Source organism: Lonchura striata, chromosome 6, assembly GCF_046129695.1.
Source record: "Lonchura striata isolate bLonStr1 chromosome 6, bLonStr1.mat, whole genome shotgun sequence".
Classification (NCBI taxonomy): Eukaryota; Metazoa; Chordata; class Aves; order Passeriformes; family Estrildidae; genus Lonchura; species Lonchura striata.
The window spans coordinates 55,849,490-55,993,668 of NC_134608.1; the positions used below are offsets into that span (position 1 = coordinate 55,849,490).

General features: G+C 37.1%; 2 protein-coding genes and 1 long non-coding RNA gene across 3 annotated transcripts; 1 reads left to right on the forward strand and 2 right to left on the reverse strand.

The window, feature by feature from the left end:
- Positions 1 to 610: 610 nt before the first annotated feature.
- Positions 611 to 85,039, reverse strand: GAS2 (growth arrest specific 2). The gene is made up of 8 exons (XM_021528539.3): positions 84,856 to 85,039; positions 75,697 to 75,855; positions 67,756 to 67,880; positions 51,214 to 51,355; positions 41,988 to 42,051; positions 37,359 to 37,503; positions 34,072 to 34,179; positions 611 to 1,298 (listed from the first exon to the last, which is right to left on the reverse strand). The coding sequence occupies exons 2-8, from the start codon at positions 75,836 to 75,838 to the stop codon at positions 1,080 to 1,082; spliced, it is 945 nt and encodes a 314-aa protein (XP_021384214.1). The 5' UTR covers positions 75,839 to 75,855; positions 84,856 to 85,039; the 3' UTR covers positions 611 to 1,079.
- An 18,414-nt stretch (positions 85,040 to 103,453) lies between these two features.
- Positions 103,454 to 105,553, reverse strand: LOC144246395 (uncharacterized). Its single transcript, XR_013340112.1, has 2 exons — positions 105,420 to 105,553; positions 103,454 to 103,695 (listed from the first exon to the last, which is right to left on the reverse strand). It is a non-coding gene; the product is annotated as an uncharacterized LOC144246395 (long non-coding RNA).
- Positions 105,554 to 105,641: 88 nt separating this feature from the next.
- Positions 105,642 to 107,204, forward strand: FANCF (FA complementation group F). Its single transcript, XM_077784369.1, has 2 exons — positions 105,642 to 106,146; positions 106,309 to 107,204. The coding sequence occupies exons 1-2, from the start codon at positions 105,715 to 105,717 to the stop codon at positions 106,933 to 106,935; spliced, it is 1,059 nt and encodes a 352-aa protein (XP_077640495.1). The 5' UTR covers positions 105,642 to 105,714; the 3' UTR covers positions 106,936 to 107,204.
- The last annotated feature ends 36,975 nt before the right edge of the window (positions 107,205 to 144,179 follow it).

The following is a 144,179-nucleotide window of genomic DNA, read 5'->3' on the forward strand; positions in this document are numbered from 1 at the left end:
TTCATTTTTAAATTTATACAGTGAAACAATCCTATAAAATGATTTTTCTAGGATGCTACAAGGCACATAAATTACCAAATATAAACATAGAAAAGTAGCCAAAATCATGAAGCCCACATACAATTTAGCTATATTAGAGGCGTGCGAATGATTTATGAGAATGCAAATCACTTTATTTACAGGGTAATGAATATTTCACATTTAACAATAACCAGCAATAAAAAGAAGGGAAGGAAAAGCTCATACCCCAGAACAGTGCCATGTTTTGGGACTCCAGAAGGACTTGGTTTCCTGCAGCTCGTCCTTGGGCCCGAGGCTGTGCTCCTGCTGCTGCTTCCTTAGGGCTGCAGAACATCACCTGTGGAAGCAAGCAGCTCCCCTGTCTGACACAGGAAGGGGCCACCTCCCACTGCCCCATGCTTCCACACCGGGCAGCTTTGTGAAAAACAGAAAGGATCTACACACACATCAAACACTCAGCATTGTCTTCAGTTTTAAATAGTAAAACCGTGTGAAGGGGCTTTTCTTTTCTTTTAAGCAACGGCTTTCAGAAGTTGTTTGGCATGCAATAAGCCATTATATTCTACTAATTAAGAAGATTGAAAAACAAACGAATAGTCAATTTTTATTTCATTTCAAGAGACATTACCAAATCATTTCTCCAAATACCCATTTTCCACCTGCATATATATATTTCAACTAGACTAATGGTCAGGGATTCAAAGTAATAAGATTTTGGTACAAATACATTTCATTGTGTATTTTCTTCCATTAACAGGATGCACTCCTTTACGTAGCTCTAAGTATACATTCATGTAATAAAGAGTAATAATTTGGCTAAAAAGATATGTCTATTTATTATCCGATTGTAGTAATCTGCCTATCGAGGGTAATTTGCTATAAAAGATACAATACTAGAAATAAATAGTTCTAAATTCAAAGATCTTCAAAATGGGGTGTCATTTCCAGTCTGTGTTAAATTTTCCAACGTCCTTTTAAAGCATTACCTAACTTCACTACACTTGGGAGAATAATTTGGACCTACATACATGAAGTCCCACTCACACGAGAAGCTTATTTCACTTAATCTCCTTCTTGGTTTTGTAATGGGCAGAAACAACCAGATAATTGTCTGGATTCATGTCCCTGATGTTTGGAGCTTTGCTCTGCACTGGGGAGGTTTTCCCATCGACTCGGGAGATCTGGAGCATTCGGCAAGGGTCGTGCTTCAGCAGGTAACCCGCAAAGGTCTCCCAGCCGCCCCCAACACGAACCATCACGTGCTTGTTGTGCAGCATCTGGAATTACAGGGGAGGAAAAACCAAAAACACTCCTGAGAGGCAGCCATTCCTAAAGGAATCATGCTTTTTTTGCTGTAAAAAACTGCTTACTTTAATTGAAAGTCAAAAAACACGTGATGATAATACATAAAAGGAAATACTGTACAATAAAAGAAAAGGAAGAGAAATACCAGAGTGGTTTTTATTTGCATTTTTAAAGTAAATTAAAAAAAAAAAAAGTAAGAAAATGAGCTGGTATTTTAAACTAAAGGTATTCATATTTTATGCAAATAAATGCTACACATTTTCCTAGTTCCTCAGAATGGAGTCTTTCTGTTCTTCACGTGTTCAGTAGAAATATGTCAGGGAACATGAATACCTAAAGATTTTTTTAAAAATATATTAGTAAAGACACCATTTTATATTGAATTGAAACTGGCTTTTCTTTATAGGAGTAGTGAAGGGCAAACAATCAAAACAATTTCCCCTATCTTTGAAATATTTAAGAAAAAAAAATTAAGAGAATGAAGTTACATTTATTTTTACAATTAAGTTTTGCTGGCTATACATTCTAATAAAACAGCTTAATGCTGCAATTAAAATAATCCAATGAGGTACATCAGAAGTAATTTCTCTATGTTTGGAAACAACTGAATTTTCTGCCTAAATTCAAATAAAAGTTTTCTTCAAGTGCCAGTGTACCTTCTCCTTGCCTACCCTTGAATTCAGTTGGTGATTTTACTAATTTCTTCCTTTTGTTTCTCCATGCTGATGAGTAAAATAAATAGCAGTGAGGTATCGTAAAGCAGCACATTCTATATTTTATTGGTTTATTTTATAACCAACGTAAATGCCACATTGAAAAATGCTTTGATCAGGATATCTCATGAAATGCTAAACAACATTTAGCTGTAGTACAGGAAATTAAAAATTGGTCTGGTAAAAGGTTTCTAGAAGACATTTGACACAGTCTGGGTTTTTGAATTTGGATGTATGGCAGTGATGCCAATATCGAGACGTACAAAACTCCCTTGAGGGCTGGCAGTATTTGCAGTTGGGACTTAGATGTTACATAAACCTTTTGTAACACAGCATAGCAAACAAAACAGGAAACATCCTCAGTCAAACAAAATCACACATTATAGAAGGCAAAAAATTAACTTAAAAAAATTCCTCAACCAAAGAACCCCCCCACCTCAGCCTATTGTTTGAATTCTGTGACATCAGGAGAAAGACTCACCTGGAGTGAAGAAAGCATGGCCAGTTGTACATCTTACTAAAGTTTGAAAATCAGTTTACATTTATAAGGAATGGAACTCTTCATTAGAATAAGCAGCTGCAGATGAAATCTCATTTGACAGTTTTCATTTAAAACATGGTTACACAAGGAAATTCTTGCTTGTGCACTTTGGCTTTTATGTGAAACACAATGTGCAATCAATTATGGACACTGAAAAATTAAGTTACTTCTGATCCATCAGAAAGAGGTGCTCAAGCACTCTCAGTTTGATGAGTATCTCCCAGCTATCAAGCCTGCTCTGGGTTGTGGAGTGTTCACTTCTGCAATAGCTGTACACAAGTGAGATTTTTCTCTAGATTGATGGGAGTGAAAACAGAATCAGACTTTTTCTCTCAGGGTTTGTATTTTAGTTTCAAGACTTTGATTTGAGCTGACAAGGATATGAGATTTGAATCATACCTTTAGTCTGGATAATATATCATGAAAGAAACAAATGGTTTTTGCATCAGGTTTGAAAACTGAAGTTCAAATTGAGACAGAGCTTTAAGACAGTCTAGAGAATTTTATTTAGCAACTTTCTTCTCTTTGAATGCCTTAAAAAGCTTTTGAGAAGTGCCCCAAAAACTTTTAACATTCAAACAACTTAAGCCAAACTGGTGCAATACAACATGGAGTGGGGAGGGGTTGATTGTGCCTGAATTTCAGCTTCCCTATATTATCATAGGACGATTCATGTTCCAAGAGCAGTTGGGCTTTTGATTAAGATGCAAAGTTAGCAAAAAGTATGTTTAGTTCAATTTCCCTTGCTGATTACTGTGCACACTATAAACACACTATTTCCTGATGCTTAGGTTAAATGCACATCTTTTGTCTTTCCCCTCTTTTATCTTTTGTGTTATTATACTATTACAAATTTTACTGAGTGTTTGCTTTCTACGGGCTGAGTTTTTCTACATCCTAAATGTAGTAACTGCTTATGCTGTGCTGTGTCACAAATGCATCATTTTACTCCTACAGTCATATTTTGATGTTAGTAACATCAACATGAATCCAAAATAATTCTGCTAGTTTCAGAATTGCTCCAGCTCCACAGAAGAATGAAAGGCTTCTCAGCATGGAAAAAAAACACCAACAACTTACTCTACTTTCTAACTGAAAAACCAATATTCTCCCCAAAACACTTCAGCTGAAGATGAAACTTCTGAGATTTCATATTCCATCCAATTCACCTTTTCAATTGCATCAGATCTCCGAGAAGAAAAAGGTTGGATTCTACAATATTAAAGTTTATTAGTATCAATTTAAATACATTAATGGCGTACATGTATTTTCACACTGCTAGCCAGCCAACTAAAACTAAGAAAATCCTTTCTGAAAAAAAATCCAACTTATGTTTATGATTGCCATAAATTCCATTATTTCAGTCTGAAGGAGGGCTGTCATTAAAGCTCTTTTCTCTTGAATCTGTCATTGAATCTACAGTGAACCAAACATATAACAAACCAGAGGACCAGAAAATAGCATTTCAGAGGAAGAAATGATAGATTGTTTTGGTAGGCACCAAGGCTGTGTCCAGAGATAACAAGGGAAATAATTAATAGAAGTTAGGTGACCCTAAGCTGTCATTGCATAGCACCTTGGCTTCAGAGTAAAATATAGTCTAGGCAGTTTTCAGATCCATCAGTTTGGTGAGTTTGATGCCTTATTAAAGAGGTATTAGGCTGTATGTGAAGACAATAAGTTCATCTAAATAAGCAGCATTTTACTGACTTGAAAAAAAAATCTATTCTGTTTCATAGGAACTAAAAATCTGGCCCAATATAGTTACACTTCTGTGATGCTGACAGTTTAATCAGAAAAAGAAACAGGTAACTTTCCCAGGCATTGCCCTGGGGAAGCTGTGAGAAAGCTCAGGAAAAGAATTAAAACAATTCTTACCTTAAGTCTCTGCAGCTGGTGTTTGTGAACATGTGGAATATGTTATACATGATGTTATGGAAAGGTATTTACAAAGAGGTGTTGTTCCTAATTAAGCAATGGGGTGACAGGTGTCATTAAGAACCAATCAAGTTCTGGGTGAATGATGTTGCTTATAAAAACATGAAGTTTTGTAATAACGTAGCTCTTATGCCTTCTGAAAATGCATGGAGTGTGTCACCTTCATTCCCATTCCTGACTCAATGGTGACACACTCAGATTATAACTTTCTTACAGAACATTTCAGGAGGTGAGAGGAAGAAGAAGAAGGAATTACACACTATAGATCTGACCCAAGTACTACAAAAGCCAACACAAAATGCCTGCTGAATCAAAAGGAACCTGGAAGATAAATGCAGCAAGCTAAGGCAAATAGAGTTAGTTGGTATGACTTCATACCAACTTCAGAAACAGTGTAGGCTACATACTGAGAGAACATTGACTATAAAAATTGAAGGTGTTTGGCAAAATAATGCAGACCACCACACTAGTGGCTGTGCAAAAAAAATTTCACACTTACAAAAGTGAAATATTAATGACATTGCTAATGAGAAGAAATCAGATTTTACTCAATATGAGCCACTTAGACTTACTGTCATCAGTAGATGTATCTTGTTGCTTATATCTTAGGACTTAAGGATCCTTCTTTGAGTGGCGTTCAGAGCAACATCATGAATTGGGCTTCTAGATCAGTACATTTCACAGCATCCCCAGAAACATCACAGGTCAACACTAAGAAAATACCACTGTTCTGAAGACTTATGTGCATTACTGTAGCAGACTGCTGCCCACAGCAAGCTTGAAGGCTTTGCTGCCTCCACTGAGAGGTGCACACACCTATTCTGTCACCCACAAACAAGGCACCCTCAGACATGGTACCTCTAGCTGATGATTCTGCTGCAATCCCCACTGATGCTAGATAGGATCATTTTTGATGATCTACTCTCCTGTCTGTGAAAAATAAATTACTTTCTCAAATCTCAGCAGTATTCAGCATTCACCAACCATTCTTCGTAAAAAAAACAAACAAAGTGAGACCAGGATACAAATCTCAGACCAGGAATGGGACTCAGATCTAGGCTTTTAGTCTGCCCCAGTGAGTCTCTGGGCCTGTATCTAGAATATGCTGTCGTCAAGTAATGACAAATTATTCTGCAGTGGGACATTTTCATGGAGTAGGACAACCCTTCCATGTAAGAGACTGCAGTCCTTCCCAGTTGTGAGAAGAACTGATGTTTGGTGCTGGCAAAAGGTGAAGTCTTGGAATTTGATGCACATATCGATGAAAAAACATTATCAGCAGACTTGAGACACTACTGCTTCAGGAAACAGGGCCAGCAAAATTAGTCTTCCAAATCCCCAGAGATTCCAGTGCTTGGCAGTTACCCAGGTATGCTTGAAGGTGGCCACTGAAAATTCTCACATTTATCACTTAATGTGGAAGCAGGTCTAGCTTGGTGAAGCCCTGAGACAGACTCCAGACGACTGGCAGTGTGCAGAAAAGTCTGTGCAGCTGTATGGCTTCCCAGGGGCTCTGATGGCAGAGGTTCAACATCCCTGACAGTCACCAAAACATGCAAAAGTTCTTGCTCACAGTCCATGCTGATAGTCCATTCAAACAGGATGGCTGGGGGCTGGCCAAGAAGAGGACACCACCATAGCAGGTGGTAGAAGGCATTCATACAAAATTAGATGTTTTCTAAATTCATTCAGAGATGCAAATTTTCTGAAATTTATAGGTAACTTTGTTACTACATGAAGTTTTTCCACTTCTCTGAGAATTCAGTGACCTGAAAACACCAGAGTGTGTAATAGGCTCCTGATTATTTGCTTGCAAGCCAAATGTAGATATTAAAAATATCCCATTAGCAAAGATTATGCAACTTCATCACTAGAACTCCTCATAAAATTTACAGCAAAATCCTGAAGTATGATCTGATTTAATCAGCCAGGTTCTATTTAGAGACAGTCCTATTTTAAAAAGTTTATAGACACTGTAGCATAAATATGATAAAAGGCAGTACTGCTCTTATACACAGAAGGATCACTTACACACAAGGAATCAGGGGAGCAATTCCCATCAGAATACGGAAGAAAATCAGCTTCCAGTGGGAAAGCTAGAAAGCTTCTCTCCAACAACACTTCCTCTTGGCTTTCATTCCCCTTTTGTCATAGAATTTCTGTCTTCTTAGAGAAATGTTTTAGTCTAATAAAACAGTAAAGCTTATTTTAGACTTATTTTAAGGAGTCACTTATGTGCCTGAGTGCACGTCCAAGGGATTAGAACAAAACCTCACCTCTACAAACCTGAAAAAGTGCAAATTATGTAGCCAATTCCAGCTACTAATTATTAATCCATACTGAAGTAATCTATTTGCAGTCTATTAATGTATATTTTGGCAGATGATAATTTATTAGTCCCTTTATTAGTCCTATTATCCTAAAAATAAGTAAAGATAAGTAAGTCTTTCTCCACATGAAAACCAGGAAATATGCACTCCTCATGTTCTCTTATCATCCCTCATTAAGTCACATTTTGCCTAGCTCTCCTCTTTATACAGGATTATACAAAAATGTTTTTATAAAAACGTCTACTAGTTTTAAAAGCTCCAGATGATGCAACCTCAGCCATTACATATGGATTTGTTTAAAGACCAGCTCTGACTTTCTGTGTTGTCATTCTGAAGCCCCAATAGAATAGCCTGCACTTCCTCTGTTTCTTCAGGCACCATGATAATTACATAGAAAATAGATGGCTCTCTGGATTAACATTTCCCTCTCATTTTTGGGGAGTTATATGTTGTGAATCACATTAAACAAATCTCTCTTAGCTGGAAAAAAAGGTCATAAAAAAGCTCAGACTGAAAAAAATACGTCAAAAACATATGTTAATTGCTTGTCACAATATTTCTAGCTACACTACAGTTTGGTTTTAGCATTAACATACTTTCTGAATTACAAAGGATTTTATGTTACATCTTTGGCTGCATCAGATTAACAAGTATCCACTTAATTAATTTAAACAACTTCTGTTTCAGATCAAAAGAACAAACAGATTTTGTTTACGCAAACACAAAAGGCATCTAAATAATCATTCAGATATGTAAATACCCAAAGGGCTATTTAAACATTAAAAGTATTATTAAAAGAAAATGGCAGGTGTAACTATCCACTTTTCTTATTTTCAAAATTTAGCTGTCACTTCCCTCTGCAAACAAAATTCATCCAAGAGGACTGCAGACATCTGTCTGCATGCGGGACACTGAGGAGGTCAGCTACAGTAAAGACAGTGGTTTTAAGCAAACCCTTATCCTTTTGAAGGTAAAAGTAAGTGAGGTTTTCTGCAAAACTGTGCTGACTACTAAATGCCATGTAGTCCTCCTAGGCAAAAACAATAGTAAAAGTACCAAATTAAAAAAAAAAAAAAAAAAAGGGAATGGCAGCAGAGTGGTATATTATATATAGTGGCATGTTTAAGACAAGCACTATCTTCTACTTAAGTTATGGCAAGATCCCTCATCTGCCCAATGAAGAATTTAGGGTTCAATTTCATATTTTTGTACCATTTTCCATATTCAACTCCAAACTGCTTCAGATATCTACAGTAGACACACATTAATAGTGAGGGCTTCTTTTTCAGCAGTAAGAATGAGATAGTGTTATTATTGTGATCTATCACAGATACCACTGTATCTTCAAAGAAGACTTACTCCTTAAAAAAAGCCATCTCTCTTCAATTAAGACATAATGAGAGACTCATAAGATTTAGTGGGCAACAGACACGCCTAACAGTCACTATTCTATGACAGAATTTTTAAATTCTAAGTGTGTTTTCATTAAATTTTCTTCCCTACACAGTTGAGTATTCAGGATTTGTAAAGTGATACCAGCTTATAGTATCATTATAAAATACAATATTGGGTACTATAACTTGTTACTGTAATATAACATTGCATTATATTCTTAAATATATATTACCTATTGTTTCACACTTTAACCTAGTAATACATTTGGAAATAAAGTAGAAATGGATATGTTTAAAGATATAAATAAAGTGAAGATCTCCTTGCTGGACGCTTACTCAGTAACAGATACACTTTTTTACCAAGTGAAACCAGTTACACATTTTCAAGAAATGAGAGAGGTAGTTCCTAGTGAAGACAATGTGAAGTCCAATTCTTCAAAACGTATTTTGGGTCATGTGTTTTGGAAATCTGAGTCAGACCCTTTTATTAAAATGAAAAGGCCCCTAGGATAAAGGTTTTAAAACCCTAACCACTATATTCTTTGTTAATTAAATCCACTTCTTTCAAGCAGCCTTCTAGTTCTCCTTTTAATCTCACAGATATTTCTATGAAAAGACATGTAACAACATCAGCTGTTTCATTTCACTAAAACACACAGCAGAGAGTTCTTGTCATTTAGAATAGGAAGTTAACTCCTTCCACCCAATTCATTTTTACTTAACTGATTAGTCACTTTGCTTGTGTGTTGATTTCTCCTTTTTCTAAACTGATATTCCTGTCCACTTGGCAATTGCCTCCATTTTCAAAACTACTCCTTTCTGTGAAAAACTTAAGCAAACAAGGGTAAGTGAAGAGGAGTTAAAATGAGATTGCCTTTATCTTTTGGGATTCAGTTTCTTTTCAAGCCTTTTGTATTCCATTTGTGTATGCCTAGAGATTAGGACCTCCTTTGGGATTTCTACCTCATGACTTTCCAATTTGTTTTTGCAGTAATTACTCAAGTTGTTAAACTACTTTATCAGTCAAAAATCTTGTTTTTCACAGTGCTTATGGAATGCTAATATAAGATGTCATATTTTCGGTACAGTGCTGGTAACACAACTGGGAATAGAAAACATCTGTAAGTGTTTGCTATTCCCAAAAGTAAGTGGCTAGTGATTCCACTGTAATCAGACTGCTGTAGCTCAAAAACAAACACTTCATATATTACTATACCTTGTTGGTATGACCTATATTATGTTAAAACACTGCTTAAGCAACTTATAATTCATACATGATTGCAAATGACTCCTAGCAGGAAGGCAAGTGGAAACTGTAAAACCATTTAAAAATCTGGGAACAGTGCTGCCAAGTATCACAACCCTGCACTTTTCACCATTACGCAGGGCTAAACCCTGCTCCACTCTTTCAGTTTGTGCAGAAAGCAAATCTCCACTAACCCTCACAGCAGTATGAAATGAAAACAAAATCTGACTTATATTTAGTCACAACTCAGGAAAACTAGCATGTAATCAGGTCAGAAACCCAATACTACAGGGAGAAAGTTTGCAAATTGTTCCTAGAGAGTTCCCCTAGAAGAGGTACAGAAGTGGAAAATCTGATGGCTTACTTACATCTGGGTTTATAAAGGTCTGAAAGAAGCTAGGAAACACATATTTGATCATGAAGACACTGTGTATCTAAAAATGAGTAGGATGCTAAATTATTAAAGCCCTATGTGATCTAAGAGAAATAAGTAATTTCACAAGCCTCCATTTATAGCAGAGAGCAGGTAAATGACATGTTTGCAGAGGTATCAGGAACAACGTACCAGAAAAATTTTTTATTTTATGTATCATCAGAATATCATACTATGACAGCACCACAGCCTCCCGAAAGGGGCAACACAATGGCTGAAAACAGTACTCTGATAAATATAAGAAATACTCTGATAAATCTAACAGTACTCTGATAAATCTAACAGGGTATCACTGAAGATCAGCCAGTTGTGGATTGTGAGAAGTACATCAACAGCAGGGTAGTGACGGAATAAGAAAGTAGAAAACAGGATGTGGAGATGAGCAAAATGGTAACAACCAGGTGGCCTAGAAGTACCCACTGGAATGTTAGAGACAATAGTACCTGAGAGCCAAGGTGTCCTGTGGTGATTGATGCTGTTACTGTATTCCGTATCTCACCACACATATCTATCTGTGCCAAAAAACTGTTACTGTCTCTTTCAGATCCTGATGACTTGAGAAGGCTAGAACAGAGCCTAGAGAGAGTTAAAGAATAAAGTAGGTTTTTATTAAAAGGCCTTAAAGGATCCACCTTGGGCAGTACAAGAGCCTGGCCAGGGCCAGGGCTACACCCAAGATGAACCAAAATGGTCACAAAATGGACAACTGCTCACAAAGTCTCACACTTCTGTAAGGTTTGGTCCATTAGCACATTTGAGTTAATTATCCAATTATAGCTTTAGGAAGTCCCATCCTTCTTGTTTTCTCTCTTCCCATGCTCTTGGGCCTGAAACCTGTAACAGTTGTCCTTTGTCCCAAGCTAGAAAAGGAATTGTTTTGCCTCCCTACCCTGTGAAGAGAATTCGTTAGCACTTAATATGAAGCTCAGAACTACAAAGCTAGACAGCATGGAATCTGAAAAATATAAAAGCTAAAACTTAAGGCATCACCCTGTGTATGTGGGGTTGTGATCATGGGTGTTACCAAAATCTCCCTGCTCAGGTGGTTTGCTGCTTTTCGCTGCATGGTGTTTGCTTACGGGCTGCTTGGTCTTTGCTCAGGGAAAAGTTTTGGTTTTTTCTTTTTTGTTTCTTTTTTTCCCCCTTGGCTTGGAGATCAGGTTTGATCTTCCTTGGGGGAGTTCTTTTCAGCAGGCATCTAAGAATAAGCAAGAATCTAGCAGCCCACTGAAATCCTGAACTGACGTAGCACATGGGATAATGAAGGATAGATAGGGAAATCTCAAGGCAACTCACAATAATTACAACTTAAAGGACTGAAAGGACAAATTGGAAGCGAGACTGTCAACACTGTCCCATAAAGTATGGGATCCAGCAAAGCAGTGATTTTTAGCTGATACACAGTCTGCTGAAGAGATAGTAGAGATTGTTGCATAATTTCGGTGATAAAGAAAATTGCACATGATACCTGACATCAGGACCTGAGATATCTGCAAAGACCCATATGGAAAACTGTGCCCGGGAAACTGAGAATTTCACAGGAATGAGATAGGAACAGAGAAAGATCCACTTGCACAGTGAAGTGAATAGAAAGATCTCATGAAGCCTGACACATTGAAGAACAGTCCTTTGATTAGTGTAGAAGTCCCAGTTTGAGGGTGAGCATTTCTGCAGTCATTCTGTGTATCATTAAAGATACTCAGAAGCCATGAAATAACATCTTGCCTTCTGCAAGGCAAGTGAGGAAATGGAAATTCTTCCCTTTCACAATGCAAAAATGCAACATCCTTCATCTATTTGTGCATGGCAAGAGATGAAGTCAATATGCTTGGTATAATGGCAAAAACCACTAATGCACAGGAGTTCAGCAATGTGTATAACTGAAGCAGCCAGGAATTGTTTTAGAGATTGAAACCACAGCCAGGTAAATCCTGTATGGCACAGATAGCTATTGACCTCTGGAATTAACAGTTGTGTTAAACATTTCTGCAAAGGGAAGGCATTGGGACTGACTGATAATAATAAGCAGTTAATGAAACTGCTTATTTCTGTTTCCAGACAACAGCAGGCTCATTGAAATAATTATTCCAGGTAGTCCTGCCAAGCTAACTGAAATGGAGATACATTTTTGAATCGATAAAAATAACACAACAGTTCAGACATTTGAAATTCTTATTCTTGATTGAATTTTCCCTCAAACCTTACATTTGGCTTCTGTCTGAAACTATTTCCCAGAACTTAGAAATAGCATATGTTTCATGTCTAACACTAGATCTTGCTTTACTGTTTGAAAAAGGCATCCAGCACAGGTGAGCACTCTGTGTACAAGAAATAAGACAGATGCAGAAGTAAACACAATTCCTGTTCATTAAGAACAAGTGTATTTCTGACAAGTGAAGGAATTTATGTCCTGGACAAAGATTAATAGTATCAAGGAAAATTATTTAGACATGGGATTCATGCTCAGAATGGTATTTGCAAGTACAGGGACTGTGCATTTCCAAGCACTTTGGGTGACATCTGGTGACATTGAGGCCTGAGGGCAACTAAGGTGACACTTTTTTGTTTCCTACTCTCTAGACACGTATGTCTGGGCCAACCACAAGGGGGACCTTGTCCCTATCAACTGAAATGTGTGATATTGAGCAGAAATCTAGTTCCTGACTCATAAGAATTATTTTATGCAACACTCAGCAGATGATATGGCAAACACATGAAATACATAAAAAGAAATCAGACAGAGTTTATGAGAGTAAGTGAAAGTGTCAACTTTCAAATGCTATGTCTGGATGGAGTTATGGAAAACCATATGTATTAAAATCAAATAATAGGGGTAGGGGAAGACTATTTAAGAAAAGAATTTAAAAAACATTAGCATTGGCCTGCTAAAATAAATTTATGAGAGATTTCTTAAAAAGAAGAAAAATACTTTATTCTTACCTTTGAATAAAAACACTAAAAAACAACTAATTTTGTTAATTGTAATGATTAATCTTTTTATTAGCATTTAGAGCCCTGAAAAGTTTCTCTTAAAGAAACGCAAATTGATACAGACAATTCTCTCTCACTTTCTAATGTCAACTAAGTTTTTACCCCTCAAGAAATACCTCTAAAATAATGTATTAGAGCAGTGAGGTAGTAGTAGTCAGAATAAGTTAGAGTCAGAATTTAATAACAAATAAAAATATGAGTTTTATTTATGAACTGTGCACAAATTTAAAACAGAAACCCCACTGAATACAAAAAGGAATTAATTTTACCCAGACTATCAAGAGTCTCCTAAGTTACATTCCTTTAAGGATGTTGAGTCACTTACAGAGTGTATTCATGCAGAGTGATCATCCATTTAGATTTTGCCCCTGAATTCAGCTCATCTAGGGTTTCATCAGGCAAATGTGCGTGGGCTGCATGCGAACATGCTCGTGTTACAGGATTGCAGAAGTGCATGGAAATGTTCTTACGAATCCTGGGGTGCCATCTGTTCTCCAGCTATTTTTTCAAGACTCATTCTGTCTCTTCTGATTTTCTGCCTCAAAACAGCCAAATAAAAGAAAGTACCTCCTGCAACTGAACAAAAAACTGCACATCTTCATCTACAGAATTCTTCTCACTGCTTGCCTCTGGAAGTGATGTGCATGTGGTAAGTGACAGATGTTTTAAGTCCAGCGCAGACTGATTTCAGTTACCACATACACCCAACTGCAGCCATCTATGGGTTTCCCTGTCTGGATTTTTTTTTTTTTTTTTTTACCTTCCAAATTGCTTTAAACAGCTACTTGCAAGTGTATGCAAGATTAATGCAGAAGCTGGAGTTAAAATGCTTACTTGTTTCTTTTATTATGCGTCCCCATCCTCTGGGATACCAGCACAGCAAACCCAACAATACCTTCCCTGTAGTTGTGATCTTTGTAATATTTGTCATGAAAGTGATTGTTGGCCATTTTCCCCAGATCACTGACTTTTGCCCCCTGTTGAAATAAAGATGCTGCCAGTCCTTTAGTGGTTAAAATCATGACCCATAAACTTTAAAATTTTGCTTAAGGTATTTCAATTTATCCAACATTCAAAATTAAGTCAAGTTGAGATAGGTATGGTAACATTCTCAAATTGACCATAGCATTTCAGTTTAATATGTAAGTCCAAAATGAATAAATAAATAAATAAACAAATAAATTGACATCTAGAATCATTGCAATTCAATTCAGTAGCTTAGTATAGCCTATTAAAAAATTCAAACTAAACCAATTCACCAACAAATAAATCAAAAAAACCCCACAAAGCCAAAACCATCGAACACATCAAGTCAGGATTGCAGTAATAAAGAAAATCACAAGGAGGCAGGCAAACATCACAATCAATTAAAAGCATGAGAAATAGAAATAAAAAAAAATATACTCCAGAGAAATGAAGATTCCTAAAAGGATAGCACTTTTTCATTTCCTCATGCAATAAAAACTAAAACAATTTAAACATTTCCAGATACCTTAACAAGGAACTGAACACCATGTATTTTATGCTTGCAGATTTATCTTTGGGAAGAACTAAAAAAATAGATGATACTGTAGAGGTTTTCTGCATTACTAGTCAGTGTCACAAATACTTTGATTTTTAGATGCTTTTCTGCCTTCTATGAATTTATTTAGGATTAGCAGCTGCCTCATTTGATTTGACACTATCAAGTAAGCAAAAGGAAATTCAATAGTTTTAAAGTGAGGGTCCCAACAAAAGAATACCAGAAAGATTTGAATTTTTCTGGACATTCTCAGAACTGTCTTTACACTTTCAGATACAGAAACTGCCTACATATTTTTGCATAAAAACTTCAATAATGCATTTACTACTCTGGCTTTTTACTTCTTCCTGGTATCACTTTCAGGAATGGCAAGTGCTGAGGTTTCTGATCCAACCCGTAAGAGAAAATAATACGTAATGACTATAATACTATTTCACTTCCTCAAATTTATGAGATGTAGGTTTAATTATAAGCTCTAAAGACATATTTTTCACATGTCCTTCAGCAAGTAAGTATATTGTAATTCTCTACTTCAAGTCTCTAGGCTTGGTATAACAACTTACTTTGTCCATTTCATCTGTCTACAGGCTTGCCGGCTAGTCAAAGGGAGGAACTGTGAGTATATGTGAATAAAATATCAACATTAAAAGGTACAGTTTCTGATAACTGAGATAAAACCAGTCAGAGGGTAGATATAGTTGAAATCAGGAGTTTTTTAAGATTTAACATATGCACAACATAACTCGTCACTGAATGCTTGCAGATGAAATTGGTCTATGCTCAAAATTGAGCTGTCTATATGTTCCTGAAGATGAAGAACTTATATGGCACAATTTCAAAGTGCACTAGCCCCTGCCTTACTGTGCCTGCAGCTTATTAAAATAAACATATAAAAATAAAGAAACAAACATAAAAGATTACCACCAGCATGATGCATGGCAATGATGGTAGCTATGAAGTTTAATTAAAGTGAGACATGTAAAACTATATGACCACACTGGCAGGTGCAGATCATGTACTAAAATCCAGAAGTTTTCCAAGATAAGCTATAATATGCTTACAATCAGTTTATCCCTGTGCCAAAGAATGAATGTTCCTTTAAAAAGCTTTTTAAAGCAATACAATACACTAGCCAGACATAAAGCCATTTGTCCTTGGTTGCTTAGCAATCCTTGAAAAGAGATGTAAATAAATTAATCCAGCCTTTATTTCTGACTAATTCAAAATTACATTCTATTGCCTAATCATCGTAAATATATTTAACAATACGGTCCTTTAGAAGGAAACTATTATTTATACTATCCTCTACAAAAAGACTCACTAAAATGTGGCTATATTGAGGATACTGCTTACAGGAATCTCTTCTAATAGCATCAGCAATACATAAATAAAATTGAGACACATCTATTTTTTTCAAGCATGGGTTATACTTCAGTAATTTAATCCATCTACTTTTCCTCCATCTTTCCTCTACAGGATGTTTATTTCCTGTACTTTCTCCATAACCTAACCCACAAGCTTCATGGAAGTCTGATCCCTGGATTGCAGGTGAGAGAAAATGAAAACCTCCTAAGAAATAGAAGTACAAAGGAATGAGCATTGAAACAGGGAGGAGTGCAAACCTTATCTTTACAAGTGCCCCATGGCAATCCAGTACACCAGAATGGCAAGGAGAAAAGAGGGAGCTGTTCTTGTTCCAATGTCCTAGCTGTCTTGTATTCTGATGCCAGAATATTCCTCAAAGAGATGCAGTACAATTTTAGTATCAGTCCAGTAGGAACTATTGCTTAACATTGACATTAAAGTGAAACACTGCATATGAACATTTGTTGTGGAGTAGTAGTAGCTGCTAACTCGCATTCCTAAAATTAATTTTGTTAATTTGCCCAAAAACCTATGTTACAGTCTAGTTCTACAGAAGTGTAAATTAATTCCCAATATACTGAAAGAGATTTTCTAGTCTGACTCTCTTCCAAAAAGTTCTGGAGCATGGTGTGAAGGCTTGGCCTCATTTGCTTCTCCCCACTGTGCAGGTGTAGCAGTGGCTGTAATCCCATCTCCTCCCACTCAGACTCTGCTCTGAGTTCCCAGGTTTGCACCACTCCAGACTCCACCTCCTTCCCTTGAGGAGCTGCACCACAACCCTCACTGTGTGTAATGTGCAGTAAGGAACTCTGGATGCTGCACCAATGCCACTCTTTCTTTATCCTGAACTGTATCATGTATACTTTTAAAGAAGGAAGAGTACATGGACAGAAGAACAAATAATGGGCAGAAGACTTCAGAAAAGAAAAATACTTCCCCCTCCCATTCATATTTATACAATTCCACTTCTACAGCTTCATTCAATTTGATGTCCTTTTCTTTTGAAAAATGCTCTCCTAGATTCATAACCCTGTACTTTCATATCATAAGCCTGTAGGTGGACCATGGTAAAGTTAAAAACACGAACTGACCAAAATTTAAGATTAAAGGTAATAATGTGTATAAGTCTGTATTTGCTCTGTTATTTCCTATATGTCTTGTGAACAGACAGTAATTAACAATTTTTTTTAATTTGTTGAGCAGTTATCTTTGCAAAATGCATCACTCATATATTATATTTTACTCTTTTTCTCTTTTTCCCATTATCTCCTCAGCATAGTCCCGAGTGCCAGCAAGTATCTGCTAACATTGTCCTTCGGCCTCACTCTTCAAATTCAGAAAAAAAAAAATTTACCCTTATATCTTTTAACAACACTCTGTTCTCACTGTGGCCAATATCCAGCTAAATTTGCCTTTACATATAGGGTACATTATAAATGGAAGCAATCTTTATAGTTTCATGTAAATTGAAGGAAATAGCTGAGAAACCCAAGGTCCCAAGAAGTCAGTACACTGCCAGCCAACTCTACCCTGCAGTATCATTACTTCTATTGACCTATTTCTGGAAGAGGAGCAGCTTTCATGGGAAAATTATTTTAGAGAAATGGGAAAACTTTTCAAAGAAAAATATCAGTGAGCTGGCAATATTCCTTCAACCAATACCAATTATATTTATGAGCACTGTCAGGACTGTGTAAGGTACTTCAGAAAACTTTGCAAAGATAACCCATGATTCTGGTTGGCTGCCTACAGAGTGCCTCAGATTCCTTCTGTTTTATGATTCCTAGCTATGCTGGAAACCTTAGTCCATGTGCTTTTAGCTAAAATCTAATAGGTAAAGAACAGAAAAGTCTCAAGGTATGCCTTCCAGTCTTATATACGATCAGTTAAGGGCAACACCAAAATGATGAAAACAATTACACAGAAATCTGGAAACTGTCCTACCTCCATCCCCTGGTTTTTAAATCAACAGCTACATGCATAAGCAAGAAAATTACATTTGGAAAGTATATAGAGGCAGATTGTTTTATTAGATCTTGCTTGAATTTAGACTAGAGGTTATTATTTTAAATAAACAGGCCTGCAATAAATTTATTTAACTCCATGGGTTTCATTAAAATGCCTTCTAATTTACAGAGTTATGAGGGGAGAGCAAGGGTGGCATAATTTCAATAATATTTATCCTTAGGCTTAATTTTCTTTAAATAGTACAAAGCATTCTCTCAAAGTTTTCAAAATTATGTCAGTGTGAGTCTATGGGGCATGATGTTACAAAGTTGGAATGAAATTATGTCACTGTAATTCTATGAAACCAGCATTGTCAGTAATAAACCAAAGCTATACTAATGTGTTTGAAAAACTTTAAATAAAATTAAGATATTACAGATTGCAAACTATTTATCCAAGACTGCAGTCACTGGTTTTGACTATAGATCCAAATACACATATGTATTTGGCTAGAGAGTCAAATCTAGCCCAATGCCATCTGTAGTATTTTACATATTTCAAATCTACCATATCTCAAGTGACTTGACTAACATGGAAGTCTTTGGGCCAAATTTGACCAGAGTGTAAGTAACACTGGGAATTACATTTAGTTGTACATCAACTGGAGAAGAGTACAAATGGCTGGAAAATTTGAACTAGCATACTAAGTGGACAAGATTTACTCTTGCTGCAATGTGAAAGCAGGAAATCCACAACTGGTCACTCTCCCAGCTTCTAAAAATAGCCATCCAAATGCAAGTCAGAGGTGAATTAGCTGCATTTATGGGGATAGCATAAATGCAGAAGTTAACATATGAACAGAAGTTAACATATGGCAAATGGCTGCATGATATTTCACTGATAACAAATTTTCTTGCTACACCTTTTTCTTTTCTTTCTGGGCCCAGATTAGCACTTGCCATCATCTTGAAACAAATTTCTAATATATTTGAACTTAAAATGGGTTTGCTCTGTAATTGTATTGCCATAGAGAAATTAAGGATCAGCATTTCATCTTAAAAAATTTATGACTTTTAGGTATTTAACTGTTTAATTTCATACACATTGCTACTTTGCCACAGTCATTACACCCATTTTTTGAATCTACTTACCAGATCTACATGCATATCCTTACACTATTCCTCCATTAATAATGAACATAACTAAACATACAAATTAGAAGTATTCTGATGTTCTTGTTCTCCACAGCCCTACTTTGACAGCACATCTGATGCTAACTTTGTTCATAATCCTCACTTTTCCATGAGACAGATCCAGGAAAAATCATGGTAATACTATCACTTTTGTTCTGTGGGATTCCAAGTTTATCTTTGGAATGCTTTCCAGGAGTTTACTGTACTTTCATGACACTTGTGAGTGGCTGACCAGATGCCAAGCACTGAAATCCATTTAAAGTGCAGTGAATGTTACCAAAAAACCACACTTCCTTGGCATGAAATTTTAAAGATAAAAAATTGTTGGGGTTAAAAGGAGAAGCAATCAGACTTAAAGAATGCACAGAATTTTCATATTGTGCCATTTTTCTGTGGGGTATTTAATAATTTTAGGATTCTGGTAACTCTCTTGACACAGGAATGAATTATTTAAAGTTTGTATTAGTAATTCAGTTTAGTTTTGATAGCTGCTAGCTGTAACCTGACAGCGCTTCAATTCAGTCACATGGAAATTCCCTGTTGTATATATTCTAGTGTGCTGGATCTCTTTGCACTCATCAGTTTCATATCTTTCTGCAAATACCAGTAGAAACATCGTTCTAGGTTCTGGCAAAGATCTTGGAAAGGGAAAATGTGCTAGTTGCCAAAAAGACGCTGATTACTCTAACAGAGTAGCCCAGAGTTTCTATCCTTTCCCTTTTAATATGTAAACTTGTTTCTGATTTAGAGCCGATTCCTGGCAAAGGTGCTTTCCTCAGTGCTCACTTGTGTATAGCTAGGCTCTACGTTGACTCTCTATGTTCTCTCCTAGAGAACACAAACCACTTTTCACTTACTCAGAAGCATGAATAAATTTTATAACATTTAGTCCTATATTTCAGGACAGGAAGGCAGATCAAGAACACATAATAGGTACAGAAGCAATACTTCCATTGCATATATGCTTTTAAATCATGATTGCAATAGCAAGAATTATGTAGAACTTGTTTAAAAAAAATAACAGAAAAAAGTGCTATGTTTAGACAAATCCAGTATGTACACATCAAGTATGCAAGTATCCTTGCAACCTTCAATACTTCATCCCTACATTTCACTTCCTTCAGATATGTACGTTTTAATTAATGCTGGAATAATAGATTTTCCTTTGATAAGGTGATCAGGTGATGCTTTGGTAAAGCCTGAAAAAGCAATGGAAACATTGACTGAAATGCCTTCTCAAATATTGTCTGCTGTTCATTGCTGCTCCATCTGAACTGTGCAGTAACAGTGCACACCTGTATAGTATGCCCTGGCCATCTCTTAATCCATGAGAAAGCAAGACTTTTTTTTAACCTTACCTCTCCTCCTATTTTCAGGTTATCACAGCAGAGGCTGCATGCTCCATCTGAATATTTAAGAAACCCTGTGTGTCCAAAATTGTATCTACTTCATATTCTAAACACAGACCTGACCAGGAACCACCATTGTAGTTTCTAAAAATTTCAGTTGACTGTCTACAGGTCTGTTAAATCTTTAAAGCTTTATTCAATTTTTACTGAGGAACCAGTTTCCCAGCTGGCACTGAGGAGAGTAATTTCTACAGAATCTTTGTGCACTGATCTTTGTCTTCACAGTGTCTCTCCCTATATGAGTTTAATAGATATTTTTCATTATAGTGCATTTGTTCTGCAAAACAGTTTGACTAGATTAAAAATTAGCATGCAGACATAAATATTTCAAACTCAGGGCCAAAACAGAGAAGCTTAAATCAACATTTCTTTCCTGCATTTGCCATACTTAAAGGGTACAGTTTTCTCTTTTAATTCACCTGGATGTCTAAAAATTACCCAGCTAACATATTAACTCTCCTTGATGTATTTTGAATTGATATTTAAATTTTTAGTCAAAGGACTATGGTTTCACAGATAGTAGTGTGGCACATGTGCATTTGTATGCACCCATGTATAACTGTGTACACACATAAACACACTCCCATAAAATACATGAAGTACCCTGTGCACAGGTAAGATGGGGTATAAAGCAGACAAAGAGTTCCTAAATGCAAACATATGTGTTAGGTTGGTAGATCATAACAGATCTTCATAACATCTTTTCCATTTATGTATTATGAATAAAGCAAAATGAATGTGTGTTGTAAAACAAAGCTTCTTCAGACTGGAGAATCTATTAAGTTAGTATTAGCTTTTGTTCTAAAAAGACTTCACTTTTTAAACAGGTTTTGTTATTATGTTATTCTTGAGAGTACAAATTGTTAGGATGGCTTTTAGTTCTAACTGCATCATGGATAGCCCCAAGCAGTAGCTCTAAACAGAGCTAAAGCTACAGAGATCTTTCCCTTAGACAAGCTTTGCTAATGCTAAGCACCAGTGCTGAGAAATTCTTTCCATTTAACTTTCTTCTCAAAGTATCTCCTAAGCAGTTATTATGAATTTTGAACAGTTAAAAAAACATGAATGTGAAGATCATAGTGTAAAGTGTAATTATGTCTCTTTTCACATCAATATAATCTTTCATCATCAGGATACCCTTAGTTTTTGAATTGGATTCTTAACTTCATTATTAGCAAAAAGGGAATATTACATAAAAATTCCTGAAGTATTAAATGTCAATACATTCCTATTCACTAGAATCTGCAAAAAATTACTTGATGGCTCAAAGTCAAATACAGCCAGAGTCTTGGCTTCAAAAAATACTCATTGATGAGCCTTTTAGATATATACATATGTATGTACTGCCAGACCTGAATCAAACACTTGATCTCCATATTTCCTACAGCAAAGATTTCATGCCACAGACACCATGGCATATAGCAAAAAGCTTTGAGCTTTAAGGCATCTCCTCTGGCTCAAACCTCAGGCCAGTTTTTGGACTAAATGTAAATAACAGTAGAGAAAGACAGAGTTAGAGAAGCACCATCACAAGCCTAGTCAGTATGTTTCAGACATTGCTTTTCACCAGTCTGAAAGAAGGGATGTGGATGCCTTGCACATTTGAAAAAAGCCTTTGCCCTGCTGTTCCATATATAATGAGGTACTCCAAAAGCACTCTTTGCTAACTTGTCTTCAATACTTTTCTGTACTGATGTGATTTCCTGAAGCACTGAGAACCAGCTTTACTTCTCAGAGATTTAATTTTTTTGGTGCTGTTTGCAAGGGACTCAGGGCTAGGTCAAGACTGAATACTAAAATGATAATAGCTAATTTAAAAAAACACTGACCAAAAGCACATTCCCTTTGCTATTACGTTTCCTAAGCTGAATTGTGTTTTAAAATTAGGCCAGTAAGACTGTAACCCTGAGTAAATTAGCTACGTTATAGCTGAATCTGTAACAAAATTATAAACAATTATCAATACATGCAGACCAGGTTTTAATGGCCTCCTTCAAAATCTGGGTTTATGTCCAGAATTGCTAAGAATTGTTAAGTAGGACTTACTATAGTGTCTTTTGCAAACACTATATTAAATTTAAAAACAAAACAGAAAAAAAAAAAAATCCCACCACTCTAGCAAAGACTAAAGAGAAGGAGGGAGATGAGAACAATGTACACTTTCAGCATGAAATTGGCATGATATCATTCTTTGGCTTGCCAATACTTTGAGAAACTGGAGTGGAGAGGAGAGAATGAAAGAGAAACAGGGTTCCTTGTACCCTTACGAAATGCTAAATTTTCCTTCTCCCTCTTGACTGTCAGTAAATCATGAGAAAGTTGTTGAGTAAAAGAAATTTACATGAGCACCACTGAAATTTCTAAAAAACTGGGTTTTTTGCAGCCTACCATTTAACTTGATTTATGTGAGTTGGGTTTGAAGGTTCTGCACAGAATTCTGAATGCTACTATGATTCTACACCTTAGACACAACCGAAATACATTTAAAAAGGAAAATTAAAATAAAAAATATCTAAAATACATTTAAAATGCATACATTTTGACTGGGAAATGTTTAAGGTGAAGAATTTTTAAACCCTATCATATAAAGAATTCAATTTATTGATCAATATAATATTTAATTATTATCTTCAACTACAATGTCTGAAAATAAGTGAGCTGTATTAGTTTAACTGGGTTTATAGTAGGCTAGCTAATAGCAACATGTTTTTCAGGTCTGATATAGAAAGTGAAACCTGAGCTATAAAAAAAATAACTGCTTCAACAATTTTTATGCATTCCTTTGATGGAAACCAGGAGGTATTTTGGAACCTAAAGCAATACCAGTTTAGTTGAGCTAAAATATCTACTAGGGAAAGCAACATGCTAAATGTTATCAAGGGCAAAATGGTATCAAAAGGTTAAATACCTATGTCAGTTAAAAAATAATATTCTAATAGAATCTCATTTTGTGACTTAGCTGGGTTACCTTGAAGTGACCTATTGACATGCTGCATGTAAAATCACGCTAGTAGAACTAGTGTGAAGCTATCAGTTTGTTGCAAAGCCAAAAGACCCTGGCCACCTCTGTCTTTGCATCTCCCTGCCACACCAGAACCACTTGCCCCAGCTCAGATCCATCGTTACTCTAATGGAAAGATTCAAAATTGTGTCTGGGTTTCAGATCGACATTCAGAATGTAGAGATCAAATATTCCTTGACATCTTCCTTCAAAAATAAAAATAAAAATTAAAAATTCAGGGAAAGGAAGGATTTAAGATGGGGGGCTGCAGGGGCAGAATACAGATGAGGTAGAAACCAGCTCCTTTACAGGTAGTCTAACACATGAGAAACCTTGACACAAAGGCAGAAGCCCATTTCCCTCATATTGAAAAAGTCTTTGAGATTATTAAAACTTACTTCAAATGAGACAGAAAATTAGCATGGTTATACATTTGCCAGACTGTTAGAAACATATCTCCTTATGAAGAAATAATTACACTTAAATCCATTAAAGTTCATGTTAAGCTAATGTGGTATTATGTTAAAGGTTGAGAAAGCAAGACTGTCAAGGGCAGCAAACACAGCAGAGGAAGCAGCAATTTTCCATGTGCTGTTTCGTGACAAAGCAGGGCAAGGGATAATGGTTTTAAACTGATGGGGGAGTTGATACAGATTAGAGCTAAGGAAGAAGTGGTGAGGCCATGGCACAGGCTTCCCAGAGACAATGTGGATGGCCCATCCCTGGAGGCATCCAAGGCCAGATTGGATGGCTGAGCAACCTGGTCTAGTTGAAGATAGCCCTGCTTATAGGAGGGAGCTGGACAAGATGTCCTCTAAGCGTCCCTTCCAAACCAAACCAAACCATTCTATGACTCTATGTATGTTAAAACTTTAATGCAAATTTAAAAATTACTTCATGTCGTTTCAGTATTATTTACAAAAGCAATCACAACCTACAAAGTAACAAAAATGGCATATTTTGGGCAACAGTTCTGGCTCTCTTCTGAATAGTAAAAGCTTCAGACAGAGTTGCATCTAGTTGATTAGAGAAGAGGTGTATTCTTAGAACTGCAAAACCTAAAATATCTAGCAAAATATCTAATAAATTCCACAGCATATATTTATCTAAATAGAGTGTTTATAACAACTAAAGCACTTCACCATCTGTTGCCATGATTGAAATACTAGCTTAATAAAATAAGACCATTTTAGTGACCTAATATGTGGAATTTTGTGGGGGCGGAAAGGGGGGAGCTTGAGTTGCATTTTAAACCTTTAGGTAAATCCAATTTTGATGACTTGAAAGCAAATGGTGTGCTTTTGATAGCACACTATTAAGTAATCACTATCAAGTGATGCTGATTTATGACTTGATGAGCAATCTATAGCTGGTCTTCAGTTTAGTAGTTGCTGGTTTTTGTAAATACACTTAAGATAACAGTTGACTCTGAGATCTCCCAAGTTTACTAATCTTTGGCAAAGAAAATGTTTTCTGTGTTTAAAACTTCCTTACAGCAACATATTCTTGCTTTGTTCTGAGATTCAAAAACCAGTGACAACAAAAAGAGTAAAAGGAATTCTCCTAAACGTCCATTAAAACATGCAAAACAATGTTAAAGTGTCAGAGCAGATCTGCTAGATCTCAATGAGATTTGCAAGACAAACTGTTAAAAAAATTATTTAAAAGTTTTAGAAATTTGAGCATTCACCGTTTTAAACATCAAAATATAGGGGAAAGTTAACCCCCAATGAAAGAGTTTATTACTAGAAGATGCATGTTGAATTATGTTGCTTTCCAGAGGGGATAAATAATGGCAACTGCATATCCAGTTTTAACTCCAAATTCCACATTAGGATAGAAGTTTTATCCCTTATCTTGTGTGGGCTGCCACTGACTTCAGGGTATTTCTAACAACTTGAACCAGTCTCTAAGTTGGTATTTACTCTGTAGCATTCATGTGATAATTAATAAACTTTTAATTAAGGCAAAAATGCAGTAATTACCATTTCCTTAATGTTCTGTTGCTAAAGGAGAGAAATTACACAGCAAACTTCAGTGAAAATTCATTATCTGATGCACAAAGCATGTAAGTGGTCTTGGACTCAAACTTCTACTGTCAAGAAGAAAATAAACAAAACCAAAGAAAATAAAGTCAGGGTCAAATGACAGCCTTTGTTGGGCGTTTATGATTTTTGCTGATGAAGGTGCCGTGGAAGCACAATTTTGGTTCCATGTGAACTGGCAAATTCCATTTGTGATATACAAGGAGGTGACCAGCTCAAGAAGCACAAACAGTAACTAACAGTCACTAGTCCAGGGTCTTACAGGTACCTGTGCAGAGCTACTAACACCTGCATTTTAATCTGTTCATGTATTTTGATAATGAACTGAATTTTAGAAAGTTCAGCACAAATAGCTTGAAGGACAAGTAGTCATTATATCAGAATAACATATATAATCAAATTTGAGTGCACTTAACCTTAAAATCTTTTTTGTAGGCAAGAATATTTGCCAGTCATTTTTCTTTAATTATTTGCATTAACAAATGGAATTTAAAACATGAAGTAAAAATAGCTATTAATACTATCCTAAATTATTAGAAGCAAATTATATTTGAAAGGAAATTTTTTTATATTGTGGATAGATAAAAATCTAAAAATCTGCACGGAAAAAGCATTATTCAGTATATCCTAAGAGTATTATTTCTATGTTATTGCAATATAAGAGAGAGATACTGAATTTATCAAGACTGTTTCAAAGACTATGAAACAGTCTAGACTAATAAATAACTAAAGGACCTAACTGTTATGGATAAAAGTCTCATTGTTTTATTCCTTTGCTACCATAAAAGTTTCTTGTTAAATAATTATTTTTACTTTTTGAAAGATAAATTGATTCCTACTGACTGATGCAGAGGCAGCTAAAGTTTTTTGGTTTTTTTTTTCTTTTAAAGTTGCAGCATAACATCTCAAAATAGGATGTAAATAAATCAATGTAAAAAACATCCCCAAAATTTATAACAAAAAATTTTATCAAATTAATAGTTTAATTTTTACATTTTTAATCTGAAAGATAAATAATATAAAATACTATGTAACTCTGTAGTTTGATTATCAATCCCATTAATCATCACAGAAAATTGAGAGGAATTTCTTGTTCTTCTCCACTGAAACAATCCTGAAGGAGAGATGAAAGCATCCCTCTGATTCTAAAAAAAAACCAAAAAAAAAACCACCAAAACTTTTTAAGAGGATAAAACCAGAAATAAAAATTCAACTTCCTGCATCTCTCTAGAAAGAGTGAGCATGTGACAACTTCTGCTAGCAAAGACAAAATCCTAGTGGAACAGACTAGTTGATAAATTCTCTGCCATGCAAATAATGACTATTCTGAATGTTCTGCATTTCAGCATGACAAAGAACTTGGAAATATTTTTTACTTTTCCTCTGGTCAGAACTAGAAGGCATCAGAGAGGACAAAGTCATCAATAAACACATGGGATAAAATCCTGCTGTGTTGATATATTGCAAAAAGTACTTTATACCTTTACATGGATATTGCCAGAGGTGCAGTTTGAAAATTAAAGATAGTAGATACAGGTTTTGGTGAACAACATGAATGCTTACAAAGTGTAACTGAATATAACAAGAGGAAAGAATTTGCTTTCACACTGACAAGAGAATGACAAAGAAATAAAATATTTTTTAAAAGGCAATCTAACTTCCACTTGTTATTTTAGGAATAGAAAGGTAAAACCGCATTGTATTAAATATTTTAAAAAACTACGTACCATTTTTGTTAAATCGTGGCCACCCCAGTTCTAGGCAGAACCATCACTCCTGAGTCAAGATATAAAGCCCAAGGGGAACTTCCCATGTAGGCTAGAATTTCTCTAAGAGTATTACACTAAAGCTAAGGAATATGGCCAGATAATCAATGCACTTTCATGCCTGAATCCTAAAAGTCCAATGACACAATCCCTTATGAGCAGAGCAGAAGCTTTGGTTAACAGGTGCCACCACATAAGCCACATTTTTTCTTCTCTCCAGATGGCAGCAGAAGTTATGTTTACAGTATAAAAGTATACTGTACACACTGTATCTCGTAAAGAATCAGGTGGGATTTTTCCCTCTTCAATTAGCATTGCATAGCAATTATCAAAATCCACAGTGAAGAATATTAACTTAAATTCACCCTAAAAATGCTTTAGCATTTTTCTATAAAAGACAGATGTATTTACCTTGACTCTATTAAATATAATTCCCATTAGTGTCACACTCACCAAAGACGTTTAAAGAATAAATGTAAATCTCAGTGCTGTCCTTTACATGCAACACTACAAACAGCAGCATCTCCATTTCTAAAGCATCAGGTTTACTAAATTGCTTTCCAAACTGCAAGCACATGCTGCTGTCCCATCATTAATGTAGAATATATTATTGCCTAGTAAATGTCAAATGGATTCTTATAAAATGATTCATCTATTTAACAGAAACACAAGATAATAACTGAGAGAAAGGAAATACCTTCCCCCAGTAACATTTTCAGTATAAACTTATGGGACCCAAATCCTTAGTTCTCAACAACACACTATAAATAAAGGCCTTTTTGTTTTGAAAATTCTTGTCTGTATATTAATGGTGGGCTTGATTAGCAGTCTATATGTGTTCTTAGCTGTGGAGATGCTGGTCCATTACCTGTAATATAAAAGGAGCAAGAGAAGCAAGAAAAGGAGAAGAGGGGAGTTATATAATGTGGTCTATTTCTGTATTCTTGGTATTGAGAGGAAAAAAGTCTAAAATAATGAGAAGTGTTTTTCTAGCTTTGTTATTAATCTTTATTTACCTTTAATGTATTGACAATTTTTTGTATAATTAATTACTACACAGAAAATACTTCCAATGCTGTTGTGCAAGGTAATTTTACCCTAGTTTTTCTTGCCAGAAAAGAAAACTCTGGCACCTGGGGAATGTCTTGCGTTGCCATCTTTAGCTCTTGCTAAGGAAATCAGCTGAATTTTAAGGTGATACTTTTAGGGTGATATAAATAATGTATATTTCAGAATGCTGTACCCTAGCCTCCTCCTGAGAAGAATCCTCATTCTACTAATTTCAGGCAATGTAATATTGTTATCACTTAAGTTCTAGAAGCCTAAATTACAAATACCATTATAAATAGTAATTTTCTGCTAAGGCAGTAAATTATCACAGGTGTATTAGTAATTTCAAGAACTAGATTGTTATTCTTCTTGAAGATGCACTACACCCTAAAAAAGCACAATATGATTTGCTAAAATTTTTTCTAACCCCCAAATGGAGTTCTCATTGTGCAATAATGGAGACACCTGGAAATAAAGAAGGTATTTGATTGTCCATAGAAGGAGGTCACTGAGGCAAACAAGTCTAAATTAGTGAAAAAAACTGCAGAGCTATTGAACAGCCTGTCACTTCCACTGAATCTGAATATTGCATCAAAGATTTAGTCTGTAAAAAATTTTTCACCAAGTCTAACAAGAACTTCATTGCATGAAAGTAAAAAGGAGTAACTTCAACAGTTTACCATTAAATTAGGAGCTAATAATTTGACTTACAAAGGATTTTTTTGTAAAGAAGTTTCTGATGAACCCTTTCAAAGTTCTAGACGCTAAATTACCATGAATGGCTGCAAAAATGCAGTACGTCAGTGAAAAAAGATAGAAAATTAAATCAAGAGGGACAAAAACCATGTATTTAATTTCTCATACTTTATGGGTTTGGATAACCCTCGGTGAAAGTCAGTCAACTATTGAACTAGAAATGTCAGTTCTTCAAAGGACCAGCCAGTGGAGCTGTAACTGTTTTACTGTGTGCCAAACCAGCATCGTGAGGTACAAAGTGAAGAGACCTGTCCATGGGTTCTGGCTCCATGGAAACATCTAGGCCAAATTAGAAAAGCTGCAGGCAGGAAAGGGAAAAAATAAAGAATGGAGAGGCAGAAGAGAAAGGGTAACTAGAAGAAAAAGCAAACTGCAACTTAAGCTGGGGCAGGGTTCTGCCTAATGCCAACAGATTAACGATAGAGTATAGAACAAAATATATGATAGAGTATAGAACAAAACTGATTTCCTGACAGTGCTGTAGGCAGCACTCAATTCCAGCCACCCCACTGACATCTTTCATAGAACTGCTTGTCCAAGAGCTTTTGAGTCTTGTGGAGTGAATTTTACTGGCCCTCTGAGTACTTTCTTTTTTTAAACAATAAATGAAACCTGAGAAGGTTGAGAAGAATTCCACCTTCAGTAGCACAAATAAGACTGAAATGTCATCTTTTCTGTGATTGCAAAGCTGTTGGAGAGGAACTGGCACAGAGTAAAGAAGTGTGCAGCTGAAAGGTCTCCAAAAGCACCTTGTATCTGGGCATAAACTAGGGCTGGACTTCAGACATGCCTTTCCCCACGTCTGTTGCAGTGTCAAGCTGAGAATTACTGTAGTTGTCTACAAATACAAAGAAGACTGAGATTAGAAGTCCAAAGAGACCAATGACTGCTGCTGTCCCAAGGCTCAAGACGTGTTTTCAGAATTCATTCACAAGATCCCAGGTGTCCTGCTATATTTCCTTTGGAGTTAGGTTAATTAAAACTCCTGATGTGCCCATGATTTTGACATTCTAAACATCCTGGAAAGTTATTTCTTACGGATAAAGCTTAGGAAAGGATTTTCCTAAACTCTTTCACAGATTGGAAGTGAACAGGCCTGGGAAAAGCAGAACAACTGGGAAAATCTTTGGAGTAAGGAAGACAAAAAAAGCTAGGAAAATTATGCTGAAAGAAAAACAGAAGACAGAAACACACCATACAAAAGCTATGAGCACAACTTTTGCATTTGAACTGGAGAGGCAGAGCAAAGCATCTGAATCTTGAGATCTGTATAATCAATCTGCTTTCTAGTTCTCCTTTCCAGTTCTCATCTGGCATATGGTACATCATCCCTACCTGGATGGTTTTGAGTAAAATGTACTTCTCTATTAATACACAAGTATATTTTTCTCACCAGGAAGAGGCCATAGTGTATAATAGACCGCCTGCATGCAGAGCAACTTTTATATATATTATATATATATATATATATATTAACAGACTTATTACACATCTATTATGTTAGTGAATCTGAAAAGAAAGTTTCTACACAGGTGCTGTTGCAGGTAAATAACACATTTCCTTTCCTGGGATTTAGAAGAAGAAAATGTCAAATAAACTATTTTATTGCTATAGAAAAATAATGTTACATTATATTAATTATTGAGGATATAAGGTCAAATATTTAAGAGCAAGCACATATTTATCAACTGGTCTGCAAGAAAGAGAACATCTGTATGTCATAGGAAAAATCAGAAGCATTAAAATCAGGACCCATTACATCATCTAATGTGACTCCAGTTGCACTAAAGATAATTTCCCAACGATTTGAATGTCATCATAGGTATGGACCAAAATGACAGATCTTTCTGAGAGAAGCTGGTTAGTTTGTGGGAAATTTTCATACTAATGCATATACAATGCAACATGAAAACAGAATTCTTGTCACTGAAACTGTTAAAGAAGTACTTTTTGTAAAGGAGTGACTGACATTTCTTACTATAAAAATCTCGACTTTGATGCCTTCTGCAAGAAGCAAGCACTTCAAACTCTGTGACTCTCTTTCCCAATTTAAAAACCAAACATTTGTACAAGTTTTCAAGACTTGTTATTCTTTATTTTTTAAAAATAGGCTTATTAATTCAGTTCCATTCCAAAAGATAAAGGCATACGGTAGGATGGTAGGAGAGTGAAAAAGCAAATTATTAATTGTATGTTGCAGTCATACAGAGATCCTGCTAATTGCAAACCAATGTTTCAATTTTAAATAAACTGGTCATTTTTTTCAACTTGCTAATATAAACCTTTCCTGTAAAACATGTCTTCTGTCTTTTCTGTGGAAGTGGAATTTAGAATTGTTCCTACTTGGAAGGAAGGAAGAAGAATCTACAGATAAATTTTAATTGAACATAAATTTTTAGCATCTAAGCCACCACAGCATTTGTTTTAATCATATTCAGTTTATGTGCTACGGAAACACTTCATGAGAAAAAAACTGCTTTTGGGGCATGCAATGTTATTAAGATTTAAATATCTTAATGCTTTTATGAAGTGTTGTAATTTCCCTTAATTCATGGATTTAAAACTTCTATTAGGAATTGAAATATTTTCCCACATTAAAAGAAAAAATTTACTCTAATTTTAATGGGAACGTTTTTTACTACATATTCCAATGGATTTCCTCTCCTTAGAATTACTTTAAACTGACATATGTATTTTCTTTCTGTGATTTTTTGCATGAAATCTATGCTCTGCCATGTTTTATTTTGCTCTGCTATTTCTTGTTCACTTATTTCATATATAGATACATATTAATAAAAAGAGGAACCTGGGACACTTTTCTGGTTTGAATGCTGGTTTTGGGTTTTTTTCCTAACAGAACTTGAAGAATCAGAAAAAAAAAAATTTACAGATATTATTAAATAATACCTGAAAAAAAAAATCTTAGCCATCAATTAATAGGAGTTAATTCCTACCACATGGCATACTTGCAGCATTACTGAAATGATAGAGGTTTTAAATTCTATAGAGGTTTCTGGAAAAAAAGCTAATAGGCTAATACAGTAGTGGATATACTATGCCATCTTAAATTGTTGATCTGAATTCAACTAGAACACACTGGGTTGTAAACAAATGGCATGTGTTTGGCTGTGTCACGCTGTGCAAAGAACATACAGCCTAGAAGGCATCAAACAGGGTGCCAAATACCAACAAAATAAAAAATCAGCTACACACAGCCTAGGAGGAACTACCACAGTGGCATCAAATAGGGTGCCAAATACCAACAAAATTAAAAATCAGCTACATACCTTAAATCTGCTTTTCCACAACTGTCCGAAGGATTCCAAAGAAAGACTAATATATCTAGTTATGTACTCAAGAACATGTAGAGTGAAGAGTAAAAACTTACTGTGATCCAATGAAGTGTTCCAAAATGAAGTTTAAACCAACCACAACCAAAAGACAACTGACTTTTAAAACCTAGGAAAATGAACTTGTTCCCACTGAAATGCATGGCAAGTTTCCATTGATATGTTTTGTAGGAATGATCTTTAGTACTGCTGTTTAATGCCTAATCCATATTACTGTTATTTTTTTGCACAATTCAACTTGGAATGCAGCAGTGTGATATGAAAAGGGATTTTTGTTTGCAAACTTGGAATGAAATCTGGCTTGGACTAGATTGCATAATAAAGAAGCCAGCAAAAAGGAATTTGACACTCACCATTCTGGCAGAACTCAAGTTTCTCAAAACAAAAAGATTAAAAATACTTTGATATTGTTTTTAAAATGAAAACCAAAAGGAAGAAAATGTAAATGTTAAACCGTGCCAGATTACTGAGGTCTTTTTAATAATTATTACCTTTTTCAAAGTGGTTTGAAACTAATAATAAAGCTTACCTAAATGTACTGCAAAATTTTTAAAAAGTCTCTTACTGGCTACAAGTCAGAAAATCTATTATTCCTTTATACTAGCATGTTGAATCTCAAACTGTTAGATTTAACAAATCCCTTATTTCTTCTTCTTTACAACCTATTACTGAATTAATTAGGAGTTCTCAGTACTTATTCAGCACAGTACTTACACATGCTCCCAACTTCACACTCCCAAGACAACCCAAATCCTTATCTGGCTTCACTGACTTTATTGTAAGTTAAGTTAAGCAGAAGTTTATGACTGAATAAGCACTCTGGTATTTTGTTGAAACAGGAACTTGACTTCTGCAGATAAGAAGGAGTCCCTCTGACTTCTTCTGTTTACATGTGCTCAGTTTTATTAGGTCACAGTTATATGCCTTTAGCATAATAGGGATAACAGTCATTTGAGTTTCAGACCTATCATTTTGTCAAGTCATGACTCAAGAATAGTGCATGTGGAGAGGAAGATGGAAAGAAGTGTAGTATGAATCAAATTCTTAATATACAACTACAGAATAACAAGATTAGCATATTTTCAATTATTATTACCACAGCCATTTGTAGAGAAGATTAAGTGGATCAGAAGAATTAATCTTTGAAAGTATAGATGTACTAATTTCAGCCATTGAATAATGGTAGCAAATATTGATACTGATTACCTTTGTGCTATGGGAGTTAAAAATCTACCTACAAAGTCTGAAATAAAACTCTAGGTTTGGAAATATCTGTTAATCAAATGACATACTATGGATTTCAATGGTTTGCTCATGCTGCTTTAGCAATATATCTTAGTCATGACTTGGCAATTCAATGATCATGAAGCCTTTGATCTCTCTCCTGACCAGCTAGACAGTATCAGCCAAAAGACAGTGGGAGAAAGACTGTTTCAATGCAATGGATATTCTTTCAAGCCAAACTGAGAAGTCACCAGCTCTATTTCTGCAGACTTTTATTTTTGTTGCAATTAATTAAATAGAGAGCAAATTCAATGACCTAAAGTCAGAAGGATATTTATCACATAGTAATAATTCCTTGGGTCAGTTAACACGCTGTAGGTTATTTATTCTCCAACTGTGTCACAAAAATGAGTCAGTGCTGGTTAACCAGAAAATATTTTTTCCTGTTAATCAGTGATGTAATTTTCAAAGTGGAAGGTAGCAGTAAAAGAGAAACAAAGTAAAAATGAAAAGCAAAAATAAAATCTTTACCCTAATAAAAAGGATCTTCTCTCCAACTCTGTATCTTCCCTGTGAAAGACGCTCCACGCAGAACTTATTAGGGCATTTACAAGGTGGATCTTCAGAAATGTGTTTAACCTATAAAACAAGTTATTAATAGGAACTGTTTAAAATAGCATGGATAGCAAAACATTCAATAAGACACTTGTCATAATTAAAGTCTAAATTTATGATATTTTTTTTGGTTTTGCTTAACATTTCTGTAACCCCAGAAAGCCTCCTATGGTGCTTCCAATAGCAATTATTGAGTAGTTGAGTTTAAAATGTTACATAATTCAGCATCAAATTTGCACTCTTTATCTGAATTCAAGCAGCCTGTTACATGGAGTTCAGCACTAAACTTTTGTAACTCTATTCTCAGTATTTTATGATTAATCAGCTCAAAGTGCTAATACAGCTAACAGGCAAAATGAAGATGTCATAAGATGTGTCCTACCTTCTAAATATATATAAATATAGAGGTATCTTCCTTACCAGTAAGAGGCTCTGCCTCTTTAAAACTGTGCACAAACACCTTAGGAAAAAAGCATACAGAAAATACTGTGACATCATTAAAAATTAATGCCAAGACACTCCTCAGTAGTTTCAACTGCCCTTTGATGTGCTCCTTGTTAGGGCTAGTTCAATTGAAATTAATTTAAAGGGACCTCAATAGCACTATCATTGCCAAACCTAACTACATAACCCCAAAAAATAAGGGCTGAGAAAAAACAGATGAAAACCACTTTCCTGCATGCTATTAGTTGCATCAGCTTGACTTTGGCCTCCTTGCTCTGGCATGTGCTACCAAAGACTGATGTTTAGTAAAAGTACATTTTGTACTCTCCGGTGATGGGAAAGTAGCAAAGGCATCAATATCAAAAGAGCAGATCTGGCTGTGAAACTCTTCCTTGACATTCAAATTGCACTTCTGCATAGGAGCAGCAAGAATAAGTGCAGCATTTTCATACGCTGTGGTACACTTGGACAAAATTTGTAGCTTGTATGTCAGCATCAAACGATGCAAAATGCCAGAGGAACTTGCAGATGTTTGTCCATTTCAAACAATATTCCAAAGACATTTTCATATCCAGTTTGTAAACCAAGGCCTGTAAAAATAGTCTGAGGCCCAGGAAAGGATATTGTCTAAACAGCTAAACAGCTAACAAATTAAAGTCTTAAATTGTTCCATAAAAAGAAAAAATGCTTGGCCAAAGATATAGCACTTTAATGAGTGTTTTGTTTATCATGAACAGATAAGGCTTCTGAAGTACAAACGTTTTCCAGATCTGCTTTAAGAATTAAGTTATAGTTTGTTAAATAAGCCAAAACAAACTTAGAAGGCAACCAATTATTGTTTCTATACTTTTGAAACTAGCCCTGTTGAGTGATTTAATGGCTTTCCAATTATTTCTGAAATGGTTCAATGCCTTTATCTGAATAACTTCATCACCCTGTGGAGAGTGTTTTATAAGTATTCTTAAGACTTACTTATTTTTAATCAGGGCATTATATTTTTATGAAGAAGAGTAACTAAAATCAATTTAACAGAGGAACTCTACATGCATTTTACACACAAAAAGTATTTCTCAAGTATCAGATGAGATGTCCTCATTTTGAATGCATCAGGTTTTTAATTTTAAAATCAGTTACTCAAATTATTTTTATCAACATGGATGAGACTTAGCCTCCATTTCTGGTGAATAAACTATTTAGATAGTTAATCAGTGGCTAATGACTTAAATCCAAGTGCAGGTTGCTGAGGATGAGAAAAGTGTATTCCTGTATTTCTTGGAAGGTGGTACCAAGACTGGAATCATGCCTAGGAAGCCTTTTCAACGGCCCTCTGAAAACTGTTAAATAATGAGGGATTCCTGACATAATATCCTATGGCACTATCACCCTGATAGCTGAAAATGGGTAGTAGGAACTTAATGCTTCGTCCACTAGAGTTCATACAAGGACTCAAAAACCCAGAGTAACTGGGCCTAACAAGTTCAAAGTTGTTTTGAGCTGTGTAAGCAAAACAGACCCATCTTCTGCCTGTGAAGAGTGAAAGGCAACAGATCTATTCTGGTGTAAAAGAGAGGATAATAAGATCCTCACTGCTGATCCTGCTGGTGCGAGTTCCATTGCCTGACTGTCCCAAAGGACACAGAAGTATTGAGTGGAATTTGGAAATCAAATAAGGAAGCAGGGGGAGGAATTATATTCTATTTTATTTTAAGTCTGGACTATATGAGAAACTGCTGCTATTTTATGGTGTGAGTGTCTGGGGCAGTGCAGGTCAGGGCTCTAGCTGGATGAATTCCATTCTGTTTCTACCCGTGCTGCTTTCTAAATTAAAGGAGATGGTTAGAGAAAACCTACATTCTCTCTGTTCAATTTCTACAAGATATGCAGCCACCAGCCTCCTTCTACATATAACTGTTCTTTCTCAATTCTTTTGAAACACAAGTGCTTTTGCAAAGTTAAAGAAGAAATACAAACCAGAAAATTTTAAATGTAATTACAGTCATCGAATAAAAAAAGTGTTTCAATAAAATGAAGGAACATTATATTCCATCTGCTCTTTGTAACAGGAAAGTGGCACATGGATTTTTCAAGAAGTGCTTTGTAACTCCCAGGTGGCACATCTACCTTGCAATGTAGTAGTTACTATGGTAACTGCTTCTTTTTACAGGCTAGATTTGTACTTTTCCAGTTTAACCTCTTCATGGCCTCAAAATGTGTCCTTTTCATCTGATTCCAGCTATTTCAAATGAACCCCTGTGGGTTTGCACCAGAAACATGAACAGTCAATATGCTGCAGCAAGTTTAATGAAATTCAAAGCAAGATTCTAACAATGAGGAAAACAATGCTTGTTTTTTTTACTAAGTGAGAATCATGTAGAACAGCATAAAAATTAGGCTGAAATATCTCAGAAGTGTTTGTTAACATTCACTACAAGTCAGTATGAGACAAATCTTGTCCTGACTCAGTCCTTCCCCAGACAAAGCACCAAGTGGGAGTTGGTGAATAAGGAGTAAAAGTAATAATAAGAAAATGTGGCCCTAAGCACAAAGCTAGGCTAAGCTGCAGAACTCCTACACAGTGTGACTTTTTTTTCCCCCCTAAAGCTTCAGACATAAATAATTGTGGTCAAAAACCAAATAATTCTATAAGTCTACAAATGTTTAAAATAGAGTGAGATGTTAAACTTAGGCTTGTGTGTGTTTTTCAAGTAAGCACATATCAGAATCAATAAAATAGGAAGAAGTTTCCTCCCACAACTTACAGCATCATCCAACAGTTTTCCTGTGCTCTTTTTCCCAGGAGACTTTGTGGGTGATGGTGAAGGAGATGGAAGGGGAGCTGAAAGTGTTTCCTCCTGTTCAATCTCTTTTTCCAATTTTATTAATCCAGGAGGTTCAACCCCACACCTTTTAGAAACACGCAAATAATAAATTACTAGTCCGTATAAAGTATTATATAGTTTAAAACAAAACAGTGGAAAGAATTTCTACCTTGTGTGCAATAACAGAATGATAAACACATTAATAAACATGTTTAAAATACACCAACCCATATTGCCATAATTTCAAATTAACAGAAAAAAATTAGATGCAGTTTCTCAGTTAATCAAATTTACAGGAAATACAGGTACTTTTTCAGCTTCTCTGTCTGATATCATATATGCTGGTGAATAATTTATGAACAACACTAGACCTCACAGAATCAAGTTCAGTACATTTGCACTTTTTTCTATTTTATTTTTTTCTTTCCAAACAGCATCTTTTCAAATTACTTAACAACTAATATTTCATGTTAGTATTTTCTGAAGAAATACAAATGCAAAGGGATTAAGGGTTTTCCTGGTTTCAGCTACTGCACTGAATTTATAGATAAGTAAACTGAGACATGGCCATTACTCTTCAGAAGTGGTTAGTGTTTCTACTAATTCATTTTTGACAGCCAGTCTTCAGATCTCTGTTTACAGTGGCAACACACCTGTAGCTCCAGCTAGAACAAAATACATGCAACTTCATCATGGATAAACTCAAACCAGAGCACTTGAAGAGCCAGACTCTTTTTGAAAGATCTTCTGAAAGCTTTATGGCAAGTGATTGAGTCAGTGTCTCACAGCAAGCAGCAGAGCTTGGACACAACTCAAAAGCTTAAAAGTGCATCCCATTTTCCTAATTACCGATAAGCCCCTTCTGTTTTTTTATCTGCCAACACTGAACAAACCCCAGAAAAACATCCAGAGTTCCCTTCTCAGAGAATGACTTCAGCTTGGAAAAGTTATCATGCCAGGTAGACCTCTCATAGCAAACTACTTGCACAATTGAAATTATATTTTTTTCTGTAGCAGAAAAGTCCACAGTGTAGATACAGAACTATACTGACTTACCTAGGTAAGACCTGGACACTAAAATATTGAGCAGTAACAAATACATATCATGAAAATTAAAGCTAAATACCATAATGATCTTAGAAGGGTACAGAGAAAAGATATAAGCACACATATTAGCTTTTGAGTTTTCTGATAATGTTTAATTTAGTCATACTACTGCCTAGTAAATTAATAGAAAGCAAACCAAGAACCAAATCTGTGCTTGTATTGGCTTCTAACTGGTGCAGTCTGCATAATGAAAAGTCAGCCAACATTGAAGCAAGCACTTATACACAACCTATTTACTTCCTGTCTGCCTGCAGATGCTGACAGGCTGTAAATTATGTAATTCCCACTGGGCTCTAAGCCTACTCCTGCATACAGCCTTACTCATCAAATAAAACTCTTCCACTGTAAGAAATGTTGCTTCATTGCTTCTACTACTTTTCATAGTTTCTAAATTTTGTCTTTGTGACAGACTTTTAAAGTTCCCTGTACTTCCAGTACTCTGAATTCCTCTGACGAACAGCTGAAAAATAAAATCAGCAATCAAACAAACACACACGCTTTTTTCCCCCCAATGCTGTATGAACCCAAAGCAAAGTTGCTGGAAAGCTGAAATTGTAAAAAGCCACATCTTTTCTGAGAGGGGCAGAGGTGCAAATTCTGGGAAGGTATGCTAAGCATTTCCTTTTCTGCTTCTTTCTAGCCTGGCTTCTCACAGCTACGCATGAAGCAGCACTGGACTGTAACATGATCTCTGTTAGACTTCTTAGACCACTTTCCATTTTTATCAAGGTAAAATTGAATACAATAGCAGAAAGACATTGAAACTGCTCAACAGTAATCCAAAAGACCTGTGAGAGTTGTTTAACCCTGTAAGAGTCTAACAGTAACTGAGGACCTTCATTCTTTGTGCAGAAAAACTAATTTAGCTGTTTTCCATTGCATAATCACTGACTTTCAGATACTTCGGAGAATGCTGGACCTGTGTAACCGACTGCAATAGTCCTGTGCATTTTCAGAGGTCAATTCCACCCTGTAGGACACTTTCTTCTCTCATAAATTTCACTGTATTGACATAACATCTGCCAGTGACACAAGGCCTCATTTTAACTACTGAAGTGTTGCAGACGATCTCAGAATGCTGTTTTCATAAAGAGATGAAATTCAGGATAATTTCTCAGGCAATTGTACTTTTATTAATATCTTTGAACTGCCACTCTTTGAGCCAAGTGGCACACCAGTTTCCCACTCAATGTGCAGTCCATTCATCAAGACCATCTGTCCCTAATTTGTCTAAGAGGACACTATGAGATAACGTGCTAAAAGCATTACCAAAGCAAAGGTGAATGATCACCTGTCTCCCTTCCTCCAGAGAGTATCTGCTGAATACCAGTTCAAGTTCAGCAGAACAGAGCTCAGTTTAACTCCTCCTCAAGCAATCCTCATTCTGCCACACTTGTGCCCCAATCACAAGTCCATTTGCATAAAATAAAAAAGCTTAGGTTGACTTTTGGGCTTTACAGACCTGAAGACTAACAGTAATCTAGCTGGGCAAAGTGGGCCAAAAGCTGAGCCCTTGTGATGAGTTTGAACATATCATTCTGCTTCTAAAATTACTCAGGGTCTCTTACACTTTTTGTTCTTTAAAAACAGACTGAGGCACCTTTTCAAAGTGCTTTTTCTGCAGCTCCTGTTCAGGAAAGCAGATCCCTAAGACTGCAAACAGACCCGGTTTGCTCTACAAAGCACACATCTGTCTTCTCCCTTGTTTAAAGCAGCACAGGAACCTCACTTTAATGTGCTCTTTCCTACACTTAAAGAAGGCAATTATCAATTCTCCTTTCCCATACAGTTCTAGTTTACCACAGCACAGGCAAACGGGCATCATATATTTAGTTTTCAGTTATATTAACCTGACATTTCAGTTCTGTTTTTGTGTACCTTGGAAGCACACAAGATTATAAATGGGGATTTGTTTGTTTTGAAGAGATACTAGTGCGGGAAAGTAGACAGATATGTTGTTTGACCCTAAGCTAGAAATAAAATTAAAATAAAGAAACATAAATAACAGAAATGGAAACACAATATATAAAATAATCATTAATGATATATGGTAATATTCACGCATTATAAATAAAAAATACAATACAAATATTTTAAGGGTAAAGGGATAGATATGCATAATAAATGAAAGCATGGGTTATTTATTTCTTCAGTACTTCTTTTCATGTCTGGAACAGAAAGCATCCGAGACATGGAAGCTTAAGACAAATATAAAGGATAAGATTCTATTTTCATTCCCTTGTAGACCTATTGAGTCATCAAATCTCACTGCAAAATGAGATTAATCTAACTCAACCAACTTTAGCAGAGTCTGGCACTGCCTAACCACACCCATGCATTACCTGAGGAAGCTGGATACTATAGAGTGACCAGCTGGGGCAGATACCCCTGACAGTTATGCCCCAGGCATAGGGGCTCTAGGTGCTGATAGATCTATCTCCCAGCTGGTCTTGAAAGCACAGTTTATTTGCTCAGGTAAATTAAGATTCATTAAAATTATTTTGATTATTCATTTGCAGATCAAAATACTTTCTTCTTTGTGGGAAGTTAAAACAATTTGCCATTTGAACACAAGTTCTGGAGATAACAAAATAATTGAAAACCTGAAATCACTATTTTTTTTTGATCATTGCTGTTCCTATGCAAGCTTCCACTGACAGCAAGTGTTTTTCTGAAACTTGACCATGAGAAAAATTTCTAGTTTTCCATGTGAGTTCATTCACAAAATATGAACACACATGATGCAATTTTAACACAGCCAATACTAGTCCTTAAATTAATAATAAACAGGGGTCTCCCTCACCTTGATTGTTACCACAAGGAATTCTTCTGAAATTAATGAAGCTATTTGAATAGCAAGATACTTGCTATTTTACACACATTAATGAAGGCAACTGCAATTTACATGCAAGACTGGGTAGCAGTCCTGATGCTCATGTATTTTTCAGTAAATCTTATGCACTATGCTAGTTAAACCTACATCTGCAAAAAGGGGGAAAAAAATCACATTCTAGTTTCTGTAATTTTGATTGCTTAGCCAAAGTCTTTGTCTTGTTGTCAAAGATAACATTACAATGTACTGAAGTTCAGCACAGTTAAAATCATCTTGGTCAGATTTAGATCATGTGAAGATCATCTTATTATCAACAGACTTAATTAAATTGCAGTTATTTATAGAGACATCTGACTTTGGAATGAGAAACAGCTCAAAACTGTATAGAAAAAAATTCTCAAACCCTTCCTCTCCTAATAGAAGGATAGCCTACAAATATCTTCATTGAAGGACTGGTATTTTGTAGTATTTGTTAAGAACTGGCTTCAAGTGTGACATCAAGACAAACATTCTATTTGAACCTAATGAGCACAAAACTTAGCTTGAGATGTGCTGACTTAATATGTCTGTCAATACCCCCACTGTCAAGAATGCAAATATTTCAACAGTCTTTAAATATTTTCACCTACCTTGCTGCAATTCTTCCAAGTTCCAGCAAACAAAGGCACACTTCTCTTGGCTGCTTGTGGAGTACTAGAAAAGCAAAATGAAGATGGAAAACAATGATATATAAAAGCTATTTTAAAGATCTTAGTGATGGAATGGAACCTAATCATCAACGTCTGTTACTCTTGACTCTTATAAACATTTGTTTTCTTTGGCTTGCTGTAGAGTTTTATTGGAATAAAAAGGATGGGATTGATGAGTGGCTCTCAGAGTTCAGATAGTTCAGAAGCTCAATTTAATTATCTAAATCACTGAAAAATTATTTGGGGTAATTGGTAATCTGCAAGCAGTTAATAACTATTTAAAAATATTTAAGAGATCTGGCACAAAACTTTAATTAGTAGAAAGTCAAAAATAATAACATTAGAGCGATACATTTCTTTCTATAAACTAAGAGAATTCATATCCTTTAGATCACTATTTTTCTTAACCAAATTAATTTTAAAAAATAAAAAAGTTGCATTAACAAAGACGTACCTTACTATAAATTTGGTCCTGAATTTTTTTTCACATCTACTCTTAAAGTAAATATGAAACTAGAATGCTTTAGGAATCAGTTCTTCACAATATAAAAATACCGAACAGACAAAAAGAGTTTCTCCTTTACACATACTTATATATAATGCAAGTCTGCATGCCTGGATTCCACACAGAATAGGTTTTTTATGATTCAGAAGTAGCTGTGACACAGCATGATCATCTCATTATTGTGAGAGATTGAAATGTTAGGGATTATTGTCCCAACCATCCACTTGCAAAAGCAGCAGGGGCTTTGCTGAGGCCAGGTTTGCACTCCTTATGGGAAAGAGAGGGGGAGAGTTTTTGGGTGTGTGGTGGTGCAATATCTCAGCTGTGTAAGAGCAGTTCCAGGCACAGAGGTGGTGTGAACTCACCACCAGAGGATGACCACGACAAACCAAATTCTGTTTAGCAACAAACTGGGTTTTGAGCCAAATAAGGGAAAATACTCATAAGAAGCAGATTCTGCAAAGTGGAATAGTGCTTTTTATCATGGCAATGTCCTACCTGACATAACTGGCTGAGGTGTTAACTCCCCTCTGTGGAAGGTATTGGGACAGTCACATACATCACTTCTGATGGGGCAAAAGTGGCTCAGCTACGCTGATGTGACAGCCACCTGTCATGCTTTAGGTGTCACAAACCATCAGAGTCCTCCAAAACATGCTCAGACACTTTCTGAGGCTTTCCACAAGAGGACTGCACCTGATCCACAGTGCTGGATCAGACTGTGCAACACCCTCGTGATGCTGCAGAGCCAGGGACAGGCGAAATGACTCGCACCATTTTAGAAGGCCAAATGAGTGTTTATTCAAAAGTACTTCTCTCTTCTACAGAGAATATTGTGAACATTAATTTTATTGGTTTTAAAGTAAAAACATTTTGTTTGATTGGTACACTGGACTTAGGTCAGTGTGGTAGAACATATCTATAAACAATATGAACGGAAAGCAAGGTAATAGATTGTTTACATTTTTCTTGGAGATTTTCCCAGGCTTAGCCTGGCAGAAATCTTTCTCTTTTTCTCTCTGACTGAACTGAGAATATCTACACCCTCGCCTCAGGGGTGGCATCCTGGGTGTTGTCACTTGACCCTGACTGTATTTTAACCCACTGAACCTGGTGTTTCATGGGCTTACCCCACCCTCAACAGATCAAGACTGTGGCCATCACTTTAAACAAGAGATATTGCAATTGCAACAATTAACTCACTTCACTCTGTTCTTATCCTTTCTCTCTTTTCCCTCTGTATTTGCTTAAGTGGTATCTTCTTACTTTGCTGCATTTCTATAGATGATAATAGCCAAAATGGTTACATACCTCCTTTCCATTGCAACCAAACTGATCTAAATAAACCTTCCAGATATACTAGCCACTCAAGTGTGGTTTCACTCTCACCTGCCTCTTCTTCTATTAGCAAGAACCTCAGCTACCCTTGCCTTCAGAGGACAGTTATAACAATTATGAAACACCACCACAAACCAATATATTTTTTCCTCCATGATTCAGAATAGGTAATGTTCTGTAAAGAAATTCAGCAAAGCATATAAGCAAAATACTAAATTAATAACTCAAGAATGGTCTGTGGCTGTTTCTATAATCAACTCCCTAAAACCTCAAGAACAAGAAAGGAAAAATAGAAGAAAAGAAAAAATAGTAATTATGAGTACATTATCATCTACTCTTCAGAAATACCTACTAAAGTAAAGCCCTCATGTTATTTTAAGTAAAAATCAGGTTTTAAGAAATTCCACAATATTAAAAAAAAAGTGCACATTACACTTCAGATGGAATTGAGACTAAAAAGTAATTGTGTGACTTTTTGTATAAATCAGAAAAAACCTGAACAACATCAAAAGATATTTGTTTTTAATGAGTTAAGGTCCAGACATCAGCTACATAAACTTTTGGTAATCTAAAGACTCACCTAATTTAAATGCATGAGGAAAAAATACCATACCTGAAAAAGATATTTTAAAGTCTACTTAAAGCCCTGAAAGCAATTACTCTGTTCTATGCATGGGTGAGACACAAAGGGACTGGAAAATCTCCAGGTAAGCAACACCCCAAGGCAGAACTCCAGCCTCTGTGCCTTCAACTTGCAGCTCCAGGGATAGGAACAAGTGTAAGTGGTGTGAGCTGAATGATACTTTTATCTCTTCCCAGTGTCTATGTAGCCCTTTGGGAGGTGTGCATTTGTCCTCTAATCTCATCCAAATACATTTCCAGAAATGAAACTGCAGAGCATGAAAACTAAACAGGCAGTGCACTAGGAAAAATATACTTATTCTTCAGCCATCTGTTACTAAGAATATAAATGATGAACACTTGGATATTCAGCTATTTTCAATATTCTTCCTTCCCACAACATAGTAATTACATTAAATATTTACCTTTACTAGTAATCAGTATTTTTAAAGTGCTACATTCATGACCCTAGAAGTGTATTCTGTTATTTTGGTTTTAAACCGGTTTTGACAGTCACAAAATAAAACTTGATTTTAAGAAGTAAGGCATACTCCAAAATATAAATGGAATAAAGTGGGTTTGGAATAGTCAAACCAAGTAAATTGCAATTCATACATATGTACATCTGCATGACTCTGGAATGGAAGAAAAAGAGAGGTTCAACTACCACTATTTGCAAAAAGATCTATAAATATATCTAGAAGAAAATTTGATTATCTATCCAAACAAAATTCATAGACCTTTAGCGAGTCTGACTCAACATAATCTAGACACATTTCATGCATTTCACACTGAACAATGTGGCAGAGTGACGTCATTGTTAGAGGATGAAGATGTGTGCAGGCAATAACCAACCACAAAAACAAACATCAGGTCATCTCATAAGACAGTGCTTCAGATGAGAAAATACCAGCATTCCTGAGGACTATACAGCATATGTATTTGGGGACTTCAGAGACCAATAAATATTATTTTATGCAGATCCCCTGCATAAAATGAATGGAAATATCCATCTTTCTATAGACTCTCACTGGTGGGATTTGCTTGACAAGAATGCAATGGGAAGACAGAGAAATAATGCAAACAAGTCTGGCTTATTTTAGGTGTCCTGCCTTTTCACTTTTCATCTCATCCCTTTAAATGCTTCTTACTTGCTGTTCTCATTGCCTGCATCTTTGCATGCTACCTCCAGCCACTCTTTGTAAACAATAATTCCTTTTTAGTTCCTGGAAGTTTTTATCCTTGCTTCTCTCTGGCAATGACATTTCTTCACACTGCTCCCATCTTATTGCCATCCCATTCTCTTTTTACAAGTATTCCTCTTTTGTTCACTCAACCTTTGTGCTTCCTCAGAGGTCCTTACCTCAGTGCCTGGATGCAGAGGAGAAGCAGAGGAGGAGCAGCCTCTGCTTTCAGCATTATTAGAGCCTGTGACTGTCAGGAGACAGAACACACAATGCGCATGCAGTCCACGTGTTTACTGAACAGGTTTAAACTGAAAGTTCACAATAACATTCAGGTTTTTTGTTTTGTTTGTAGTTTTGTGTTTGTTTTAAATTAGTAGAATCACAATACAGAAATAAACTTCTCACAACTTCCCCTGCCAAGTTTCAAATCTTGGCTCCTAACACTTTTATAAACCATTTTTAATGAAGTCAGTCTTCCTTCTAATATAAACTTTTTTTTTTGCTTTAAAGATTAAGGTATCAGGCATAGCTGAATCATAAAAAGTAAATAAGATTTCTGTTTCTAACGCATTTCTTATCCCACTAGAAGCAAAGAGTTTTACCAAGTGCCTTAGTATTTATTATCACAGGCTTCCAATTGCCATCAGAACTCATACTAGTTTAGGGAAAGTTTTCCAAAAGGATGGTCCTTTGATCCTTCTTCCTATTGTCTCTCACATTTTCCTTTAAATTTTATTCTGATCTTAGAGAATATTTTTTGTTCTTAAAAAAAACCCCAATATTGTTTTGTCAACACTCTGTTAACCTATAACAAACTTACCCTTGCTTTTGCATCAGAGCTATGCTATGATACACTCGTGCTTCCTCTACAGTCCCTGCCCCATTCAGATCAATCTCTTATGGAAACCTCGAAAGAATTAAGGTGTCAAACACACTAGATCTAAGGATAGTAAAGAATTAATGTAGAAGGGATACATAGTCATCTGAACACTCATCATTTACTGAAATTCAGTAGTTTAACATGCAAATCCATGGTAACAACAAAGAGTCTAGGATGCTTCTATAGTCCTCAAAATGAGATGTATTCAGTAATATTATGAGTAGTTTAGTAAAGAACTGTGAAAGATGGGACAAAATCTTGTTCTGATGCAACTTCAAGTAACTTTTAACATGGTGTTACAATATGTAGATGCTTCAGTATAAAAGAACAGAAAAAACTTGCATCTTGAAATCAGATAAACTACAGTAATAATTTAAAAAATAATCTTCCCTATGTATAAAATATTTTTAAGCAAGCAACATTTGAGTATTTTTTAAAATAACCTTTAAACCAACAATGTTAGAAGAGAGATCAGAGGTGTTTGTGTTTCAGTTTACTATTTCCACTAAAATACGAAATGCATTTATTTAGGAAACCTGTCCATGAAACTCAAATCAATTAGTTGCATCAAAAGAAGTCCATGTCACATACTGTGTGTAGAGGTGCATAGAATATACAAGCACAAAACATGAACCATCAAGAGCATCCAACACCTCCCAAAGCAGATGACATATCAGCATGCTGGCACACTCAGTGGCAAACCCTTTTCTTGCCGGGTAGACTTTATCATGGAAGAGCTGCAGAATATTCATTGGTTCCAAATCCTACAATCATCCAACAACACTCTATTACTACAAAGAGGTCAGAACTTACGCTTTATGTTCACTGAACTAAAGCAACCATAGAAAATCTTACCATGCTTATTTGTCCAATAAGTTTTCTTTGAGTATTATACTCTTCAGGCATGAGCAAAATTACAAATATCTCCACCTAGTATGCTTCCATAAAGAAAATTACCAGAGCTGTGGGGATTTGCTGTCCTAAAGCCTACAGGGGCTATTCCCTACAGGGGGATTTACCAAGTATATTTATGGGAGTTAACAGGAGTTAAAGGCAGTATTAATATCCTCACACTGCATGAGAGAGTTGGCACATCATGTTCAGTCCCACATAATCTGATACATCTAAGATGACTATTCAATGACACTGTACCTCAAGATTTGCACGGATGATCAAAATTTGGATTTTGGATCATAATTTTTGGTATTAACAAAGCTAATTCCTTCTCCTTTAAACACACTAAGTTTAAAAGTAAAAAATATGACAAGCATGCTAAATTTGGCAATGAGCGCAGGGAGCACAGATGGTGTCCCTCTATTTTGCAGCACTCGAAATTATCACTAGGTACTGTGTTGCTATAATTTTTACAGAGGTTCACGTGTGAGCTGTGGCTCATACATCAGGTATCCCAGCCACCTTTTCTTTGCAAAGGCATTAACTTGTAGACTTTCCTGCCATGTCTCTGCATTTAGAGATAAATTGCTACAAGTCAGCTCTGACTGTACTACAAATCTTAACAAGAAACTCTGTTCCCAATTTGTTTGCATTGTAACCTATGTTAAAGCATGATAACATTCAGCAAGACAAACTACATCATATTATAGATTGCCAACAAATTAGCAGTAGAAGTCTTCAAAATTTTGACCTTTCTCTTCCAATGATTTTTAAAGTAACTAGTGATTAGATAGTATAATCATATCTACTAGTATATCAAGCACCTCTATTTTTCATTTATTTACTTTTCCTTCTATTTATTTTGAAGACCTCAATCTTGTTTCCTCGTTTAGCTCAGCTGAATAGTCCAAATCCAACAAAGCATTTGAAACTGTGCTTAAATTTAAATAATTACATAAATTGCTAAATTAGTCCACAAGTGAAGGACAAGAATAAAGCTACCTGAATAGGTCTGCTCACCTGCTTGTGTGGATCAGCCCTGAAATGTTAACCCTTTGCAGAAGCAAGCCTCTAAGAATACTGAGGCTTCCCACCAACATCACTTACCTCCATGCTCACCAGGCATGGACTGCCCCTATCTGCCCTGGTCTTTGTTTGAGACAGCTCCATTCCAGTGAGGAATACCTTTGTATCACTTGAATCCCAGTGCTAAAACGTTAGGAGTGATGGATGCATCTGTGTGCAGCTATACTTGCATGATTTCAAAGACTTCAGAACTTATAACATGAGATAATATTTTAAGTAATGAGAAACAATAACAATTAACAATTTCTTAGCCAGTATAGACATTTTTGCTTTTGCTGATCTCAAATATACTTGGTAATTTCTTTTTTTAAACAGTGCCATAATTCCATCATTCAAGTATTTCAGTGCACTAGATCTTCAATATCACTCTTATAATTCTAGAATGTGTATTTGCCAGAAAAAGACCTCAGAATGTTTTATATGATGCAGTTGCATGATGAAAATATTACTATGTACCTTTAATTAAATAACACAGTATTTGCATACCATAAAGCACACAGAATAGGAGTAAAACAATGAGGATAAAAATCCACTCAATTGAAAAATTGATACAATAAGGTTCTCCAATGCAGACAGAAAAAACTCGCTTTATCACTAACAATTTAAACACCAATTTACTGAGTTTATTAGCCATGAGGAAAAACAGAAGAAAATATAAAAACCAGTTACCACTGTAACCATAATTTCACCACAATTAATAATATAAAATGCAGAATTCAATGAGGTAGTGCAAATACAGATGCCATTCACACACATTTCTCACGACTTTGAAAAGAACCTTTGATATTACTTACCTTTGCTGAATTTTTGCTTCCTATGCATTGGTGATTTGTGGGAGAAAGAGGAACATAAAAGCTTTAGATTGGCAACTGTTAAGATTTATCATTATTCCTAATGTATTAGGAAAATCTCAAAAAAGCAAAATTTTGAATTAATGACTAAACTGAAGGAGAATAATAGCTACTTGGTTTTATCTTTTTTTTTTTTTTAAGGCATGATTACCACCTCCTTCTCAAGTTCAGAAAAATGGGTCAAAAATGTTATCAAGTCCTAATCTTATTTCAAACAACATAAATCTTTTCTATTAGTACATTATACCATAAGGGAAAAAAATCTCAGAACCTAGTTTTTTATCAGTGAAGAAAATCATTCACTAGTCAAACAAAATAGAGTACAGGTTTGCACAGTCAGTCATATTTCCCTTCAGTTTTCTGAGAGAGGAAGTCCTCTGGAACACACCTTTTTTGTTGTGTTTGCACTCTGTTTTACTATGGTAGGCAAGGCACTGTGTACGTCTGCAAATGAACTATCAGGAAATATCAGTATTCCAGCTATGGCAATTCCATCTCTAAACAAGATCTAGTTTCTTAAAAATGCACAACAGATTTGTGGAACACTGGCAAACGACTGGGCTTACCCAGCAATACAAACTTCTAATACCTTGAAGTATTCTGTTAACCAGAGGTGGTTCTGCCCATCTCAGGCATTGGAGGTCTGCATCTCCCGGTGTTTACAAGATTCTTGGTAAATGTCCAACTTATTCACCATTTCAAATCATTGAAACTACAATTATTGTTTGCCTTCCACATGATTTACCATATAAAATAAGAATTTTATCTTAAAGATTTAATTAACAAATCAGAGTCAATACATATATTCAACTTACTATTTGTCACCTTTGAGATACTAATCTGTGCTCTGCCAAGCATTTTCTCCCAGACATATAAAATAACGTGATTAAAAAACTTCCCAGGATAAAAAAACAGACAAATGAAAAAGAAAAACTCTCAGAAATATTTGTGCTGGACTACAGAAGCAGAACAAGACTGTAAAAGAATGGGATCAGTCACAAGTAAGAGCTTCAACAGGCTTTTTGAGCAACAGAACAAAGAAGCCTCAGCATAGTGTGTTCATTTGTCTTCCTTAGAAATTGATCTGTCACTATGCCTGCTTTACACTTTTATCTGATTGCAGATAACAAACATTGCATTCTCTTCATTTCATGAGATTTGGCTGAAAAACTGTGATGTCAAGATTCCTAAGACTTCCTTCGAAGAAAGAAAAGTTAAAACAACACAGACTGTGTAGTATTAGAACAGTGATTTCCTGAGCAGTACAAGTCTTTTCATGAAACACTGTGAAGCAGTAGTATTGGATAATTTTTGTCCAGAACTGCACAAGGGAACCAGCTGGAAAAAACGGTCAGCATGGGAAACAGAAAAATTTTGTATCATCTTGGCTCCTGTGGAATTCATTAAATCTCCACAACTAGCCAAATGTCTGCAGACAGAACTGTGCATGCACTTGGATCCTACTCTCCCAAAAAAGAAAAGCACCATCTTATCCCACTGAACTAAGGAACAGCATTCCATGCTCAGAAAAATATGTGTAGGGTGGAAAATAATTTGTGTGCAAGAAAACATAGCAAGAGTTTTCTCTCATTTAAGTTCCTCTTAAAATTGACTTAAATGAGTAGTATGTGATGTGAACTTTATTTGTTCGTTCTATGGACATGCAGCAGAACTAACACAGTCATACAAAGGTCAGATTTAGAGTTAGGACCTATTAAAAGTCTTCCTGTCTTTCAAGGCTAAACACAAAGAAAAACTTATTTTAAATTACTAACTATTACACAACGAATAAAGAAATACATACCCAAACCTTCTGATTCAAACAGGCAGGTATCATCCACACCTACATCTCTGCACCAGGCTAAGAAATTTGCTGTGTTGTCCCGTGCAAAAAAAGACCCTGAAGGAGCATTGGCTTTGCATGGAATTTTCCGAACTGGTAAGGCCTGAAAAACAGGAATTCTTTATTTAGCTAAATTATATATGCTATCATAATACTTAAGTATTATGAAATCACTACACAAGTTTTGCATAGATGGGTAACTCCCACCAACTTATTTCCTTGGCCATTAAAAAATTCAGAGTAAAGAAGCATGAGAAGTGAATTTAACAGCATGAAGTTCTTAACTAAAAACTATTTCCAAAAGTCCACACACTGAAGTTGAGAGCTGAACCAATATTAGTTACTTCTTAGGAATATTAATAACTACAGGCTTTGGATTTAGTGTTTGGTCTAGTTTGCTGAATTAAAAAAAAAAAAAATACTATAAAGACAGACTTTAAACTAGGAGCTGAACTTTCTCACAATTAAGGGTGAATTACTTTCAGTTCTATGTTAGGAGATAATCACAGTGTACAGGAATGGATCTTGAGGCCCAAAGACTACAGACACTTCAGAAAGGTCACTGTCTCCTGTTTAACAGCACCCAGAAGTCCCCAGTGCACAACACAGGCCTGTAAATCTAGCTGGGACAAAGTCAAAGTCTATAGAGACAGGTTCTCCCTGTACCAGAGTAGTTCCATTTACATGATTTCAGTATCAGAAAGGATGCTACTGATACAGCATCAATATCTGTATCAAACAGAGTAATTACCACAACAATCCTACTGCCTGTATTGGTAGGTTTACTGAGACACATAAAAAGTAAGTCCTTAGCATTTAGTTCTCAATTAAGGCTTTTTTTCCTCAAATAAAAAATAGCTGTACTACATGGCCAAGTGAAGGCAGAAAACAAAACATTGCTATGTAACTTTAAGGATCCCTAAATCATGGAGGAATTCAGACCTTATGTTGATTTGAATGCACTGTTTTACCAATGCTAATGTATGAAATTTTTTCCTCTGTCTGGAGTCAGTAGTTACTCAACCAAAAGTGAGCTAAGAGGTAGCAAACTGTAAATATGGTTTCTCTACTCATTCCTAGCTTAAATTTAATGGAAATGGGGAGAGCGGGTGTAGGACACAGGAGTAGGCTTTCCCTTACAACAGCTTCTAGCAGTATAATAATATCAGTATTAAACACAGCTTAATAGGAGTTTAAATATTATACATATTATACATGTGACAGCAGCAATGAAATGGCAGAATATGCCTACATGCACTGAGCTACTCACTGCTATCTACCCATAAGCCAAATAAACTGAAAATAGAACAACTGCAGGCTTAATCTGCATTGTACTTATCAGTATGTCAATGGAGACTAACAGATTGTCTCAGATATATCAATGTGTCTCAGAGATTTATGCAATTAAATCTATTCCTCAAATCACCATCTAGCTTTCATTCCCCCATGATTTTTATACAATTACTCAATATACATTTCCGTGTTTTGGAAAAATTAACTTATGGTTCAAGCTATTTGCAAGGACATATTATTTTTTCTATAATTTATATAAAACACCGACCAATTTTGCATGTTATTTTAAACAAAAAAAATCTTATCTTATGCCACAGATACCATATCACTTCCTGGGCCATCCTGGAACAAGGGGGGGAAAGCAAGAAGGAAGTAGGGAAGTAAAACCAACTCTTCTCTAATGCAGAATAAATGAAAAAAAGTACATTACATGAATTATTAAGGTATTTTCATTCCTTCAAGTCTTGCCGATTAATCTGTGGTTTTTAGTGTTTCAGTGGAATCAGAAACACTCAGTACTTTAACTCCATCTTGTCAGTAGGTGCAAAGAGGTGCCATTTCATAGCCCTCTATCAATCCAGTTCCATAAAACATCCACTGTACATACATCATACTTGATCATATTCTCACTGAAGCAAATTATCAGCAGCTCTAAATTGGTTTAACAACAATAAAATCAAACAGAATAAAATTCTTTATAAATTCTTATAAATTCTTTATAAACTTTATAAATCTCTCCTTGGATCAGATTATCTGAAGCGGTACAGGGATGTTAACTGAGTTAACAGTCAACCTAAGGGGGCCAAATAAATGGTATCTGACACTACCATACTCTTTGTAATTTTTGATTTATTACGATAAATTAAAAGCACAAATTCTGGATCATCTATTATGGATGAACAGCACTGTGACAGGAACAAGATACCAAAAAGCCAGCTCCAGTACTCCTGGTACTTGCAGACTTATGCATAAGAACTTCAGAGAGCATAGAAAGGAGATAAGGGTACAGTTACTTTATGTGTGAGAGCAGACCTGCAGTGTCAGACCATATCACCTGTCACTTCCCTCTTCAGTTCTCACCTCTGGATTTTTCCACAGTGTCCATGTTCTCAGGCTTGCCTTTGCAGAAAACTAGCGAGTCTCCTCCAAGAAAAAACCTTCTGTTTGTAATGGCAGGAACAGCACAGAAGAGCTAGTGACATCATACTGGGTTTGTTGCTTGCACACAGATCTGTACCTTTAAACTGCTTTGTGCTGAGACAACCACAATAAATAGCCTATATCCTTTCAAGTCCTGCTAAGGATACTGAACACTGTTCTGGAAGTCTGTAATAAACCACTTAGATAACCTTAGAACTAATGAACAACAGAAAACAACAAAAACAACTCCACCAAACCGTGAGAACCCCGGGCTTGGTCTGGCATCTCATGTGCTGGAAAAGTCTCCTCCAACCCGTGCTTCCAAAGAAAAACTCCGCAGGCTCTTGTTCCGTCTCAAGGCAGTTTATTGCAAGTTATCTAAAAGATTTTCTTCTGGAGCTGCTGTGGTTTGCTCACAGCTCAGGCAGAGGCACACACACACCCTGACATCCTCTCTGACTCCCGACTGCTTCTTCTCTCCCCGCCCAGGGCTGCTGCTGTCTTTTATATGAGATATTACGTATTACACGTTTACAGTTTTCCCCAATACCTACTACCTATATTACAAGGTGCTTTTCTACTCTAAACCAATCTGTGAGTGCCAACATCACCAAGAACATGGAGGCAAGGAAGAAGGAGAAAGAACAGGATCAGCCCACTTTCCTCCATCTTAGAACTTCTGACCCCCATGTACAAAGTAAAATCCCCCCTGTACAATACTAAGAAAATTTCTCCTCTGTTTTGTAACTACTTTTACTATACTATCTAACCCTTTGTGACTGCTTGTTACACCTTCAAAGCTGGTAACTCATTCCATGGCTCAAACTTAAAATCACAGCTGTTTCCAGCTGCCTGCCAGGATCTAAAACGCTTCTGACCAAGGCCTAGAACCTCCAAAAATGTCTGAGGGACATTTTGAGTTACAAGACCAAACAAAAACCCAAAGTAAACAACACAAAAAAGAAATTGTTCTGTGTGACTGGTGGCTGCCATTTGGCATTCAGAGGAGGTGCAGGCTCAGTGGGGGCACAGCCCCTCTGCTCTCCGGGCCTGAGCCCAGCAGCTGGAAGAAGCCTCCAGCACTGCTGCTGAGAGCAGCACTGCAGTGTGACACTCCAGCAGTGCGACACTCCAGCAGTGCAGAGCAGATGGAGCAAGGATCCAGCATTGCTCCCAAGAGCAGCACTGCAGTGTGACACTCCAGCAGTGCAGAGCACCTGCAGCAAGGACCCAGCACTGCTCCCAAGAGCAGCACTGCAGCGTGACACTCCAGCAGCGCAGAGCAGCTGGAGCAAGGACCCAGCACTGCTGCTGAGAGCAGTACTGCAGCATGACACTCCAGCAGTGCAGAGCAGCTGGATCAAGGACCCAGCACTGCTGCTGAGAGCAGTACTGCAGCATGACACTCCAGCAGTGCAGAGCACCTGGAGCAAGGACCCAGCATTGCTCCCGAGAGCAGTACTGCAGTGTGACACTCCAGCAGTGCGACACTCCAGCAGTGCAGAGCAGCTGGAGCTAGAACCCAGCACTGCTGCTGAGAGCAGCACTGCAGTGTGACACTCCAGCAGTGCGACACTCCAGCAGTGCAGAGCACCTGGAGCAAGGACCCAGCACTGCTGCTGAGAGCAGTACTGCAGTGTGACACTCCAGCAGTGCAGAGCAGCTGGAGCTAGAACCCAGCACTGCTGCTGAGAGCAGTACTGCAGCGTGACACTCCAGCAGTGCAGAGCACCTGGAGCAAGGACCCAGCATTGCTCCCGAGAGCAGCACTGCAGTGTGACACTCCAGCAGTGCGACACTCCAGCAGTGCAGAGCAGCTGGAGCAAGGACCCAGCACTGCTCCAAGAGCAGCACTGCAGCGTGACACTCCAGCAGTGCAGAGCAGCTGGAGCAAGGACCCAGCATGGGGAACCTGCAGGGTCTCTCTTCCAGGAGCCATGGGGAAGGCATCGCAATGCCTGGCAGGAATGCAGCAACCCCAGCGACCCTTGGGTCCCTGCTGCTCCCCAGTGCTAACTACACATTCATAAATCTTCTTCCAAATATTCTGTATATTTTGATTTATGTGTATTGCACTGACCGAACGTAGAATTTCTTTCAAGAAGAGCAATTCAGAACAGATGGTGTATGTGTCAGTAATCACCTGAAATTTCATACTTATAAATTACAATTCTTTGCCTGCCTTGACAACTAAGACTTTTAAACACATCATTTAACCTAGCTTCACTAGGAAGCTTAGACATTCATGGAACTTACAACATTACAATGTCTTTCAAAAGCACATTTTTGGTAGTAAGAGCTACTCACAGCAAATAGTAAGAGTCTAGGTACAGAACATCACACTTAACTAAACAAATCTGTGATATTCTTAATTTCAGAGTGACAGAAAAAATGTTTGATTAACATATGTCCTAAACAGCTCAGAAGTGACAAACAACCACATGTAAGAACAAGACATTGCTGTGAAAAACAGCTACATAATTTAAGGACCAAAAAGACCACAAAAGTTTTCAGTCATTTTCTGGAGCAAATACTACACAGAAAAATATCCCTGACATTGCACGATCTCACTAAAATATATAAAAGTTTCATCCCATTTCCCATAGTATTAGGGTCTTGCTGCAGAGAACACCCTCTCTTCTATTCAGTAATAGCCCTACCAGGTTTATCACACAAATTATATGGAAATACTCATATTTTCTAACCACCTACTAAATTTTCCTACCACCTCTTAAACAGAAGTCTACTTTTTTTAATATTTCCAAAACTGTCACTGTACTGCTCATACTATAACACATGAAAGCTTTTATTCAAGAAAGGTTTCATGCACAAATATTTTTTACCGAGTTGTATAAATGGCCTGACTATTTTAAAAGTGCTTTCTAACAGATCATTCTGAAATAATTAGGTTTCCACATGGCAAAACTGACTTTTGTTGACATAGTATAGTATAACCACAGTTGCTTTGAAGCAGCAGTGGCCGCAATTACTCCTATCAAGTATCAGGAAAACAATTCCCCAGTCACACTCCTTTTACAATCTTGTCTTGTTGACGTGCATGCATGTGGTTTAATACAGGATGTGAAAGTGTGAGTGAAACATATGATGCAATCCTGGAAAAATGCTGTCAGGTTCACTTCTAAATCCAACAGGGACTCTCTTACATCGATGCTCTGAAATCACATGGAAAAATGTATTTTTTGTACTGCTTTTTCAAAACGAGTTCACAAACACATGCTAAAATCCCCATTTATTTATGGCAGACTGAGGCTTGACCCATATTTTGAAGATTGTTCATCACATTTCCCTCTTTGAAAAGAGGATTTCAGGACATTTTGAATTATCACTTATGCTTGAATAAAAAGAAAAAGATGGGCAATTTGTCTGCTATGAAAGAGGGTTGAAGTTCCTATGTACTCATAGGAAAAATTTGCTTTTATCTCCTGATGACCTACATTAAACAAAATGGGGGGTGTGGGGGGGAAATTATGCTATGCAGTATCTAACTGCTGTGGTATCAGTTACGTGAGCATAAATTCCTACTGAAATGTGATTTTATCAGCTGGATAGAATATGTATCTATTTCAAAACTTTGTATCATTTGCCTTTTGACTTGGTTCTGTGGCCAATACCAATTCTTTTCCTCCTTCAACACTTTCCACACTTTGCTCAAGTGTTCTTAAACAACTGGACCAATGGTCAAAAGAATGTGCTAAATGCACGTATAAAACAAAATATGGAAATACATACATAGAATTTAAAATTAAGCATTTCCCACTGAAAAAAAAACAAACTACAACAAGAAATATAAATCCCTTAGCCGTCCAAAAGCTACAAAAGAGAAGTTAAACCCCATGGCAAATTTAGAAAACAGAAACTCAACAAGGAAGTTTTGAAGGCTTAGAAGACACACAAAAAAAAGCCAAACTTTTCTACAGACATAGAACTAAGAACAACTTTTAGATTGATGAAAAATAATATTGAACATGCAACAAAGCAAGCACCCCTAAGCAATTCACTTAACAAGCAGCAAAACATTGTCCTTCAGAGAAATATGGTCTTTACATTGTCATATCTTGTCATTTTAATGGAATAGGAGATTGGATTTCAATCCAATCCAGTTTACAGATCATATGTTAACCAGATTTTTGCCCTATATAATTTATACCCTATACAATAACCACAGAGACCATCAAAAGCCAAAAATCACTCATTATCAACTTTCTAGATTCTAAGAAAGCATTTGTGAATACTTTGGAATCCTTAACATATTCACAATAGGTCAATAAAAATAATTAACATCACCAAGGCTTTAGAGTAATATACAAACTTCAACATTCAAATAAATGCAGGACTAAATTAATGCTTTAACCATGTTATTAAGTGTCAAAGTAGAACACATTCTTCGATGTGGCATTAATGTTAGCTTCTTAAAAGCAAATGTATATGGAAAATAAACTTAATTTAACAATATAATTTTAAAAGTTAAACATTTTTAATGCATTTTTTCTTCTAAGTTCTCTGTCCAAGACACAGCTTAGTCATCACACAGCAAAATATTGGTTACTTAAAAAAGATATTGTTAATAGTAATGAAAAACTAGTTCCACAGAAACAATGCAGCTTTTACTTCTAACAGGGTGCCAAAAGGCCAAGGAATGCGAGACTATTCAATCCACAGACAATGCACTGCAATGCACTGTGATATCCAGAAGTAAAAAACATCAGAAAGCAGCAAGGCAGACACTTCATTCACCAGCTACATCACGTTTCATCACTTGACTAATAAGTCATTTAAAAGTAGTCTCAGGATATGTGCATTTCAGCACATCAAGGCCAAGTCCCAATGTCAGAACCCAAAGACCATCTCTCAGAGGCACATTGAGGCCAAGTCCCAATGTCAGAACCCAAAGACCATCTCTCAGAGGCACATTGAGGCCAAGTCCCAATGTCAGAACCCAAAGACCATCTCTCAGAGACACATCGAGGCCAAGTCCCAATGTCAGAACCCAAAGACCATCTCTCAGAGACACATCGAGGCCAAGTCCCAACGAGGGCCATCTCTCAGAGGCTGGCTAGTCCAGGATGGCACACAGAGATCCACAAGCAGGAGTCCTGCACTGTGAGCACAACTCATGGAGGCTCACAACAGAAAGCCCACCTGAAGAGATGTCAGATACTGCTCCTTCCCACTCCATCTGTGTAATTCAGGGTGGCATTAGGTCACTATAGTCCAAAGACTTGGGGAGGTCAAGAAATTGTCTTTTAAAACTTCTAGATATCTATGTCTGCAACATATCTATGCCTACTGACAAGTTCACTTCTATCAACAGTCTTTCAAAATATCGAAGAAGTAATTTGCAAACTCCAGGCATGTATACAACAAAAATTAAAAGGCATTACTGCTACTCTCTGAAACTGCCAGCAGGTCAAATGCAAAAATCAATGGTGGTTTGTTTTTTTTTTCTAATGCTATAATAGCATTAATACACTGACTAAAATTAGATAGCATTCAAGAGAGAGACTTCAAATTTTTTAAGTGTATTAAAGATTTTATAAACAGAGACAACAAGAGAGAGACACTAGGGTAAGCCATGGCAAAGGCCTCCCTACAGTATCCATGAAAAGAGGGATTGAGTAGCTCATTCACATTCAATAAATGGTCTGTGTTTTTTCCTCAGATCTCCGGGTTTCAGAATTAACATTTAGATGGGGATTTTTTAAATTGGAATTTCATAACAGGCTTCTTCAATAATATTTTATGAGAACAGAATGCAGCAATTCTCACAGTTGCTCTTTCAGAGGGCAACTATACCTTTTCCTTGGTAGATGACCCTGAGCTTTTTCCCATCACAATGTCAGAACTCAGAGCTGAATTACCAAAGAGTTACTTGAAGAAGACGGAAGAATCCTAGTTTCTGAATTTCCCTCATTTTTATTAAAATTAAATGAGAAAAAAATGGGAGGATTGCAATTAACAGGAGAATTGCATTTGTTTTGTGGCCTTATCACACAGTACGACTTAACATGCCAATAAGTACCAAATATTCCATGAGATGTGAAAGTATTTCCATGACATAGAAACGGTGAAATCTGGGTGGATTTTCAAGGGCCATATTTTTAAAAACATCTTATTCCTAAAAGGAACATGATTATCTCAAAATTAAGCATAAAACACACTAAATTTTGGCAAAAGCAACTAATTTTAGTAATAGCAATTTCAAAATCATTTTACCCCTAATTATTCCAGAAGAATCCAAGCTAAGGAAAATGATTCAAAAAAATTCTAACTAAATGGTTGAAGTTCACCAAAACACATTAGAAGTTCTAAAATTTCTTATTGAAAAATGTTTCCATAATTTCACTGACAGTGTGGTCAAATACCATATTACTTTGATCTGTGGAATCATAGTGAATAGCCCTTCAATGTCAGTTTAAATAACAAATGTAAGAAGCTATTCAAATTCCTTGATATAAAGCTGTATTACCATTATGCCTCCTCTTCCTCTTCCACCTGTTTTTCTCCCAGTGATCAATCTCACATTTTGTGACATTCTGAAGTGCAAGACAAGGTGAGGGTTTTCCAGCCCTTTTCTGTAAGATCAGTTCCAAATGGTGCATTACCTCCCTTGAGACAAATGTCAAGGAAGACTCTGAAATATCTAGACAGTCTAAAGAAATACAGAATTTTTTGAGATGCTTTATCTGTTTGCTTTTTAAATTTTCAGATATTAAACAAAGATAAAATTTTTATGCAGATGCTAAAAACATTCAGGAAGAATTTAGCATGTACCTCTCTGCAGGTAAATCTGATGCTCCAAAGGCCTGGATGTTAATTTTTGAGAAAAAATTGCATCTTTGTCTTTATGATAAAGAATCTGAATTTCTGTAAGATTTCCAATTAAAAACCACAAGGAAACTGCTAAAGCCCAGTAGTAAGTGTAGAACTTAAAAACTTCCATTATTTGAAAAACATGGTGGACTGTTTATCTATAAAACAAAATTTCTAAATCAGCCTCAAGTTAAGAGCAAAGCTTTACTGTGTACTTGAAGCATTTGGGGCTGATTTACATAAATAAACACAAATTTGAATATTTATCTGTCTTGGTTTGACAAGACAGGAGTCTGTGAAGGAGGGCAAAAAGCCTCCTGTGCAATGGAGAAGGTAAACCCCCTCCCTCCGAATTACTAGGATTTTTAAATTAAAAGGCTCTCAGGCAAAGATATGGGAATGGGAGTAACAATTCTTTACTAGGAGAAAACTAGATAACAATTTAAAAAGGCAAATGCAATCAGTACAAACAAAACTAGTGATAAAGTCCACAACCTTAGGATTCGGGGTGTTGGCAGCAGTCCGGTTGAAATGATAGCTGCTCCTCTTGCAGTGGCTGATGAATTGCAGCTGCAGTGATGATCTTTAGAAGGGTATAGTTTTCTCTGAAGATCTGGAGGCAGTTGGTCCGGTCTTCCTCTGCGCCGGGACCGCCTCCGAGCTCCGCCGCCACCGCCTCACCGGGCTCCGACCGCTTCTCTGGGAGTCCTGCCGAAGGAGCTGCTTCTCTGGGAATCCCGCAAAGAGAGAGCTGCTCTGTCTCCCAAAAGGTACCCCTTTATCCAAAAAAAGAGTGCTTGGCTTCCCCCTCTGGGTGGAGCATCTCACAATGGGATGGTGTTACATTACCAGCCCTGCATTGAATCAGTCAATGGCCCATTAACAAACCATTACCTCTTCGGAGCAAACCATCGTTCTTGGAAGAGATAACAAACCTGCCCAACCTCCAACAGATGGCAAATAGAATACAAGCTTATCTTACAACCCAGGACATTATCAAAATGAACAAATTAAAAATAATTACGGTAGTTGTAAATTGATGTCTATGCCTCAAAGGGACTTTGTTTTCTTCTTCTGCATTGTAGTCATTACTTATGTTCACCATTCCCATTGCTTCAGACATAGTGGCTTATGTTGGTTCAGGAGTCACTATTGGGAATTGCATCAAATTCTGTAGTTCTTCCTTATTCATTATTACCAAAGAACTGCTACCACTGACTTAGACCTAAGAATTGCACAGTAAACTGGAGACAATTGGTCTAAATTATGTTGTTTTCTCAAGCTATACGGCAATTTCCATGCAAGTCTCTGCCACACTACTGTTCCAGACTATTCCTAGTAGTCTAAATAAAAAGCCAAATAGAAAGATCTGTTACAAAGATGTCTGCAGTTTGCTTTAAATACTTAACAAAATAAGTAATAGGAACATTACAATGCATTTCATATAAGAGGCAAAATCTAAAAAAATCTAAAAAGCTAATCTAAAAATGGCTGTTTCTAAATTTCTCGCAGAAAATATGTCATCCCTGTCTTTAATACATGTATTGAAGTAATGGCAAAAATGTTATGAAAACCTCCAGGTTTAACATAAATTTTATAAAGTGTGTTAATTATTAGCATTCCATACAAAGTCAATGTTAATTATAAATCTCTGGGAAAAAAACTTGGTGTTCTCTCATTAAATTATGCTATCAAAACTTGGTCCTCATGACCTGATTTGCAGTCTGAATCATTATATTTTCCAAAGCTGGAGCTACCAAGTAGCTAAATACTTAAATCTACCCTGCTTTTTCCCTGACAATTAGCTTCTGATGCAAATTCTTGTTGTTTCTGCAATGTTAAACAGGAGCAGAGAGAGGCATGCAGGAGAATCACGGGAAAGGGCAAGGCCAGTTCACATCCACTGTTCTTCAGCCAAACAAGGGAACAAAGCATGCCTTCCCAAGGACAAGAAGCACCAGTGAGAAGAAGAATCCAGAGGCACATGATGTCTTGGTGCTGCCTCCAGGATTTTATAGCTCTGCTTCCAACACAGTGCATGGCTTGAAGTGCATTTCAAACCTTTTTAAGTAGTTCTTCAATGTATTCACCTGGAACATGCCAAGCAGACAAACACATAATATCCTGGAATTTTTCAGAAATGTGCTTTCATAGTCTGATGGGCAACACCACTCTATCATACCATGCCATCCTCCTGCAGGCATAAACTTTAGTTGTAGGAGTATTTGCTGAGGCGTAGAAGGTTTGTGCATGTGACCTATTGCTGACAAATCCTACAATATCTGCAAGAAAACTGGTAGCAACCCAGCTGAACGAGCAAGCTATTGACATGTCTGAGAAACACACAAAGAGGTCTCTAACAACCACCTTTACAGTCTTATGGAAATTATCCCTTCTAGCACTTGTGAATCATTTTGCAAGATTATTCTTTTCCTCTCACATCCACATCAGTCTGCCACTAGAAAGATTAATACACAAAAAGACAATGCTGTAGTTTTTTAATCCTCCCAAGTAACTGAGAGCCATATCTATCATGCATATAATTAGAATTGTCTCCATCAGCTTTCATTGCAAAATAAGTTGAGAAAGTACAAGTGTGCAGAAAAGCAAATTGCTGCTGCAGACCATAAAGGATCTGTTCATAGGCTAGCAATTAATGCAGCCCCATTGATGAAACACATCTGCAGAGTCAGATTGGTAACTCACAGAGTTACCAATTGGTAACTCACAGTGAACCTGGTGTCACTGATGCAGCTGACCTTTCCTCACCCTGGGCACACAGGCTCAAGGCACCAAGGTTATAGAACACCACACATTCATCCCATCTGTAGGACACAGATAATCTGGAGAAATTGAAGCCTACAGTATAAATAAAACCACCATGTTCATTAGATAAGACTTTCAGCTTGGCCATCTGAGGTCTAAGAGCAAGATCCAGATTCCAGATCTAATTCTGAATAATTGGTACAGATGCTTTTAATTGTAACTCTTAAAATGCGTAACATGACTCTCAAAGATAATTCATTTTCAACCTGCTTCATGAAGACATTGTTTTAAGTGGAGTGTTTGTAAATATATCAGCAGTTTCAAGGATGGTGGCAGTTTCAAGGATGACAGGTATTACTGTGCCCTGTCAACAGAAATGGTAACAACAATTAACACAATTTATTTATGTTTATTTAAAAATCTTTATTACCGGTCTTACTAAACTAAGCCAAACCAAATCAAACATGGACTCTGTGCATACTGCACATGTCTTAATGCTCTGGATTTATTTGTACAGCTGTGAAATTCTCAAATTAACTATCTGTCAGTAAAATAGTGACAGGAGACTGTGCAGAAGAAATCCAAGTCAGTGGGAGAAAATCACAAAATGGCATAGAGCAACATTAATTACTTTTATGGAATACCTGCTGCTATAAGAGTAAGTTTGTAGTTTCAAGACTGTACTCCATTAGCACCAGCACAGGTATGATCAACAACTTACTACTACACAAATCTTGAGCATTTATTAAGATTGATGCCAGTCATCTGCTTGTCATTTCATAAATGCACATTATTAGATTTATGACTCTAAAAATCTCCAGAAAGAGGAAAAAAATATTTCTTAGAAATATTTTGTCACACTGCCCTCCCTGTTTAAAAAAACTATTTTCATCTAAGACTCAAAAAATTTTATCTGCTTGTAGCAAAGGATCAGATACAACATCAATGCTTTCAGAATTATCAGGTTTTGAAGCATGGTTTAACTGCTTAACAATGAAATACACTGTGTTCTGGGATTTGCAAAAGAATCCTATGACCTAACATCTTCTGAAATGAAAATTTTTAAATGCTTCCTATTTAGAAACTGAAATGCTTTTAATATCTTATTACTGAGTATTAACCAATCAAACAGCAAAGTAGTGAGAGCCATGGAAGCCACAGAGTACCTATTATGATATCCAAAGGTGCTTATTATGGCATTAGGCTCACAATAGCAACGTGCAGAGACTGCCTAAATAGCACCAGAGGCTGCCAAACTCCTGTACTCTAGAGTCCACATCACTCTCCTGAAAAAAAAAAAAATCAAAGTGGAGTGTGGCCCAGGTGGTATTTTTAGATGCAGGGATTCAGTCCTAGAAAGGCTTTATACAGGAAAAAAAAAGAATCAAAATATAATTCAAAATAATTTCTTTGACGTTTGACTCCTGTGATAGAAGTCCACCAGCACAACCAGCAGGGTATTCATCCCCAAAAATCAATAACACACAGAACCTCTGAGTGACCCTGATGCTTTCTCAAGTTCTAATACTTTTCAGCTATAGGGACTTCCTCCTCTGGGTGGGGTTTCTGTGCATTCATCCTTCCAAGATCTCTCTTCCAATACCTTATTCAGTATTTACTTTTAATTTTTTTCAATTTAAACATTCCTGGACAAGAATCTTCCAACTTAGATGTAAACAAGGTCCCCCTTTTCCTTGTTTGGCTTCCACCAGATTCCTTCAATGTCACATAGCTTTTGTATAGAATCTGACCATTTACCACACCATTCGTGATTTTGCAAATTCCATCACACACTCTTCTTCCCACACTCAAGCATCCTAACCTATCCAGTCACTCATAAAAGCAACTCCATTATTTCCTTCATGCATAAAATGTTATGCCTTTTTGCCTGCCTCTGACTCTTAAAGAAAGAAGACAACTTCTTTATCACAATCCATTTAATCTCCTTTTCAGTCTCTTAAAGCACTGTCCCCAAGTCACATTACCATTAGATTCCTTTGTATTTTGAAAATGTCCCCAGTATCCACAAGTGTTTCCACATGACAAAAAAAGGAAGTGTTGATATCAACATGACAATCTTCCTTCCAGGTTTGGAAAATACAGTATTTTGGGAACTTTTTTGACCTCTGTTTTCCCAATTTATGCCACATTCAAAATAACTGATGCTGGCCTAGGGGATTCCTGAAATCTGGAGGAAGGTCAATGCTCACTAACAAGAAAGGGAATTATATAGTTTAGTTAACAAACTAACTGCTAAACTGACATTGACTTGAGACTTATTGCACATGCTATTAAACCAGAAGCAATAGGATTTAACCTCTGACATTTTGTAGAGTATTGCAATATGAATTTAGGGAATTATGGCACAAAACAAAAAACTGATGAGTCAGTACATGTAATACTAGCTTTAATGCCTTCTTAAATCTGCTGCTATTGTTGCTAAACTGGCCAGACAGCCCCAAAGAGCTGCACAATGAATTCATGATCAATCAGAGCAGGATATATAATCTTTCTTTAAGACAAAACTCAACCCAAAATATTATATGAAGCTTTTCCATAAGAACAAGTTCACATAGAAGGTAAGACTTTGCTTATGAAAACAGACCGGGTCTTCAAGCTTGTGGAAGGCTTAGTTCAGATTACACACACTGACTCCATTAACCATATCCTTATCATGCATCCTCACTCAGATGCAAGCTGGTGCAGCAAGCAAACTGATCCTTCTGGCTCATTTTATATCAGCTGCTTCTAGCTAAAAAATGTGAAGTTACATAACAGATAAAAAAGTTAGTTATCTATTTTGACAGAGGCTGAACTCAACGGAAATCAGTGGCTTCCCCCAGCTGCCAGTGAAGTCATCAGAACACCTTGGTGAAAGAATATCTTTCTGTTATCCTGTGCAGAGCAAAGTTCAAATGGCTTCAAAATTCCACATATATTATTAATAAAATGTGGAGGATTGTGGAATTCTTTCTATGCTAAATTTCATACAGCATTATCTCCTCATAAATGGTCTTGGCACCAGAAAGTCAGATTTCTCACTGTGAAGACTAGTCCTATTGCCCGAGAGTGCTATACAGGGAATTAAAATTTGAAAGGATTAATAGCTCCCTAATGGTATACAATGATACAAATCTATTATTCTGCCATTTCTTTGAATTCTTACTAAGTATGAAATAACATACATTGAGAAAATAGCAGTGAGGTAGATTTTTTTCCCTTTAAATGCATTGTCAGTTGTACCAGCCTGATAAATAACGACCAACAAATTTAAATAATGACCACATATGGGACTGCAAATGCCTAATTGCCTTCTAATGGAACTTAGAACACAAAAAAACAGGACAAGTACCTCTTCTTTCTGCCTAGCTAGTTCCTAGGCTCAATAAAAAAGACTGCCCTATGTGTTTTCTCACTTAAAAACTCCATGACACTTAGGTGAGACAAGCCAGACCATATTGTGAAGAGGAACTCCAAAGTCACCCAAGACTTCTACTAAAGAAGTAATTATAATCTGAACAAGGAAATATGACAGACAATTATTTTTTTCTATAACAACAATTATGCATGTGGAACCAAGAAAAACAACTTACACAGGTGCAACTGACACAAGACTCTGTTCTCAGACCAGCTGATAAAATTTGTCATGCCCTAATTTCTGCTACAGGCAAGTTATGAAACATCAAGAACAGAAAATGCATTATGTGATTTCTGTTCTTGGCCTCTTTTTTATCTGTTCTTTATTTTCCTGTTTTAGCTTTCAAGGAAGATGTACCTGAATGCAACCAGAAAAATAAGAACAGTTTCACATCGAATGTGCTAATGTGTCAACCATTTAATTCTACTTTCCCAAGAAATGAACTTGCTGCACTCTCGAATGTTTCCCAGTAAGACTGTCCCATGAGAATAGTTTAAATTAAAGCAAGGTTGTGTTCAAACAAGTGCTTAAACGGATCCTTCCAAAACTCCTAAGTATCCTTTTAAGTTTCACATTTTCCATGTAATTCCTTCAACTCTTTACTGAAACCCCTCCCAGTACACCAAAAGTATCTTTAAACTCAAGGCACCAAATCTAACTATAGAGTTTCATTATTGGTCTCCCTAGAGCTGCTCTGAGAGGAGAAGATACCTTCCCACAGCTACTTAATATTTCCCTTGAAAATAAATAGAAGTATCATATTTTCACTATGGCCTACCACATCCCACTGCTAGATCTGGTTTATTCTTATTCTCCACATACTACAAGTACTTTTTGAGAAACTGCTTTGCATAGATACTTAAATAAATACCAGATAAGCATTATTTCCATCACTTTCATATTGCAATTTTTCTACACAGAGCAGTTACCTTCCCATCCATTTGCAGAATCTCCACATATAAAATCTCTTAACTGTTAAAAAAAACCCTCAGTACCAAAATGTTTGAATACATCAGACACTAATATTAAATGCTAGAGTGTTGAGCAACACTTACTTTGCCAGGCTTGTTTGCATCAAAGCTGTTTTCTTTAAATTTCTCCTGCAGGGTCTCAGCTAACCGGCAAAGCAAGGCACCATTATCCAATTTCTCCATAAAGGTTTCTGCTGTTATTTCGCTACCTGAACATCAAACAGAAAGTTAACATGACAGAGAGCACACAACGGTATAGAGTGCATTTGTGTAAAAAGAGAACTAAAAAAAAAACTGAAAAAAGCTCAAAGTGAAAAACTGGCATTACTTTGAATAGTTTATGAATAAGCTCAATACTACTATACTGGTAGATATACAGCAAATTATAAAAAAAACTCCATGCTTTCTTTGGGAAGGCATGTGATATTTGAAAAATAGTTGTAGCATATCCAACCCCGTGTATTTCACTTTACCTATGAAGACCCAGTGCTTTTAACGTAATGTTTTAAAAGGGAGAGTACAGCAGGAAAATGGTTTACACCAGTGTGCATGTGTAGCTATAGCATGAATCGGTAAGAGTTGATTTTGTAACAGAAGTAGAAAAACATGTCAAAAAGGAAAGTATTTTTAGCTGACTCTTAAATATTGATCCTGCAAGGAAATAGACAAGATAGTGACTGCAATGCTCCTGTGAATGTTCTTTTTCAGAAGTAAAGTTAGGTACATAACAAAATAATGGAGAGTAAAATTTTATGTCATACAACCACTTGCCACATGGATCAAAACTTTCACTAAAAGAAGAAAACTGAAACACACTGCTTTTAAATTATGTAAATTCATATATCATGCTATATGACAGTGCTTCAGCTGCCAGGAACCATCCTCTCTTCTACAGCAGGCCTTCCATAACACACAACCTTACATAACAGTGTAATTACATCCCCCTGGAAGAGGGGATTATGTGTTTTTCACACTTCTACTGAAAAATTTCCCTTTACTTTGGACACTATGTTGATGAGCTGCTGTGTTTTTTCAGCCCCTTTAACTTCCACTCACATCAAGAGAATATCAAGGAATAATTCTTGCTCTTCCAGTTATGACAGAATTTTTTCCTCTCCAGTATTTAAATATACTATTTAGAAAATAATACTACAAACTCATTTTTCATAGGCTGTTACACAGCATGCATTAGCAAAAATAATCTAATGTGCCAAAAAAGAAAAAAGAAGAATATTTAAAAACTGAAGTGAGACTGGTTCCTCATCCCATCCACATCCACTCCTGCTTCCATGAGATGTCTGGAAACTGAAAATATTAATCAGTTTAGAACAGGTTCACTGCAACTTTTTGTCAAACAAAATAGGAAAAGTAAAGCTTTCCCATATCTTTTTACTAAGAAGAGAGGGGGGAAAAATAACATTAAAAGTAACAAAAATGAAGTATATACATTAGTACTGAACATCTTGCTGATGCATTGTAACCTGATACTCCATGTCACAATACTGAAGATAGCAGCACTATAAAGTAATATGATTTAAAAATGCTATAGGAAAGCTGATTTCTCTAGGCCCTTGTCTGAAAGCTTTGAGATACTAAAGTATCTTTTGGGCAAAACCAAAAATATTAGTCTTTTCAGTTTGGTAAGTTAAGATAAAAACAATAAAGATTATTGCAGCAAACCATCCTCAGATACAGCACACTTCTGGTTTTCACTGAAGCTAATTTTTTTTCTAACATTTTTTACTTCAGAAATATCTTTTTAACATGAAGATTTCCTTTTTTTTAGTCCCACTTAATTCTATTTGCCATGTAGCCCACTTTATAGCTCCTGTATGCATAAGTGACTTCTCCAGGGCAAAAAGCATGAGTAGCACTGCAGACATGCAGAGTTATCTTATGCCTAACTGATAATATTTCTGCCATATCTCCAGATTAAATGAAGCCAGGAATTAAACTATAATAGCCCAGACATAAAGAAGCTGAACAGCTCAGCATCTCAGAATACTTTGCCACCGTTCTAGCCTACATAATTTCCCATTTGCCCCATCAGCATTTTTATAAAATGCTCTGAAGTCACTAGAAAGCTAAGTTTTAAAAATAACTGCTTGAGTATTACATCTTATAATACACTCCTCTTCAAAAAAATTATTTCAAGTATCTTTAACAGACTAAAAATTTTTATTTTGATTTGCAACTCACAAAGATAATTTAAAAAACCCACACATTCTACATATCTCTTCAGTCCTATGATTTATAGATGTATCATTTTATTAAAAAATTGGTTATCTTCTGCTATTTAACAATATATTTATATTATTTTAAGTGCTGAATTGCATTAGCAGTTTGGTCACTGCATATCATACACTAAACTGGATTATTTGAGTTCTATTTGCCTTTATGAAATCTGAAAGAATGAGTTTTGCATTGAACATCTGTCTCCAATGAAAAGTATATTAGGTGTCAGCTTTCAGTTCACTGTATTTTATGGCTTCATAAGGTGGCATTTCTTTGCTAAAACAGACACGCTGACATATTTAACAGTAGAAATGTATTGATTCAAGTAAGAGTAATGTTCATAACCTGAGGAAAAAAATTGGTCCATGTATTTGTATGGAAAAAACATCAAACTCCATTAAAAATGTACAACTACCCCTATAATTACAAGAAAGCAGTTGCAATGTTTTTATAGAATGGTAATAACATTAAGTATAATAGAAAAAAAAACAACACTGAAAGTATGAGAAGAAAATCCAGGCTTTCTGAAACCTCTCAAGTGCTGCCTGCCCTCTCTCCTACCACAACCACCAGATTCCTCTTAAAAAGTTAAACAGCTGCACCTGAACACCTACCACTTGCAAACTGTGAGCAACTATCCCTAAGGTCACCCAGTCCTGGGGAACCCAATAAAATCAGATTGGAGGTCCATGAAAAAATGATGGAAGAGAGTTTATGCCTTGGGTGTGTGCCCAAGAGGTTGAAGGTCAAGTTTTTCTTACAGGTCTCAGACATCCAGAGCCTTCAGAAGAGGAGATGGACTTAAAGACCCAGGAACCCAAATCTAGTCAATTCCTACACTTAGTGCAATAAGTACAGTGTGAGACTGATTCCAGCCTCACAACTTGCTGATGGACTATTTTAATTGTATATTTCGTATAATAACACATAACTATTAGTTTGCAAATAGAAATATTTCACTGAAGTGAATCCCTGAAACATCTACAATACTGAGGCACTACTGAAACAATTGCTCCTGATCCTCTCAATTCACATAGCACATAAATGCAAGAAAACAAAATGTAATAAAAATAAAGAAAACCAAGGCAAATGACTATGCATATACAAAACTGGTTTTTTCTGACAAGACTACTCTGTTCCCTACAATAGTTGACAGTAGGAGAAATAATTTTGAAATCTTTGAGACATTATTGCTTACTTGGAATGAGACATATAAAAAATCCAAAGCCATGCTGATAATAAAGAAAATTATAAAGCAACTCAACTAAATAAGAAACTATATCAGTGCCAGTAGAATTACTGGAGGTATCAGTACTGTGAATATCTTGACACTCAGACAATTAAAATCTGTATTTCCCACTGGATCAATCTGAACAAACTATATTGAAAATATCTGTTCTGTTACAAAATGCTCTTAGGCAACACGGTGAGCAAGAACACTAAGCTGACACAGATCTAATTCAGAATCAAAGACAGAGTTTTCTTGCAGAAGACTCACCATTCTCCAACTTCAAACCGTACACCTCCTTCAACCTTTTCAATACCTAGCCTTGTCTTCAAACTTGATGCTTCTCCTAACATCCTCACCTGTTTCTTTCCTCCAAGCCTCCTTCACTTTTTCACCCAAGCAACTTTTGCATGCATCAGACAATATTCAATGTTTACATTTATCCAATTTATCAGCATCTTGCATTACCTGGCCCCTCAGCTATGAGGTTCTTAAGCCCTCTTCTGTTAAGAGGCCTCCAGACTGAAACCTTGGAACCCAACATATGCCTGAGGTGTAGTCAGTCCCATGTGCTAAATGAAGCTGGATAGAATAAAAAGAAAATATAACCCTCTGTGTGGCAGGCACATTCTTCTCTCTCTCAGGATTTTTCCCTAGAGGAGCACAGAAGAAAGAGAAAACAACTTCTATTTCTGCTCTTTGTTTTCCCATGTGGAATGTGTTTGGAGAACTGTTTACCTGGGGGTGATTGCTTGGTTGGATTCAGGTGAGGATTGTTTGAGCCTGATGGCCAATCCAACCCACCTGGGGCTGGACTCTGGTGAGAGGGTCACGAGTTGGGAGTGAGTTAAATATAGTAGTTAGAAAAAGTAGGTATGTAGTTTTACTATCTCCTTTAAATAGTATATTAATGTATTCTAATATAAAGTATAATAATATTAATGTATTATAATATAGTTATAATAAATCATTCAGCCTTCTGAACTGGAATCAGACATTTCTTCCCACCAGGTTCACCTACATTTACAATACTCTGCAGCTTGTAAATTGGGAAAAAGATTAGAGGTGTGTAAAACTGCCAAAGAGGTGACAGGGAAACCACCTCTCTGCACCTGTCCTAAATACAGGCTGGTGAGGAGGCTCACTCCTCCTCATGTCACCATTTCACTTCTGTGACACACAAAAGAAAACAAGACAACACTAGAGAGTAAAGCAGACAAGCAAATCTTTCAAATTGCCATGTTGCCTCTGCTGGAAGAGTTCTGTGGCCCAAGTGTGTTAATTCCCACATGCAGCTTGCTCAGGGTGGAACAGAACTTTTCAGTATCCACAAGAACATTCTACTAAAGTATATACACAATCTACCAAATTTGGAGTTTGTCAGAAGTGCAAGCATTCCCAAATGCTTCGTTAGCTCTATACCTAATAGAAACAAGGCTCAGGGATCATCATGACTTGCAAGTCAGCTAGACTAACACATCTCCTTAGCTTTGTCACTGCCACTCTGGGCTGAGACACCAAAGCTCAACAGAAAGAAGCAAGGACATCTATGGCTACAACCTTCCTTTCCAGCACACAAACCACAACACTGACATGTCCCACTTTGAAAATCTTCTAACGTACAATATCATATGAGTTAATCCTATCTGACACATGGATTTCATCTGCAATGTCCTTTTTCCATCCCTCAGAGTATAGACAGCTACAATCTTTTGAGCAATGGAGCTGTAAAGACAAACTATCCTCTCAGAAGCTCTGAGTCTCTCTGACATGGTTCCAAAAAATAATTAGCAAAGTGCACACAAACATACTAGTGATTACTAAACAAAAACCCCCACAACAATGTCCCTGCTAAATTAAATATGCAAAGTCTCAGAATTAAAAATTCTTCCAATGTTATTTCCCAGCTGCACTATTTATCTCACTTTTCTAATTTATCAATTGGGTAAGGTCAAATTCTAGCTATGCCTACTTTCTACCTGGTATCAAAACAGTTTATTCATACTATAAAGTGCAATATCCTGATAATGTTTTCCAGTTTGATTTTGAACCCACATCAGGCAATGCTGCTGCAAAACCATCACCATTCCAACTTCCACTAACATTGTATAGGATATAACTTCCCGCCACAAAAATCTCCTAAAAGACCATCACTTGATCAAACTACCTCAAAGAGTTTCAGCCCTGTATTTGCCTAAAATACTCATTTTTTAAAAAATGTATATTTATTTGAAAAGATTATGTGTCCTTGTTGAGTCCTAGTACAGATGAATAACAAAAATATAAATGAAACAACATGGCAAAAGTTAAATGAAATGCATATTAATTTCCTTTGAGAAAGAAAATTGAGAAATCTTATTGCATGAAAGATGCAATAAGGCCACTTACAATGAAGCCACACAAGATACAGACAGAGCAAGCTAGGATGTGGATACATACAGTATTATCTCCTCCATGTTACTTGCACATCCATGCATGTAAAGATCTACTGACCATCAATTCAAAATATATTATTTCTTCCATGTAGACAGGAAAAAACCCAAAACAAACAAAAAAAGCCTTCCATATTCTTCTATCCTTTTGGATGCTGAAAATGCATGCTGTATATTCATTTCCATTTTACTGTACAGCACATGCTTACACATACCTTCTCTATTAAAAATTTATACAAATTATGCAGTAATTAAACAAAATTTGAATTCTGAGTTAATATACTCTTATGAATAATAATTGTTTTAATTCACACTTCATTTATTTTGAATGTGAATTTTAACTTAATTGAATTATTAATTTGAATAACAATGTCTACATAGGAATTCAAAACACTCTAACAAAACACTATAATTTCAATTCATCAGCAGAAACTCTGAGAAAAAGAGAGCTTGGTGCAAGAAGGTATGGGGGAATGAATTAAGCAAATGAACTGTATACGCTGCTTAATTAAAAGAAGGTTGTGCCCATTTAGTTCTGCAGTGCAGAACTTGGCATCCATATGAAAAATCAGATATTTAATTACAGCTGGCATTTTGGAACCTCCTGCTGGTTGCTACTTTCCTGCTCAAAGAGTGACCTCATTCCTAAACTTATCACTGGGAGAACTCTGTTACAAACTGCAAGCAAGCTTCTATTTGTTTTAGAGTGGATCACTAAAACTTCATTGTTCAAAAAATTTAAACAATATATTGAATCCTTAATGGAATGTGCTGCTTCCAATTCAGAAAACAGTCAGCTGGATTACTGTCTTGTGATAATTGGAATGAAAAGTTCTGAATTTTATATTCAAAACACATTAATTTAAATGGAAGAACCATACAAAGAAGTCATTTAAAACACCTTCCATTTTTGCAGTTATGGATTCATAACTCAACTCAAGAATAGGTAGAGTCTACCTGCAAAATATTGTGTTCTATTGACATTGTCCTTATTGACCACATCTGTCATAAGTGATATTTCCTTTTCTTTCTTTTAAAGAAGAGGAAATAGAGCAATATATAATGTGCTGATGAAACACACTGGATATATTCTGTTACTGTATGATATCACTGAAATGGTTTAACTACAGCATTTGCTGTGACAAGACACTGCACATGTCTCACCAGAAGAGATTTTCAGAAAATATTTAAAAAAATTAAATAAATCCTCCAAAACCACATACAACAAATTTTCTTCCAAAATCCCATCAACGAAAGTTTCATGTAAACATAGCTTCTGACATATTTTTCTTCTCTTTATTTAATGAGAGGAATTACTGGCATGTCTCTCCCTGAGGATGAAGTATTGTCTGTCATCTATTACTTTGGAAGTATCCTCTGTATTTACAGAGATCACATAAAATACATTTTCCCCTGAGAGTTCTCTGCAAACTACATACTATTTCCTGGCTCATAGTTTCTAAATTCCACCTTCTTTAATAATTTGCACATCTCAAACTACTTTCCCTTCCTGCCAGGGACAATCTCATTTGGTCTTTTTTATATGTACCTAATTTTTTTCCTCAATTTTGGTTTGCATCCTCTTCTGACAACAAGAAACTGTGTCATCACTCACCAAGATGTGCACCAGTAAATCTCCCGGTCCCAGCTACACTAGGACAAACCCCTCAATGCTCAGGCTACCACAAGTCTTAGCATGCATTGCCTTGGGCAGCAATTATCGATTACTAGAGAAGAACTATTAAATGCTTCCTTCTGTTCAAGACAGTCACTACACCATACTCTTTAGGAGGCCTATGAATAAAAATGGAAGACACAGGTGAAGGCAGCAATTAGTATTACTCATCTTAGTGGTATAGGTACAGAAAATACATGCAAAAAAAAAAATTACAAGGAAATTTGAAAGAAAACTAAACACAGAATGTAAAATGTTCAGTTATGCTACTCACAGCAACACAATGGAGGCAAAATACACATTAGCTTTTCTGACCTTGCTAATATTGTGGTATATGATGGTAGCTACATAATCGTAACTTTATTTTTGAAACACAAAGAAATCTGAATTCCCTGCTAACAGCGTAAGGAGTTCTCACACTGCCCAGTATCTCATTCCATCTTGTTGTAGCTTACCCAGTAGGTTGGTGAGCCAGAGGGCCAAATCCTCTTTCATTGGCAGCAAGTTGGCCTCGTGTCTGCTTGCAAGCCACTGACTGTACTGATGCATGTCGGAGAGGCCAGGCCCACGTGCCTTCGGGCTCAAGGCAGTGCACATCGCTTAGCTCGTCCTCCCTGTTCAATTATGGAAAAAGAAAAAAGAAAATAAATTCTTCATTATACCAATTAAAGTCTCCTGTGCTCTGTTTTTAGACCTGTAGAAAATAATCCCAGCCAGAAAAGAATCCCCACCTCTGGAAGTGTTCAAGGCCAGGCTAGACAGGTCTTTGAGCACCCTGGTACAGTGGAAGGTGTCTCTGCCATGGCAGGGGAAGGGGCTGGAATGAGGTATCTTTAAGGTCCCTTCCAACCTGAACCATTTTGTAATTCAATAATGACAACAGCAATTGTGTGTTTAAGAGATCAGATATCAGACAAGCAGAGATGGATCTAACACATGGTGGCACAGACCAGTGACCAAAACTTTGTTTTGTTATTGGATTTTTTTTGTAAGTGATTAAATCATACAGATAAATGTTAGCTCCATTTGTACTCACCAAGCTACATGTTGCCAACACAACAAAATGTTCTGCAAGGAATTATTAAAATCAAAATAAAAGAAACATTTTGCACAAAGCTAACAACTCACTATGGTGCCTGACCCAATACCCATTCAGATTCATTGAAGAGCTTCAGAGATTTTGGATCATGCCCGGGAAAATCATGACAACAACCAAATTACATTCCTACAGCAAACTTATTTACAATTAATAAATGTTGTAACCAAATGGAAACAGTCTATTCTACAGCTTCAAAATTATTAAAGAAAAAACTACACCAAATATATTGACTCAATCGCATTATTTCTTCAGAAAGCAGCAGAACAGCCAGTGTTGGTCACTCACACTTCACAAATTCTCCTCTGCTTCAGTGACGACTTACTGAAACTTTTCAGGTGAGAAAACTAATCTTTACCACATGCTGCATTAAGTGCTGTCAGTCCCAGGAGCCACTGCTGCTAGAACCACTGAAGCTATCTCTGTGTTTGTAGGGCTAGTTCACCTCTGGCAGAAGTGTGCAAGGTTATTTTCCTCTCTGAAAGAAACTTGTAGCCATTGCAGAACTGAGCTGAAATACTTCTTTGCCTGGCAGGCTGTAGCCCACACCAACCAGCAGACACAAGGTCCTGTACAAGCAGCATTAGACAGACATTAAGTAAATGTGAGATCCATAAGGAATAGCCCTTTGCCTATTCTCAACTGACTGATCCACACCAATTGTAGTAAGACATGTCAGCTTCCTTCCATTTATGAATTTGCAAACACTCTCCCTCTGTCCTTTGCATACCTTTCATACCAGGTAAGAGGTATCTGTGACCTTAAAAACAACAGCAGAAAAAAAGAACAATTTGTAATACTATCCATTATGGCCTGAATATCAAAGATACTGAAACCAATTTCTTTGCCAAAAAAGACAATATTTACTAAATGTAATAAATAAATAAATAGCCTTTTCATAAAATTGTGCTGTGACTTATTCAAATGTATGCAATGGTATTTGGGATATCTTAATACTTGTATTAAAATACTCCAGCATTTTTTACCCTACTCTATGTAACTAAACTCCATGTTTGCAAAAAGATCTGCATAAGCTCTTTTTGACAGTACCTCACCCCAAGTCCTGAAGTTTAGCTCGCCCTTGAGATAGACACAGCATTCACTACAAATATCTCTTACTGAAATTAGACAAATAATTTTCCATTGGGGAGAAGCAAAAACATACATTAAAAAAGATTTATTCTCTTGTATAAACACATATTTCTGAATTATTAGTAGATTTTACATTTTTCTAACAAAAAAAATCTGTATGTATCAAAGTTTCTTTGAAGGCAGAGGATTTTAAAGCAGACTTAAGTGCTTAACTCATGCACAGCTCTGTTGTGAAACTGACTTTGTAAAAATGTCGGCTTGGATTTATGGCTTCCTGGTTAATTAAATTCAAATCATACCTGTTCATTTAGGGCAGGCTGCAAGGGAGGGGAGGGAGAAGACTTGGACTGTTAGCTCTGCAAAAAGCAATCTGGACTGTCACTCTCAAAATAGAGTAATTCAGACTAGAAGCTACCAATAGCTAAGGAATTTCAATGACAGTATATTTAAGGTTTCTCTAAGTTACAGAGCCACATAAATTACTCTTTCAAATCCTGCTTCATTTTGGATAGGAACAGAGGCAAGGCAGTGACACCAGTTGTCATCAAAGATTATATGGGAAACATCAAGTATCTATCACATACTTGCTTTCCAGAAGGAGTCTTCAAATAATTTTGACCACTTTCTGGGGTCTATAACCTCCACTGATACACTGAGAGCCAGAAATGAAATAAATTTTTCTCTTGAATTACCTCTGAATTACCTCTGCAATGACAGTGGTAAAATGCAAACAATTAAAAAAAAGCAAAACGAAACCATTCTTATTCCTATAATTTGTTTTTCTTTACATACAAATTGGAAAAATACAACAGAAAAAGCAACACTATTTCACTAAAGGAGCAGTTAGACCCTGCACCTCTTCACTAGGAATAATTTCACATTTCATAATGCTTTGTGGAGGGAGTTAACTGGATGACACTTGGAGGTGCCTTCCAACCCAAATGAAAATGCAGAGTAGAGAACTGGGGGAACAGGGATGTTATTTCAGTTTATCTCTAAAATACAGCATTGCTTTTAAATATATTTCATACTGACCTAACTCAGCTATCAGGCCATGTAAAGTCCCAAGAAACTTTTGAGACTCAGTCAGGGAAGAAAAGTGAGAGAACAAAGATTTTGGAGGATACAAGGGTGCTCCAGTCTCTTAGTAACTCTGGTAGTAAGAAGAAAACAGAGGAACAAGAAGGGTATTCTGAGTTTAAGGTAGTTTTCTTAAGACACATCCTCAGAATGAGAAACTGGAAAGATAAAAAACAGGTGAAAAAAGTCTCTAGAAGGTGAAAATTATTAATTCATCTCCACACTGGGACTAGGTCTGCTTGAAATAATAGCCCTGAATTAAAATAATGTATGCACATTATTGAAATAACATATGCAATATATGTATGCAATACATACATACAATAATGTATGCAGTGGGCATGCAAAGTGAGGGCTAAGGAATGAGAGAGTTAATACTGATGAAGAGCCTGAAGAATTACAGATAAATCACACACAAGCCAACCTTACCTCTGTGTAAATTTTCTTTAATTTCAAAAAAAACCCAAAATTTTTCACTTTTCCACTACTTTTCTGAAAAACTGCCCTACACTTCAGTAAAATCCATAAAATTCCTACCTTGGACTCATAAAATTAATTCTTAAAAAATTAAAACTCAGCTTTCAAGAAGCACAGTATCTCCTGTCACAAACTCCACAAGTTATACTGGAGGTCAGTTATCAAACTGCAAGCATCAGAAACTTTCAAGCTCTGAATTATCCTCCACACAAACCCACATCGCTGCCAAACTTATTAAATTCAACTTAAGCCTTCACAATACTTCAGTACTGAAGCACCCACGTTTCAAATAAAAAGTTCATGTACTTCATAAATTGTACTAGCAGATACATATTAGAACTTCATCACCCAGCAACTGGGATCCACAAAGAAGCCAAAATGTGATAGTTATGTGAAGGTGACAACAAAGGAGTACTGAGCTCCTTCAAGATCTGTTTGAAGATTCTTCCTGTGGTGAAGGCCAGGCCCTTGTTTCATCTCAGATACCTTCAAATCTCTTCCTTAAAATGTCTTAATATATTTATTTTCTAGTGAACTGATGAAAAGTTTGTTGACAATTTATCAGTGAGGAATCTGGTCAGGGGAATGGACTAACTTGCATCAGAGGTGGACAGCAGCTTTCAAGGATACATCCCTACAGCTCAAGCGAGTCTCTAGCCCCAACAACTACTTCATTCTTTCCTTCTGGCAGACAAAATATGAATGAAGTAGCCAAAAAATATTTGGTTTCCTAATCTCACTCTTTTCTAACAAAAACATCAAATCACCATATATACAGCTGTTTAAAACTAGCCAACACAAACATGTCAAATATTTTATAGAATGTTACACTTCTCTGTAAGCTGTTGAGGTTGACGTGATATGCAGAAGCATTTTCAAAACTTACCTCTAAATGCTTTAAAGCAATTGCTTCCCCTTACTATTCAGAATGTAGATGAGGAATAGCCTTTGACTACTTTTCATCCTATTTTGTTACAGTTCATATTTATGTGGCACAATCCTTTTTTCAGCCTCTCTCAATAAGAGGATGGCATCTCAAATTCTTAGCCTTATTGTCTAGATGAAGAATTCTGTGTGGGATGGTTTACAGTACACCCAGAAATGTGTATCAGATTCAACACACTAAAGGCTCCTAATTCTCTCTGCCTGCTCCTACTGAACAGTGAAGTTCTTATTCTGCTTTACAGCAGTGCATTTAGTTATCTGTTTATTGCAGTTCATTGCTTGTATTTTGCCAGCAGCATAACCTTACACTATCTGATGATTGTTATCAGTGATCATCAGGTGAAAGCAATGAGAATCAAACAAATGATCTTCTGTGTTTCTACAGGCTTTTGTTTGGGCTAACAGGTAAGAAAAAAGGAATCAAGAATGATACACTGTACTCAAAACACACAGAAGGCAAAGACTGTTTAATCTAGAAAGTAAAATTGGTGCACAATGAAGCACTCACAGATCCCCAGATTCAATTCCCGTTCCTATTCCAACCACCCTCCTTACCTGTAAAATTGTGATCATTTTCTTCAACCAAGTATAAAAAGAGAGGAAAAAAAAATATATATAAAAGCTTGCATGTATGCACAGATATACATACAAAGAAAATATATGTACTCCACCCTGCTAGATAATCATATAAACCAATACGCTTTTACTCTAAAGTACCCACCCAGCTCCAGCATACATGCAAAACAGCTTATACTGAGTAGCTGCTGGCTATGCAGTGCTCTCTGTACCACCTGAGTTTCATTATCACTTCGACCTTGTTCCCAATTACACGTGCATTAATTCTCAAACAGAAAGTGGTTTGAACCATTTCTTTCAGCTTGCTCCCACACACAATCCTTCCAGGTCAGCAGTGAAGAAGTCTTGCTGAGTCACTTGCTCTTTATGACTTAAGAATTAGCATAGAAGTCAAGTACCCAGTGAAACAAGCATTTTTCTTTGTGTTCAGTTAGAAAAGAATAAAAACAAGCTTAAAGTGTCTGTGGAGGGGAAAGAAAACCATCATAAAGCAAATGCAGAGTCCCTGCAGTGACCAATCAAATCACCTCGGATGCAAAGGTCCCACATGATGTGCCCTTTGCACAGCTGACAGGGACACTGTGCTCACACATCAGGTTTGGCCCACCCAGGCACTATTGCCCAGCAGGCAAGGTCCTGGACTGGCTCTGTGCAGTTGGCAGCCAAACCAGAGTCATCCAGGACTGAAGATATGCTGCACATGCACCAGTTCAGTGGCTCCACAAAGCTGGAATAACTGGAATAGATGTCACCACTCTGCCTCGGACCCTGTGCTCAAAGATTATTTTTCATAAATCTTATCAGAATTAAATATTCAGGCTTTAAGCTTGTGCAATGAAATCTGTTATAATATGACTGAAGAAGTATATTAGCCACCAGTTGTAGAAGAAACTAAACATCATACACACAACTGTGCAACTGCTTTACTGTCAGTGATGGAGGAAACAGACAGCAACTTAAGACAAGATCAGCAAGTTTTTCTCTGAAGGAACTGGAACTTGAGCACTAGACTGTACATTGGCTTTGACAGAGGGGTATCAGCTATAAATACAGACAATCTCCTGCTGTCTTAGAGAGAAGGTAATGCTACTGGAAAGCAGCCAGCCTGGAAGGAGAGGAGACAGAGGATCAAAAGCCAGAACAGAGCTCGAGTGTATCTGGCAAGGGTCTCTGCTGGATCTCCCTGCTAGTTCTAATGACCTCAAGCAGATGGAAAAGAACAGAACTTTTGAAATTTTACTAGAGTTTAAGTGGACTGCGTGCATCATCCACTAACTGTAACAGCAAGCTGAGGGCAAAAAAGGCATAAGATTCAGTGTTCATAAACAGATTAAGCTGCGGAACAAAATGCATAATTGTGCAAGTAGAAATGAAGCTGCACACAATTTGGGACCCATATTGCAATCACCACCTTCACATCATCAAGTGCCATTTTATAGACATGGCAGAACCAATTCACATTTTAAAACTTTGGCTTTCCTGTCTCAGTGTTGAAATATTTTTCAGTATTGGAGAGTATAACATCAGTTCACAGACTAAAGGTTACTCTTGTTTCTCCATATATATATATACATATATGTATATGCACACATATATGCAGAAACAGGGGGGGGAAGATATATGAATGCTTTCCTTTGAGAGCCACAAAAACAACTAAAAACGTTTCATTTTTTAATGTCAGAAAACTGTTCCCCATGGTGAGATCTGCTAGACAGTGGAATGACTTTCCCAAATGAAACTGTGAAAGCTCCCTTTCTTGAAACGCTAAAAATGGACTAAAAGAAGCAGTAAGAAAAAACTCAGAGACTTGCCACTCACTGTTAGATGTTACTTAGACTTTACCACCTTCATTTTTCAATTTACTACAGAAGAGTAATCACTCTCCTTTTGCCCTTTTACATACATGAAAACAAAACCAATCACTTTTAAAGTAATTATGCCACTACCTTGCGTATTTCCTCTTCCAGAGCTATTTGCAGAGCTTTCCCTGCTATAAGAAACAACAGGTCATTCTTGTCTGCATTATCATACAGGTACCTTACATGTAATCTTAACTTTGATCACTACAATAAACAAGCAGATAAAACATAAGCTGACAAATGCAGCAGCATAACTTTGTAAGGAAACTTAATTTTTCTAGCTATTTTATTAGCCTTATAAACTACACCACAATCAATTCAGCCCAAGGTTTCTGAGTTTTCCCAGATCAACTTGGAACATACTGTACATTAGGAGCAGGGGGAGGGGCACTGAAGGGGAACTACCATCTGAAACTCATTAATCAATTAGAATTTTTTATGGCTTGCATCAAAATGTGATCTACACTGATAGAGTAAGTTTTAATCACAAGAAGCCTTTGTCCTTTACATTAAATATACATTATGAGCGTGTGCAGTACTTTGAGGGGAGGATGGAGAACCTGGCACAACAGCTTACCTATACTTTCTTTATACCTGTAAGGCCCTTGGTCTGAGGCCAGACCAAAACAAAGTTAACTGTGTTTAAAAATCTGTTCTAATCATTGCAAACTTAGACATTTTCAAGACTATGCCTAGTAGAAACAATTTTATTGCCTTGATAATGTCTTCCTTACCAAAAGGAAAGCAGAAAGTCTTTCTCACACAGACAAATTGAATGTTCCTAAAGCAAAACTTTAGTAGCATTCAATATCTACTTGGTCATAAAATTATGACTTCTGGAAACTGAGCCTTATTCCTAACACTGTCCAAAACCTTTGAAGTTGATTCCTCTTTGCCTGGCTCTTACTCTATGTTTTTCTATTGTCTAAGCAAAATAGCCATTAAAAATTAGTACAAAAGAAGTTTCAACCTCCACCAGTTAGAAAATAAAATACATATTTAAACTGACATATCACATCTCAGGAGTAGAAGTGTCTCTTGCTGTAAGGACACTATGCAGGCAGTACTACAAGCTGACTTCCAATCATCAGCTTTGCTTTTAATTCTGATGTTCCATTTCTAAATCCTGTCCTGAAATTAGTATTAAGTTTAACTGAGAGGTGTAAAGTGGAGTTGAAGAGGTACTGTGGATAGTAACTGTGCCAATTTAAATAAGACTGTAGGTAAAATAAATAAAGTGACCAAATAAGTCAGCAGGAGAAAGTAAGTGGCGCCTAGAACTTGAGGATAGTATTGACTCTTCAGCACTTCATCACCTTTGTATAAGTATGACCATGGATCCAACAAGGGCAGTATAATCCTGATAGATGGCCTATGGCACCATACAGTATGAATTTAGGAATGTCCTATTTAGAAACTTCCTATTAAATCAAAATACACGTCACAAAACCGTCATAAAACTGCTACACTTGGCACAGCATCTACTTTGCAATGAAACAAAAAAAAAATACATCATGTACATGGAAAACCAATAATAATTCGTTGATTTTTCATTGCAAAGTTAGCACTGCACTGGGGAGCCCGCAGTGCATCCTCCTGGTGTCCCGGGAGCTGTACTCCCCTAGGAGCGCGCAGAGACAGCGGGCTCAGATGCCACCACTGCACCAGGATGCACGCAGCAACGCTAGATACGGACAGCAGCCTTCATTCCTTACACGTAGAACCTCAGTGAAGAAACAGAGCCTTCTTAGCAGTGAAAGAGATGGGAGATGTGAATCTAGAGCCAAACCAAGAGCTAAGCAGGGCGGCTTTTGGCACAGCAGGGTCCGGTTCCCTGCCACCGGAGGGGCGAGCGGGGAGCGCCCGGCGCCGCAGCGGGGCTCGGCCGCTCCGCGCCGCGGCTGCTGCTGCTGCAGCCCCGCAGGCGGACGCACCAACCCGCCCTCCTCCTCCTGCACTACCAGCACCCCAGGGCTGCCTAGAGAAGCCATAAAGAGAAACCAGAGGTTGGGGCCAGGGGTAAGTGCTGAGGGAGTAAGAGCCACCCCCCATCCCTTCTTGCCCGCCCCGCTCTCACCCGCCACGGCGTCCGATGTGTCCGTCCTCCTCGGGGCCCCTCCGCAGTCAGGCTGAGCTAATGGCTTTGCCATGAGTGCTGGAAGCGCTGCTCCCAGGTCTGCCCCTCGGGGCCAGGACCGAGCGAACCCCCGCAGCCCCCGGCCCTCCGCGGGATGCCCAGGGCGGCCCGCCAGCAACCCGCATCCTCACCGCGGTGAGCCCCGGGAGAACCACGCGTGGACCGCCGCCACACACCCACGCACACTCGCATTCCGCCTCCGCCATGCTTTCACACCCCCACGGTCGGAGAGCGGGAGGACAAAAACCTACCCCGAAGCCCCGCAAGTCCCCGGACCGGACAGAGGCGCAGCCACCCCCGCCGTGAGGCGCGGTGCCCGCCGCCCACCGAGCCCCGCGCTCCCCCGACGTACCGCCGCGGCCTCCCGGGCTGAGGAAGGAAGGGAACAAAAGCACCTTCTCCCACCGCCGAGCCGCCGGGCAAAGATCACCTTCCCGTTCGCTCCGGCCCCTTTCTCTTTAAACTCGAGAGCAGCCGCCGAGACACACGAAACGCCCTCAATTTAAAGGAGCCCGCGTGGCGAGCTGCGCCGCAAGGCTGACAGCGAGCCCCGCCGCGGGGCAGGCAGGGAGGCGGGCAGGGCTCCCACCTTGGCTGCGAGGGGGAGCAGGCAGGCAGGGCTCCCACCTTGGCTGCGAGGGGGAGCAGGCAGGGCTCCCACCTTGGCTGCGAGGGGGAGCAGGCAGGCAGGGCTCCCACCTTGGCTGCGAGGGGGAGCAGGCGGGCAGGGCTCCCACCTTGGCTGCGAGGGGGAGCAGGCGGGCAGGGCTCCCACCTTGGCTGCGAGGGGGAGCAGGCAGGGCTCCCACCTTGGCTGGGAGGGGGAACAGGCAGGGCTCCCACCTTGGCTGGGAGGGGGAGCAGGCAGGGCTCCCACCTTGGCTGGGAGGGGGAGCAGGCAGGCAGGGCTCCCACCTTGGCTGGGAGGGGGAGCAGGCAGGCAGGGCTCCCACCTTGGCTGCGAGGGGGAGCAGGCAGGCAGGGCTCCCACCTTGGCAGGGAGGGGGAACAGGCAGGGCTCCCACCTTGGCTGGGAGGGAACCGGCAGGGCTCCCACCTTGGCTGGAAGGGGGAGCAGGCAGGCAGGGCTCCCACCTTGGCTGCGAGGGGGAGCAGGCAGGCAGGGCTCCCACCTTGGCTGGGAGGGGGAGCAGGCAGGGCTCCCACCTTGGCTGCGAGGGGGAGCAGGCAGGCAGGGCTCCCACCTTGGCTGCGAGGGGGAGCAGGCAGGGCTCCCACCTTGGCTGCGAGGGGGAGCAGGCAGGCAGGGCTCCCACCTTGGCTGCGAGGGGGAGCAGGCAGGGCTCCCACCTTGGCTGGGAGGGAACCGGCAGGGCTCCCACCTTGGCTGGGAGGGGGAGCAGGCAGGCAGGGCCCCCGCTCTGGCTGGGGCGGGCAGAAAGGCAGGGCTCCCACCTCGGCCGGGGGGACAGGCAGGGCTCCCACCTCGCCTGGGGAAGAGGCAGGACGCCCACCTTGGCCAGGAGGGGGGAGCAGGCAGGCAGGGCTCCCACCTCGGCCGGGGGATCGGGCAGGGCTCCCACCTCGGCCCGGTGTCCCCGGGGCCGCGGCGCCGCTGCCGGGCCGCGGTCGCTGCCCGCTCACCTCGGGCGCGGCGGAGCGGGCTGGCAGCAGCCGCGCTGCCTCTCCTCCTCCTCCTCCTCCTCCTCCTCCTGTCCGCCCAGCTTGATGCTGTCTTTGGGAAACTCGGTTTTGTTTTTGCTTGGTTGGTTTAATTTTTTTTTTAATGTTTGTTTTGTTGTTGTTGTTTTGGTGGTTTTGTTTGTTTATCGTTTGTGGTTGGTGTTTTTTGTTTGTTGTTTAGTGGGTTTCTTTGCAATTCCCCCTCCCCCATCATTTCCTCCCCCCCTTTTTTTTTTTCCTTTCCCCTCTCTGACACCGATTTCTTACCCTTGAGCAGTCCGCATTGACTGAACGGAAGTTTAATAGTTTTTTCAGAGGGACGGCAAAGGCGGTTCACACTGATTTACCCTTGAAATGCTGAGATATTGTATTACAGCCCTTGGCAGCGACTTGATTCTTGGTTCCATTTATCTTTTATTATTGCTCCCTTTCCAAGACTCGTGGTTGTGGAAATGGAAAGAAAAGAAGAAAGAAAATGTCACATCCAAGATAAAACTCTGTTTTTTCTTCAGTTTGACTATTCTGTCTGGAATTTTTTAACATTTATAGAAACATCTTTTAATTGTCACTTTTTTTTTTAATGGCTAGAGAAATATTTGGTGGAACCTCCTTTATTGCATATTTCTCCAAAACCATTTCATGCCACCTTGTACATCTTGAATAAAAAAGTACGCTGTTCATAAACTGATCATTCATTGTACACATTTTAAAGAGTGATGGGTAGAGGTTTAGCTTGTTCTTGTTATCTGTACTTCATTTGCCAAGCTAACTTTTAGCACACCATTATTTCAGACATTTCATTCTCACGTTACGTCATTTTTGTGATACAACATTTTGTTAAATGTCAGAGATAACCTTCTCCAACTATTGTTTGTTCATTTATTCCCTGCCCAGTGAAGCCTCTTTTGTGAATTCTATAGTGAGAAACAGATGTTCAGACTTCTTCTCTTAATGCATGAATGTAGATTGTCTTGTTGAGTTTCCTAATGGTATCATGCTATCACTTTCAATAAGAGTGTTCCAGATGAACAGTGCACTTATTTTTATCTTTCAGTCTAGAGTCACTTAATTAAATTGTTCTAGCCAAAACACATGTATAATTATACTGAAATAATTGTTTTAACTTGATTGCTGAAACACTCATCAAACTGACCTTTATTTTTTACTTACATCAATTTCTTTGTACACTGGGAAAACTTGATTTGTTTAATTAATGCTGGGCTATTTCTCAATAATAATTGCACTACAAGCAAATTCCTATTCTCTGAATAGCAGATATTCATTCCTGGCCAATCAAATGCACTCGTTATTTATTGTATTCCTGTACTACTATTATGCTTTTCTGGTGGACTATTAACTGCTGTGATGAGTGCTACTTAAATGAGAGCAATTCATCAGCATGCTGATACAGTTAACTATGGTGAGCTCTAGCCATCTACTGTGTGAGTAACAGCACAGAATTACCTCCTAGTTTTGATCCAGTTAGCAAAATTGTAATGCCCCTGGGCATGACTGCTTTCATTGGCTCATCCAATTCTTTCTTCTCCGGAAAAAAAAAAAAAAAAAGGACAAAAAAAGCCTTAAAAATATATCCTTAAAATATATCCTAAAAATGCACTGGGTTGGAACCAATGGTGAGCTGATGAGGCGATTCCTGCATCCACTTGATTATCTTACAATTTTTTACCTTACCTTGAGAAAGATTTTGTTACTTAATAAGGAGCTGCAATTCAAATCCAATTTATGTCAACTCAATATAAAAACCACCTTGAAATGAGAAAACACATTTTGTTAAAATGTCCCTTGTACTTCAAATCCTGCCAGTTTTTAGAGAAGTTGAAAAACATTCTCCTAAGCAACAGTTACATCTTGACTAGAAGCTTCTCATGGTTCATGTTCTCATGAAGTTACAAGATTCCTACTAAGTTTAGGAGCAATTCTGCACATGGAGTTAAGCTGAGGCTTTTCCAGATCTCAGAAGTAAATCTTGTGTGAACATTTGCACAGGTACCAGTAGGAAGGACTAGAAAAGCAGTGGTAAGATTTTGAAGCTGAAGATGGTCAGTTTGTACCAAAGGATAATCTAACAGCATTAGAGTATTCATAGATACTTTATGTGTAGCTTTTTGTATTGAGGATTGATAGTAGACAAGCAATATTTAACATCCAGTACAAGAGTTAAGAAAAACAAAAAACTGAGGGTTAGATCAAATCTTACTCGAGCAAAAGGGATGGACACCCAGAGCCAAGTATGCATCTGAAATGTCCATTATCTGAATGCTGTGAAAGTTTCAGGAGCAACATCACAATTATGAACAAACTGAGATTCACACTTCTTCTACCCTTTAACATTAGAATTTGGCTTTCAAATATGACACAGTAACTTTGGAGCTCCAACAGAAACACATTTTTACATAAGGTTATTTCAATAACAGCGTTGCTTACCTTTGCAGAAGAAATACACAACACTTTCCTAGTCAGATGCTTCATTCTCGTTAGTCCTCCACACAATTAATCTTAGGTCCCCACACTTTCAACCTCCTGTGTGCACATGTTCTGATAATACTTTTGAGTCTACTTCCAAACAAATAGGAGGATGAATGGGTACAAGAATAAGCAAAGATTTGAAGACAGACATAGGAAAGGAGAGGAAGAAAGATAAAGCATATTGGGAAATCATATGTGCATGTAGGAAAGCTGAACAATATTAATACCACAACAAAATGCTTCTATATCTTGTAATCTAGAGAATATCCCTTTCTTACAGTTAAAAATAATTCTCATAATAAATGTGTGTATATGGCTGAGATGCAAGAAATTCTATCTAAAGATGTCATAAGCTTTCTATGATTTAGGACAAAAATTCAGGATTAAAGATTCTGAAAGATTCACCTGGTTGCACGTCTAAACCTTGACGCATAGATATTTGGAAATTAAATTCTGGAGCACGAGTCAGCAAGGATGACCACAATAGCCCATTTTATCTGTGTAATTCCTCAGCCCTTTTCTAAAAACTGTCTTAAAATCACCACCTCTGATGACCTGAGTGCTGTATGGTCCTGTGACATTGTCAGGATTTTCTTTTGAAGGTACCTTGGGGATCATTTACAAATGGGAGAGAGAAATCACCTAGGTGAAAGGTTTCTCAATGCCCAGGAAGCTAAAGCAGCAGTCTCTGAATGGGAGGAGGAAAAGAGACCAAGAGAAAGGCAGTGCAGAGTGGAGGATAAAGTTCTCAGCAGGCAAAGATACAGGCATCTGTCTTGTCATATTCCTTGGTATGACTTTCCTGATAATTTTCCAAATTTCCCAAACACTCCTCTTTCCATATGTTCTTAGTGTCACAACTGACCAGAAATCTAACAGATACATTGAAATTGATCACTGGAAGCCCAGTTCTGCATCAACTCCGAAAGCATATACAGCATATACATTAAACAGGCCATACTTTGGTCAACTAAGAGAAAAGAAATGGGAGAGAACAACTGAGTTGTGTAGCAAAAATGCTGCATAAATTGTATATTGAGTTAAAAACATCATACCTGCTCATTTTCTTGCTTTTTTGCCATTAAAGGGACCATATAATTAAATTATTTAACTGAAAATGAAATACATGCCACAGAAGTTAAAATTCAAAAAATAGAGTTCAGAGGTGACTAAAAATTGCTGGTACTTGAGTCAGTTTGTTAGAATATGAGCAGCCACAATGAGTGCAGAATGTGTTTCATAAATCATCCGATATTGCTGCAATATTGTAGTACTTACTTCGCCACACATTTCCATGTCAAAGAAGACATGGAAAAATCCCTTTTAATAAAGGGAGAGTAGTCAATAGCTTTACAGGCCTGAGAGCAGTAAATACAACCTTATGAAACTCACTGAAATATATTGAACTAACTAGTGTCAGATACACCTTATTTTAATTTTTTTTTCTAAAACAGTTGGAATATAATGCAAAAATCTCAGTTAAAATGTGTCCTTTTTATGGAAATTTTAAGAATAGTGGAAAAAATTAAGTGGGTAGAATTTAAAATTGTTTCAGTTATGCATAATTTACTATTTTCATTACTATGAAAATAAGACAAGCTGTAAGTTAATTCCATCTTCTTATAATTCCATTCAACACACACAGTGACTTTACAGTCAACTGAACTTTAAGCCAACCTGCAGTGAAACACTCATGTCAAAGCTCTATGAAAAAACTTCAAACTACTCCTTTACCATAAAAGTAGTATGTTTTGTCTTTCCATCTTGTAAACTTACTATGCGAGAATTGTACTTTCTATCTATATAATTATATATAACTAAAACCATTTACCAACTTAATGAAACTTTGGTTTCAATCTTAAATATGAAACTGAGTGCTGTACTCTAAGAGAAGCCGATTTTCATCCCAATACAAGTTAACTGTTTCCTCTGCATCATATTTACTAAAACATACTTATATTTTGGGGTAATCTTAATTAGTGTCATAGAAATCATCTGGATGAAATTTGACACAATAATACAGATTTCTGTGATGCTTGTGGTGCACTGTGCATCAGCATACAGATATTGCTCAGAAGATCCAGGTCTATACAATGTGCATCACTGGGAAAAATATTATAGAATAAGTGCTCACAATTCTGATTTATATAGAATGGTATTTTTTGGCTGGGTGTCGTTTATCCATGGATATAGAGCATGCAGTTGATATGCACAACTACACAATAATTACCAGGCCAAATCTGTCTGACAAAGCACAAGTCTGTCCCTAAACAAACAGTGCCTTAAACATAAGTGAAGCAGACAGTTATTATTAATTTTTTCTTAAACCCTCAGTTACTACATTGATAAAGGTGATTTAAATCCCTATGTATATTGGATAGGCTTCATAACACCTTCTTTCTTGGAGTGAAATCAGTGATACTCTCACATACAGAACTCGAAACATTTCTAATTACAACTCATACTACACTGTCTTCCTCACAAGACAATGTAGCAATTGAAAGTGATTACGACATATAGCAATTTAATGTGAGATATTTATCAGAACTAGCCCAAATGTAAATGAAGTGATGATCTCTCTTCCTGTTCCTTATATTTTACAAGAGATCTGGATTTTGTGGTTGGTCTCTTTTTGGAATGGACAAATCATTAAAATAGGGTGCCGAGGTCACACAGAAACACCGGATTTTAACTGCTGACAACACAAGAAGAGCAGTGAGAAAAAGAGGATCTAAACAGCTATCACTGTCACATTGTCTTCTTGTAAGTGTTTTGGAATAATTTTATCAGCTTCTTCTTTTATAGTAGCTGAATCAAAATACAGAAACTAATTTTCATAGGAATTAACAGATGAGTGCTGGGTTTGGGAGGCAATTTACAAAGAGTTCTGATGTACATGTTGCATTTTCTTGAAACTTGCAAAATTTCCAGGCAAGAATAGCAGAAGACCAACCAGTTTTTCAAGACCTCAAAAATTATTTTAAGCAGAAAATGTTCTAACAGAGTAATAATGCCTGCCCACCCACTTCCCCCATGGCTTGTCAAATTCCTGCCTTCCTTCCTTTTCTTTTCATTTTGGATGTCTTCCTTCTCTTGACACAGATCTAATTTCCCTTTAATCATTAATATTCATTGCTTCAATTTTCCTTCCCTTTATTTCATCCCCTTTGTTATTGGGCTTTGTATGAAAATAGTTTGTTGAGTTTAGTTTATAGTTAACCGGGTCCCAATTCTATCCCTTACAGTTGTCCTAGATTGCAAGGCAAGATGTATTCCATTGCCATCTGTTGGAGTGTGGCAGTTATCTTCTGTTAATTGGGCGGTTTTCTTTATCTCTTCCACAAACCAATCTTTCCCCCCTGGGGAGACATCTGCTGTTAATGGGATATTGAATGTCCCTGCATGGCTGATAGAAGTTACAGCATCCCACTGGGAGATGCTCTGCTCAGGGGGAAGAGCCAAGCATTCCTACCTGGATAAGATCTTGAGTTTCTGGAACACCAGCATGACTTTTTCTGCACTGGATTTGCCAGAGGGACAGCTGCCTCTTCTACTGGATCTTCAGAGGAAGACTACACCCTATTCTATAGGATCCCTGCTCCAACAGAATCACACCTGACACTCCAGTAGGGCTGCAGCCACAATTCCAATGGGACTGCAGCCAACACCCTGTCCAACAGGGTGTCAGGTTGTGTCAGTGTTGTTTTGGTTCACTGCACTGTTTATTTTATCTTTTTATTTTCTTCTCTAATAAAAAACTGCTATTCCTGCTCCCATATTTTTGCCTGAGAGCCCCCCTTAATTTCAAATGTATAACAATTCAGAGGGAGGGGGGATCTATGGTTTTTTTTTTCCATTTCAGGGGAGGCTCCTGCCTTCCTTAACAGACACCAGACTTTCCAAACCAAAACAGCAGTGAAACTCCCATTAATAAAATCAGATGAGGCTTTTTTTTTCAGCCTAGTTCCTAAGAACAAAATTATTAGCGGTTATTCCAAATCTGAAAGAACTGCAGACAACTATAGACATAGTTTTAAATCTCTTCTTACAGAGAAGTATATGGACAAAATTCAAAGTCTTCCTAGCTTCATCATAACCACACTGACATTTTCCCGGACCACTTCAGTCTCTACTTGCCAGAGACATAATCATAATATTTTACTGAATGGGGAAAAATGTATTTCAGTAGGAGAGGGGCTGATCTGATCTAGATGAAAATGCTAAGGTCAATCCCAAAGGAAATAGGTGGCATAGAGAGGTATTTTATGTGAGACAAACATGTCTTTCTTCCCTATTGACTACCTAATGAAAACAATTTCATCAAACCCTAGTCACTGAAACAACTTCTGCAGTCCAATTTAGGATCCTGTTTCCATATTAAAACCCCCTAAATCAGAAGATACTGTGGCTATCTCAGAAGTTCAGTTCTATTTTTCTCATTGCTTCATCTGTGAAGCAAAAAATTCTACCCTATTCCAAGTGATGCACAGTCACAAAACGTGTAATTTGTAATAAACCTGCCTTTGGAACAAGGAAATTAAGAATTCATTGCCTGGCTAGCATGGTAAAGGAAGAGAGACAGGATGGTCCTTACAGGTAAAAATTAGGTGCATGCTATGTTTCTGCACGGCTGAGTTTCTTCCCATGCTGCCTTCACAGTTCTCCCAATCTTTCTCCTGGTGCTTCTCACACAGCTGTTCAGCATTTATCCCTTAACCCTACACTTTCTCCATCAGCATTCCAAATTAAGTTTCCTGAACCTATTGTTGAGACACTACCTCTGTTGTTATTTTTTTCCAGGACCTTTTTCCAACTCACAGTTCAAGCAGGCAATCTTTACTTTAAGGAATGCTTCAGGTCCAGCATTCCTTCTCATTCTTCTACTACAGTGTCATCATCAAAGCATTCCTAATGGAAAGAACACTATTGCCTCTGCACCAGACTATGCTGCCAAGTGAAACAGGGTGAATGCCAGCTCATTTAATAAGTTATTTCTGTCTTGTGGGGTTGGGAGATTCAGTTCCTTTTCCCACCTCTGCAAATGTATCTGTTCTATCAGTTTTGCTAAATCACTTTTTTATTTTAGTTTTCCCACCTGTAAAACAGACATTTATAAAAATAATCTCATAAAGTAGTCTGATTCCAGTGGACACCAAAAATTCTATGGAGATAGCCTTGATTTATTAACTTGATTTATAGAAGCACCCTGCACTTATTTCTCTTCCCTGACTTTCCTCCTTCCTTATCCTGCAAGCTACATATCTGGTGAAAAGCTAATAGAGAAGGGAAATAAGGGAGTTTGGGAATAATCCTGGATCTGGTTATCACTTGCTGTCATACCAAAACAAGAACTCTGTGTGTGATCTCGAAGTATTTAAGTTATTAAGGGAAAGTTATTTAGCCTTCCAGATGCTTCAGATTTATAATCTATAACATGATTATCAAGTATATCTCATGAGGGTTGTGAGGCAATATTAAACATTTTGATGTCACAGACTGAAGATTCAACAAATCAAAAATATTACTTTTTTAGTGTATTACCTCTTTCACAATCATTCATGTTAGGAAGAGGTTGATCAATAACAATCATCTCTATGACTTTATACTTCATGTAAGGACACTTTTCCTTCAGGAGAGAATTCCCAGTTCACAGTGTTACAGTCTGAAAGATGATAAGGGAATAGCTAATTGCTGGCAAAAGATTAGTGTTTATATTTTTAGGGTGTTACTTCAGCACCTGCAATCCACAGATCATCCTTTTCCAGTTTGTCCTTTCCTTCACTGGGAATGATTCTTTATTCTGTTAACTATACCAGTGTTAAAATAAGGAGTTGGTTTTGTTCAACAGTGTGCACATTTAGTTTTCCTCTTGGGAGAGCCTAATGCGTTGCTTTTTAAGCTATAGCCAAATGCCTTGGGCATGTTTTTCTAATTGAGGTTGGCTGAAACTGTTCTGCTTTCCTGCTGCCTGTCATAGGCTGAATTACAAGAAATGATGGGACTGGTTACCCAGCTCCCCACATTAATGACATATGTAGCTGAAAGGCCTTGAGAAACTTTTACTAAGATCAAATCGCACAAGAACTTCAAAATCAAATGCTCCAAACCAACAATGAAGAGAGAAAGAGACAGAAAGCTAGTTTCTTAACTTTGTGAACATCATAGCCAAGCTTACAAATAAGATCAGAGTCATAATTCCAGTATTAACATTTGTCCTGTGGGATCTTTAAATTTAGGACATTTCTATTTCTTCATCTGCCACAATTCCTTGCAAAGAGCCCTCAAAATAATTAAATAAATAATTCAGAAAATGTAAAAAAAACTGCTTGTACAAAATATTGTGGGTCTGACAAGTGAAAAAAAATAGGAACCAAATAGATCAAACAACTAAGACTAAATATTTAGAAAGGTTATCTGAATGATACTACAGTCTGAGATGCTAGTAATTCCATATGGAATTTGCTACCAAATATGGTACTGTGCATTTGTGGCCCTCAGGCTTCATACAACAACAACGGGAAAAACAGTAATTTGAAATACTGCAGTTTTGGGATGCACAAGTGCTAGGTTCTAAATCCATCATAAGGACCCCTATTTCTACCCTCATAGCTATGGATGTGAAATATTCATCTGTAGAAAAAAACATATGGTAAACAAAATTATGCAGTGTTCTCTCATGGTATAACTGGTGATGCACATTTGCTGTAACATACATGAAGTATTCCTGGACAGAGATAAAAATTATAATGTTCTTAGGCTTACTTTAATTTTTATTACTCCAATAATGAAAACTAGACTGTTAACCTAATAATAAATAGGTTGTCTAAGTAGAATATATAATGATATTTTATATCCTATGAATAGGCTAACTTCACTGTCTGCTTCTCCACGAGAAAAGGCAAATCAGAAGAAATGCTGTGAGACTGAATTGTTAATAGTTAATGACTCAGAAAACCAGTCATTTGCAAAAGCAACAGGTGCTTTTGCAGACATGCAGAAGGTAATTGCCCAGGTGCAGAGGAAGTGTGGGAGCTACAAACTGGGTTTTGTGCCAAAGAAGAGAAGAGGCTGATAAGAAGTAGATCCTTCAAGGTGGGATAGTGCTTTTTATCATGCCCATCTGCCCCCTTAAATAAATGGCTCAGGTGTGAAAACTCCCCTCTGAAAGAAGCACCTACAGTCACATGTAGACCTGACTGTATTTATCCCTCTGATGGCCATAGCTGGCTCAAGGACACTGATGTGAGAGGCAGTGTCACCTCCTAGAAGGTGTCCTGAACAAAGGCCCCAAAGTGCCCTGTGCTCACAGCATTACAGCATCCCATGTAGAACCCCACCTGGATCTGAGTCTGTACTAACCATTGAACTGTGAGCCCAGCCCTGATCTATTGAGATTGTGACGACCACTGACACCAAGGGACCACTTAGACCGAGGGACGATGAAATTGCAACAATCCAGTCTCTTTGCTTGATCCATGGGTGCTGACTATCTTTCTTTTGTATCTTTCTTCTCTTACACTTTTGTTTTTTTCCTTCATACACGTTTTGAACTGTTGAATTTATATTGCTATATTACAAGAGACAATAATAACCAAAACAGCTACACAACTCCTTTCAAATGGTTCTAAAATAAACCCTACACACACACATATATATAAATATAAACCTGATCATTCAGGGTTGTTTCACTCTAATCCACCCCAAAAAAACCTGGGCTACCTTTGTCTTCTGGGGCAGGTCATAACAAATTCAAAAATGTGAACGAAACCAAGAGATTACACTTCTGTGAAAGTACAAAGGATTGCACTCCTTATCAAGTGCAAAGAATTCTAGACCCACAACACCTAAATTTTTGAGAAGGGGAGTCTGGAATAGCTTTCCTTGAGAAAATATTTTAAAAATTAAATAAAAGACTACAGAGTCTCCCAGTTTTCTGAAGAAGAACATAACCCTCCCCTGGGATATGGTACAATTCCAGTAATTTTGCTGAATGTGGCAGACCAGCTACAACTCACTGAGTATGTTCAGTGAGCTTTTAAGAACTGGGCTGCTGAATCACTTTGGAGACAAATTTTGTGGGAAATCCATGACCAAACCTTGTGGATTAAATTTGTGTTTATGTCCATTAATATAATAACTGAGACATGCTTGGAACAGGACTGAAGTTACTATTTGCAATTTAGTAATGTAAACCATATGTAAAATAAAAAAATTTAAATTAAGTAAGATCCATATTGTTATTTTGCACCAATATCTTTGTCAGTACTTCCCAAGTACTGGTTAATTCAAGTTACCTGAGACACTGATGCGTTGGCTATAGTAGCAAGTCAGGCTATCTATTCGCAGCACAAATTACCTAGAAACAATAATTTTTGTATAACTTGTACCTTACATGCTTGCTATGAAGCCTAAATATACACATTGTAAAGTTTTCCCACAGGAATGATTTCAAAAACTGTAAAAGCAAAGACTTGGAAACAAGGAAGAACAAAATGGTATTAGAAATCCAGAAAAACAAACAAAACACCCTGAATATATAGTAAGTAAAAGGAGAAAGAAACATTTTCTGTTCTGAATATCAGCCCATTCTAAGCCTATTCTCTGAGGAACCACTGCATCCTAGCAGGCAGTCTCTGCATTTCCAGTTCCATGTCTTCTCTGGTTCTTTGCACACCAGCAAGAGAAATGGTAGTTTTGAACCAGGACATGTATCTCAATTTTGTCAACAGGACAGGGATTGACATGACCCTTTTTTCTTTGCCAAGTCCTTTGAATAGAATAGATAAACCATACTGATTTTATGTAAACGAACATTTTGATTTTAGCCCAAGTAATTTTATTTCATAATTTCATTCCGTAGAAAATTTGAACCTCTCATTTGTAGTGAAATCACTGTTTTGATAGCAAAGACCAAATAAAATAGAACCAAACTGCATTCTGAGATTAAAAAATTACTCATATTACTCCCATGGAAATGCTCTGGACTATTTCCTTGGATAAACCATTTCTGTACTCCAGTTCATAGCATCTATCCACTGCAGTATTTAGACAAGTTACACCCAGATTACACACTGCTGAGTTTCCCATATAAATCCTGACTACTGCCAGATGCACAGGATGCTTCCACTGCATGAATGAGCATCCCTAACTTGGACACAATCATCTCTCTTAACACAGAAATTTTCAAGAGCTCTCAAGACCCTTAGGCATCTGGTTCCCATTGACTTGCTATTGTGGCAAGGTGCCTAACTCCCTTAGGTGGTTTAGAACAGTTAATCATCAGCAAGTTTTGTCTGGAAGATTTGATCCATATTGTCCATTTTCTAAGAACTATTAGATCCAACTCTTTCTACAAAAAGCAAGGGAACCAATTCCAGCCCCCAGGGGTTGTAAGTTGTCAGTTAACAGACCTTCACACTCTTTCAAATGCTGATGAACATCAGCATTTCACAGGGAGAAAACCAGACACAACATCTTTTCATTGTTTTGTGCCATTTTCTCCACACAGAATATAAAACTCAAGTACATATACTCAAGTACATACTCAAGAATATAAACAAAGTACATTTCTGAGAGAGTAATTATTCCTTGATGAAGTTACCAATGTATTTTTCTCAAAATACAGAAAGTTATTGTAACACCAAGATATATGAGGATACTTTCAACAGTAGTTTCTACTAAGAGTAGTTTTTGTTTTTTTTTTTTGTTATAACAAATGGAATTAATATGAATTTTATTATTTCCAGGTTTAATACTGGGCTATTGCTACTTTTTTTTACCAAAAAACCAAAACCCACCAACCTCCTCCCCCCACCCCCCCACCCAAATAAAAGAAAATAAAAACCCTTTACTAAATCAGACTTTTCTTTTAGACTTTTCCTTTAGTTCTGGAATTCATCTTCACCCATCACCCCATCCCCACAGGTTGTACCCCACAGGTACAAACTGCACGAGAATTTTCTTTTGCTGGCTTTTAGTTTTATGCAAATATCCTTTGTGCTAGATCTCATCTCCGCTGCCTTTTTTGTAGCCCATTGTTATTGTTTTCTGCAAGTCCAAGGGAACACTGTTAATTGGGAAAGCTAATAGCAACATTTCAAGACCAGCTATGAACTAGCATATCCTACTACATGTTACCTATATTGTCATGCTTTCTGGATATACACAAAAGCTTCAATCAAGTAAACAAAAAATAATATGCAATTGACATGAAATACACCAACCTGACTACTATAGAAACTGCAACACCATAACATTTTGGGTCCTGGGCCTTTTTACTAATTAAGTACCTTTGTTTTCAGTAAAAAAAGTGGGACAAAAGCTTCTTAAAGAACACCATTAATTTAAAAACTCTGAAGTTAGGAAAAAACCTTTAACTGCTAGAGGTATTTTTGAGCCAGCTACAACTTGCTATTAGCAAGCAGCTCTCAATAGAAACCAAAACTGCTTTACTGAACTATTGATCCTAGAAGTGGCTATATGAGTTTTAATGATCTGCTTTTAGAGGACAATATGAGTATAGGTAATAGAATTCAATATTTCTTTGTATATGTTTACATAAATAAACCATCAAATTAAAAAAAAATCTTACAATTTTCTTAAACAGGAAGAAAAATCCCTTCAAAGCTTTGCATTAATATTTGCTTGATTCACACATTTATATTCTTTTTTTTAATGGGATGTTCTTCTTGATATGCTAGGACAGAGAAAATTAAAATCTTTTAACCTTAATGAGATTCACAAATAAGTTCCTCCTCACCTGAAGAATGTGTCTTACCATTCCACTCTCCCACATTTGCTTCACAGTGAAAAGGATGTTAAAATGGAAAATCAGATTCGTTTGTAAATATTAACCAATGAACTTCTTAGCAAAGACTGAAAATAATTACGTATACATTCTGTGGTTTCCATTTCCTTGGTTTTATTGTCTTTATGTAAATTCTCCCAGGACTTTTCAGGTTATATGTCTGGAAGCCGCAGCCATTCAGTAGAGTAAAAGCTGAGAGAATAATGAGAAATGTGCTGGAAAAATTCACATAAAAGCTTTGGAGACATGAAAATGGAAACAACAGATACGTAAAAGCCTTAACACTCAAAAAACTAAATGTCTACCAAGCATGTGCATACATGTGTTTTAGAGTAGCTCTCTCTGAATACAGACATATTATTTGTAAAGACACTGTATACAGCAGCAAAGGAGTGGTATCTGACAATTTTGAGATGTTTTCAGGATATTAAGGCAATAAAAGTCAATAATGCAAAGAACCAAATATGATATGAAAACGTGTTTATGAGATCTCCCTGAATACTTGTGCATGACAGCAATTTAAGTGTCATGCAGAATCTACAAGTAGGAAAGAATCTCTAGTTGTTATTCTTAAACATTCATATTTTTTTACTTCCAACACTCTCACAAAGACGTTGTCATTCAATACTAAATCTGTGATGTTAAACTAAGCTTAGCCCAAGTATGCTTTACTTTATACAAGTACTAAAGTATTACATATCAAAATTCCAAACCTTTAGCCATAGCCAGCCTTTATGACTCAAGTTTTATGGAGTAGTATTTTCAGAGGATTCTGATAAGATGATCTCTAAAACAGATAGCTCTTTAAGACTGTTCTTAACAGGTACCCAAAAAGGGGGTTTGGGTTCAAGATGGAAGAATGGATGAATTTGTGCACCTGATTCTGTAAGAAAAATACCTAAGATAAATAAGAGTGTTCTTGGCTTAAAGGAAAAGAAGGCATGTAGGCAAACTAATGCTCTGATCTATCAAGCCCACCACCAACCACAACATGCAGCAAATAAAATCTCTCTAAAGAGCATCACAAAGGCAAGTGACCAAAGCACACAGCTCAATACTTTACCATTCACCAGCTGAGCAACACTAATGCATACTTCTATCCTACAGCAAATATAAATTAAAAATGCATTAACTCAAACAAGCTCAGGCAAAATTACTTGTAGCTAATACATGCATACAGCTGCAACTGGTTTTTGGAGTGCATACATGATCATTTAAAAAGGCTTATGTGCTGCAAGGGAACTTTGAATGTCTGCACTAACTTCACTTCTAATTGATTAACCACACAGAAAAGAGGACTTCATTTGCTACCCAATTATACTTATGTTTATGTCTATGATATTGAAGAGCTATACCCCTAGATTAGTAGTTTTGCTAGTATGGTTCTGACTCATAGTATCAAAATTAGACATAATTTTGACTGCAAAATTGGACTTTTTATACAAAAAAACCCAGTTTTGGTATAGCCAGACATAGGTCAATTAGAGTGATGTTTTTAGGTTATCTCAGTGACATGCTATATATAGCATTCTTTCAACATACTGAGATTTAGTCAATTTTCAGTTGACACCAGTTACTAAAATCATAGCCTAACTCATCACAAATGGGCATTGCTATTAATAGAATGACACACCACAAGCAGGCTTAGAGGTTTCAGGGGAAATCCCCCTGATGACAGATACACCTTTTGTACAATCTGAGGCTCATGCTGATGTACAAATTAGTAGGTTCAACACCTTTATTATGCAATTTGATCTGTTCTCATACCAACAGCCCAAAACAGCCTTGCCCCTTTTTGAGATACTGAGAGATTACACTGACACAGAAAAAAATAAATCTAAGTACCTCATCAGAAGATATGGAAGGGGTAAGATAGTCTTCCAGGTAGGGGTTTGACTATTAACCTCAGTTTTCCACAGAGTTTGTTGCAGAAATAGAAAGAAATTCTACAAGAATAGGTCACAAGTTTAAAGTCTTCACTACATGTAAGATAATAAGTATGGCAAACTTGTGCCTAACACACAATTTGAGGCAGCAAAACAAATCTCCTTAAAGTTAGAAAGTGAATATTAGTGCCAGAAATATAAAAGATGATCATACATCTCTCTCTCAATGTATTAATAACACCCCCTTATCTAAGGAAAGATAATTTTTGAGTTTTATAATGCTAGTTAGAATGAGTAAACAATGTCCTGCATTTCTGTTCAGGAGAAATAGTATAACAATTTTATAGCCAACATGACTTCTGTGAGGAAGAAAAATATAGCAATGAAATCCAGACTTCTGGCTACCTTGACCAATTTTGCTTCAAAACTGGTATTTCCTGCCAGGGTGAATTTTACTGGCTCTGTAACCAGAGTGAAGAAACTCACTAGTTCCATAAAACTTCATATGAATCTTTTACTTGACTTCTCAGCTTAGATAAAACAGCACAGTAATTCATATTAAATGCAAGACTTGTGAAACTGCTTTGCAGTGCTCCACTGAAAAGTGGGCTTGTTTTCAGGGAGCTGTGAAAATGACTTCTCAGACTTTTGTATCTCTTTACTTCCTCATCAACTTTCTCTGCCATGTATGTTATCAATCAAAAGCTGTAATGGAGGAACATTTACTGTAGCTGAACACAACCATAGATGAATATCCTCAAAACTCTTATTTTAATGCTCATTTTAGAGATTAAATTTTAAAAATTACAAAATAGACTTTAGACTTTTCTGGGGAAAACCAAACTAAACAACAAAACAGAAACAAAACCTATAACATGAGAAACACTGGCCACGCCTGTTCACACTATCACACCTACTTAGAAGTATACAGCAGACATATGAACAATCCAATATGTTGTGATGGTAAATCTGGGCTCTAGCCTATCATTTAAGATAGGCTGTTCTGTCTTGTATTTTCTTATTTGCTTTTAAATGAGACATTACAAAGGTTATTTTTTCAGACTCTGTAATGAAGTGATAATTCTTCTGTATGATTTTCTTTAAGGTATCATTGTGAGTTTCACTTCTTGTTAGGTAAAAATAGAGACTCTATATAGTTTACATAACATGAAATACACATCCAAACATACCATAAAACAGTATGAGAGACAAGCATCATTAGTAGAGAAAGCAGGAAGCCAAGAACACTCTTATCTATGTATCTTAGGTATTTTTCTTACAGAATCCGGTGCACAAATTCATCCGTTCTTCCAGCTAGAACCCAGCCCTCCTTTTTAGGTACCTGTTAAGAACAGTCTTAAAGAGCTATCTGTTTTAGAGATCATCTTATCAGAATCCTCTGAAAATACTACTCCACAAAGCTTGAGTCACAAAGGCTGGCTATGGCTAAAGGTGTCAAACAGCCAAGACCTATGTGAAGCCTAGAAATAAACTCTTGGGTTCTTTTTAAAAAACTAATCAAGCAGGAAAGCACACTGTACACAGTGCTATCTGAAAATCCACTCACCATTCTCTCTGCCCCATCTCTGTGCTCTTGCTGTATTTTCTGACATCCTAACATGAACTTTTCCTATTCCTTTCCCCAATACTAACTCTCTACCTCACCTCTTCAGTCTCTCAGTACTTACTTCCAAAGTATTTCCCAACTATCCTAATGTGTTCCTCAGATAGAAAACCAACTCAGTACTGTACAGGTACTTTCAAACCATACCTATACAACTCAGCAATACTATAACGTAGCAACACCCTTAGTATGAGTTGATAATACAGTAAGTACAAATTTTGATGTTTAATAATAATGCTGATTACTAAGAAAGAACCCTATGGCTATGCAAGATATTACTTAGCTAGATGTAAGACTGGTCATAGTAAAGAGAGCTCTCAAATTCATATGCAAATAATTCACCTGTAAGAAGAAATATCACATTTTTCAATTTAATTAGATTGCTATGTGGTACCACCACCAGCAGCTCAAACAACTGATAAACAGATCCCACTCTTGCAGTAGAAGATCCTAAAATGCATTCTGAGAATGGGCAGGGTCTCAAATAATAACAAACTTCAGAGAAGAAAAAGAGTTCCTTTAATGGTGAGTGTAGAGAAAGACTTTTGGATTTTATGGGATATTGTAGTGCAACAGAATCATACCCATCTCACTGACACCTTGTTTCTTTTTCGTTCCTTGAAATTATTTTCCAATACATTCTAATAGTCTAATGCAAAACTCTGCTGCTTCTTCAGATTAGGCTCTATTTTTCATTATATGCATCCCCATCATGACAGGAGACTCCAAATGCAGCTGCAATACCTAGAAATACAGAAAGATCTTTTTGCATTAACCATTTTATTATAGATGTCAAACTGTGCCCTTTTGATGAACACTTTTAATTTAGAACTTTCATCCTAAGTTAAAAAAATGCTGAAATATTCAGTTTTTGTAAAATGAAAATTTAATTTTTCAGTCAGAGACCCACTAGAACACACGGGCTATCTCTCTTCACATACAAAAGTATTCCTGATAACAGTGTTTTTTCCAGACAACTTAGATTTTCACAACCTGTTTTTGTTAGCATTCTGGTGCTGCAAATGTGATTGATTTATTTCAAATGAGACATATAGAGATATTAATATGATATAAACCCATATGCTTTATCCAATAAAGAAAAAGAACAGTAATGTGGAAGATTTCTTGTGAAAAGTTGTCTGATGCAAAGGGAAATATCTTTTCTTCTTTACAACATGGAGACCATGCACCTCCAAAAACATCCCTACCAAAATAAAACAGGGAATTCATTGAAACAGTTTTCTTCCTCTGTGCCACAACCCTTAATTCAAGATGTGCAGTATTAAACCAGAGAGGCCTATAAATATATGTGAATATATGTATTGCATATTACATACCATGTATACAATCTTGAATTATATTCCAACTGCTCTAAGTTTCTGTCACTTTTTCATTTAAGTAAAACACAAACATCCCAAAGTGCTGCACTCAACTGCATGTAACTGCAAATTTTGCATGCTCTTTCTTCTCTTCATTGTATATTATTTTATAATATGCACTAGAATATACAGGTAAGGCAGATGATAGGTAAGTATAAAGTTATTAATTATAATAGCAATTCTATCATCAACAATGCAATAAAGTGCTAGACAAGAGATACTGTAGCCAATATGCGGTAAATTCCAGTCAAACCTCCTTTACTGTGCCAGGTCTCACTTGTGCCTTTCAGAAAACGAAAGGATTTGCTTGGGCAGGTTGGCAGTGCTGTCCCCAGGAGTGGACACAGGGCCAGGTTCTGGCAGGCTGGGTGAGAAGGGTGTCCACCCTCCTCTGCTGGGTATTGCTGCAGCCCAGCCCAGTCAAAGGCACCAGGAGCTCACCAGGTAGGCACCATGCCACTCTGCTATCTCCAGACGTGTTCCAGGGCTAGGATTGTGCCACAGGGCTGGCAAACTTCCAGAGACATATCCAGCAGCTCCCAAACCTCCCAGCTCCAGCACCTGCAACCCTGAGGAGCAGGGGCACAGGGCACATCTGAGGAAGCTGCCAGAAGCCAGACCAGCTTGCTCACTTCCACATTCTGAGGGAACACTGGACGTAGCTCTGTCAAGGAGATGAGGACGGAGGGAAAGAACCTGTAACCCAGCTGTGTGGAAGTCCTTAAGGCAGTGAACATTAGGCAAGCATCTGAGAGCAGTCACTCCAACACAGGCTGTATCAAGTCATGCCTAACTTGCTTGCCACGTAGCAGAGGGGTGAAGTAGAGGAGTCACTAATGGGGAATCGCTAATGAGCTATGAAGCATTAATTGGTGGGGCAGAAGGGTGAGCCCAGCCCCTGGCAGAACCTTGAGCCCTGGGTAGCGATGGGCAGCTCCCTGCTGAGCTTGGGCACGGCTGCCTTCCAGGGCCTGAGCTATCACCGAAATTGAGAAGCACCCCCAAAGCTGGGGCAGGGGAGTTCTGCTCCTGAAGACGTTTATTTTTTAGGGGATAATTAGTAATACTATGCTACATATCGTTCTATACCTCTCAGCATAAACAGAGCGGCCGGTCGCGGGAAGTGATTGTCCTGCTCTGCTCTGGTGTGGCCTCACCTCGCGTCCTCTTGGGTGGCTTTGGTCGACACGATATAAAAAAAAAAAAAAAAAAAAAAAAAAAAAGAAGTGGTGGTCAGTTGTTTTTCTGTTTCAATTCGCAATTCGCAATTTCCCGCCCCGGTGGGCGATCGGCGGAAGTCCCTCAGCAGAGCCCGACCCGCCCCAATAGGGCGGCGAGGCACAGCGCCGTCCCCCGCTGGAGCCCGCAGCGCCCGGCCCGGGCCATGGACGCCGTGCTGAGGCAGGTGGAGCAGCTGCCGGCGCTGCTGGCTGTGTCCCGCTCCGCCCAGGTGCGGGACTGGGACTGCCTCACCCTGGACAGGGCTCTAGAGTGGGCCCGGTACTTCCAGCACCTCCACCACCGCTTCCGTGCCCGTCCGCAGCTCCGGGAGGCCCTGGGGCGGCGGCTGCGCCGCTCTCAGCCGCTCCCCCTGCTCGGCTTCCCCGCGCTGGGCCGCTGCCCGCAGCTCCTGGGGCTGGCGCTGCTGGAGAACCGCGCTCTGCCGCCCGCCGCCTGCCGCTGCCTGCTCCGCGGCCTCCTGCCGCCTCCCGGCGAGGGGAGCGGCTGCGATCCCCGCGGCCTGGCGCTGCTGGCCCGCCGCAAGGCCGCCGCCCGCCTGCTGGCGTTGGTGCCCGGGCCGGAGGGGCAGCTGCAGGCCGAGGCACGGCTGCGAGAGGAAGGGCAGGAGGCCGAGGCACGGCTGCTGCTGGGCCGGCTGCGGGAGCAGGGGCAGGAGGCCGAGGCTCGGCTGCGGGAGGAAGGGCAGGAGGCCGAGGCACGGCTGCTGCTGGGCCGGCTGCGGGAGCAGGGGCAGGAGGCCGAGGCACGGCTGCTGCTGGGCCGGCTGCGGGAGGAAGGGCAGGAGGCAGCGGAGGCCGCGGGGCAGCTGCCCTGGCTGCGCGCCGCTCTGGAGCAGCTGCCCCAGCCCCGCGCCTGCGGCGTGGTGGCGGCGGCGCTGGCTCTGCTCCCGCAGGGATGCGGCACCGAGCAGGCCGGGGACACGGATCGGGCTGCGGGCAGCAGCCAAGGCGGGTACCAGGCCGGTGCTGCAGGAGATGGATGCGCCGCCGGGCTCCTGCTTTCCTGGCTGCTGGGCGACCAGGAACGATTTTCTGCCTTCTGCCTTTGCCTCCCGTCTTCCCAGCTTGCCTTCCTAGCTGGTCACTATTCCCAGTTAAGCAGATCTTATTTGGACCTCTTAACCAGCTGGGGAAGCCGCTTGGTCTATGACCCCTTGCAGGGGCGGTGGGTTAAAAGTTGCCTCGACAAAGCTGAATTGTCCTGGGAGGAATTAAGGGAGCGCTTCATCTGCCTCTGTCAGGGACCTGCGCTGCTCAGAGAACAGACCCAAGCTGCTCTGGAGCTCCTGAGGACACGAGATGGAGACTTCAAAGTCCGTGGCCTAAGCGTGTGGACTGACTTACTGATGGAAGTAGGCTACTAATGCATGAACACAAAAGCAACATGAAAACTTACAAAATCAAATATGGTTAACTCTATTTGACGTGAAAGGCTAGACATCCACTTCTCACTTTGTTGAAAACCAAATGTTATTGTAACTGATCACATTGATCCTGACGGTGTCAGGTTCTGAAGTCTTCCAGGGTGGCCTGTTGTTTTTTTGTGATTGTGCTGTCATTTCTGGTTAACACAGAAAATTCCTTCTTTTTCAATACTTGCTGATTAATTATCTAATAAAATGAGGAAAATCCATTCTGCTTCAAATATGGAGTAATTTTCTGTTTAGAAAATATGACAGTTCTGATATGGTCATGGTGATCGTGTTTCTAAATGTTGGAGACTGAGCAAAACTTCAAAGGGAGGGTGGCGTTTCAAATGTGAAAAACACAAATTCTTTAGTAGTGATTGTCCTCATTGGGCTGTCAGCTCTGGTGACCCCATCAATGTTGATGCTTCTATAGCTCTTGCACATGACTTAACCCCAGTGTCAGTGAAGAAAGTGAGTTAAAGCTAACTGGAAAGCTTCTTGAAAAGTTCTAAAATAAAGGTCTTTATTAGTTGCTATATTATTTGATAATCTCCAGGTATTTCCTAAGAAAAGTGAGGTAAAAGGTAGAATGTTCTGGGTTTCTTCCCATTTCCATAATTTATTACATAATTCATTGCCTTGTGAAGCAGAAAAGTGAGTGAACAGTAAACTTTTTTATTACATGTATATATAAGATGTATTATATATATAAAACTTTGTCTATATATTTATACAAAATATTATATAATTATATGTATAAAATATGTTGTATAGATAGTATATATAATATTTCTCCCCTTTGTTTTCTGTCTTATCTGCTTATTTTAGGAAAACTTGAACAGGGTAGTTTCTACCTTTCCACTTTCATTAAAATGAGTACTGTAATGCAGAAGTAATGTGTGTATTCAGCTCTGTAAACTAGTATTACCAAAAGTGACCTCTGTAAAAAGAGTAGTCAAGGAAGATGAGACAAATGTATGGAACTGCTGCCAAAAGAGTTACTCGTTAATCTTTTGTGTGGAGAACCTGTCAGAGTTCCTGTAGACCATATTCTTATGGTTTCAAGATCAATTGAGACATCTCTTTCTTTTATTGCAAAAGCTTTGTAAGAGGGATTAAAAGATTCTTCACTTATGCTTATAAGCTTAAAGAAAGCAAACAAGCTATTAAATGTACTAATTAGAGTAGTAGTCTGTCTTATGACAAGAAATAGTGTATATAACTATGGCAGATATTTCTGAATGGTAAAACTAAAGTGAGAAGAATCTTGTGGGTTTTAAATGGAAGCAATTGGTACAAGAATTGAATATTGTTTATCATAGGAAATAGATTATGCTTATGTAAACTTGTATGGATGTAATTGCAGGCATAAATAAGTTCTTATTCCTCACCTGTTCTAAAACAGAAGAGATACTTAGGGGTAGCAGGTTTTATGTAGTTAGAAGGACATCCTACTAATCTGTTGAAAGTACAACTTTTCTTTGCATTCCTTGCTATGTTACAGTGAGGCAAGTTATGGAGATCTGTGGATGAACATATTCTAAAACTACAACTGTGGCAGTTGTCTTGCTGTGTCTTAAGTAGAGTTGTTGCCCTTTCTGGAACTTGCAGTCAGTCTATAAAGACACCAATGTCAGTGGACCTCCTGACTGAGTCAGTATTTCTGTGGTATCAAAAAAAATAAAAAAGAAATCTCTCCAAAAATCTGTCTGAAATCTGTCAGTGTTTAAAACTGCTTAGAAGTGTAAAGCATGAAGTTTGAATTTATGTTGTCTAGCCACAGTTCCCTGTGTTATGTAGTTTTGGCATTTGGTGTGGAAACTCTGCACTTGAGCTTGCTCTTAACGCTTTTAACAGGCATAGGATTTTTTTGTCTGTTAGAATACTTTCTGCTATCAGAGGTTCCTGATGAATAATATACCCAAAGATGCTAGACAAAGTTATTTGCTTCTCCCCAGATATACTTTAAGGGTGATTAACAAATATTGCAATAACCTTGCAAATCTTGTAGTATCAAACCAAACTTCAACAATTAAATCCTACTGTTCCCAGGTATCTGAATCTCTGGGACAAATTTAAGTGAGGGTTAACTCTTAGTTTTGCTTGTCAGGTTAGATATGTTTCCTGATTATTCTCAGAATGTTCACTATAAATTCTTTTAACTATTTCAAGAATAAATCAGATCCTTGTAGGGAGTTTCTTCTTTCAGTATTTCAAGTCTTCCTTTTGATAAACTTTGTGCTACAAAATTCAGTTCATGAAGACATATGTCTTTCTTTCAATTAAGGTTTATTACACCTTTTAATAACTAAGTGCAACTACAGAATATTTTACTGGCATAGCTAGGAAGTAATAGGCCCATCAGCGACTTTATTTAAAAAGTAAAGAAATAATCATGGGCATGAACAGGCAAGAGATAGGCCAGTGTAAACCTTATATAATGATTTCCAATTCTGTCTTCCTTACAGAAACAGGGATAGTAAAAAGGTAGTTTAACTGCAATGAGACAAAAGCACCTGGTTATAGCAATTACACAAAAAATATTCCAATCTGTCCCAAATACATTATAAAGAGAAGCCAGATCTCTGATTGCCAAATTCCAAAATCCATATGGTATTCATTGAACAAATACACTGGTCCACATTCCCTATTATTTCAGCATGCTTGTTGAGTCCTCCAGGTAGCTGTGCAAATGATGAATTTTTTCTGGAACTCCATTTTTAGTAAAAGTATAAACAGGAAAGGAACCTCCTCCTTTTATGTATTTGCAGCTAATGTGTGTAAATGCTTGACAATCTCAACTATCATGAGAAGCAAGACGCTGTAAATGACAAGCTAAGGCCTCTTCCACAATCACCTTCCTCATTTTTCTTTTTTTTTTTCCCTTGATAAGGAGAAACAGATCTCTGATATTTATTAAATTATGATTGAAGAAACTGCTATGCTTGTGTTTTAGAAGATTGGCAAAGACTGTGGAATGAATCGGGAGGATCTTACTTGCCCAGTTAACAGCTAAGACATTCCTGTTATTGATGTTTGATTTTTTTTCCCAAAAAGAAAAAAACAATTTACCCCTTGACAAACAGAACCGTAACTCCACAAGTGACATACTAGGAGATGTCTGGATACAAAGTTGACTTTTTTCTTATTTTTCTTTGTGAAGTGTTCGTTCCCTTGTACTAAATAAGATCTAGAAAAAAGCAAATTATATATTCTAGTATTTTGCAGTATGTATGCAGATACTAGGATAAAGATAAATGATGTAGAAAAAACTGTTCATTTATGAAAACAATATTAGCAAATTGGTACTATTCAGGTGAATACGCAAGCATGATTGTCACAATGCAATAGCATGAATTTTTTTTTGCACACAAGGTTTCTTTCCCCCAGCCCTTTCCCAAATAGGCGAATAAGGGTCTAATGTTCTTTTCAGTGAGCATGAAGGATGATTTTTTTTTTCCTTCTCATGTGTAAGAGAATATTTATTAGGTCATAAAGGCAGACTAATATTTTAATTACCTGGAAGTAACATTTTCAGATACTGTTTAACTAGAGAGTTAAAGTTGTATGGCTAATTTTAGTTCTGCTGTTTCTGAAAAATGGAAGGTTTAAAGCTAAATTTTATTTCTGGTGAACAGTTTGGATGAATAACCCATTGCAGAGCACCAGCAAAGGTGCTACATCATTGCCATTCAGAATAAAACAAACAGTAGTATCATAAGCACCTTGTACTTGAGAATCTTACTTATTTGTTGGGCAGAATTGCAGAAAAATAAAGTGCAAGTGGAAAAGGTGAGGAGAAAAGGTGGAAGACTGCTCACTTTTGAAGACCCATTGAGAAAGGGTAGATTTCCCCTGCACGAGAACTGAATGGCTTTGCTACTGCTGGAGACAGCATTAGCTTGGTAATTTTGTGATTAAAAAAAAATCAGAAGAGTTTTGATTCGATATTGGCTGTTCTTCTAAAGCACTCATCTTCTGTATGCCCAAATGACCACATTGATCAGTGGTTTAACTGGCAATAGATATTAAAGTAGTGAATGAGAAATGTTGTGTAGGGTAGGAAGCTGTTTATTTAAATAGGGGCTGGTCTCACAGAAATGGGACCAAAGAAACAGCATTATACCTGCCCTGGTATAAAATAGATTTGAATTATCACAAGTGTGGTCTGGATAACTAGCCATTCTCAGGTAATAAAAAAAGTCCTTCTCACAGGCAGTTTGCTCTCAGTATTGTATCTGTCTCATGAGGAATTAATCAAACACATCCTTCATTATTAATCAGCTATGCACCTTACTGAATTTCAGATTAAGAGATGCTAGACAACCTGAAAAAATTTGCCTGTTTGTTCTCCCCTATGTACTTCTTTTTAAAAGTTCTAGGATAAAAAAAATTATTATATCAATGAACTGGACTAGATAAACACATAGTTAAGGTTCATTCTCTGTGATAGTTTTTCAAAGGTAGCCTACAAAGACAATTTAATTTATCCTTTAATTCCTTGTGTGCCAGTACCTTAGAGTTACTGATATTATTTAAAATATTTAATTATATGCAAATAATTTTCCACTATGTCAGTTCTTTCACAACTAGGTATCTGTGTCCTTAGATCTTTAGAGTGGTTGGCATTTTACTTACAGTTAGTATTTTGATTCATCTCAGATATCACAGAGGGTGGCAGCAGAGCCTCTCTACACAGGTATGCTTGGACTTCTGATCCAATGTGAGAATCCAAGCTCAAAGGTAATTTCTAGAAGTAGAGGAGATGCAGGGAGTAAACATCCATGGTTGTCAGAAGTTAGCCAGTCAGAAGTTTCCAACTGAAAAGTCCTATTAAATGTTTATTTTGTCCTTGCAATTCTAATTTTACTGGCTCTTTAATGTAGTCTAGGATCAGGTAATAATATAAACCATATCCTCTGTCTCTATCCACAAGCCCATTTTATTAATCATATTAGGTATGCAGCTCTTAAATTCCTTTTCTATTACATGATAAATTCCATAGTATTATGTGATCAATTTACTGTAACACTTAACTAGCTAGTACGTTTTACCAGAAATCATAACAGTACGCACTGAACAGAAAATGTAGCAATCAAATTGTGAATCTTGTCTTGAGCTGCACCTTCCTATTGTATTTCTTCCTTTGGGAGGAATGTTCAGGATGCTTGCTCAGACATGGGCTTTTCGTAGCATGTAGCTCACAAACACACTAATCCCAGCATTTGATAAAGCACTATTTAGATTTTTGGCAATTGTTGTGAGTTTTAAATCTCGCCACAAAGATTGTTTGAATGTTTTCCTAAGGATAATTTCCAGTAATGAAATATGTACTGCTTTTACCTGCACATTTGTATCGTTGCTCCTCTTATGGCATGTTGGACTCAGAACAGGAAATCATTATTGTGGTCTTGAGTTCCTGGGCAAAGTTCAAAATAAAGTTAGCAATGCAGGAAAATTATCATGTGCTTTCTATCATGCATAATAAATATTACATCCATAAAAATAAGACAGCAATGCAAGACTATTTGCTATATGATTAAATTACCAGTTAAATATCTAGATAAATACTTGGTTTTAATGCTGAATGACTGAGGAAAAAAATTATATTTGCTTTGCTCTCACAGGAGGAGATAATGAATTCTCTTTAAAGACCACTAGGCTGAAATGTGAATGCAGCCTCTCTTTCCAATACTTATAGACTGTGGAGTCATTAATATTTTCTCATTAATGTAAATGAGCTAGGTAAGAACAATTGATTTCTTCTAGGAATTAATTGGACATGATCAATCCCTAAAACAAGTGTGACAACAAGGTCATTCATCAGCTGCTTAACATTGCAATAGCCTAAGCTTGCCCTTTCAGCTAGGAAAAGATGCCATGCCCTGGAGAAAAGGCTTTTAAATCATTGTGCTATTGACAAAAAATTGTGTACTGTTGTCTCTCACAGACTCATCATTCTTAATGTTGAGGGGAAAGTCGCTGACTTCACGTATTTTGTAATTTGCATTGTTCAGCCTTTTGATTTAGGGCAAAAATATAAAGAATATATAGGAAACAAAGGGTCTTCTCAGCTATGCAAGGATCTTCAGGCATTGGAAGTGATATGCAAGCAAATGTCATAATTTAATTAATGTCTACGTCTTCTACAAACTTTTGAGTGAGATGGTGGCATTTTTTAATTATATCAGTGAAATAATCTGACCCATCACTTATTTGCTTCAAATTAGTTTGAGCACTGAATTCACCTCCAATTTGCCAGTGTTTTGTTTTTTTTTGAAGAGGTTTGCTTTCTCCCTAATGCAGCAAAAACACCTTCCCTCTTATGCTTCATAAATGGGTACAAAATCCTGTTCAACTTCAAAGATAATATGCATCAAGAGAACAGTAAGGATGACCATAATGCAGAAAATAATTTCTAAGATGTAATGGAAGGGATTTCTTTGTATTGTTGAAGTAGCCAAGAACTTTCTCTTATTTTTAAATGAGTCAAAATTTAGTAAGGAGACAACCCCTCCACCTGCAAACAGTACATCAAATTATCATTTAACCCAAGAAGCACAAACAAGATTCAGTAGCAGGAAATAAAAACTTGAAACAGTTAAAAGAAAGATATTATTTTCTGTAATAAGATTGTCAAGTTAATGGAATAATTTATCAACACCTTTTGTGGTTTTCATTGCTTACTTGCAATCCTTTGCAGAGACTTTGTGTGTTCCTAAAATCTGCTTTTTTATTTCAAGCAAATTTTTTGGCTAGTTGGACCACACATAAGGCCTGGTAGGGAAAAATCAAGGAAGAAAAAAGGAAGGGCTGGTGTGTGCACTTTCCCACCATGAAATTTGGCTGCTGTTTCACACCTCTGTGAGCAGTGAGCGTAGTCTGGAACACAAGAGTGTAGCATGGAGCCCATGGCTCATAATGACAGAGCTGCAGTTGTAATGTTTTGATGTGATCATTGTTCAATAAACATATGAAAGGTTTTATCTGGATCAGACTTAATACTAGTTGCTTTTGAATGTAATTGGATTTGTGGCACTGGCTGTAATTGAGCTAGGTAGGGCATGAATTTTGGTGTGAAGTGTAACAGACAATATCCCCGCCAAAAGAAACACTGGGCTTATTTTCTGAAGACCATAAAAATCACCCATTCCTATGAAAGAAATTTATTATGTGAAAAAAAAATTGTTTAAGTGACTGATAAATTATTTCTGTGTTGCTAATTCTAGTAACATAAAATTCTCATCTTCACACCTTGCATCTACGTCAAGCCCTCTAAGATTTTGTCTTTTGTCTTTGTCCTATGGCTTTCTACATATGACAATTTTTATTCCTTTTCAATGAGAAGGGCAAAAATTACTTAAATAATTCTTTTCTGTGTTCAGTGATGTCAAAAATGTGTTGCTGACACTGCCAGTTCAAGACTTTTGGAAACATGAAAGAAATTGCAAAGGACTAAGAGGAGCAATTTAAGAAGGTGCATTATCCAAACATACGTACATGCACACTCTGTTAGCCACTGGACATCAGGTTGAATATGGAATTACCAGAGTAACTTTCAGGTAGTGATGAGCATGCACTTGTCACTAATTCCTATTGGAAAATACTGGACCCTGTGCATGGCACTGACAAATTGCTCCCAGTGGTATCTAAGATATTTCACTGTTGTCATTATAGCCTCTAGCAAACTCAGGATATTTGAAAAGAGTATGGTGTCTGCAATGTATTAAAGATATTATATCCCTATTTATAGTCCAATTCCATGAATAGGAAATTCCAACAGAGAACGTTTACTATAGAAATTTTGGAATATAGAGCTTTTAAAGGCAGGTATGTTTATTTTATGGGCCAGGTATTTAGAAAAAAGCAATTAAAGCCACCTTGCTCATTAACCTTTCAGTTCCTCATTGAGCACTTTAAGCAGAAGAAAGTGATTGCATTTTGATTTGTAATGCTTCAGTGAACTGGCCCTCTTCTCTAGTTATGCGTGCACTCCACTGTAGCACAAGCTCTAAACACTTGCATGTGTTTTTGTTTCACTGAGATTTTACTGATTTGCTGATCTAAATTCTTTGAACTCATCGTTTGCAAATGCCTTTTACTATGAACTTTGTTCAGTCCTTTTTACATCTTCTTTGCAAAGCTATATCATGTGCCATAACTCCATTATCATGGTTATTGCTATTTGAGAAGACTCAACAAATTATAAGCAATATCAAATCAAGATAATGATTTATAGAACTATAGCTTGACTTTTGCAGCATAAATTGGAAGAAATGACAGCATATTATTTCTCCATCACTGAGTATGATGACCACAAGTTGACAAATTCTTACTCCTTTTAGAAGGTATAGGAGGTGAGGAAAAATGCCAAACTATATCCCATGTAGTGGGCCTAAGAAATGGATTAGCTGAATAAGAAATCTTATTTTAAAACAGTGTATGTATTAGCAAAAGAGACATCTTGAAAAGTATTTGGGTTCTCAGAAGCTAATGAGAATGGCTTGCTGTGCTCACAAATGTTAATTTGCTCTTATGTTAATTTTTAAATTTCCTTCTAACAGCAATTAAAAATAATAGATAAAAAGAAACATGAAAGGTAAAATAATTTTTCCCCCGTCTTATAATTACAGAAAAATAACCCATGAAGTTTTTTTTTTCCTCCAGCCTTCATAAAGGCATATCCAAACAAACCTAAAATACAGAGCTTCTTAAAATGGAAAGGTTTTTCATCAACTTGGTAGCTGTGACATGCGATGGTATCACACCTGATGTATCCTTATCTCTGCAAAACCTCAGTGGCATTTTGCTCTTTATGCTGAAGTTTGTGACTTCAGTGTTTAGAGAACATTGCACATGTACATGAGATAAAATGTTCAGCTACTCATCAAGGTCTGGAAGGGACTTTTTCCCAACAATGTTAGAAGAGACCTTAGGTTTTCATTTCTCTTTGTATTTAGCTTCATATTTTGTAGTGTGAATTGTCACTGCAAAGGTTGGAAATGTTGATTCTTTTAGTCTTCCCTTCTGAGCCTGTTACATACATACAGCATGACAAAAATGGTTTGGCCCAACTAAAGCAACTGGTCGAGAGAAGAGAGATTATGATATGTAATGGTAGAAATAGGAATTTTGTGTTATATGAATTGCCATGCTATTTATATTATTTTTAATACATTTTACAAAATCTCAGTCTATAGGCCTGCCTGTACACTTCTGGACATCACAGATTTTTTTTAAGCAGTGTTTTTATTGTCAAAACATGGGTTTGGATTGTGAAATTCTCTATTTAATTGTAACACACACTCAATTAAGAGTTATCTGAAAATTGTATCTTTTAACTGAGTTCTAAAGAAAGTAAATAATGTTGGTGTCAGGCTGCTGAGTGAAGCACAGAGAAGTCAAACTGTGTAGAGTGATACAGGGAGTTTGTAGCAGTTGTACTCTTGATGCAGGTATTTGTATTTCTGGGTCTGACTGAAAATCTGTCCTTGTTTAAATAGGAGACTAAGAGGTTTGGAATGTTTTACAGTGATTCAAAAGCAATTCTTAAGAAAAAGCAAGTAGACATTTTATGTTACCAACAAAATTTTTCATCACATCCACTGTTGTATACTTCATCTTGGTGACTTGCTTATTCCTTTGTCACTCCTGTGGTAAAAGGTGATTAACTTCATATGAAAAAAATGGAAAATGGTAGCTTTTCCACCACAATGAAATGCTGAAATCTGAATGAATGATGAAGCCTTTAGAATTAGTGGCAACATTACTGTAGTGAACTCAGAGAGTGACCTGCCCTGAAGGAACAGGGAAAAGCAATAATGTTCATGTCCCATCTGTCAGGAAGGTGTAGGAGACATTTGTTACATAATGACTGTCCCATTCACTGAAATATTATGGGGATTAGAAAATACCTTGCATAATTTATATACACCATCTCTATTCTGGAACCATACATTATACTTCCCACAGACAGATTAAGCTGACATCCTGAGCCACATGCATGGTTTATGTGGGTAACATAATACTTTCAAATTATATCTGCTATGAGCCAATAAAATTAGTATAGGGTAGTTAGGCAATAGTCTAATAACAGCTAAACTAACAAAGGTTTATAAAATACTTCTCTCCTAATTTTTCATGGGGTATTCATTGTTTTTAATTTTTTTCCTTAGCTTTACTGATGAAAGGCAGCATTAAAATCCAGCACTGTTACTAGCCAACATGCCAGTGTTCTCAGGCATATATAGAATTTAAATCTCTTCTGCTCAAATATTAATTTCTATGGTACAATAACTAATTCTTCAGCTAATATGGAATTCCCACACAGCTATGAAAAGTTACACTCACTTAGAATTGAGCTGCTTGAAATACAGGAGCTCTTTACAAATCTCTCCCTGTGTGGATATGTGAAAATGTTATTTATCTTGAAATGTATATCTGAAAAATTTGCATGTTTCTTTTTAAAATAGCCTTGCAAACATCCTTACAGTTCTTTGTACTCATGAAGTCCCATCCCCTAATTTAGAGAGCTTACTTACTTTAAAAGGAAACTCTTTTCCCTGGCTGTGGAAAACAAAGAGGTATTCAGCAGTGGTTAAGAGGCAGGAGGGCCAAGGCTTTTGGAATGCTGTATGTAACATGAGAATCCCTCAAGCAGAATGGAGGGACCATGCAGTCAGTGCTGCAGATTCCTACCTGCCTACAGGGATATAGTTATGCAATATTAAATGTTCTTTTTATTAAACTCGTAATATTTTCCTTATTAATTCTATAATCTTTCAAAGAATATTTTTGCACTTATTAAGTAGTGAAGTATATACGATTTTTAAATTAAATTTTTATTAAGCATTAAATATTTGAAAAATATTTTTCAAATCTAAAACTGAAGAGTATTTAATTATTAGATGTGCAAGTATAATGAGGACACAAACCAGTGTGAGGTGACAGGAGGACATCCAGGTTAATAGGAAACAGAGAAGCATCCATGAAAATGTTACAAACGAGGACCTAATAAGCATTGAACATTCTATGCTTTCAATATTGATAATAAAATGCACATTGGCACAAAGAGCTGTGCTGTGCAGATGTAGCTTACTTTGGTGCAGATTAATTAGGCTTAACAAGAGCTTAAATCTGCTCTACAAATGCAGTATATTAAATCTGCAGTAAGAGGTTTTCACCTGTTAGAAAGAACAACCCCGGATGCACCAAACACATCAGGGGTTTCAGCTGCAGGCTACAGCTGTATTGGTTGATGATCTGGCTTTAGGTAGTATCCCTTTTCTACTGAATAGTAAAAAAATGATTTTTTAAAATTTTGTCTGAACTGTTCTTAGTGAGTGGTGGACTAATGCTGTAACATTCAGTAGTCACTGAATTAAGGAAGACTACTGAAGTTCATTGCACAATGGCTGTTCATAGTGCAGTGGGGCAGAAATCATGGCCTTTTCTACATGCCTTTTGTTTGCACAGTTAATACTGCTCATACAAACAAATCTCATGTTAAAGATGATAATGTAATATATTACATTAATATCTTCAACAGATCCCACTGATTGGGACATTCTGAAATAATTTTTTTGCAGAGTATGTCTTACAGTATGAGCACTTCTTCTGAGAACAAAGGCCAACATAAATTTTTAGTTTATTTATTTCAGTATAATTAAATGTTACAACCTCTTTTCACATGCTTTTATTCTCCCTTAAATTTATTCTTATTTTTTACTAATTCATATAGCTTACTTTAAAAATGTTTTAGATAATGTCAATATACTTGTATTTTCTAATCAAAATATTAAACTAGGGTAATTACACTGGTATGATCTTAAGAATTTAGCTGTACTTCTATAAGAGTACCACTCTAAGTATTTCCTCTAAGCACAAGCATTTGGACACATTACTTCTGCAAGTAATATTTCTCTTTCAGTTGTTCTGTTCTTATAATATTTAACAGTACCAAAATACATGGTTAAACATAGACTGGCAATTTAAAACTGTTTTGACTGCTACACAGAGTAACCTGCCTTTTAATAGGATGTTTGAATTGTGTTATGGCAACCTGATAGAGCTAGCATAATCATAAAATATAATTTTTTTATCAATTAAGACATACTAATAAGTTGCTGTGATGTAATATCTGAAGATGCTTTAGTATATTTCTTGTTTAATGCCAGTTTGCAGAGGTACATCTCATCTTTGTAGGATATAGCCCAGCCTATTGGGTTTTAACTTGTGTAGACATTGCCTCAAAGTCTGTCTCCTATCATCCCTTCCAAAACATCTTTTTTTGTGAGAGGAGCTCTGGGCGAGGACCAGTCAGATCTGGTGTAGAGCCAACATGGGAGTCCTGCAGCTGACAGGCATTGAGATTTTTACTGAATACCAGCAAAGTGACAACTCTGTCCTGTGAAGAGCGATTTTAGTAAATGGAAGAGAGCTCAATATCTAACGAAAATAAAGTAAAATTGAAAGATAAGCCCTAGATATTCTGAAGGAAGAGTAATGCTGGACAAGCCACCTCTGCTACATTTACCATAATAACATGAATGAAGACAAAAAGAAAAGGTGGGCCACAAGCATTTGTATTTTTATCCTACCAGAGATTTTACTCAGTAGAAAGTCCATAGCAGTTTTCATCAGAAAAACAAGCTACATTTATCTAAGACAATTTACCAGACCAGCCAGACACTGTTGGCCCATCTGGAAAGCTGATAATTGCAGGCACCCATAACAGGAAAACATGGTACACTTGTCTCTGTATCTTGGTTACCACTCTGCAGATAAATTCATAGTCCCAAACTGTTCAGCAACAGGAAATGCATTTTTAGCACAGTGATATGTTACTGTCTGTATGTGGTTTGGTTTTTGTTACTTATCAGTTCTGCTGATAAGTTATGATTGGTCTTACAATTGATGAACACATGTGGGCAAAGTGTTTGTGAGTAACTGATGAATTTTGGGTGCCTCAGGTCTTGAAAGGAGCTGATTTTATGTCAGCAATATTCAGAGATTTTATTTTGAGCTTCTGGCATTTATGTGCTGCACAGTAGACCTTTCTCCCTTTCACAAAAATATGCCAAATTGAAACTCTGTGTAGTATTTATTCTGTAGTACTTTGGCACTTGGGAGTGAAAAATGAAAGGACTTGCTGAGCTGAATCACTGGGGATATGTGTGGGAGGACAGTTAGCAGAGCATGTCGTGTTATAGCACAGTCCCTGTCAAACCCAATCATCTTGCATTTTTACCTGCTGTGGATTTCTCCATTTCCAGGAAATCATTGTTTATCTTTCTAGCTCAGGCTTTTGGGCCATTTTTTAAAGAGTGAAAGAAAAAGCTTATAGTAATTTATGTCAGAAATTACATATCATACAAGAAGGCTATTAGAAATAAGTAATAAGATGTACTGTGGTTAATATTCCATGTAATTCAGTGCCCTTTTTTAGTAACTTCTCATGTGAAATGATTTGCTGAAGTACCAGAGATTCAGTATGTACGTCTGCTATAAATGTGTTCCATTCACAATTCAATTCCAAGCAATACTTTTATATTAGAAGCCAGCAAGGCAGTGCATGGCAGAAAGTTCTTTGTGTAGACTATTGTAATGTTTGTTTTAGTACTCTGCTGAAGTCTGCTGGCCAAACTCAGGCCTAATGTGAGTCAATGAAGTTTTAAAAAATCCCAACATTTTTTTTGAGGTTTGTTTAAATAAAATACTGAACAAAAATTAATTCAAAAAGCAATTGCCCTAAAAGTTTTCAAGCTTCTAGACATCACTATACAGCAATTTTTAGTTATGAGTCTTTTCAAAAGAGATGGATAATCTCTTTTATCTTCCAGATGCTGAACATTACAGTCGTTACTTTTGCCACTGGGCTAGTATGCAGTCACTGAGGAATATTTGCCTGGCATCTCTCTGCTTAGGCTGCAGCTTTACAAATAACTGTTCATAACTTCTCGTCTCTCAGCTGCATTATAAATACTTTAAGGTTCCCAGCTGCGCTGTGTTTTTACAAACATCTTAAAATTATGAGTTTACTGGCATATAGCTGGGTGAATGCAGTTATGAAAGGTTTATACTCCAGGAAAATTTCTGAATAGCACTGGAATTTTTTACTTGTTGAAGTAATCTGGTGTTAGGAAAGTAGGGCCTGCAGATATTTTTTTTTTCCCTACCATTGCCACCATATTTTTTCTCTCATAGCTGGTGGTCTGACATCTGTGAAACTATCTTATGTCATCATCTAGTCTGAGTTGTAAAGAGCAACCATCTAAAATGCGTGTATCTGCAGTGGGTTTGTAGCAAGAGGTGATGAAGGAACAAGAAAATGATAGCTGTGGGCTTATTTATAGCACAGAGTACTTTCCAGTTTTTGTTCACTGAAATTTTTAGGATGGCTGCCTCTTAGGGAGTATGCCATAATAAATCATTTCTCTCCTTACTGGATGGCCTAGTGAAGTTTTCAGTGGTAATGCTCTAAATGGGGAGTACAGGATCTTGCTTCTAGAAGGTCTGTGTACACTAAGATCATGGTTTCTTGCACAGCTAGAAAAGAGAGAACAGGATGGATATCCTGAAAACAGCTGTGAGTTATCCTTGCTTAGCTGAAATCAATAGCAATTGCATGTATCACTCCCTTGGAGTTGCCTGCTGGCACGTTTCTACATCACAGAATATTTAGAATCTTAATAGTTCACAGATTTCTTCATTTTTTGAAGAATTAAGATCCCTGATAATTTAGTGCTTAGTTTGAATATCAAATTACAAATTTTAAAATACATCTATGTCATAAAATATGGTGTGTTATTTTTGAACTTCATTGTCTACCTGACTTGCTTGTTGTTAATTTTAATGATCAAGTCCTTGGGGCAGGAGGGTTGTTCTAAGGTTTCACAGTATGGAGTGCAACAATAGAGATTAAGTATGTGGAACGGTGATGAACTGCATCCTCTCTGGCATGAAGTCAAGAGCATTCAGTTTCTGGTTTAGCAGTTCATGAACTGCCTTTTGTTTTGACTGATGATGTATTCTTTCTTTTCAGACATCTGGGAGACTCAAGATATCTGCTAGCAAACTGTGCTTCCCTGTCTCCCTCAAATGGTGTTCCTTCACCTAATGTTCATCCCTGGGTTCAACACTACTTCGTAGCTCTTGCTATTGATAATATATCATCTGCAGAATTACAGAAATGAATTGCAGGCAAGATATGAAAAACCATCTTCTCTCAGCCACTCAGGGTCAACCACCTGATACAGGCAGAATTTCATTTAGTTTTTACTTATTGGGCTCATTTTCCCACAGAAACTTACACATCACATTGCTTTTGCTAATAGACATCCATTCTTTTGGCAAATAGTCATTTTCCTCTGCTGGCTTTGTCAACAGGCCTGTCTCTCTTATTCATGTGGCACCTATTGACTAAAGACAATGCAAATAGGCAGGTCACATAGCCCATAATTATTTTCATTTTTTATTTCATTTCCTTCAATTAAAGAAAACTAATTTTTTTTCTTTATTGCTAGTTAAAGGACTGAGGTAGATCTTGTCTTTATAGGACACTTTCAAACATAGCCCAGCCACAAGGTTTTACCTTGGGTAGACATTGCTCCAGCATCCTGTCTTCCCTTCCAAAACCTCTTGCAGGTGAGACAAACTGTGCTAGCACTGAGATCAAGTGAAGAGCCAAACATATTCATTCATATTTCGCTTTTGTTTTTAGTTTTCAGGTTAAAAAAATCTTTACATTTATTCATTAAAGAAATATTTCAAGTGTATATATCCTTAATTTATAATTAAATGTAGGGATTTATTGATGCATTCATTAATTTATAACTCCATTAATAGATATGATTTTTATCAATAGTATAATTTATTATATTAATAAGATTACCTTATTAGACTGAAGTAAACAGGAAAGAGTAATGGTTCATGCTTGCAGCATAATACCAATTGCCTTAGGCCTGCCATCAGTCTTATACAGATGACAAGCATTATAAAGTAAATAATCACAATTTTTACTACTCTTGGCACAGGTACTTGGAAAATACATTCAGTATTCTGACTTTTTCCTCACTTTCCATGCTGCTTTCTCTATAAACATTCTGCCAAACGTAGAGAAAATTCCACTTACCATTTGCTTGATTCTCCTCCTGTGCTAGGATCTGTTCCACACCTGTACATTTTTCATTCATGCTGTGCCCTTATTGGCTTGAGGCAATTTATTAACTGTGATTGTTCAGAGACGTTTTATACAGACAGCTCTTCCTTGACATGGGACTTTGGTCTTCCATAGCTGTGGACACATGGAAAAAAATAACTTTGTGTGGCAAGCCTTTTTGGTGACCAGCAGAGCTGCTGAGTAAAGGCTTACATAGGCATGGGTGGCAGCTACTAAACCCTTTTCTGAAAGTGTCTGAATTATGTTCTGAAAATCAAGTTTTAAGTACAGATGAAGCTTGCATTTTCTGCATTTTCTGCTGTTGTAGGATCTAGCTGTGTGTTGTAACATGCTGTTTAATGTCTGTTGGTTTGTTATTTTCTTAGCCTATAAAAAGATGGTGATATGTTCTGTGTTCCCTAGAGAACTGTGAATCCAAATCAACTTATTACAACATGCTTTGGAATCCTTAAATGTTACAAAACTACTACTGATTAATGAAACCTTTTTGCTAAAATATTGGGGAAAATAGTGAGTGTATCTTGGGTCAGATTCAGTATACATTCATAGTAATCTATGAAAACCCGTTTACTGGCATTTGTGTTTGTAGTTTTTTGAACTTATTAATTAAGATCTGTTAGACAAAAAATTTCTTATTTTCAGTATTACTATTTTGATTTATCTTGTGTGTTGGTTAAACTAAAGGTGTACTTTATTCTTTCGCAATAGTGAAATGTACAGGTGACTTAAAAATTCAATAATAGAACTTTTTCAGAGCAAAGAATAAGCAAAATTATATTAAGAATGGAACTGTAGATCATAGCTTCAGCTTGATCTGAGAAAAGGTTGAGGATATATAAAGTAGTTCACATACTTTTTTACTAAAGAAAAACGGAATTTAAAATTTTGGTTCAATATTCTTGAGTTTTTCAGTGCCATATATAATTGAATTGATAATAAATATGATATTGAAACTTGGATTGAATCTGTATTTTATCACTCTAAAATTCATAACCAGCTTCATTGGTAAATAGGCCATTTTGAGACAATTTAAGATATCTAATACATTTACCAGAGAGCTGAATCCTTTGTCATAGACCTTATACTTTGAGTAAACAGACTAAATGATATTTTATGCACCTTTATATTCTGGGAGGCAGAGAACAAAACTCATGTCATGTCAGGTCTTTGCCACTGAGAACTATCATAGACAGCATGAACTCATGCAACCTGTTTTTGAAAGAAAAGAATTAATGCAGAAACTCAGGAGATAGAAAAGGTTCCCTAAGCAATACAGAGTTATTTATCTTGAATCCCTCTTCCAATCGACTCTCTAATATTGCTAAATTCTTCAGTGGGAATTTTTGGAACCTCCACAATAATAGGGTAGTGAAGCACCTTCTTAAATTTATTTATTCTCCAGCCTTTACCTTGTTGTAGGATTATCCATGAAATGCAGTACCAACAGTATTTTATATTTGGGGAAAAAACCCAATAAGGTGTAAAAGAATTCAATAATCCTTTACATTTTGAAGAGGGAAGAGGAAAAATAAAATTTATTGCAAAAGCTCTGTTTGTAGCCTCAGGAGTTTAGTGTATCAGAGTGAAAATATTTAAATAACAGGAAAAAATAAATCTGTTATTATATTACCCACTAAAAAAATAGATAATTGTAATCCCTTTGCTATTTGAAATTCTTCTCTGAATGTCTGAGATGCAGAAATTAGATAAAGTACTAGGGCAATCTCTTTGTTGTAATATTAATATCATTAGAAGCAGGACTATGTTCTCCCATATTGGAAGGAAGGATGATGGGGTCACCAGGAAATGCGAGTCCATAGGAGCCAAGATTCTATGTCCTTCCTGCATTAAAGCATGAAATTGTTTGCAAAGTTTGTGTCATGCTTCCTCTTACTAGCGAAGTCATATGATGAGCTCTGAGGGTGGATGCAAGCCTGGCCTACCTTTCATCCTATTTCACCCCACTCTTTCTCTAAAAGCTGCTGTTCAGGAGGTCACTGGCAACACCTACATTGCCTTTATGTTCTTTCCAATTCTCCTAGATAGAAGAATTTTTAGCTGGTTGGTTGCGGGGATTCTTCTGTTTTTGTGGGGTTTGTTTTTTGGATTTTATTTTAGGGCTTCCATTTACATGATTTTTCTTAAATTTTCCTAATCTGATGGGGAATACTCTGCATCTGCATCTTAGAGGATTTTAAAGACTGGTAATGCTGAAGAGCAATAACCTATTTAGAACAGTAAAGCAGATAGTGATAAGTTTCTTAACTCTGCTGTAATGCTAATGGAGGGTGGTGCTTCAAAGGGAGAGATGCAGAAGAGCAGAGCTCTCAGAATTACGTGGCACTTTGGAACCCATAAGTGCATGGAAAGACCCAGGAGAGCATTTGATTGGGATGCCAGTTTTGCAAGTTGCCTGTGATAAACCTTCCATTGCACTTGAACAGAGACTAGCTTCATCTTAAAGGGTATTCTGTGTCCTATGAAGCTTAGCTTATCAAAAATCAGGTTAAGGAGGCTACATTTTGTCCTTGATTTCTTGCCTTTATTGTGTTTGCTGAGCATCCTGACTTAGTGAAAGATGTCTCTGCCCATGACAGATTGCCTGGACTAGAAGATTGATAAACCAAAATAATGTTGAGGTTCAGCTAAAATACAGCAAAATCTTGATCGCAGGGCAATGTAATCTGAACACATAAATTCAAAGTTACTGTGAATAATATTGAGAAATTTGAATGCATCATAAACATGCACAGTATAATTTATATTTTTGGAAAACCTAAATGTGTTGTATTATTACAATACTTTTAAATACAGAAGGTGATGTCTTTTCTGAAAACTATCCTATGAAATTCAGTATGTGTATGTAATTTAATGAATCAAGAGTCAAATTAGTGGTAATAAAATAAAGCAGTCATTTGGATCTGAAAATGTTCTGCTACAGTTTCCACTACAGCAGGTGATCAATAACATAGTGGAGTGGAAAAACTTTAATTGATTCCACCATCGTTCTTGTGCATATGCTTACATTTCTGAGGCTACACCAGGCTCTACTGCTTCAATGTCTAATAGTATTTTAAATCCCTTTTCATTCACATTGAAAAGCAAAACGTGTTGCCCTTTCTGATCTGGGGTGGCACAATCAAGAAAGCTTCCTGTGTACAGCTGAAACAAAAAACCCTGTTGGAAAAAAATGATTATAACTTTTATAGAGGTGTTTCCTTCCTTTGAAGGTGAGTGTGAGAGGGAGTGGGGGGAGTTTGGGTTTCCTATTAACATGGTAAGGGTTAAATGAAACACTGAATGAAAGGAGCCTCAGAGCCCTTGTGTCCTTATTAAAAGGAATATAAGACCTATGGAGCTCATTGATATTATAGCAGGGACATTGTGGGCTGCTGAAAAGAAAATGACAGCTGAGACATGTTGGAATCCTTAATGCAAGAGGGAAATGCCCAGTGTTTCTATAAGTGTTCTTCCTCATTAAAACCTTTAAAACACAAACACAATTTGTTGGCATATTTTGTCAATAACTGGAGCTCAAAGGAACAAAGATATTGCTAGCATATTAATTTTGTTTTGGGTGATTCTAGACCTTGTACTGGAAAAACCACCCAAGTTTAACACATTAATTTTGAGGATTCCCTCTTCCATGTTTGTAGAATGATTATTAGCACATAAACTGCATAAAATGCCCAGCATAAAAAAAGTCCTGTTCCAATTATATTTGTTACAATGCTCAGTAGTTGCACCTTTAGGATTTACAGGTTATAATCTAAACTTCTGTTCATATGTTTGGCTTAAACACCTAAGTATTTCAAACTGATACATTTTCTTTTTTTTCAATTTCCATTTCGGTGCTAGAGCCTTAAGATTTCTGTTCCTTAGATATATTTCCCTACACTCAGACGTTGAGGCCCTTTAAAAAAAAACAAATTTTCTTGCTTGATATAACTATATGAATTGGTATTTCTTTAAAAAAAACCCCAAAAAAACCCCCAAAAAACCCAAAAATACCCCCAAAAAAAGCACCCCAACAATAAAGCACTAAATAATTCAAGATTTTTTAATGAAAATCACAGGACTTGACAATACTGATTTCCAATTAAATCAATGGACATTAAATTAATCTTTCTTTATATGACATTACAAAATACCCTAATATCCTGTTAAAAATTTAATTAATGGAAAAACAGGTTGGAAGGGGACCTCAAGGATCATCTGGTCCAATCTTTTTGGCAAAAACCCTGTCCAGAGAAGATGGCACATGGCCCTGTCCAGCTGATGTTGGGGAGCTGATCACTTCCCTGAGGAAATTATACCAATGTCTGATTGTTCTCACTCTGAAATTTGCACCCTTGTGTCTAATCAGGATCTTCCAGGAGTATCTCCTGCCTGTTACCTCTCATACAGAGGGAGAGTGCATCTGCTTCGTGGCCACTCTTGAAATACTGGAACATGGTGATGGGTCTCTGACTTCTTTTCTAAAATCTGAACAACCCAGTTCTCTCAGCCTTGTCTCAAATGGCAGAATCACAGTCCTTTGATACTTCGTGTTCCTCCTCTCTATGCTTTCCAGCCTTTCTGCATTTTTTTTTTCTTTTTTTTTTTTTTTTCTTTTTTTTTTTTTTTTAATTCTGACTTCTGGTTTACAAAATCACCTCATTTTAGCATAGTATTCTTAGCTTTTAACTCCCTGAATACAGTTGGTTCTCTTTTCTATTTTACTGCATACATTTTTAGGAGTCAGATTTTTTGCTGTATCAGCAGAACCAGTATGAATATTGTTCTTAAATTCCACTTGGCACGTGCCACTTCATTACTTTCGGTTACCTTTCCTTTTTCATTGAATGAATGCCATTGCCTTTGCAAATGCCGTTCCTTGAATGAGAGAAAAGATTTTTCAGTCCTAAAATCAGACAATTGCTATTCATAGAAACAAGTTTTCAGCCAATAAATACTACAGAAGCCTGGACTGAAAGGTCACTGCTGCGATAGCCGGTCAGGGTCTGTTTTATTAATGGGAATAAGTATTATGTGTCTTTGTTGCATAATGTGTTTTGCTGGAAGGTAAGGCTGTACAGCAGTGAGCTTTCTCCAGAGGCCTATTCTCTTGGCTTTATGTTGAAGACAGGCTTCAGCAGTAAATGGCTTTAAGCTTGTCAAAGAAAGGTTATTAAAAATGTTCCTGCCTTTCAGTCTCCGTGCTCAATAGGCGCAAAAATTCAATACTGTAGGGATTTTTTTTCTATTTAGTCATGTCATTTGGCATTTTGCCTATAGCTAAAAATGAGATACCATCTGGTTTAAGCTCACTAATGATTCTGCATTGTTACCTGAACCGATTCACTAGTTTGTTGTTAGTAATTAAGAAATGAACTTGCCGTCTGCTAATTTGCACTTTGGTTACTATGTTTTGTTAAGATTTTAAATCTCAGTGATTTCTTGAGAAAATCAAGAGGTGGTGATTTCTTGAGGTGGTGATTTGAAATCACAGTTCTTTTGTACTCACAGACTTCTGTACTAGTGCGCTGGGATTTCTGCTGCCTTGACACATTTCTTTTATCACAATATATATTTGTAATGTAGTGGGACCTGGTCTGCCTTAGGGCCCTTAGAAATCCACTGACTTCTGGTGTGAGGTGACTGGCAGGAAGTTAAAGCGCAGGTGCTGGGGACGGAGTTGCTGCTTTGCTGAGCACAGGCCCCAGGTGAAACAAAAGCTGAAGGATTATTTGGGGCTCCCTACAATGATATTCATTGGCACAGGAATTGCCATGAGCACAATTGAATCTGTCAGGGCATGCATACTTTGGCTACAAGGTGACGGGAGGCTTCCACAGACCTGGGCATAATGCCTGTGTAAAGGAATCATCCAGAATAAAGATGATGCTCTGTACTCATGCAGCATGTCTGGAAGCTATTCCTAAACTTACAGCTGTTTTCTGGTGACTTCTGTGGCACTTGTGGACTGGCAAAATGTTGCATTCGTTGTAGAAACTTCTTGGCTGTGAATCAGTGGGCAGTGGAGCTTTGTTCTGCTCCACAGCGGAGGATTACTAGCAGGAGAAGTGGCTCTGTGTGACACTGAGCAGCCTCTGGTCCTGGAGATGCTGTGGGCTTGTTCCCGCATCCCACCCACTGGAAAACTGCTCCTCAGCATTGAGGGATATCCTGGCATCTCTGGACAAACTCCACCGTTTCCTGATCATTCAGAACAGTGAAAACCCAGCATAACTGGATAATAATGTAAGCTCGTGAGCCTTTCTTTTTCTGATAACACCCACTGCAATCAAGACACATAGCACATTTTGTCCTGCTAGAGTAAAAGATCTAAACTCAGAATCCCCAGGAAGGTAAGGCTATGTAGATCTGGAGTTCTGGGCTGGCTGATTATAAGTGTTCTTGGATCAAGAAGTTTGGACCAGGAGGCTTATTTTGGATGTGAATGAGCCTCTCCTTCTCACTCTAGTCCCAGTTCATGCTCCCTTATATTGAAAATATTTGGAATTTTTTTCAACTCAGTGGAAGTGCGAATAATATGCGCTGCTTTTTGTATCAGATTGACAATTCTACTCTCTTATTCAGGGAGTGTTAGTGCAGAATCCTTCCCTGTATTGCTCTTTGTAACTAACACTGCTCTTACATTTCCCATTTAAAAAAAAAAAATAATCTAAAGTGTTTTGAACTGTAAAAAATGTTAACTGTTCCTGCTGGGTATATTCCCCAGGATGAAAATTTTAGAAGAGTTCCTGCAAAAAATGAGTGGAATGAGAGAAGGGAGAGAAAGAAGCAGCAATCATTCTGTGGCCACCAAACTTCTGAGGGCTTGATTTTGCACTTTAATATTTCTTTTAAGTTTTGTACTTCTTGTTACTGTCTATTTTCACCTAGATATTTCCAGATTCTACAACTCTAACCAGAGTGGTAAGGGTCTTTTTGTAATTAAATTAATTGGATTGGATCCTAAACTATCTTTATGTAATGTTCATCTAATATATTTCTGTTGTCTTTAGATAAAATTGCTTCCAATTTGATGTGAAATTATTATATATTCTTTTAGTGTTTTGTTGCCTGTTCTGGGAGATGACAAAATAAATACAGGCAGAAGATCTCAAGAAAGCTCAGTTTATCTGATTGTTTTCCTGCCTGGTGCTGCCAGGGAGGGCAGTTGCTGTATTGATTTATTAAAGAAATATGGATATTGATCTAGTACCGATATCCAACTGTGACAGACAAAAACTCTCTAATGGTTTAAAGTTAGAAAGTGTGTGTTTATTGTGTGTGGGATAGCTCCCAAATACACACTGTGCCTTCTGAGTGATTACAGTCTTTTTATCCATACAAGTATTGAATACCCAAAATACAAATACACATTCATCATTTTGGTACATCCCATCCATTTCAAAAGCTATTAAGCATGTGTGGTTTGTTCCTGGAAATGGGTCAGTGTCCCTTTCATGGGGAGGGGTCCCAAAATCAGGAAGTAAATGAAGTCTTCCTCCTTCTGACCTTTCTACCTTTTCAATGCCAATATGACAAATGAACTCTTGGTACAACTCCCATTCCTTGTCTTCAATTGGTTTCAGAACAGAGGAGGCCCACAATTGTCTTATGTTCCTAAAAGCTAATTGTCAGTTTCTATATTCTTCATTATAAACCCAGCTAACTAAACATTGTGCTGACAAGCAATCAATTATTAGTTAACTACTAACTCTTAACTTCATCAAGGCCTACTCATTTATTTTAATTAACTCTAGTAAGGCTTATCTCTAACTAAAATCTTATCTCCTCTAAAATCTCTAAATTCCTTTAAAATTTACCTTTCAATGTGGAACAGCTTCTCCAGGCTGGGGGCTCCTTCTCCTGCAGCTACCCAGGAACACTGACACTGTCTTCTCCAGGGCTGGCAGCCACTCCTGCCTTATCTGCCCAGCACAATTAGGGGTGCTGCACAAAGTCTGTGCTTTCATTGCAAACACCTGCAGAAGCAAACCAGCCAGGTCATCCATTTGTGACTTAGTACACCAAGAGCAAAATGTTTTGGCAATGAAAAAGCAACCACTTAAAAGGCAGCAGTGCAGCATTATGAAATGGAAAAATAATGCAACCTGAAAAATTTCCAAGTGTTAAATGAAGCAATGGTTATTAAACCAGAAAACATGCAAGTCACACCTCTACCAAAATAATGTCTAAGAACAGAATAAAAGCTTTTCCCAACATTATCATGTAATATTCATGTTCCAACTCATGTGATAAAGTACCAAGTGGTAGAGTGAATATTCATAGAATATACATTTATTTAATGTGAAGTTTTGTTCGGAGTGGAGAGCATGTCCTTAAAAGCTTATTTTAGTTCTTACCAAAAAAAAGGAACAACTGTTTTTTTCTTCATTCTGTTTCAGAATTCCAATACAAATGCAATCATCAGTCACCTTTTCTTTAGGGATGTGATTGCTCATTAAATGTTGCCATCTATATTTTTCCTGAGTTGTATTTTTAGATTCAATCAATATGCTTCTGAATCTGTCACTACGCCTGACCCTCACACTCAAAGCCTGTCCTAATGAAAACATTCCTCTGCTTTAGCAGAGGAAAAAAAATTGTTTATTTATTTATTTGTCATCAGTGTAGTATATATAGTGACTTCTATTTCCTTTCAAATAAACACATAAGAGAGTAAAAATTGGAATAAATTGTTTTCAGATTTTCATTCTCCTACCTTGAAGCCTTACAGAAATCAAGCAAGGAGAATCTTTTTGTTAGCTTTCACTTGTGTCTACTGTCATGTCTGGATGGTGAAACATTTTCCACACAGGAGAAACTCAAGGCATTCATTGAGTTTTTTGGGTAGGGCAAAAAAATATCCAGTGGCTGTTCATGCAGTTTACAATTCCTCTCCAGGGCTGTTCAATCATGAAAAATGTCACTTGCATATCAGAAGCAAGAAAACAATCATCCTGTTGAAATTATGTCAAATAATGACAGTAATAGACCTTGTGCTGACTGCTTTAATTTCTTCCTTCTACTGAATCTCAGAAGAGGGATAAATGTACTTAAATGTTTTGAAACAACTATTACCATGAACACAAATACTCTGTTGAATAAAAAAAGTAACATTCCTCATTTTTTCATGTACAAATGCAAAACCTCTTCCTTGTTTAAACTCTCCTGATCTGTTCTATGAACAAATTGCTTTTCAATACCCTGGGTGAAGTCATACATTCCTTCTGAGCAGGACATATTCCCATGTCCTTGTAGCTGGCAGGTTCTCCCAGTGCTCCCAGAGCCTGCAATGCAGCTTAGAAATGCATTTTCTAAAAGCAGCAGATTTTAGGTGTAGTTGATATATTCAATCTCTGTGAATAAGGCACTTGTTGCTTGTCTCATGCCATCACTAGTGGAGCACCAGCCCTTGGCTTCCTCCCACCAGCCTGGGTAGCTACCAGCCCATAGGCAACGTCCAGATGGCATGAAATATTTCTTTGGAATTGGTGTGTGAAGTAAGTTCAACAAACAGCTTGCTCTGCTCCCCAGTTACAAACCATATGGAAGATGGGAAACAGTAGGGTAGTGCAGGACAGAGAGAAAGCCCTAAATGACCACTGCTTCTTTTTGCTGTCTTTCTACAGCAAAAGACACAATAGGTTTCATGGTCAGAAATTACATGAATAGTAGAAGAACCTTATATTTAGAAGGTTTTAATTTACTGATAATTTTTTTTTAAATATTCAAGAGTCCTCTCAAAATGGTCTTGAAACTTTTTTGTCACTCCATACATTTGAGAACTTGGGGCAGGCAAACAATTGCAAACAAATGCGATTCCACAAAATTTTCAAAAATAACGCAAAAGTGCAACTTTTATCTGACTGGCAAAAGCAACTTCACTGATGAAGATTTTTCCCTTTTCAAACTTGTATTTTGATGGAAGTATCAGGACATGAGGTTTTGAAGGAGTACCATGTTAGCAAACTTGTGTCTGATTATCTGGGCAAAGAAATTAAATTCCTTTGGTTGACATGCAATTAAACAAGTTATACTTTCCACTGCTTGCTTTTGAAGAATTCCTTTGGTTTCAGTGGATGCATTCATTATCTTTAGGAGAACCTGAAAGGAATACCTGTGCTGGTAGGTGCAAGTTATTTTAAAACTGAAAGGGTCTGAAACTCTGCAAAGGTAATACCTGTATTTTAGTCCAAAGTTTTAACTGCACCTGCTATAGACCTCTGCAGTGTAATCTGGCTACTGAAAACACTGCATATGCTGTGCCAAGGGCTTTCATTACAGGATACAGACCTCAGGAACCAGGCAGGAGCAAATTATTATTCTTATTATCCATAGATATACTTGGTTCAAAGCTGGTCTACATACATCAACACATTTTGTACATAATCATGTTTTTATGCTACAAAGTAGACATAATCTTTAGAGCAACTGTCTAGAAGAGCCAATCTTTATATTTACTCCTGGAAAACCAATTGCTATGACTTCTGTGCATGCAAGTAGTTTTAAAATTTATTCCCTTCAAGCAGGGAACCTTTGTATAACTCTTGTCCTGTATTCTGACTGATTTATTGTAGGTTTCTAGGTTTCTGTGAGTTCTCTGAATTTTCACAGACTTCATGATGTTTAATCTTCCTGGCTTATAACCTTAGTGCTAGGATAAAGAGATTTGGAAGGTCAATTATTTTTTTATTTTCATAAGTAAGTAACAGAGAGAAACCTGTTCAAAATATACTTTGAACAGTACCTAGAGTTCAGAGGTTAGCAAGTGAAAAGAATTCTATGTACTCAAGAAAAAGACACAAGTCATGTAATGTCTCAGGTTGGGCAACACAGCTTATTTTGACCTAAGGCAACCACTCTCCTGAGGAAATAGATTAATACACATTCATCTAATATTCTCAAACACCAACATCTATCTTGTGCCATGCAGGAGTTTCTAAACATGAGTTCATTTCAGAACCTTTTAGTAAAATACCCTGGGCTGGAGTGATTACTGTAAATATACTTTCCATGTAAAGAAGCACCTTTCCATTTGTTCTCAGGATAAAACATGTGCTTTCAATGAGAAGGATTCTTGGAGAAGCACTGGAGAGGAATTGAGGAAAATTCAGATGTAATCCAACTTTGCCATTAGGTAGTGAAATTAATTTGGTCAAGTTACTTCATCTTCCTGCCCCTCAGTTTCTGTGTATATGAAGAAGGGTCTAGTGCAATCCATGTGAAGCACTATTAGGTAAGAAATTCTGTTCCTTTTTCCTTGTAGAGGTAGAACATCCCATCTCCATCTTCTTAGAATGTTTCAAAGTTCTTCCTAATGGCTTCACATTCAGCAATTCAAGATAAGCAAGTGACTTTTTAGTAAAAATATTTCATTCTGTTAACAATGGCAGTCTTGCACATGTAGTACTTTGGCACGATTTTGCCCCTACTTTTGAATTTTAAAGCTTCAGGATATCATAATGGCTTATGGTTTTGCTGCTTTTTGAGCAGAGATAGAATAACTGTGTTTTTTTCCTTCTCTTTTTCGTTCATGAGCTTTTTTGTGGTTTAATGTATGGATGTTTGGGCATGGTTGAATGCAACATAAAGTTGTATATGCCTGTTACATCAGCTATGTACTGGTAGCCATCAGGCATAAAACCTTGAGTGAAAGCCCACAGACTCCAAGGGGAGGGAGTTCTGGAGTAAAAATCAGTGTGATTTAGATGCAAGTGCTTCCTTTCCTGTGTTGGGATGAAGGCTTACATCTGAAGTCTGTTGACCACAGGAGATCACTAATCAAGGCTTATTTGTCTTATATTGACACTTAAGAATGCTTCACTTCCCCTGCATATGAGAACACTAGGCAAATACAGTATAAGATACTCTACTTACCTGTGCATTCAGAAAAAATAAAATTATTCTGGCTTTTCCAGGATTTTAAATAACAAATAAATAGCAAAGCTATTGTACATCTCAATGTTCTGCCACTAGAGAGCACCAAAATGTTTGATTGTAACGGACTGATTACATTAACTTCCCTCACCTTAAAATAGTGTACTTTTTTGTTGTACAAGTTTTTTCTAAAATGTCTGCTTTGTCCCATTTTTAATAGAGATGTCCAATGAGAAAATATCTGCTCCTAGGTATATCATATCAGAAAGTCTAATTTAGACTTTAGGTGTGCAATAGTTAAACCCCATTTGTTTCACAGTTCTTCCCACAAAAGCCAAATAAATTTGCTAATTCTGCCAACAGACATTTTGAGCACTTGACTTTGTGGCACTTGATTTTATTGAGCAATTGTAAGGTGGAAAACACAGATTATGGTTAGAGACAAAACTCTGTTTTTTCTAGATAGAATTGCAATTAATGTGATTATATCAGCGTTTGACTTGGGAGATGAAAATTTGATCCTGACTTGCTGCCAAAAATGAGAGGTGCTCATTAAAAAGACATGAAGTGTGGGGCAGATTTCAGATACAGACTTCCTTGCTTGCTTGCTTCTCTGTGTTGCAGGGGTAATACTGCAACCTCAACTTGAATGCAAATGCTGATTCAGCTGTGCTTGAAAACAAGAGAACATCTAACAGAATTAAATTTTGCTCCCACTTTTAGGAATAGAAAAGCTTACATGATAAAGCCAGGATTTTATTCTCAGTCTTGGGGGAAGAAATACCTTTAGCTGTGGGGGGGCTACTTACCATTCAAAAGGAGTTGCAGCTTTTCTGTGTTATTCAGAAAGATTCTCCAGGCCCTCATCCCATGAGGATATGGCCAAAGGATCTCAGAGAATGCCTTTGTCCAGCAGCAGATATACAAGAGAGTAGATTGAGAATCCAAAAATAAAAAAAAAAAAAAATTGTGATAGTAATACAGAATGTGGCTGTTCTCCCAGTCCTGAATTGTGAAACTTTAGTGACGCTGAGTCTTTGAACAAATATACATGTGAAATATTCTGGACTAGAATGACCACTAGAGTTGCAAAAAAAAACCTGCATGGGTTCTGCTATCATAGCCAATAACCAGTATGTATAATTTAAAATATTAGGTTTTGGTTATTCTGGAAATAAAGACCCAGGCTTATTAGTATGCCAAGAATACTGATTTTTGGAATTTAATTTCACCTTGGTACTTTTAACTGTACTTTCACAAATACGTAAGCAATAGTATTTCAGTGCATTAATATCACAGGTCCAAGTAATAGAGAAGTCTTCTTCTGGACAACACACCATTATGTGTTTCAAGCATAAAGCTACCTGTCTAATTGTAAATATGTTGGTAAGAACATTGCTTATTCTTTTTCCTGAATAAAAGTCCCAACTCTGTAAATGCTAATCAATCCTGTGCTAAAAATGCTCATTTTAGCATTACAGGACCTAATTTATCTGTAAAAGGCCTACTGAGACTTTAGAAAAATCAAGTTATCTACATGCATAAAGGTCTGATATAATTGGTGGTTGCACACACATATCCCATTGGATATGAGAATACCAAGCCTTGCTATTGAGAAAAATATCTTTCTTAAAGCTCATAAAAAGAGGAACAAAAAATACAATCATAATCACCAGTTTGTTGTACAAATCATGAGGATTTGCAAGACTTGGTATTAATTTCAATAGTTTTGATTCAACCAAGTCCTCAGTCCAGAATATAAAGAACAAAATATGCCAAAACATCTGAGGATAAAAAATATAGTTGAATACATCTGCTTTAGCTAATCCCTTAACTATAACTTTTTGTGTAAGTATCTCCTTAGGTCTCATTCAATAGCCAGGGTCTTGTGTTCCTCAGTTTAAGCCCTTGATGAAATACCATGATGAGCAGTCACAACCTGATGAATATGGGCAAACTGCCTCATCCAGGACCATCCAGAGCTCAGAAAAAGCTCAAATTCTCACATGCCAATTACTTATTAGAAGGAAAAAAACAGTTTTGACTATTCTTCTGATGATATCACAGAAGCAAATCAGAGAATCATTTAAGTTGGAAAAGAACTTAAAGATTATCGAGTCCAACATTTAACTGAGAACTGCCAAGTCCTCTGCTAAGCCATGTCCTTAAGGCCAATTTTTTAAATAGCTCCAGGGACTCCACCCTGCCCTGGGTAACCTGTTCCAATGTTTCACAACTCTCTGGGTGAAAAACTTTGTCCTAATATCCAATTTAAGCCTCCTCTGCTGCAACTTGAGGCCATTTCTTCTTGTCCTGTTGTTTGCTGCCTGGGAGAAGTGGCCAACTTCCACCTTGCCACGATCTCCTGTCAGGGATTTGTGGAGACAGGAGGTGCCCCCAAGCCTCCTTTTCTCCAGGTGGAGCACCCCAGCTCCCTTAGCTGCTTCTCATCTGACATGTGCTTCAGAACTTTTAGCAGTTTGATTGCCTTTCTTTAGGCAATCAAAGTTTTCCAAGGTGACTAAATGAAAATTTTGTCAGAATTATATTTTAACAGTACTTTTAAAAATAAAAGTAATATTTCTATGTGATCAGAACCATTGTTTTTTTTCAAAATCTGTTGCTTCAAGGAATTCTCTAGATACACTGTTTGGTTCTTTTATTTTTTATACCACTGATTTACTGCATGTGTTTACCTTGGAATAGAGATTTAAAGGATCATTTTCATTTATGTTTTAAAACACATTATCCAACTGCTTCTCCCCAAATTATATTTTTCCTGGCTGTGTTTAACTCACATTGCATCTGTGGCAATAAATATCAAATGAAAGAAGGAAAAAAAAAAGGGTGAAGGCAACTCCATTGTAGTAATTAGATTACTCTGGAAATAAAGCAGTGGATCACTAAAATCTAATTTGGAAGTGATGAAGTGCATGTGATTGCCAAGTAATTATTTCTGCACAGTCATTGTCCATGGGGAGAACAGAATTATTGGACACTACACAATGTTAATGATGCCATAGTTTGACAACCTCATAAACATGCAGAAACACTGGTCTTTCGAGGACATTTTGTGACAATTTGTATTCATCCAAAAATCTGCATTAATATGTGCACCAAATCAGTCTGTGTTAGCAGTGCTTGTTGTTTATTTTTTGCAGAATGAAACTTGAATGTCACCTTATGATCAGAATTTAACTTTATATGTTGGCTCACTTGCAGAAGATGAAAAGATGTTGAGAGAGACATATAAAGAGAAATGATTCAGTTATGAAAGTATGGAACATTTAAATTTTGCTTGTAATATTATCTGAATCTTTTTGTAGGCAGTGGGAAATGTCAAGATTGCAACCATGGCTCCATGATTATTAAATGTGATTATATTGTAATACCGATAATATTTTCATTCTATTTCACACTTGTATTTCAGATCTGATTTTTACTAATCTAAAATAATGAATTTTTCCTGAGCAAGAATCACAATATCTCATGGTTGACTATCAGAAGAAATGCCAAAGTAAAGAGAAAAGATTAAAGTATAGATGCACTAACCCTATACCAAGGGTCTTTGATTCCATAAAGTATGTAACAGTATCAGAAATTTTAATTCTATCTTAATTTTAAAAATCATAACTTGTTTGAGACAGTTTTTGTTTGCAAGCTCTGTTCATACATAATGCAGAAGCTCAGCTGAGTATTCAGAGCTTCCAGCAAAGTCCTTCCACTAGCTGGAAAGGAGCTCACAGCTAGGGTGAAGCAGAATATTTTTTAATGTGAAGACACAAACATGCTCTGTTCTGAGAACATTGCATTTTTGATGCTGCTTGAGAAGGGATGAATTTTTATTACATTATTCTTATTTGGAGGCAATAGCACTGTAACTGACCCAGAATCCAGCTGCAATGGTACCATAACACAAACAGTGAGGAAGCATCCTCCTGGGATTTGCTCACATTCTACTAACCTGACTCACAGAAGCACAGAAAAGCTGAGTTGGTAAGGGACCTCTGGAGGCCGTGTGTTCCATTCCCACTTCTCACGTGGGGTCATCTCGAGCAAACTGTCCAGGATTTTGTCCAGATGGCATTCGAATATCTCCAAGGTGGGAGACCTCCATGACCCCTCCAGCCAACTTGTTCCAGTGCTCCGTCTTTCCACTCATACTGGGAGGTACAATGGTGCTTGTTACAGGTGTCCATAGGGAGCAACTGCCAAGTTAGCCAGTATCTACTTCAAATGCATGCAAAATTGTCTCTAGAAATTGTAAATGAACAAATTAAAACACTACTACCACCACTGCCACTAAAATTGATGTCAAGGTCCACATTTTCTCATTCTACTTTATCAATCTTTGATCAAAACCACTACCTGGTTAAGGTGAACCCTACTTCTGCAAACACCAATCCACGTTGTAAACTAGGTTTCCAAGTGGAAAAATTAAAGACATATATTCTTCTAATAGTTCTTTTTTTTAAGGTATTATAAACTAATGGTTGCTCTGCTTTTACTTTAGAAGAGCTGGTGTGGTGTTCATAAACTCTTTGGAGCAGCCTTTGTATGTTCCAATTGGATTTGAGACTCAAGTCTTGCCTCACTGATGAGATTGGAGACAGCTTTGTGGAACTGCTTCATGCCTCTCCCCACTTTTTCATCAATGATTTAAAATACTCAGCAGGTAGATTATAAATATTATAAGGTGTTATTTGGAAAGAAACTCTGATGAATTGATAAAGACTTCCTGAACTTCATTCCTAATAGAAAATACTGACATTAAAAGTAGCATCCTATGACTTGTACCCATTCCATTGTTTTATCAGTGGGCAAAATTCACCTATAAAGTGTACAAAGTTTTTTTGGTACTGTGGCATGAAACATTCCTGTATTTTTGTTTTCCAAATTAGTGACTTTTTGCAGAAGTTTTTAACTATTTTTTACACTAAGTGGTAGATTCATAGACCTTGATGCTCATTTGTAGTCTAATCTGATGGAAATGTTTTATCAGCAAATTTCCTTATCAGGGTTTTGCTCCAGGCAGGGGAGTCACCTCCACCTTTTTGGATGACAGTGAAATGTGATTCCAAAGGCATTTTCTGACAGGCTTGGTAAAAATAATCTGCTTTAAAAGCCACAAAGTAAACTAGAGATTAGTAGTAATAAGAGTAGGAATTCAGATTGAGATTTACTAATCAAATATAATTTGTAATTTTTTTCCCTGATGCTGCTTTGCTGAATTCAGTTGCAGGAGATAGAGCTTAAAATTTCAGTTTTCTAATCAATATTTGAAGTTGCAGCTAGAAAGATTGGCATGCAATTCTTTATGCATATACTTGCAGAACTGAATTTCAACCAAGATCTGCGAGATGTGGAGCAGTATTGAATCACTTGTGTTGCATTTGGGCTATACAGAAAGGGTGAAGTACTGTGGGATACTGTGGTACACAACTCAGTAAAAGAAGGTTGTACCTCTTACTGCAAAGTGTCATCCTGCTCTCTATTATGGGATTTAAGAATAATCACAGTAACCTGAATGATCAGCAAGGGTAGAATATTTTCCTTTAGAATGCAATGATATATTGAAACAAGTGATAAGGAAAACAGTTGAAATACTTTTGGATTCTGAAGGAATTCTGAAAAAAAATCACTGCTCCTCTTAGCTGTCTTGACCAAGTAAGAGACAGCATCTATATTCCATCTTTTGCACATATGAAGAAATTCATACAGAAATGTTGTGTGAGAGGAATAATTTCCTTTCACTATGTCTTCCCATGCTCTGCCTTCTGCTGAGCACCTAATGTGTCATGCCTCCAGTCTGTAGCTGAGAGCAAAATGCTCCAGGCAGCTGCTGGCCCCAGGAAAAATCTGGGGTAATTAATACTCCTGCTACCAAATTTTTGGAAGTTGTATGCAGCTGTCATAGGTTGGAGCCACATCTTGCATCACCCTGTATACTAGCAGTGAGGAAATGAGAACTTCTGAGTTGATTTCTTTCCAAACTGAGTATATATACTCATATATAGGAGTAGAATGAATCGATTCTCCAAAACTAGGTGGTGTGAATGCTATTTAAATGACATGTCTCATCTAATTTCTCCAGTGGCTAGAAAAAAAAAAAAAAAAAAACCCAAACAGTCTTGTAAATTAAAACATTTTTATTTTAATGTGTGAGTGGCTGGGACCAGATCCCTGTCATGCCTATCTGCTGTCACTGAGAAAATAAGTTGGAAAGATAACATGCTTTTCTGCTGGCATAACTACTTTGAGGATTAAGTCAGTGAATAAAAAATGTATGAGAAACAGAGAAATGTAACCTGAGCGTGTGCCTAAGATTTGTTACCTCGTTGCTGGCATAAGTGAGAAAACAAAACCTTAGCCCTAAAAATGAGCGTTTTAGATGAAGCTCTGCAAGAAGACATTCCTATGATTCTGCTTTTCACTTATGAGAGACATTGAGGAGGCTAAAAATATTTTTCAGTTACTACTGTCTCATTATAAAAGAAATATCTAAGAATGCATCCTGCAAAGCCATTGTCCAAAATAAGGTACACCACCATATTTCAACTGTCCTTTTCAGCTGAGGAAAGTAATTGGAAGTCTATTTTAATTTAGAAGACTTGTAAAAATAAATTACTTCATCCTATTCCTCTATATCTGAGTTTAATCCTAGAAACAAGACTTTTAACTGGCTTTAGTATGCTTTTTATCAGGACTGGGATTGTTTAAATCAAGCTTCTTATCATCTTAGGAACTTGTCATAGATGCTACCTTCTCTCTTCCACCTGCTTGTCCTCTCTTTTGCAATCCTTTCAGGAAAGGCTCGTTCTTTCCATCATGTGAAGCCTGAAGTGTTTCCAGGTTATTACTTAAACTAGTAAAAAGTAATCACTATTTTCATTTTCACATGACAAATTCATATTCTCATGAATAAGTAAACTAACAGAAAGACAGGATTTTTAAAGTGTTTGGTGTTAGGTTATTCTCTTTCCACCTAGTATATAGAAAGGAACAAAGGCCAGGACTATATATTTTGGGAAATCTCAGCCTTGGTGTGATAGAACTGGTCCCACATAGTGTTTAGTCTACCTTCCTCAACATAAACTCACAAGTGGAAAGTCTTACTCTGGGATAATGGCAGCCACGTCATAAATGCAGTATTTAATTCAGTCTGCTTTGGAGCTGAGATGCTTTCCCAACCCGGGTACTTACATATCTCCATGGATTAACCTGAACCCAAAAGATTTTACATGTAGAAATTCTGGAGAGATTCTGGAATCACTAAATATTTCTGAATCATTTGTTGGCAAAGTTCTTACCTCATCTCAAAACTGTAAGAATGAGGACAACTTTAGCATTATCCTTTCCCCTACTCTGGAGAACTGCTGTTAATAGTGCTGGGGAGGAATCAACATCTTTGTTTGCTGTAAATGATACGATGGTGACACAAGAAATGCTACTATTTTGAGCATCTGCAAATATTAATCAAATGTATCATTGCAAGAAAAGCAAAATTTACCAAATGATCGATAAAAATGCTAGGAGAGTCCATTTTCCATGACCACCATATCAAAGCTACAAAGAACTTCCACTGCTTGCAAAGTTATTTAAATGGATTTCTTATTTGTTTCTGGCCTGCCACTATAATATAAATGTATCTTAAACTGAAAACCTACATTGAGTGTTCTAACACTGCAAATTCACTTGTGTTTTATAGAATTACATTTACAGGCCTGGTATACTTATGAATTGAATTTTCTCAAGCCAGTTATAAGACAGTAATGGGTTAAATTAATCAGGCTGTATAAATGTGAGCTGAACATATGGTCAGGCCCTCTGAGAGTTTTAAAAAGCAAATGTCTGCTAAAACAAGTAAAGTCCAGCTTTTTGTGAGTATGTTGTCAGCATGAAAAGAGTCCTACTATTTGCCACAATGAAAAAAAGGGGAACATCTGCAATGAAATGGAAGGAAAATTAATGTTTGAGTAGGGACAAAAAGGCATACAGGTGGAAAATCCATTTGGGAAACTGGTGTGAAAAGTTGTGAGAAAGAAGAAATATTTAATGGCTGGACTTGTAATAGGAAAGGGAACAACTCTAAAATGCAGGTCCTCAAAATGCTGCAGAAGTTTAAATTTTTAAGCAAATTATTTTTGGTTTTACTCCTCATTACAACACCCCAGACTAATGCAATGAATTTGCAAAAAAAAACAATCTCGTAAAATTAAATGTTTGTCGTAAGATTCTTACTAGTTTTTGGACTGCAAGTTTTAGAACTGATGAAAGATATCAGATTTTTTTGTGCTATTTGACAGATCATAAAATAAATGCTTGAACTGCAACATCTGTATGATCTCAGAGTAAAAGATATTTTTACCTCCTCTTTCTTTCATTTTAAAGAAGTACTTTCAAGCAAAAAAATGCTAGTGTGGAAACTTCTTTTATTAAAAAGAATTTTTAATCCAAAAGTTTCTATTTGATTTTTGAAAACAACCTCTGTAGTTCTGCAAATCTGTTTGACAAAGCACAGGTTTTTTTTCTGATGTCCTTGAGACACTGTTCTCATCTGACTTATGAATTGAAAATTAGTTTGGGTTGATAGTGATTGAAGACTCAAGAAGTCATAGGTCTCCTAAACAATAGACAAGAAGTCTATTTTTCCTTATTGGATTTTCATCTACAAGCAAAAATTACAACATTTTATCTCAGGTTGTCAATCTGAATGGGGCCTGGAACAAAGAAGTCAAGGACACCACAGCCTGTTGAGAACGAGCATCCTTTCAGGGCCCTTCCCTCCATGCTCCCCATTCTCTCCAGGCAGGACAGGAAAATGTGTTTCTAGAATTGTTTTTATATTATACCTGATAAATAAAGGTTCATTGACCCTCATAATCAAATTAGTATCTTTGTAGGGTGAATCAGAGCTAAATAACGTAAACAAAAGCATTTTGCTGCCTATAGCTAGTGCTTAATGATATTATTACTTTTTCCTACCATGAGAATTTTACTGAAAGTATTGACTTTAACTCAGTGGCAAAGCTTATATGTACCTGAGTATGTCTAGGATTTCTCTCTCTTTTCAAGACTATTGAAAAAATTAATTGATCTTTGAAATCTTGAATATCCATGTTCAATCCTTTCACTGTGCCAAAAG

Excerpts from the sequence above, each read along its gene's own strand:
- GAS2 (XM_021528539.3), bottom strand. The coding sequence starts at position 75,838 with ATGTGCACTGCCTTGAGCCCGAAGGCACGTGGGCCTGGCCTCTCCGAC. Across the intron at positions 67,881-75,696 it reads CTGGCTCACCAACCTACTGG|GTAGCGAAATAACAGCAGAA; the intron begins GTAAGCTACAAC and ends TTTGATGTTCAG. Across the intron at positions 34,180-37,358 it reads GAAAACTGTTGGATGATGCT|GTTAAACACATTTCTGAAGA; the intron begins GTAAGTTGTGGG and ends CTTGTTTTATAG.
- FANCF (XM_077784369.1), top strand. The coding sequence starts at position 105,715 with ATGGACGCCGTGCTGAGGCAGGTGGAGCAGCTGCCGGCGCTGCTGGCT. Across the intron at positions 106,147-106,308 it reads GGCCGGAGGGGCAGCTGCAG|GCCGAGGCACGGCTGCTGCT; the intron begins GCCGAGGCACGG and ends CAGGGGCAGGAG.